Source organism: Bufo gargarizans, chromosome 9 (genome assembly GCF_014858855.1).
Source record: "Bufo gargarizans isolate SCDJY-AF-19 chromosome 9, ASM1485885v1, whole genome shotgun sequence".
NCBI lineage: Eukaryota > Metazoa > Chordata > Amphibia > Anura > Bufonidae > Bufo > Bufo gargarizans.
This window is the reverse complement of record NC_058088.1, coordinates 107,749,635-107,893,813: the sequence shown is the minus strand read 5'-3', so window position 1 is coordinate 107,893,813 and position 144,179 is coordinate 107,749,635.

Here is a 144,179-nt window from a genome sequence, read left to right as displayed (position 1 = left end):
ATCACCTTGGACATAAAAAGGATTCCCTGGTCAGTCAGAACCTCTTTAGGTAGCCCCACTCGGGAGAACATTTCCATTAGCTCCTTAGCTATCAGTTTAGCTGATGTCGCAGTGGCACCGCCTCCGGGTACCGATTGACGTAGTCTAGGAAAACCAAGATGTGTTGGTGTCCTCTAGCGGACTTCGTTACTGGGCCTACGAGGTCCATAGTGATACGCTCAAATGGTACCAGGAGAGGTACCAAGGGACTACAGAAAAGGTGCTGGGGGGCTAGTTGCCTGGCAGGTCGGGCACGACTTACAGAATATATCCACCTCCCTAAACACACTGGGCCAGTAAAACCATTATTCTGCATTCCCAGATGACACCCGAGAACATGTTGGTGGGCTAACTCTAACACGGGTTTGCGATAAGCCTGAGGGACCACCAACTGTTCAATGGTTCACCCCGCAGCTGGTTTACCCGATAAAACATATCCTGCTGAACCACAAAATGGGGGAACACAGACTCTGCCCCAGCTTGTTGTGGTTCACCATCTACTACTAATACATTTTCCCAGGCTCAGGATAGGGTGGTGTCACGGTGTTGTGCAGTACCAAAATTATCCCTGGAGACATTGAGGTCTGCCAGCTTACCCCGACGGCAAGTCCTCCACGTCTCCCACCTTTAAACTCAGTGGGGTTGTCTCCCCCTCTTCCACCGAAGTGGCGTTCACCCCTACCGCTGGCCCTTTGGCCTCAGGTTTCCAAGGTTCCCCGGAGCAAGGCCACTATGCTGGTGTTACCCCTGTATTATGGGTATTAGTCACTTTCATAGCAGGCCAGAGTGTCGGGAAACGAGGGAAGTCTCTCCCTATTATAAGTTCATAGTGTAAGTTTGTAGCAACTGCCACTTCGTAAGTGCACCTGCTGGCCCCCGTGGTTAGAGACACCAGGGTGGTGGGATAGTCTTTTAAGTCCCCATGAATGCACAAGAGACCGACTTTCTGGCCAGTATACTCAGTGGACCGTACCAGGTGAGCCTTTACTAGGGACACCAGACTCCCTGAGTCCAGCAGGGCCTCTGCTGGAGTGTCTCCCACTTCCACCTGGCACAAGTGATTTAGAGTTTCTGGGTTACCCGATGCATACAGCTTCCTGGCATATAACGACTGACGGAAGCCATAGTTCGAGTCCATGGGTTCCAACTGATGTGCACAGTCAGCTTGTACATGGCCAGGCTCCCGACACCGCCAGCAGACTATAAGAGCCGGATCGACGGGTTTGAGGTGGAGATTTACAGGATTTGACTCCCCCCCCCCCCCACTCCCAAAAGACCCCCCCTGTAGATTCTGGGTAGCCTCAGCGTTCCACCAGGTCTACCATCTCAAGGGCATTACCTGGAGAGACCTGGCCAATCCATTGCTGGAGAGGGGGTGGCAAAACCCTCCAGAACATATCAGCCAATAGTCTATTCAGCATAGCCATGGGATTCAGCACCTCAGGCTGTAGCCACTTTTGCAAAAGGTGGAGTAAGTCATAATACTGGGGTCTCGCGGGCTCAGCCGGCTTAAAACCACCCCCACTTATGTACCCCCTGGGCCTGAACCAACACATTCACCCCCAGTCTTGCCAAAATCTCACCCTTCACTTTTTGGTAGTCGGCCGCTTGATTGTCTGACAAGTCGAAATACACCTGCTGGGAATTGAATGCCAGGAACAGAGCGACGACCTCAGCCCACTGGTCTCGGGGTAGCTTCTCCATTGTGGCCACTTTCTCGTACATCGGCAGGTAGGCTTTGATGTCGTCTGCGGTCATCATCTTAGGAATTGCTGCACGGACTGCCTTCTGGGCATCGTGGATGCTCGGGGTTGCTACTGCTGTCTGCAAAGCCATCACATGTTGTAGCAGCAACTGGTTGGTCTCTTGCTGCTGCTTGTTAGTCTCCCGTTGTTGCAGCTTTGTCTCTTGCTGCTGCAGATTAGCCTCCATGAGGGCCTTCACAACAGCCTCCATGTTTCAGTGTTCACGCAAGCCTCACTGCTCATGCCCACATCCTTCACCAGTTGTAGGGATTTGCTCTGGTAGTTAGGGTAAGTGGCCGCAGTACAGAGGCAAAATACAACTTCGGAATTTAAACTTCAGTGTTTATTCACACATGATGCCAAAAACAAAATGTTACTTTTGCAGTGTTATCTAAGAAAAATAGGGGCACATCCAAAAATCAAGGAAAAGAGTGCTGGCCCTCGGTATATAAAGCACAATGTAACAAAAGAGAAGAAAGAATACCGAAACAGGAGCCGCACATCTACAAAATATACAAGTTTATTTAGGAAACAGACACAGCATAAAAAAGTTTAAAATCGTTGTATACAACAAATCCGGGCCATGTAAGCCGTGTATCGGCGCATGCCCATCTGAATCACCACAATTTCATGTATGAACCCCCACATCCATCAACATATCAAAATATAAAGTGCATGAGATCCATCAACAATGAATAAGAGTTAATAGATACTTATCATGGTATTGGCATGATGGGGGGTATCTGTGGCGATCAGAAAGAAAGCCCCACGCGTATCGCCAGGCTTGCTGGCTTCCTCAGGAGTGGCACTCCTGAGGAAGCCAGCAAGCCTGGCGATACGCGTGGGGCTTTCTTTCTGATCGCCACAGATACCCCCCATCATGCCAATACCATGATAAGTATCTATTAACTCTTATTCATTGTTGATGGATCTCATGCACTTTATATTTTGATATGTTGATGGATGTGGGGGTTCATACATGAAATTGTGGTGATTCAGATGGGCATGCGCCGATACACGGCTTACATGGCCCGGATTTGTTGTATACAACGATTTTAAACTTTTTTATGCTGTGTCTGTTTCCTAAATAAACTTGTATATTTTGTAGATGTGCGGCTCCTGTTTCGGTATTCTTTCTTCTCTTTTGTTACACTTTTGCAGTGTTGGTGTTACTTCACACCCAATGGAAAGTTAATAAAACAAAAGTCACCTTGGTGGCAGTTCTGCCTCAGAAAGTTCAAATGCAGGCTTTAGGTGGCCTATTCCTCTGACACATCGGTCTCTGCTCTCCTGCCCAGCACAGGCCCCAGATCACAGCACACAGACCTCCTGAGCTCCACTGTCAGATGGAGGCAATCCTATCCACCTGGCAGTGCTGATGTCACGGCTGAGGATGGGGAAATCCCTCAGCCGTGCGATGACAGAAGATAATGGTCGCTGCTAGGCCAGGACAGGAATCAGGAAGCAGGTCACCTCCTATCACATCCCTAATTCTGACCCTGACTCCTAGCTGTATGAGCCAACCCTGATGGTAGGAGGGCTCATACTCCGGAACCTAGGGTCCCTACTAGCCCTCAGGGTAGCCCTCGACTAGGAGCAGAGTAAGACGGCCTGTTCCTCCTAGATACGGACGAACAGGAGTCTCACTGGCCATATACAGCATATGGCAATGTCAGGTAAGTGAAACAAGTACAACACCTACCTGCCACAGACACACAGCCTAGAACCCATGTATAAGTGCTGCTGTCCACAACAACACAAACAGACACAGCAAATACCAATATAACACACAGGAACCCAGGAAACCATAGCTGCAATAAACACAAAGAGACCATAGAAACATCTTCATAGCATCATACATAAACTTATGACCACAAGAGTGGCCCTCACTTGATAGATGGTACATGACCAGGAGGATGACTCCAGCATAACACATGGCTGGAGTAACCCTCAGATACAGGCATCCAGCGAAGCTAAATAGCCCAAGTAGCCACACCCACACACAGACACACACAGTGTTCACACACTAGGAAGGAAGTTAACCCTTCCAACACCAGGCAAGGGAAGAAAGCCACTTAAAGGCGAAGTGGACAAACAACATCACACTGCACCTGTTACCGCCGGCAACGACATGAGTGGCAACCATGTCCTGAGAGCCAGCCAGAAGGCCAAGACACTACCACCACATGTACACAACACCACACGTTGCCACGGGCAAGCGCAAGTGAAGAAAAGTGTCACAATGCACATCATAGGCCGTGACAGCTGGTTGGCTTTTATGCCTGGCAAAACCCAGCCTGGAACGTGGGGAGTAGTTACCCACCCAGCACTTTGACTACTCCCAGTAAGAGGTGTCTCGGATCAGCTATTACAGCCATGCTAAGTACCAAGGTGTCAAACAGAAACTGCTGCTGACACAAAAAGCGGCTCTTACTCCGCCGAGGGCAGGAACCTCGGTGACACGTACCTATCATCCACGGTGATTCCTTGTACCTTCTTACAATGCTTAAAGGGGTTTTCTGATACTGTAGTATTGATGAACGACCCTCAGGACAGGCCATCAATATCTGATAGGTGGGAGTCCTACACCCCTCGCTCCAGTCAGTCAGCTGTACTGCAGTAGCTGAGATTAATGGGAGCAGTGCTTCAGAAACCAGCTCTGTTCAGTGCAAAAATGGACAGAGTTGTGTAGTTCCAGCTGTCATGACCATAGGCAGGGAAACGCTATCATGAGGAGAACCCTAACTTGCACCCAACCCATTGTCCCTGCCTACTTGCAGATCAAGCACTAAAAGGCTAGCCCTCAACTAGTCGACTGTACCTATACTGATAAGTACACGGAAGTGCATGCAGTAAAAAATGCAGAGACCTGTTCACACTATTGGAACCCAACACACACACACATAGAATGGTCACACAGAAATTTTTCAAAAGCTGGGAGGTCAATACAGTACTAGATCCCACCATAAAGAATGGTCAACAATATCCAAGCTAAGGGTAAAAAAAAGACGGGAAACGGGGTACAAAATCACTAAGCAGAGAGAGAGGTCCAAGTTAAGCCGAAGTAAAATCAAAATAGTAGCAATCCAATAACACACAATAGCAGCCACTGCACAGCAAGGGAAAGACCTATAACTGGCAAGGGTTTATTGCCAGTAGGTGGTTTAAATAGAGCACCAAGTCTCTGGATCAGAATCTGATAGGCCCATGGACTCAGCTCCCCATTGGAACAGAATACAAGCAGTCCTGAGATAGGCAGGTTGAGCAGTCACTAAGCCTGCATCACAAACATACACGGGTGATACAAATAACTCACTTATCTCCCCCAGCAAGCATGTGCCCGTGCATCACCAGGAGGCATGGCTTAAGTGGAACAGCATGAGAGGGCGTGGTCTAAGTAATGCATCTTAGTTGTGTGTCACCAGGGGGCATGGCCTAGGAGGGGCATCACAGGACTTTTGAATTCAAAGTTGGACAGGGCATTCAAACATACCTGAAATACAGGGAGTGCAGAATTATTAGGCAAGTTGTATTTTTGAGGATTAATTTTATTATTGAACAACAACCATGTTCTCAATCAACCCAAAAAACTCATTAATATCAAAGCTGAATATTTTTGGAAGTAGTTTTTAGTTTGTTTTTAGTTTTAGCTATTTTAGGGGGATATCTGTGTGTGCAGGTGACTATTACTGTGCATAATTATTAGGCAACTTAACAAAAAACAAATATATACCCATTTCAATTATTTATTTTTACCAGTGAAACCAATATAACATCTCAACATTCACAAATATACATTTCTGACATTCAAAAACAAAACAAAAACAAATCAGTGACCAATATAGCCACCTTTCTTTGCAAGGACACTCAAAAGCCTGCCATCCATGGATTCTGTCAGTGTTTTGATCTGTTCACCATCAACATTGCGTGCAGCAGCAACCACAGCCTCCCAGACACTGTTCAGAGAGGTGTACTGTTTTCCCTCCTTGTAAATCTCACATTTGATGATGGACCACAGGTTCTCAATGGGGTTCAGATCAGGTGAACAAGGAGGCCATGTCATTAGTTTTTCTTCTTTTATACCCTTTCTTGCCAGCCACGCTGTGGAGTACTTGGACGCGTGTGATGGAGCATTGTCCTGCATGAAAATCATGTTTTTCTTGAAAGATGCAGACTTCTTCCTGTACCACTGCTTGAAGAAGGTGTCTTCCAGAAACTGGCAGTAGGACTGGGAGTTGAGCTTGACTCCATTCTCAACCAGAAAAGGCCCCACAAGCTCATCTTTGATGATACCAGCCCAAACCAGTACTCCACCTCCACCTTGCTGGCGTTTGAGTCGGACTGGAGCTCTCTGCCCTTTACCAATCCAGCCACGGGCCCATCCATCTGGCCCATCAAGACTCACTCTCATTTCATCAGTCCATAAAACCTTAGAAAAATCAGTCTTGAGATATTTCTTGGCCCAGTCTTGACGTTTCAGCTTGTGTGTCTTGTTCAGTGGTGGTCGTCTTTCAGCCTTTCTTACCTTGGCCATGTCTCTGAGTATTGCACACCTTGTGCTTTTGGGCACTCCAGTGATGTTGCAGCTCTGAAATATGGCCAAACTGGTGGCAAGTGGCATCTTGGCAGCTGCACGCTTGACTTTTCTCAGTTCATGGGCAGTTATTTTGCGCCTTGGTTTTTCCACACGCTTCTTGCGACCCTGTTCACTATTTTGAATGAAACGCTTGATTGTTCAATGATCACGCTTCAGAAGCTTTGCAATTTTAAGAGTGCTGCATCTCTCTGCAAGATATCTCACTATTTTTGACTTTTCTGAGCCTGTCAAGTCCTTCTTTTGACCCATTTTGCCAAAGGAAAGGAAGTTGCCTAATAATTATGCACACCTGATATAGGGTGTTGATGTCATTAGACCACACCCCTTCTCATTACAGAGATGCACATCACCTAATATGCTTAATTGGTAATAGGCTTTCGAGCCTATACAGCTTGGAGTAAGACAACATGCATAAAGAGGATGATGTGGTCAAAATACTAATTTGCCTAATAATTCTGCACTCCCTGTACATGTTGATATTACTGCATGCTTCTTTTCCAGTTATTGCAATGTTCTATGAATATTTTGAAAACTGTTTATTTCATGTATTAAGGTACGAATAATTTACGACTGGTGCTTTGGAGTAGAAAACCTGTTAGGCCTCTTTCACACTTGCGTTGTCCGGATCCGGCGTGTACTCCACTTGCCGGAATTACACGCCGGATCCGGAAAAACGCAAGTGTACTGAAAGCATTTGAAGACTGATCTGTCTTCATAATGCTTTCAGTGTTACGCTATTAAAGTCCTGGTTGCCATAGTAGGAGCGGGGAGCGGGGGAGCGGTATACTTACAGTCCGTGCGGCTCCCGGGGCACTCCAGAATGACGTCAGAGCGCCCCATGCGCATGGATGACGTGCCATGCGATCACGTCATCCCTGCGCGTGGGGCGCCCTGACGTCACTCTGGAGCGCCCCGGGAGCCGCACGGACTGTAAATATACCACTCCCCCGATACCCACTACACTTTACCATGGCTGCCAGGACTTTAGCATCCCGGCAGCCATGGTAACCATTCAGAAAAAGCTAAACGTCGGATCCGGCAATGCGCCGAAACGACGTTTAGCTTAAGGCCGGATCCGGATTAATGCCTTTCAATGGGCATTAATTCCGGATCCGGCCTTGCGGCAAGTGTTCAGGATTTTTGGCCAGAGCAAAAAGCGCAGCATGCTGCGGTATTTTCTCCGGCCAAAAAACGTTCCGTTCCGGAACTGAAGACATCCTGATGCATCCTGAACGGATTTCACTCCATTCAGAATGCATTAGGATAAAACTGATCAGGATTCTTCCGGCATAGAGCCCCGGCGACAGAACTCTATGCCGGAAGAAAAGAACGCAAGTGTGAAAGAGCCCTAAATTTTTTTTAATCCCATCCTACTAATTTACTATTAATCCCATACTAATTTATTATTTTGTAAAGAAATGTACTACAGATTAAAAGTTCCTGTGATGAGCTTGCTTGGGACAGTAACTGCTAGTAAAAGTTGTATTTCAATGTTAACAGTCCATGTCCGGCAAATATATGTCTCCGGGATATAGCAAATGTCTGAAACACATATACCATATTAGGAGAGGTCAGCCTGACCCATCTGTGAGATAATGCTCTTGCACGTAGAACAGACATAGACAATCTGAGCATGGTTGTGAAAGTCTTGAATTACAGCAACCAAAATATTAAGTATCAATTTAGAATTATTTACCATATGGTTCTTAGTTTTGCCAGAAGCATTTTGATAGCCATATGATTCATACTGCCTGGTACAACTCAAGGCCAGAACAAGCTGTACACTATGAAGGCAGCTATCCAGGTGGCAGTTGTCCTTTCTGAAAAAGTGGGGGACAGAAGCATGATGTCCTCCACAACAAGATCAGTCAACTTGCCTGACTGCACGGGAGAGAGCAGCATGAGACTAAGAAATCAGTGGACTCCAAGCACCAGGGTATTAAACACTGGACACCAGATTCTATACTCTGGATGCCATAAATAGTCAATGTCAAAGATGGTGGGCATGAGACACGCTGAGGCTATCACATGTGACTGAAACCCCATTGTAACTAATCCGGAAGTGGTAGCTAGGGCGTTCGTTGGTTTTAAACTGAACGGCTGAGAGCCAGAGTGATTAGAGCTCACTGTTTAGTTCTCTGTTCGCCAGTTTAATCAAAAAGAAGTGAAATGCTGTAGCTGAGATTCTCCCAAGTAGCGATTAGTTACCCAAACCCCAGCCGAAACATGATGAAGGGTGTAGCAGACAGCTTTATTGATACCAGACTGGCTTTTATGGAAGTCCCCCTGCAAGAGGACCTCCCACAGTATACAAACATAATAACCAATCATATTGTTCATTTACAGTCTGGAGACATTCCCAATAAATGTACACAACCCCCCCCCCCCCTTCTGCCTGTGATACAATCAACAACACAATAGGCATTGTCTGACACAATTAACAAAATAAAAGTAATGAATCCAGGGGTTTATACAAGGTTACAGTCTGTGGTCCAGACAATAACAGGGGTTCTGTTACATGGCTCCTCTTTTGTGGAACACCCCAGCAGACCCGGTTTGATCCTTTTCGGGTCAGTTTGGGGATGTCCGGGCTGCTGCTAGGGCATAAGTTCCAATTCGGTTTGGTGGGATAAACGGTCCGCATTCCCATTCTGTTTGCCTGGCCTGTACCGCATAGTGAAATTGTACGGTTGTAAGGCCAGGCTTCAGTGTAGATTAGGGGATTGTGTTCAGTCATTAGGGTAAACAGGTGTCTGTACAAGTAGGGTTGGAGCTTCCTAAGGACCTACACTAGAGCTAAGCATTCATTTTTCACTGTGGCGTAACTGACCTCCAGTGGTAGTAGTTTTCGGATAAGGCACGCCACTGGGTTCTCCATTCCGTAATGCCCCACTTGACTTAGCACGGTGTGAAGGACTGAACCGTCACTGGGGCTGCTGGAGAAGCCTGAGGGCCAGCCTCCTTCCTACAGACTATGGACCGAGAACTATGGAGACCCCCTTAGACCTTTTGGGGTTACAAGGAACTATGAACCCTGATTTATGTGTGTAATTTATATGCCACATATTTCCTGTTGCCCGGTAAAAAGGCATGGTGAGGATTCAGCAACACAAAAAGGGTTAACTCTTCACTGAGACTCCCACTGATTGTGTTAGTGATGGGATTAAGATAGCTATAAGAGCAGCCGACTCCCCTATGATACACTCAGGAGATAATCCCATCACATGTGTCTCCTCGTCCCCTATTCATTCATTATGGAGGGGGTGAAGATATCTGTTTGCATGTTCATTGTTGATTGCGTCACAGACAATGCCATTGTGTTTGTTGAATAGGGTTAGTTTTGTGTTTAAACTGTACAGGATTGGCTGCTATGTCATGTCCTCAGTATGTCATTTGTATATAAGTCAATGCTGTGTGTTCAATAAAGAGTTCCTTCAATATAAGATAGCCCCTGGCCCTATCTTATATCCATCCTTCATATAAAATAGGGCCAGGGGCTATCCATAGTATTTAGTATATTGGGCAGACTAGATGGGCCAAATGGTTCTTATCTGCCGACACATTCTATGTTTCTATGTTTCTGTTTTATATTCAACATAGAGCCTCGTCTCATGTGTATGGGGATTGCTATAAGCTGTATACTCCCCTGGCTATAACTCCTAGCTCTTGTAAGAGCTGTTCCTGCTCTCTGGATTTAGGAGAGGTTCACCCACTGGAGCCTGGAGCCTTGTAGTAGGTCCAGGGTGGGTAGGAGACGGTGAGACCTCAACCAAGCTTCGGCAGTTCGTGGGGTCTGCAGCGCTTACGGTGTCAAGTGGAGTGCTTGGAGTCCTCGGGAAGCGCTAGGAGCATCCATCGACGGAGGTACCCGGTCGGGTGTGCTAGGAGATCCATTACACGCGGCTCCCAGCCCAAACATGGAGGCATCTGTGTGCACAAATAAACTTTTGTGCGGCTAACACAGGTGCCTCGCTGAGCGCCATTTTTAGTTTCTGGAAAGGTTCCGCACACTCCGGGGACCAAACTATGTGCTTGGAAAGGGCCTTTTTTGTTAGGTCAGTAAGTGGTATGGCCAGGGCGCCATACTCGGGTACAAATTTCTGGTAATACCCTGCCATCCCTAAAAAGCTAGCATTTGGGTTTTGGTGCGGGGTTGAGGCCAATTGGCAATAGCCTCCACTTTGGCGGGTTCAGGCCGCTGTTTGCCTGAACCCACTCTATGCTCGAGGTACTGGACAACCGCCATACCTACATGACATTTGTCAGACTTGAGGGTAAGCCCCGTGGCCTGAATTCTCTTCAGTACCCTGGACACATGCTCTAGGTGGGACTCCCACGTGTCACTGTAGATGGCTAGGTCATCCAGCTAGCCACATGCAAAGTCCTGAAATCCCTCCAGGATTCGGACAGCCATCCGCTGAAACATAGCCGGGGCATTTTTCATCCCAAAGTTCATAACCTTGAATTGGTACAGCCCAAATAGGGTGACGAATGCCGACTTAGGGGTGGCCTCGGGCTCCAGGGGTATTTGCCAATATCCTTTACATAAATCCAGGATAGTGAGATAATTTTCCCCAGCCATTCTATCTAGGAGTTAATCTATCCTCGGCATGGGGTAGGCATGCTCCTTTATTCGACACAGAAGCGAGTCGTGCCGTCACACTTTGGTACCAGCACCACCACCACATACGCAGGAATATCTAGAGTCCTATCAAGCCCTATAGGATCCTGGTACTAATAGAAGGGATGAGACTACCTGTTTCTCCAAATGGAAGGATGAACAGGAGTCTCCTTCAGGCCTAATACAAAAAATAGGGAAATGCAACACACCGAACCCAAACAAAATACAAAAGGGAAAGGAAAGGCTTAACTTCAAAGGAGCAATTGAAGCACCAGGAACTCAGCAAAGATCCAACGACAATCTATCCAAAGGTTCAAACACAGCATTGTAGGAGAAGCAACTATAAATAGAAACTGTCTACTGCCAGAACACAAGAAAAACAATCATCCATAATACCTAGCCTCATGTCCCAGTTTGCAGGGTGGCGCAGGACACCACTCTTGAAGTCAGACCAGTGCGACCAGGTGATCGGTTGGTTTGCAGCAGATAATGCTTCCAGTCAGTTAAGCACCACCCTGTCTTCCGCCAAGTACAGTCTCAGTAGCCAAGAGTCTTCTCAACCCAATCCTCACCATGATCCTCCTTCCTCTCACCATGGAGAGTCTGGGCAAGCAAGTGATCCCACACTCGGATATTCTGAGGAGCTCTTTTCAGCGCCATTCCTTAATTTGGCCCGCTCGCCAAGCACTCTTGAAGAGAGACAGATCTTGTGCCCTGATTCCCAAACTCTTGAGCATCCACAATCACAAGAAGATGACAGTGGGGAACTGTTTAATGAGGTGGATGATGATCAGACACAGTTGCCAATAACTCAACAGCAATTACTGTCTCAAGAGGTTGATGAAGAGGATGAGACACAGTTGTCAATCACTGAGGTTGTGGTTAGGTTAACAAGTCAGGAGGATGAGCAGAGTGAGGAAGTGGAAGAGGAGGTGGTGGACAATGAAGTCACTGACCCAACCTGGGAAGGTGGAAAGCCAAGCAAGGACAGAAGTACAGAGCGGGAGGGATCTGCTGTACTGCAACAGGCTGGAAGATTGTCACGGAAGGTGTACAGAAAACTAGAAGACACAAATGAAGATCAGACTGACTTGATCCAAAACTAAGGAACAGGAGGGTAAGCCCTGTAAGAGCCCTAGCTCTCTCCCTTACTGCTCAGCCTATGCAAAAATCTCAATGGTAGAAAATTGCATATCCTCGTTCCTTGACTGTATGCACCTGAACACCCTATAATAGTGAGGGGACACGACCACCGGCTCCCTACACTTAATACGGAGGGAGTCAGGGTCACCTAGGATCAAGCCCACAGGCAAACAGAAATAAAGAAAACAAACTTTTCTTGTGGATGCAGAAGTAACAGCTTCTAGCATCAGCACACTCCAGGAAGTTGTATAAACCGCAAAGTGATGCAGTATGGGAAGGGATTTAAAGGGATGCAATCAGTGCAACTACATGACAGCTGAGAGAGGCTAACGAGATGAGAAAACGAAAGCAAAACAAAAGGAACCTCAAGCAGGAGATTCTGAAGAACATCTGTCAGAGCTTCTCAGATGTCTGGTGGTGACAGTACCCCTCCTTCTACGAGTGGACCAGTGTAGTTAGCCGTCTACACAAGCGACATTTCCCCAATGTCGTTGCCGGTACCTCAACCCAACCGTCACCCCGAAAAAGATGTCGTGTCTGTAGCAGGAGTGGAATAAGGCGTGACACCCGCTATTTCTGTCCTGACTGCCCTGACCACCCTGCCCTATGCTTAGGGGAGTGTTTCCGGAAGTACCACACACAGGTACACCTAGCATAGGGATCATCTCACCAGGACAGGCACACAGGGCTATTAGGGCCCATTCACACAGCTGCTGCAAACGTCTCCTTTCACCTGGGACAAAGTGCATAACGCACTTCGCCACATCTTTGGGCGCTTTGCGCTTTGCACATTGTCCCATGGGGAAGGAGAGGTTTGTTCTATAAAGGTAAAAAAAAAAAAAAAATCACCAGTAAGCAAAAAGGTTAATGTTTAGTTCAAAAAGTTAAAGTTTATATGTTCTGTTCCAAAGTTAATAAAATTATTGCGTTGCGGCCTGTTTTTTTTTTTTTTTTTACCTTCCAGGTGGACCAACCGATCGACCAGCTGCAGCACTGATGTGCATTCTGACAGAAGCATTGCGCTGCTGTCAGATTACACACAAGTCGGTGTATGCGGCGCTGCAAGACGAGATTTCTCCTCTGCAGTAAAAGATACGTTTGCCAAGCTTTTGAGCTGAGGAGGAGGCGGTGTTCCTATGCTTTGGCAAACACTTTGTATATAAAAAAAAAATCCCGGCAATGATTTATTCATCCACATCGATTGATGTGAATGGAGAAATCTGGTTTGCCAGGGCATACGAGCTAAGTTGGTATGGATGTTGGGCGGAGCTCCTATGTCCTGGCAGACGCCTTTCCACTCCTTTTTTTTTTGGCAGAGATTTTTTCATCCACATTGATCGATGCGAATGAAGAAATCTGTGCCATTCATTTTTTTCGTTCAGCCCAGAGGCTGAACGGAAAAAAAAAATCTCATTACCTGTATGCTCAATATAAGGAGAATAGCAGAAACTCCTAATGCTGGCCATACATGTAATGATTGCGGAGACCCTCAAATGCCAGGGCAGTACAAACACCCCACAACTGACCCCATTTTGGAAAGAAGACACCCCAAGGTATTTGCTGAGGGGCATATTGAGTCCATGAAAGATTTAAATTTTTGTCCCAAGTTACCGGAAAGTGAGACTTTGTGAGAAAAAACAAACAAAAAACTCAATTTCCGCTAACTTATGCCAAAATAAAAAATTTCTATGAACTCGCCAGGCCCCTCATTGAATACCTTGGGGTGTCTTCTTTCCAAAGTGGGGTCACATGTGGGGTATTTATACTGCCCTGGCTTTTTAGGGGCCCTAAAGCGTGAGAAGAAGTCTGGGATCCAAATGTCTAAAAATGCCCTCCTAAAAGGAATTTGGGCACCTTTGCACATCTAGGCTGCAAAAAAGTGTCACACATGTGGTATCGCCGTACTCAGGAGAAGTTGGGGAATGTGTTTTGGAGTGTCATTTTACATATACCCATGCTGGGTGAGATAAATATCTTGGTCAAATGCCAACTTTGTATAAAAAAATGGGAAAAGTAGTCTTTTGCCAAGATATTTCTCTCACCCAGCATGGGTATATGTAAAATGACACCCCAAAACACATTCCCCAACTTCTCCTGAGTACGGCGATACCAGATGTGTGACACTTTATTGCAGCCTAGGTGGGCAAAGGGGCACACATTCCAAAGAGCACCTTTCGGATTTCGCCGGTAATTTTTTACAGATTTTGATTGCAAACTACTTCTCAGGCATATGGGCCCCTAGAATGCCAGGGCAGTATAACTAACCCACAAGTGACCCCATTTTAGAAAGAAGACACCCCAAGGTATTCCGTGAGGGGCATGGCGAGTTCCTAGAATTTTTTAATTTTTGTCACAAGTTAGCGGAAAATGATGATTTTTTTATTTATTTTTTCCCTACAAAGTCTCATATTCCACTAACTTGCGACAAAAAATAAAAATTTCTTGGAACTCGCCATGCCCCTCAAGGAATACCTTGGGGTGTCTTCTTTCCAAAATGGGGTCACTTGTGGCGTAGTTATACTGCCCTGGCAATTTAGGGGCCCATATGTGTGAGAAGTAGTTTGCAATCAAAATGTGTAAAAAATGGCCTGCGAAATCCGAAAGGTGCTCTTTGGAATGTGTGCCCCTTTGCCCACCTTGGCTGCAAAAAAGTGTCACACATGTGGTATCGCCGTACTCAGGAGAAGTTGGGGAATGTGTTTTGGGGTGTCATTTTACATATACCCATGCTGGGTGGGTATAACTTTGTATAAAAAAATTTGAAAAGTTGTCTTTTGCCAAGATATTTCTCTCACCCAGCATGGGTATATGTAAAATGACACCCCAAAACACATTCCCCAACTTCTCCTGAGTACGGCGATACCAGATGTGTGACACTTTATTGCAGCCTAGGTGGGCAAAGGGGCACACATTCCAAAGAGCACCTTTCGGATTTCGCCGGTAATTTTTTACAGATTTTGATTGCAAACTACTTCTCAGGCATATGGGCCCCTAGAATGCCAGGGCAGTATAACTAACCCACAAGTGACCCCATTTTAGAAAGAAGACACCCCAAGGTATTCCGTGAGGGGCATGGCGAGTTCCTAGAATTTTTTAATTTTTGTCACAAGTTAGCGGAAAATGATGATTTTTTTATTTATTTTTTCCCTACAAAGTCTCATATTCCACTAACTTGCGACAAAAAATAAAAATTTCTTGGAACTCGCCATGCCCCTCAAGGAATACCTTGGGGTGTCTTCTTTCCAAAATGGGGTCACTTGTGGCGTAGTTATACTGCCCTGGCAATTTAGGGGCCCATATGTGTGAGAAGTAGTTTGCAATCAAAATGTGTAAAAAATGGCCTGCGAAATCCGAAAGGTGCTCTTTGGAATGTGTGCCCCTTTGCCCACCTTGGCTGCAAAAAAGTGTCACACATGTGGTATCGCCGTACTCAGGAGAAGTTGGGGAATGTGTTTTGGGGTGTCATTTTACATATACCCATGCTGGGTGGGTATAACTTTGTATAAAAAAATTTGAAAAGTTGTCTTTTGCCAAGATATTTCTCTCACCCAGCATGGGTATATGTAAAATGACACCCCAAAACACATTCCCCAACTTCTCCTGAGTACAGCGATACCAGATGTGTGACACTTTTTTGCAGCCTAGGTGGGCAAAGGGACCCACATTCCAAAGTGCCGGTAATTTTTTACAGATTTTGATTGCAAACTACTTTGCACGCATATGGGCCCCTAGAATGCCAGGGCAGTATAACTACCCCACAAGTGACCCCATTTTGGAAAGAAGACACCCCAAGGTATTTTGTGATGGGCATAGTGAGTTCATGGAAGTTTTTATTTTTTGTCACAAGTTAGTGGAATATGAGACTTTGTAAGAAAAAACAAACAAACATCATTTTCCGCTAACTTGTGACAAAAAATAAAAAGTTCTATGAACTCACTATGCCCATCAGCGAATACCTTAGGGTGTCTACTTTCCGAAATGGGGTCCTTTGTGGGGGCTTTCTACTGTCTGGGCATTGTAGAACCTCAGGAAACATGACAGGTGCTCAGAAAGTCAGAGCTGCTTCAAAAAGCGGAAATTCACATTTTTGTACCATAGTTTGTAAACGCTATAACTTTTACCCAAACCATTTTTTTTTTTTGCCCAAACATTTTTTTTTTATCAAAGACATGTAGAACAATAAATTTAGCGAAAAATTTATATATGGATGTCGTTTTTTTTCCAAAATTTTACAGCTGAAAGTGAAAAATTTCATTTTTTTGCAAAAAAATTGTTAAATTTTGATTAATAACAAAAAAAGTAAAAATGTCAGCAGCAATGAAATACCACCAAATGAAAGCTCTATTAGTGAGAAGAAAAGGAGGTCAAATTCATTTGGGTGGTAAGTTGCATGACCGAGCAATAATCGGTGAAAGTAGTGTAGTGCAGAGGTGGAAAAAGTGGCCTGGTCATTAAGGGGGTTTCAGCTAGCGGGGTTGAAGTGGTTAACGATTTCTGAGAAAGTGGAACGGAATCAATAGCAAAAACAGGTATATCCTTTCCCAAAGTGCATACCTGGAAACCATGAGTTATAGCAAATTGATTATCAATGAGATTGACAGCTGCTCCACTATCTACAAAAATCTCACAAAAAATGTTCTTGCTCTCTAGTGCCACCCTGGCAGGTAGGACACAACGGGAACTACAAGCAAACGGAAAAGCTTCAATTTCCGCATCAACCTTGCCAATAATAACAGATGGAATGTTTTTAGAGGATTTTTTCTTTTTGTTTCTTTATTACTCTCAAAAAACTGCCTGAATCTCCTAGAGGGACAAACATTTGCCAAATGATTTATACCTCCACAACAGAAACAAACCTTCCTATGAGAGCTGAATCCTCTATTGTCAGAGGCAAGTAAACCCAGCTGCATGGGATCCTGCTCAGAGGGGATTGAGAGTGACTGAGACCCCTGTGCACTGAATGAGACCGCCGCACTGTCCTTGGACTGAGTATGACAGGAAGGAGTGATCTCTCCTCTCTCTCTAAGACACCTGTCAAAACGAACGGCCCGAGACATGGCAGAGTCCAAGGAGGTAGGTCTCTCATGAAAGGCAAATGCATCTTTCAATCCCTCTGAAAGACAATGGCAAAATTGACTTCGGAGTGCAGCATCATTCCAACCAGTTCACCTCGCCCACAACCTCGTAAGGACCCTGCCACTTTGCCAGAAACGTACTTTCTACAGTGGGAACTAGAATCAGGACCCTGTCCCCGGATTAAAGTCCCTTACCTTGGCAGACCTGTTATAGATTCTGCTTCGAGCCTCCTGAGCTCTTCACAGATGTTATTTAACAATGGGCATCATGGTTGTTATCCTGTCTTGCATGTCAGCCTCATGTTCGATGATGCTCTTATAGGGAGTAGCTTCAGACTCCCAGGTTTCTTTAGCTACATTGAGTAAACCCCTCGGGTGACGGCCATATAGTAACTCAAATGGTAAGAACCCTGTAGAAGCCTAAGGCACCTCCCTAACAGAGAACATAAGGTAGGGTAGGAGGCAGTCCCAGTCTCGACCATTCTTTTCTACCACTTTTTTTAACATCTGTTTCAGCGTCTTGTTAAACCTCTCGACCAACCCATCTGTCTGTGGGTGGTACACCGAGGTACGTATCTGTGTGATTTTGAGCAACTTGCATAACTCTTTCATGACCTTAGACATAAAGGGGGTACCCTGGTCCATGAGAATTTCTTTAGGGATTCCCATGCGGGAGAACATGGAAAATAATTCCCAGGCAATATGTTTGGACGCCATGTTTCGCAAGAGTACCGCTTCCGGGTATCGTGTGGCATAGTCCAACACAACCAAGATGTACTGGTGTCCCCTAGCTGACTTAACAATGGAACTTACCAAGTCTATGGCAATTCTTTCAAAAGGTACCACAATGATGGGAAGAGGCACCAAGGGACTCCGGAAATGTGAGGTCAGGGCACTTATCTGTCAGGGTTGGCAGGACTCGCAGTATATTTCCGCTTCCTTGTATACTCCAGGCCAGAAAAATATTTGTAGTACCCTCTCCTGTGTTTTGCTAACACCCAAATGACCCCCAAGTACGTGGTTATGTGCGAGATCTAGTACCATACGTCTATAAGGTTTTGGCACCAGTAGCTGCTCCACAATTTCATTGTTGCATTTATTAACTCGATGCAGCAGATTTCCATTCATGGCAAAATGCGGAGATTTCTGGTCAGCTTCTGGTACCTGTGATACACCATCTATCACAGTAACATTTCCGTGAGCACTCATGAGAGTGGGGTCTCTCAATTGCTCTGTACCAAAGTTACTCTGAGACACCCCTAAATCCAACACATTTTCCCCAGTTGGGGAAGCTTCATCTTGCAACACCTGCAATAGAAAATTGTCATTATCAGGTACGTCACATAAGCCCACATTTTCAGACATTTCAGTTAACAAGACATCTTCATTTTGCACCTTATCGGCACCATTGTCTTCAATGGTCTCTTCTATTAAACCATTCAATGGGCCACTCATAGCAATAATTATTTAAAGGAGAAGGCACAGATTCTGCAGGAGTGTTATTCCTCTCCCACAACTTCCAAAACAAGGGGAAGTCCTGGACCAATATTATATCATGCATACAGCTACAACATGGTTAGCACTCCTTTTTTCTGAGATTTCTGAGTTTGGTTATCTAATCTAAGCAAACACCTTCAATTGCTTTTCAATGGCTTTTGTCTCAAGATAATGAAATGAGTTAAGAAATTTGAGTTAACAGAGGGAGTGCTAACCCTGCTACATCTGTAAGTCTTTTGACGACCCCAACTTCATAGGATACAGTCCCAGCTGGAGTCTCCACCTTAATGGAAGCCACCGGGTATGATTTTGCATCCCCATGGATGCACAACACATTTACTCTTTTGTCCGGCACATAATTCCCAGCCACAAAGCTGGCATGTACTAAGGTGACCAGACTACCGGAGTCCAACAGAACCCTGATGGAGCAGTCATTTATCACCAGGGTACACATCTGCGGCTCAGTCTCTAGTCCTGGGGAGGCCACACACACTGGCACCACATACAGGGACTGTCTCCGGCTCTCGGCACACTCCATGGACTCTGTGTCAGAGGGAAATAGGCAGCAATGTGTCCCCACTCATGGCACCTCCAACACTGGGGTGAGAAGACCTCTCCAGGTCCGAACTGCCCGGGAGAATCAGCTTTATGCCCACGCCCAACCTCTAGAGCCTTATTCCCTCTTGCACCCTTCCACACACCCCCAACAACCAGAACTCTCTTACCCACAGATGACACGGGTCGGGCACTCTGGGGATGTGTTGGTGTGGTACGGACATCCCGGAGGTAGTCCTCAGTCGAAAAGAACCTTTCCACCAGGTTTACGAGCTGATCTGCAGTTTTGGGGTGTCCATGTCCGACCCACCGTTGTCTGGGAGGGCTCTGAAGTAGTGATCCACCATTAATTTCTCCACGATCTGGTCTGGTGTGGAAGTCTCAGGTCCCAGCCACTTCCGTACAAGATGGAGGAGGTCAAACATCTGAGATCGGGCAGGCTTGTCCATGGTGTAGCTCCACGTGTGGACCCTTCGGGAACGAACCGCTGGTGTAACGCCCAAACGAGCCAGGATCTCTATTTTTAATTTGACATAGTCCCGGACATCCTGCTCCCTGAGTTCATAGTAGGCCTTTTGTGGTTCGCCGGACAAAAAGGGCGCAAGGACCTCTGCCCACTCTGCTATTGGCAGCCTTTCTCTTACCGCCACCCTCTCAAATACGGTCTGGTAGGCCTCGATATCATCATCAAATGTCAGTTTTTGTAAGGCCCGCTTCACAGCCCTCCTCACATTCAAAGTCTCTGGGGGGGGGGGGCTTACCTCCACACGCGGGGTTGGAGCTACAATAGTCTCTCTCAATATAGCAATCTGCTCCACCAGTAAAAGATTGGTTTCCTGCTGCTGGGCCTGGACCTCCGCCTGAGCCTGCTGCTGGACATGTACGGCTTCCTCGTGTCTCTTTTTATCCTCTGCATGTATTTTTCTTTCCTCCAGATTGGCCTGTAAAAACATGTTCATCATTTCCTCCATGATATTCGATGAACTTTGCAAAGCTGCAGCAGCTTTCACCCAGGACATTAAATCATCAACTGTTACGCCGTTGCCCTTAGCAACCTGCTATCGCCTTTTTCAGCAGGGACGAATGCCCGCATCCGACACCAATTGTAAGGGGTTACACTCTAAGGCAGGGCGGCGATGACAGATTCTCTTGCAGACCACAGGGTTAAAGTCCAAATGTTGCTTTATTTATAACACTCCGACAATACAGGCACCCCAGTTATAATTCACTGGGTAAGGTGAATGTCCAGCACCACAAAACATAAATCAACCCAAAATAAACACCTGCCCGTCTGGGCTCTGGCTAATACAGTGAAGATCCTAGCTCACCTATTGAACACAGGTCACACAGAGCATTCGGCTTCTCTAGCCAGCGGGGCAGCAATCTTCCCAGACTTTCTCCAGGCATTACTCTCCCCAGACTGACAGCCTGGACTGTGCTAAAATACATAAATCGATGTAGCAGGGGCAGCATACACAGAGCACAATAATATATTGGAACTTATATGACAAGATTATATCTTGAAACCCAAGTCCCAATAATAAGTATTCAGATATTGATATGAATAGATAGTACTAATATCTAGACGTGGGTGTCCTAAATAATAGCCATCAGTGTGCTAGAAAGCTAGATCAAGCTTTCTAGCATACTAAGGGCTATTATTTATGAAACATACAGATAGTTTATTAATAAATAATCTGATTATAAATATTGCAAGGTCCAAGTTGAATTAAATAATCAAGTTGAGATCTAATATACAAGTAGAAACCATACTGATAGCTTATTAAGGACCAATTTAGTAAATATATTAATGCACCTTTATTTTCCAGGTAAAAAGAAGGGCATTTAAGGAGCAACGAAGAGCAGAGGAATTTGGGTAAAAAAAAAAAGGGCCAGTCCTTCCAAAAGAGGGACACATAGAAGGTATGGTGTTCCACCCATTGTCACTGGAGTATTCTGGCCCATTGCGATAGGCATAGTGCTGCAAAAATAATTAATCGAAGATGCTGGGCCATTGCTGGGCCATTGTGACAAATGCTGGTTTCTGTCCATTGTCTCTGGGGAATGCTGACCCATTGTAATATATACAGTGTTCTCTCCATTGTCCTTGGAGGATCCTGGCCGACTGTGACGCTCGCAGTGTTCCGTCAGTTGTTGTCACGGATGAAGTTGCAGATAGCTAGAAAGTATAAATAAACGACCGACTGGCTTGATCCCAAACTAAGGCGCATATAGAGCTCTACCTGACTGCTATGCACATGCAAGGGTCTCAATGGTAGACGATTGCATGCCCACGTACCTAAGACTGTGTGACACCTGAAAACCCTATAATAGTGAGGGGACACGACCACCGACTCCCTGCACTTAATGCGGACAAAGTCAAGGTCACCTAGAATCAAGCCAGCCAGGAAACACAATAAATGAAAAGACTTATCTGAGCAAACAGCAACAGCAGCCTCCAGCAGTGAACACTTCATCCAGGAAGTAGTATAAACCGCAAAGTGAGGCAGTATGGGAGGGAATATAAAGGAAAAGGATTAGTCTGAATAAGTGGCACCTGGCAGAAGGAAAGGAGATGAGAAAGTGAAACCAAAACAAAGAACATCATACAAGAGATAGAGAAGAACGTCCGTAAGACCTTCTCACAGGACTGGCGGTGACAGTACCCCTCCCTCTACGGGTGGACTCCGGCCACTCAGAGCCCACCTTCTCAGGATGAGACCTATGGAAAGCCTTGATGAGACGAGTGACCTTAATGTCCGCCACTGGGACCCACATCCTCTCCTCAGGACAATAACCCTCCCAATGAACGAGGTACTGAAGAGAACCGTGGATAATGCGAGAATCCACAATCCTAGAGACCTGAAATTCAAGATTATCATCAACAATAATCGGAGGAGGAGGCAAAGAGGAGGGTACAGTGGGTTGGACATAAGGTTTTAATAGTGACCTGTGAAAAACATTATGGATCTTCCAAGTCTGAGGAAGATCAAGACGGAAGGCAGCGGGATTGATGACGGACAAGATCTTGTAAGGCCCAATAAACTTAGGACCCAACTTCCAGGAGGGAACCTTCAGATTGATATTCTTAGTAGACAACCACACCAGATCATCCACATTCAGGTCCGGACCAGGCACACGTCTCTTATCCGCCACACGCTTATATCTCTCACTCATCCTCTTCAGATTACCCTGAATCTTTTGCCAAATAAATGACAAAGACGAGGAAAATCTCTCCTCATCAGGTAAACCAGAAGACCCCTCTCCAGAGAATGTCCGAAACTGCGGATGAAACCCATATGCACCAAAAAATGGTGACTTATCAGAGGACTCCTGGTGACGGTTATTTAAAGCGAACTCAGCAAGAGACAAAAAAGAATACCAATCCTCCTGATTCTCTGCCACAAAACAGCGCAGATATGTCTCCAGATTCTGATTGATGCGTTCGGTCTGACCATTCGACTGCGGGTGAAAAGCAGAAGAGAAAAACAACCAAACCCCCAAGCGAGAACAGAAGGCCTTCCAGAATCTGGAAACAAATTGCGTTCCCCTATCAGAAGCGATGTCTGAAGGAATGCTATGCAATTTAACAATGTGATCAACAAATGCTTGCGTCAGCGTCTTAGCATTGGGTAACCCAGGAAAGGGAATGAAATGCGCCATTTTGCTAAAACGGTCCACTACCACCAGAATCACAGTCTTCCCTGAGGAACGGGGCAGGTCCGTAATGAAGTCCGTGGACAGATGCGTCCAAGGACGGGAAGGAATGGGTAACGGGAGGAGAGAACCCGATGGCCGTTGTACTGTCTTCTTTCATAGTTTGTTAATGTGAGTGCTCATGTGTGTGCCTTCAGCACCATCTAGTGACCTTTAGCTGTAAGTGCATCTTCTGCCTTTTTAAGTTATGCATATTCATTAGGTCACCTGACTTCCTGCTCACAGTGCTTTCTGGGAAAGAGACAAGCTCCTGCTTCCTTTTCTCCTCACCTCATGGAAGGAGCAGCTGCACATTGTGTGTCTCTTACTAAAGCATCGTCGGTAAGGGATTTATTTATGTTTTTGTATTGGTTTTGTGTACATTGTGCTGTATACTCAGTTATTGTATGTTCATTTTCCTATAGTTTACCTTATCTACTGCCGGTTAATAAAAACCACAGACTACAGAAACAAGTCTCATATTATTAACTAGTAGAATGGTGATATCTGCCTGTTGAACTGCATACAGACCCCGGGGGTACATGTTGTGAGAACAGGACAGTAAACGACGACTTCTAGCAAGAGAAGCACACCTGACTACACAGAAGTCTGTTACGGTCCACGCAATATCTGCAAACGGACACCACAGCGACTTCTATACAGTCCAGTGCTGCAAGGGGATAGCCGCTTCAAGCAATGTAGACACATTTGATTGCATACTGTGACCGCTCTCTAAGCACAGCGAACGGCATTCCACCGCACAGTAGTCTCCACGCGGTTAAGTGTCTTCATCAACACCATGTCGCGTAGCACAGTATCAAGCTACAAGACAAGATCAGGGAAGGATGGTTCCACTAAGTCGTCTTCTGTTAGCAATGCGGCTGCCATTGCCCGCGCAAAGGCAGAAGCCGCGAAGGTCAAAGCAGCCTTCGCCGAACAAGAAATGAAGATGAAAGAAGAAAAGGCACAGCTGGAAATGAAGATGAAAGAAGAAAAGGCACAGCTGGAAATGAAGATGAAAGAAGAAAAGGCAAAGCTAAAGGCTGAGAAAGCAAAGCAACAGGCTTCAATAGACATGCAAAAGGTCCTCTTAGATGCAAAGCTAGAGAAACTCGCCGTAGAGAAAGAAACGGCAGCCGCCATAGCTGAAGCAGAGTTCTTGGAGGCAATGGAATACCCAAAAACCGGAAGTCACCGCAGCGTGCTTAGCCCAGAACTCGGCCAGCAAGATCCTGTACAACGCACTTCAGAGTACGTCCGTCAACACTCCAGACCAAGCAGCAATGCTGATCCATTCCCAGGAACCGAAGATGTCACCTATGCCACAGAAGAATCATACCGTCCAAAAGAAAGAGTCAAACAAGAGAACCCAGAGCCACGTGACAAAACTCCAGCTAACTTCCCTGCACACCAAGGAAGCCAGCTTCCAGTCCAGCCTGCAGAGCCACCGCATCCCATAAGACGGTATGACACGGGCTGGCCTAAGTCAGAGACTCCATACAGGTATGATCGCACACCACACTCTCACTGTGACTTTCCACCTCCAACTAACCTTAGTAGTAACCAGAGCACAATAGACTTTGCCAGGTTCTTTACTAAACGAGAGCTTGTTACAAAGGGACTGGCGAAGTTCAGCGATCGCCCTGAAAACTATAGAGCATGGCGGGCCTCCTTTTATAACATTACAAAAGACTTGGGTCTGTCATACAGTGAGGAGATAGACTTCCTCGTAGATCGACTTGGAAAAGACTCGGTAGAACATGCCAAGAGAATCAGGGATATTAATATAAACTACCCAGAGATTGGCCTAAAAATGATCTGGGATAGACTTGATGAATGTTATGGTTCTGCAGAGGTCATAGAGGATGCGTTGTTTAAAAGAATTGACGAATTCCCTAAAATATCTAGCAAAGGGTTTCAGAAACTTAGGGATTTAAGTGATCTACTGATGGAATTACAGGTTGCCAAAGCCGAAGGGGATTTACCGGGGCTTGCTTTCCTCGACACTGCCAGAGGTGTCAAACCTATTGTATTAAAGCTTCTCCACAACCTGCAGGAGAAATGGGTCTCCCACGGGTCAAGGTACAAACATACCTACAATGTGCCATTCCCTCCCTTCAGTGTGTTTGTTGACTTTGTAAGGCTAGAAGCTAATATTCGTAATGACCCTAGCTTTGATCTATCACAGTCTTGTGCCACTCCCTATGACCACAGACCACACAAAGGATCAGTGGCAGTGCACAAAACTAACATTTCACCTGCAGATTCTTACAGGCATTACGGCTCCGCCAGCCGCGAAACAGTCAAAGATCCTGGTAAGCAGTGCCCTCTACACAAGAAGCCTCACCCTCTTCTGAAGTGCAGAGCCTTTAGAGAAATGTCCATAGGAGATCGCAAAGCCTTCCTCAAGGAGAACCACATTTGCTACAAGTGCTGCTCATCTACATCACATATTGCCAAAGACTGTCAGGTTAGTGTAAAATGCACAGAATGCAACAATTCCGATCACAACACGGCCCTACATCCTGGGCCTTCCCCATGGACCTCATCACAGAGTAACAGTGCCAGAGAGCATGGCGGGGAGGAAAGTACCTCTGAAGCTAACCCACCAGCAGTTACTTCACAATGCACTGAAGTCTGTAAAGGACTCATAGGCGGCAGGTCCTGCTCAAAAATCTGCCTAACAAAAGTATACCCAAAGGGCTGCAGAGACAAAGCCATCAATGTTTACGCCATCCTAGATGACCAAAGTAATGCGTCCCTAGCCAAATCTACTTTCTTTGACATTTTCAGCATCAAAGGGCCCAACACTCCTTATTCCCTAAAGACCTGTGCAGGTACTGTAGAAACAGCGGGGAGGAGAGCTAGTGGCTATCTAATCGAATCCATAGATGGTAAAACGTGTCTTTCCTTACCAACTATTACTGAATGTAACCAAATTCCTGATAATAGACATGAGATCCCTACACCAGAGGTAGCCATACATCACCCCCATTTACAGCGTATAGCCCATCTCTTACCAAAACTTGATCCTAACGCTCAGATAATCTTACTCCTAGGGAGAGATATCTTACAAGTTCATAAAACTAGAGAGCAGATTAATGGCCCTCATCATGCTCCTTATGCCCAAAGGCATGACCTAGGATGGGTCATAGTAGGAGATGTCTGCTTAGGAAGCATACACAAACCAACTTCTATTAATAGCATGCTTACAAGCACATTAGATAATGGACGTCCCTCTATCTTCCAACCATGTAAAAACAACTTCCTCATAAAGGAATTGCCACGTAGCACTCAACTACCTTGTTCTTTCATAGACTCTGTAGACCACGACATAGCTTGTGACAGTGACAAAGACCATCTAGGTTGCTCAGTGTTCCAAAGGACCAAGGAGGACAATCGGGTAGCAATGTCCCACGAAGACAGATTGTTTTTAGAAACCATGCAAAAGGAAATCACTAAGGATGAAACAAATAGTTGGGTAGCACCCCTTCCCTTCAGGCCTCAAAGGCAACGTTTGCCTAACAACAGAGAGCAAGTCTACAGACGTTTTGTCTCTCTAAGGCGTAGCTTCCACAAGAAACCAGAAATGAAAGACCACTTCTTTACTTTCATGAGGAAAATATTCGAGAATGGTCATGCTGAGGTAGCTCCTACCCTTAAAAACTCTGAAGAATGTTGGTATTTACCCATATTCGGGGTTTACCACCCAAAGAAACCGGGTCAAATTAGAGTAGTGTTTGACTCTAGTGCAAAATATGAAGGCGTCTCCTTAAACGACGTCCTGCTCTCAGGTCCTGATCTTAACAACAAGCTCCTAGGAGTACTGCTTCGTTTTCGCAAAGACTCTGTTGCCTTCATGGCAGACATTCAGCAGATGTTTCATTGCTTTCTCGTTAAAGAGGAACACAGAAACTTCTTAAGATTTCTTTGGTTTGTTGACAATGACCCCACAAAAGATATTGCGGAGTACCGCATGCGGGTACATATCTTTGGTAACAGCCCCTCCCCTGCAGTTGCAACTTATGGTCTTAGACACTCTGCTCAGGAAGGCGAACTAGAATATGGGTCAGACGTCAGACAATTCGTAGAAAGAGACTTTTATGTAGATGACTGTCTAAAATCACTACCCACTGTTGAGGATGCAATAAGTCTCCTTAAGAGAGCTCAAGAAATGCTTGCATGCTCAAACCTGAGACTCCACAAAATAGCCTCTAATAGTAAGCAGCTGATAGAAGCATTTCCCTCTCAAGACCATTCAAATGACCTACAGAGCTTAGACTTAGGGACTGACTCCCTTCCTATGCAACGTAGCCTTGGTCTCCTCTGGGATCTAAAATCAGATACGTTTACCTTCCAAGTCAGCCAGGAAGAGAAGCCCTTTACCCGTAGAGGTGTCCTGTCTGCCATAAACAGTCTTTATGATCCCTTAGGATTCACTGCCCCTGTTACAATCCAGGGCAAATCGCTACTTAGAGACTTAACTCAGGAAACATTGGATTGGGATCACCCACTATCCCCTGAAAAAAGAAACCTATGGATAGAGTGGAGAAACTCCCTAAAGACTTTATCTAGCCTGCATGTTCCACGTTCTTACGCTCCTGTGCCATCCACAGAAGTAAAAACACAAAAACTCTATGTATTCTCTGATGCGTCCATCAAAGCAATTGCCGCTGTAGCGTATCTTAAAACTATAGATAACAAAGGTCAGTGCCACACAGGGTTTGTCATGGGCAAAGCAAAACTCGCACCACTTCTCGAACATACAATACCCAGGCTAGAACTCTGTGCCGCTGTACTAGCCGTTGAACTAGCGGAATTAATTACAACAGAAATAAACCTAGAGATTCGAGACACCGAGTTTTATACAGACAGTAAAGTGGTCCTGGGCTACATTTACAACCAAACTAGGCGTTTTTACGTTTACGTTAACAACCGAGTGTTAAGAATCAGGAGGTCCACTATCCCAAAGCAATGGCACTTTGTACCTACTGACCATAACCCAGCAGACTTAGCAACCAGGTCAGTTGCTGCCATTCACCTTAAGAACACAGTCTGGTTCACGGGTCCTGCTTTTCTATACAACTCAGAACATTCTTCTGCCTGTGACTCATATGAGCTGTTAGATGCAGATTCTGACAAAGAAATCCGCCCCCAAGTATCTGTACTACTCACTGTAAATTCGTACAATCAGCTCGGTAGTCACCGTTTCATCAGGTTTTCCACCTGGAAGTCACTTGTGCGAGCTATCACCTGCTTAGCACACGTAGCCCGTTCCTTCAAGCATGCCCCATTTGTTATGGAATGTAACTGCAAAGGTTGGCACCATTGTAAGAATGGATACTCAGTAAGTGAGCTAGAACAATCGAAAAATCTAATTATTTGTTCCATGCAACGAGAGACATTCGCTAAGGAACTCTACTGCATCAACAACAAAAAACCTGTGTCAAAAGACAGTGTGTTAGTGAAGCTCGACCCAGTCCTTGATGAGAATGGTCTGCTAAGAGTGGGAGGGCGGCTTAAAGAGGCCAAATTAGGGTTTAATGAGAAACATCCTATCATAATACCTGGTCATCATCATTTAGCTTCCTTGCTTGTAAAGCACTACCACAGTAAGATAAAACACCAGGGCCGACTATTCACCGAAGGGGCGTTACGTGCTGCTGGGCTGTGGGTCGTTGGTGTAAAAAGGTGTATTAACAAATGTATATTCAAATGCATCATTTGCCGCAAACTACGTGGGAGTTTACAAACGCAAAAAATGGCCAATCTCCCACCCGACAGGGTTAACATGGACCCTCCATTTACTAATGTGGGCCTTGACGTGTTTGGTCCCTGGTCCGTTATCACACGTCAAACTAGAAGTAGCCACGCTAGCTCCAAGCGATGGGCAGTCATTTTCAGTTGTATGTCAATTCGAGCCGTCCACATTGAAGTTATTGAGTCTATGGACACTTCTAGCTTCATAAATGCCCTCAGGCGCTTTATTGCAATCAGAGGTCCTGTAAAACAAATCCGCTCTGACAGAGGCACAAACTTCGTTGGAGCTGCTAATGAGCTAAAGATTCTCTCCAACTTGGATAACAACAGTGTAAAAAGATTCCTTAGTGAGCAAGGATGCACTTGGATTTTCAATTCCCCTCATTCTTCTCACATGGGAGGAGCCTGGGAAAGAATGATTGGCATAGCCCGCAGAATCTTGAACTCTATTTTCCTACAAGTAGGTAATGCTAGACTCTCTCATGAATGCCTTACAACCTTTATGGCCGAAGTCTCAGCCATTATCAATGCCAGACCCTTGGCTCCGATATCAAATGACCCAGGAGATCCAATACTGCTTACGCCTGCCTCTCTACTTACCCAAAAGACTGGTATAGTGAGTGCTCCTTCTGGAGAGTTTGGCACCAAAGATCTCTACAAACGCCAATGGAGACAAGTGCAAGGCCTTGCCGATACCTTCTGGAATAGGTGGAAGAGGCAATATCTTCCCACCTTACAGACAAGAACCAAATGGCACACAGTTAAGCCCAACCTAAAACCTGATGACATTGTTCTTGTTAAAGACTCTCAGGCTCAAAGAAATCATTGGCCTTTGGGCCTCATTACTAAAGTGTTCCCAAGTGAAGACGGACATGTCCGTAAAGTAGAGGTCAAGATTTTCAAACAAAATGAGACCAAACTGTTTATCAGACCTACTTCCGAACTAATCCTACTGTTACCTGTTGAGGACTCTAATAGTGACATCGGCTGATGTCAAGCGGGGAGTGTACTGTCTTCTTTCATAGTTTGTTAATGTGAGTGCTCATGTGTGTGCCTTCAGCACCATCTAGTGACCTTTAGCTGTAAGTGCATCTTCTGCCTTTTTAAGTTATGCATATTCATTAGGTCACCTGACTTCCTGCTCACAGTGCTTTCTGGGAAAGAGACAAGCTCCTGCTTCCTTTTCTCCTCACCTCATGGAAGGAGCAGCTGCACATTGTGTGTCTCTTACTAAATCATCGTCGGTAAGGGATTTATTTATGTTTTTGTATTGGTTTTGTGTACATTGTGCTGTATACTCAGTTATTGTATGTTCATTTTCCTATAGTTTACCTTATCTACTGCCGGTTAATAAAAACCACAGACTACAGAAACAAGTCTCATATTATTAACTAGTAGAATGGTGATATCTGCCTGTTGAACTGCATACAGACCCCGGGGGTACATGTTGTGAGAACAGGACAGCCGTGAATGAGGGACCTTGGCACGAGCGCAGGTCTCACAGGCTGCCACAAAACCCTCACCTGTCTTACGAAGAGCCGGCCACCAGAATCTCCAAGCAATGAGATCCACTGTGGCTCTACACCCCGGGTGCCCAGCAAGGACAGCATTGTGGTGCTCCTTAAAAACCTTGTGTCGTAAAGCAAGAGGCACAAGCAACCTCCCAGGAGGACAGAGATCAGGAGCCTCTGCCTGGGCTGTCTGAACCTCTGCCTCCAAATCCGGATAAAGAGCAGAGACGACCACCCCTTTTGCCAAAATGGGACCCGGGTCTTCAAAGTTCCCCTCTCCCAAAAAACAACGTGACAGGGCATCTGCCTTCACATTTTTAACCCCAGGGCGGAACGTAACAACAAAATTAAACCTAGAAAAGAACAAAGACCATCTGGCTTGTCTCGGGTTCAGACACTTGGCCGATTCCAATTAGGCCAGATTCTTATGGTTTGTAAACATGGTAATAGGGTGTCTGGCTCCCTCTAACCAATGGCGACATTCCTTAAAAGCTAATTTGATGGCCAACAACTCCCTATCTCCCACATCGTAATTTCTCTATGCAGAGGAGAGTTTCCTTGAGAAAAAGACACACGGTCGCCATTTGGCAAGAGAGGGACCCTGATATAAGACCGCACCCACACCCACCTCAGAAGCATCCACCTCAACAATAAAAGGTAGAGAGACATCAGGTTGTACCAAAATGGGAGCGGAAGCAAAACTCTCTTTAATACTAGAAAAGGCTTTAAGCGCATCTACCGACCACAAAGAAAAATCCACCCCCTTTTTAGTCATATCAGTGAGTGGCTTAACAACAGAGGAATAATTAAAAATGCACTTTCTGTAATAATTGGCAAAACCCAAAAACCGCATCAGCGCCTTCTGATTCTCCGGAAGCTCCCAAACAAGCACAACGCGGACCTTCTCAGGGTCCATCCGAAAACCAGAAGCGGAGAGTAGAAAACCAAGAAATTGAATCTCCGGAACCGCAAACACACATTTTTCCACTTTAGTGTACAATTTATTCTCCTGCAGAATCAGCAAGACCTGACATAGGTGGTCCCGATGAGTCTTGAAATCAGGAGAAAAAATCTAAATGTCATCTAAATACACCAGTACAAATTTCCACATTAAATGATAAAAAATGCTGTTCACAAAATGTTGGAAGACGGCCGATGCATTCATCAAACCAAAGGGCATAACCAAATTCTCGAAATGACCCTCAGGGGTATTGAAGGCCGTCTTCCATTCATCCCCTTCCCTGACCCTGACATAGTTGTATGCCCCTCTTAAATCCAACTTAGAAAAAACTTTAGCCCCAATAATCTGGTTAAACAGGTCCAGGATCAGAGGAAGCGGATATGGGTCACGAATCGTGATACGGTTCAGCTCCCTGAAATCCAGACAAGGTCTTAAAGAAGCATCTTTTTTCTTAACAAAAAAACCCCAACGGCAACAGGTGACTTCGAGGGTCGGATGTGTCCCTTTCTCAGGCTCTCAGAGATATAAGTACGCATAGCGACTCTTTCAGGTTGGGAGAGATTGTATAATCGTGATTTTGGCAGCTTGGCGCCTGGTATGAGATTAATAGGGCAGTCGTACTCCCGGTGAGGGGGCAACTCCTGGACACCACTCTCGGAAAACACATCAGAAAATTCAGAGAGAAAAGATGGCACAGTCTTGGTAGAAACCTCTGAAAGAGACGCCGTGAGGCAATTCTCTCTGCAAAACTCACCCCAACTATTTATTTACCTTGCTTGCCAATCAATGGTGGGGTTATGTTTAGTGAGCCAGGGTAGCCCCAACAGTAGAGGAGTAGGTAATCCGCTTAAGACGAAACATGACATATCCTCAACATGAGCGTCACCCACAGTCAAACGGATATTGTGAACTATGCCCTTTAACGATCTTTGAGAAAGTGGAGCGGAATCGATAGCAAAAACAGGTATATCCTTTTCCAAAGTGCACACATGGAAACCATGCGTTGTTGCAAATTGATTATCAATGAGATTGACAGCTGCTCCACTATCTACAAAAATCTCACAAACAATGTTCTTGCTGTCTAGCGCCACCCTGGCAGGTAGGAGAAAACGGGAACTACAAGCAAACGGCAAACCTTCAATTTCTGCATCAACCTTGCCAATAGTAACAAATGGAAAGTTTTTAGAGGGTTTCTCTTTTTTTTTTTATTACCCTCAGAAAACTCGATGAATCTCCTAGAGGGGCAAACATTAGCCAAATGATTTATACCCCCACAACAGAAACAAACCCTCCTCTGAGAGCTGAATCCTCTACTATCAGAGGCAAGCAAACCCAGCTGCATGGCCTCCTCCTCAGAGGGGATTGAGACAGACTGAGACCCCTGCGCACTAAATGAAACAGCCCCACTGTCCTTGGGCTGAACATGACAGGAAAGAGTAATCTCCTCTCTCTCTCTCTAAGACTCCTGTCAATACGAACAGCTAGAGAAATGGCAGACTCTAACAACGCTGGTATCTCATGAAAAGCAAATGCATCTTTCAATCTCTCCGAAAGACCATGGCAAAATTGACTTCGGAGTGCAGCATCATTCCAACCAGTATCAGCTTCCCATCTCCGAAAATTCAGAACAATATATCTCTGCGGACTGTTTACCCTGGCATAAAAGACGCAGTTTAGATTCAGCCAGAGCAATACGAATCGGATCATCATATATCTGCCCCAGGGCTACAAAAAATTCATCCACCGATCAGAGGGGCTATGCCACCACCGGCAGCGAAAAGGCCCAAGACTGAGCATTATCCCTGAGCAGCGAGATGATGATCCCCACCCTCTGCTCCTCATCACCAAAGGAACAGGGAAGTAGGCGAAAATGGAGTTTGCAAGCCTCTCTAAAGCGAACAAAATTCTCACTACCCCTGGAAAACGTATCCAGAAGTGAGATCTTAGGCTCGGAACAAACTCCATGAATGCCAGCAGAACCGGTCATCTGAAACTGAGACACAGTTTTACGGAGATCTGCTACCTCCAGCGAAAGACCTTGCATGCGGTCAATCAAGGCTGAAACCGGATCCATGCTTAAGACAGTTAAGGCGGTTTATAATGTCATGGATGAAGTTGCAGATAGCTGGAACGTATAAATAAACGACCGACTGGCTTGATCCCAAACTAAGGAGCATATAGGAGAGCCCTTTAAAATCCTAAGAGCTCACCCTGGCTGCTATGCACATGCAAGGGTCTCAATGGTAGATGATTGCATGCCCACGTACCTAAGACTGTGTGACACCTGAAAACCCTATAATAGGGAGGGGACACGACCACCGGCTCCCTGCACTTAGTACAGACGGAGTCAGGGTCACCTAGAATCAAGCCAGCCAGGAAACACAATAAAGGAAAATACTTATCTGAGCAAACAGCAACAGCAGCCTCCAGCAGTGAACACTTCATCCAGTAGTATAAACCGCAAAGTGAGGAAGTATGGGAGGGAATATAAAGGAAGACGATTATTCTAAATAAGTGACACCTGGCAGAAGGAAAGGAGATGACAAAGTGAAACCAAAACAAAGAACGTCATACAAGAGGTAGAGAGGTCTGCCATCCCTTCTCACAGAACTGGCGGTGACAGTTGTCCTTGGAAGATGCTGGCCCACTGTGACACGCGCAGTGTTCCGTACATGGTCCCTGGAGTATGCTGGCCTATTATTAAACACGCGGTTTTCTGACCATTGTACCTAAAGAATGTTGGAACATTGTGATATGCATTGTCCCAGGAGATGTGGGGCAATTGTGACACGCACAGTATTCCGACCATTGTCCATGGAGAATACTGGACCTTTCTAACATATACAGTGTTCTTTTCATAGTCACAGGGGGATGTTGGCCCCTTATGATGCACGCAGTGTTCCGTCAGTTGTCTTTGGAGGATGCTGGATGATTGTGACAAGCTAAGAGTTCTGTCCAATCTCCCTTGAGGTATACTGACCCATTATGACAATCCTATTACACCTTGCTGCACTGACTGCGGATACAAATTGCCATTATACAACTCTGTAATTCCAGCAAACCTTTCTTGTTATTGGGGTGCAAGTGCTGTTTGATACAACCATTAACAGGGTTTATTACAATTAAATATTTATATGCCTTATTTGCCCTTGTGCAGTGCAGTTATATGTTCTAAAGCATTTTTTGGCTTGTATTAGTGGGGAAAAAGGGCTTATTAGTCATTGTGTGGTAAAGTGAGAAAATTATAGCCCTTTTTTGGCATGTATTTGTCGCAAAAAAAAATATGCTTTGCCGTTCAGCGGTGCAGTTATATGTTCTAAAGCCTTTTGTGGCATGTATAAGTGGAAAAAAAGGCCTATTTACCGTTCAGCCATGCAGTTATATGTTCTAAAGCCCTTTTTGGCATGTATTAGTGGCAAAAATATATATTATTTGCCGTTCAGCGGTGCAGTTATATGTTCTAAAGCCTTTTGTGGCATGTATTCGTGGCTAAAAAAAAATATTATTTGCCTTTCAGCAGTGCAGTTATATTTTCTAAAACCTTTTGTGGAGTGTATAAATGGAAAAAATGAAGGGCCTATTTGCCGTTCAGCGGTGCAGTTATATGTTCTAAAGCCCTTTTTGGCGTGTATTAGTGGCAAAAAAATATATATATTATTTGCCGTTCAGCAGTGCAGTTATATCTTCTAAAGCCTTTTGTGGACTGTATAAGTGGAAAAAAGTAAGGGCCTATTTGCAGTTCAGTGGTGCAGTTATATGTTCTAAAGCCTTTTGTGGCATGTATAAGTGAAGAAAAATAAGGACCTATTTGCCGTTCAGTGGTACAGTTATATGTTCTAAAGCCCTTTTTGGCGTTTATTACTGGCAAAAAATATATATATTATTTGCCGTTTAGCAATGCAGTTATATCTTCTAAAGCCTTTTGTGGAGTGTATAAATGGAAAACAGTAAGGACCTATTTGCAGTTCAGTGGTGCAGTTATATGTTCTAAAGCCCTTTTTGGCATGTATTAGCGGCAAAAAAAAAAAAATATTATTTGCCATTCAGCAGTGCCGTTATATGTTCTAAAGCCTTTTTTGCGTGTATTAGTGGTATAAAAAAAGTATTTGCCGTTGTGTGGTGAAGTGAGAAAATTACAGCCCTTTTTTGTGTGTATTAGTGGCAAAAAAATATATATTATTTGCCGTTCAGCGGTACAGTTATATGTTCTAAAGCCCTTTTTGGCATGTATTGGTGGGACAAAAGGGCTTATTAGCCGTTGTGTGGTAAAGTAAGAAAATTGCAGACTTTTTGGTGGTGTTTTAATCTCCTTTTTTAAATTTATTTGATTTAACAGTATGTCAGACAGAGAAGTGCCAGGCGCTGCACAGGAAAGTGGCAGAGGCCTAAATGTTTCTGGTGCAGGCACAGGTAGCAACAAAGTAAGAGGGCGTGGCAGCAGGAGTCGCAGTGAGAGGCTTGAGCTCTTGGTGTCATCTAGCGGTCTTGTCTTGACTAGCAACCCAGCGGTTCTTGAATGGTTGACTCGGTCATCCACTTCTTCCCAAGTGACATCAGACACCCCCAGCCAAGAGTCTGTGGGTTCGTCAGACATAACACTTAGTTGGCATGAGCCGGGAGCAGGCCCTGTCCTCAACATGCCTCTGTGCTTTTCTGTTCCCTCAGCCAGAGAAGTATTATATGCTGTGGGCCCAGCTCCACTATACAGTGAGGACGAGCTACTAGAGGACAGTCCGCAGCTACTTGCCATCCAAGATGTGGAGGAGGCATCCGCCACTTCCTCTGGTAGGTGGGCAAGTAGTGATGAGGAGCGAGGCATGGGAGCTGGAGTTGCGAACGGTCAGTTGAGGAGGACATCAGTGACGTGCAGACAGTACTCGATGATGATGATGTAGCTGATCGCACTTGGAAGCCGGGTGAATTAGGGGCTTCATCATCATCAGGAGAAGAGGGTGGCAGCTTGCCTGTGATGCAGCAGCGGAGCCAGCAAGTCGCTAGTGTGGCTGGGAGTCAGCAGGGTGGCAGCAGTGGGAAGTCGGGAGCCAAACATGCCCGGGGTAGACCACCCGCTTTGCGGGAACCTACCTGACCAGAAAGTAGTGGTGCGGGAGTTCACAGAAGCAGCGGCGGTAGCAGTCAGTCAGTGCGGAGTGTTGGGGGTAAAATGACCTACTCAGCGGTCTGGCAGTTTTTTGTTAAGCTGCCGGAGGAGGGGAACATGGCCAATTGTAGAATCTGTGGGCAGAAGGCGAAGCGTGGCCAAGGTACCAATGTTAGCACCACGACCCAATGTCAACATATGCAGCGTCATCATAAAGTGGCCTGGGAGAACCGTGGCTCCGATGTGGTGGTGTTGCCTGCCGCAGAAACCACTGCATCACCCAGTGGCATGCACACGATTTCAAGGCTCCACCACCTCAGCCAAAGGGAGCTGTTTCTCCTTCCCATCATCTGCTGGTTCTGATGCTCCTGCTCCTCCTCCTTGTCAGTCATTCCGTCAGCAATCGATCACCGAAGCGATTGCCAAGAGACAAGAGTATGCGAGAACTCAACCAATAGCGGAGAAGCTTAATGTGCTGCTCCTGGCCAAGTTGCTGGTGATGCAGTCCCTCCCTTTCCAAGTGATGGACTCTGCACCTTTCAGAGAACTGATGGTGGGCTAGTCTTTGAGCCTGTCGGTGTTTGGCAAAGTGCACAGCAGCGCCGATGTGTGGAGCTGTAACTACGGTCTGGGACAATACATGTCCTTTAAGGCCCACTCGGTGAATGTGGTTACTGTACAGCCACACCAGCAACTTGGCCAGGTGACGCCGCTTCCGCCTCCACATTTTTACACTGTTGGTCCTGTGACAATGTCCGCCTATACCTCATCATCCTCAGCCTCCACTGCAGGGACAATTCACAGTGCCCCTCCAGCATACCACATGTGCAGGGCATGGTGGTGTCAAGCTGTTCTGCACCTTGTTTGCCTGGGTGAACTGAGTCACACAGGGGAGGAACTGCTCCATGTCTTTCATCAAGAAATCGAATCTTGGCTTTCTCCTCAACAACGAAAAATCGGAACCATGGTGACCGACAATGGGAAGAACATGGTGTCGGCACTGCGTCAATGAGGGCTGAGCCATGCACCCTGCATGGCACACGTGTTCAATCTGGTTGTCGAGCGGTTCCTTAAGTCTTCCACCCATCTGCAAGACATCCTAAAAATGGCCAGGAAACTTAGCATGCACTTTAGCCACTCGTACACTGCAAAGCACACCCTCCTTGAGCTTCAGCGGCAGAACAGCATCCCCCAACATAGGCTGATATGCAGTGGCGTAGCGTGTGTTGCCAGCACCCGGGGCAAACCTAGTATGGCGCCCCCTAACTTTTTTGCATGTGCCTTTTTATAGAATGACACCCTACAGGCATAGCAAGACCAATATTACCACTAATACTATAAAAGAGACATATACCGCAATTAATTGCAGGATCTCATAAAATACCTTATGTGTTCCATACATAATGGACACTGATATCCAGTTTCATCTTGATCTGTTCCCATGAGTCCAGAACACAGCTCTACACAATCCCTGATCCATAAAAAGCTTCTGTGCTTAGATTCCTACTGTCTTAGCACTGTTGTACTGTGCAACATCCGGATAACAGATAAACTCTGATCTGCCGCTGAATTGGTTTGTAGTAAAACAAGAAGCAGGCCAGAACCTACAAAAACAAAAGCATACTTGAAATCTAGTAGACAACATTATAGCTAATGTTCAGTCAATTCTAAGTCCAAGTAAATCCACTTACCTCATGGCACTGCTGTACTGTGCAACATCCTGATAACAGATAAACTCTGATCTGCTGCTGAATTGGTTTGTAGTAAAACAAGAAGTAAAACAAGAAGCAGGCCAGAACCTACAAAAAACTAAAGCATACTTGAAATCTAGTAGACAACATTATAGCTGATTTTCAGTCAATTCTAAATCCAAGTAAATCCACTTACCTCATGGCACTGCTCTACTGTGCAAACATTCTGATAACAGATAAACTCTTAACTGCCGCTGAATTGGTTTGTAGTAAAACAAGAAGCAGGTCAGAACCTACAAAAAACAAAAGCATACTTGAAATCTAGTAGACAACATTCTAGCTAATGTTCAGTCAATTCTAAATCCAAGTAAATCCACTTACCTCAATTTAAAATCGCCTGCTTTTGATTTTTGCTAATTTTTCTATCATGGTTTCGAACTCTATTTTGAAATCTCGCTCAATTGAAAGCATTGCTAGGTTAGTCAGTCTTTCCTGGCTCATTGTAGATCTTAGATATGTTTTGATTCATTTCAGTTTGGAGAAACTTCTTTCCCAACTGGCAGTTGAAACAGTGATGGTTAAAAATATTCTTAATGCAACAACAAAGTTAGTCAAACACTCCTGCAGCTTCTACTTGTACACCCATCGAAGCAAATCTAAAGCGGTCCAGTTAGCAGGCTGCTCATCGGTGTTGCCTTCTTTATACAAGACAATGTGCTTCTGAAGGCGATTTATTTCATTGAACATAGCTGCAGCACTCAACTCTGTGTACTTAGCACATGTGTGCTAAATTTGTTCAATGATAAAATCATCTTTTTCAATATCTAGCAAAGTCTGGATTTGCACGAAAGCAAATCTCTGGTGAAGCATATTTATCTGTGTTGAGCGTTTTGTGGTTTCTGCCTCAAGACGATCAATTGCTTCTAGTTGTTCTCTTCTTGTTTCTTGTATTAAGGTCAAGCCAGCATCACAACTTAGCTCACCAGGCATCTTTTTACGTCTTCCAACTCCTCTCTCTGTAGAAATGTTGTACATTTGACATATCTGCAGAGCTTTCTCAGTTGCCTCTAACACTACACTGTCTCGTTTTTCCTGGCAAAATAAAACCAGTGCTTTCAGCTTTTGCACACATTGCTCAAGGGCAAGTCCTTTTTGCTGCAGGTAAAGCTGAGCATCATTCACTTTGTTTAATACTGGACTCCAAAAATGCAAGAATGAAAAAAAAGATAAGTCATAATGCAAACTAATAGACTTCCTGCATCCCCTTTGGTTTCAAAGTTTTCTCCTGGCCTATCTCACAGCATTTCCAAAGCATCTATTTTATCAGTGTATTGAGCAAGTACACATACAGCTTCATGCTTTGCACTCCATCTTGTGTCACATGATCGCTTTAAGTTAATTGGTACATGTTCCTTAAGAACATCCCATCTATAGGTGGAGCTTGAGAAGAAAGTAAATAATTTTTCTACAGTGCTAAAGAAAGTTATAGACTTTGTTCCAACACCAACTGCATGCACACCAGCAAGATTGAGCAAGTGATTGTTACATGGCACAAACACTGCTTTGGGATTGATATCCAAAATGCACTTCTGTACTCCACTAATGTGTCCAGCTATAGTTGCTGCGTTGTCATATCCTTGGCCATAGCAGTACTCCAGCTTAAGGCCATCTGTCTTTAACTTGTAACAAATGTGTTTTGTAATAATATCTGCTGATTTCCCAGATAACTGAATAAAATTAATGAATGATTCGAGAACATTGACTTTAGTATCTTCAATGTGAACATATCAAATCACTTGTGACATTTGGTCAGTGTGAGAAATATCTGGAGTGCTATCAAACATGATAGCAAAATACTTGGCCTTTGTGATTCTTTGCAAGATGGCTGTTCTAACATGATCACCAAGCAAGCTGATGAACTCATTCTGCCTCTGTGGAGAGAGGTAGGATACAGAGTACCCATGTGCCTGCTGAATTTTGTGAAGGTGCTGATTGGCAACTGGGTCATGTTTTACTAGTAGCTTGAAAGTTTCTAGGAAGTTTCCACACTTATCATCAGTGCTTATATTTTCAGAGTGACCACGTCAGGGTAAGGATTGCCTTGCTAGATATAGCACACAGTCAAGTATTATGGCTAGGATTGCCTTCCACTTTTCAAATGACCTCTGTTGTACAGCAGCATCAATAGTTTATTGTTTTTGTAGCCGCATTTAAAATTCTTTCCACATTGTAAACTACGCTCATGTTCTAGCAACCTGGGGTTTAGTTTTCTCCATGCTTTAAATCCATTAGACTTTCCAAAATAACTTTTCCCTTTGTCCTTCTGGAAAAGCATAGAAGGAAAGCAATTTACAGCACATTTCATAGGTGAAAACACTAACCATGTCCTTAACATAGTCTCGCCATTCTCCAAATTCATGTAGAACCATTCCTTAGAAAATGACCTGCCATCACTATCTTTTGGAAACAATGCATCCTTATTCTGTAGTTCCACTGTTCCTCTCTTGACAAGTTCAGTTTTCAAAGTTTCATCCACAGTTTCTGGCCAATAGCCAATATTGGTGAAGACTTTGAGGTCGATTCTTTCTAGTATAATACTTGGCTGAGCAGAAGTAGGAGCATCTTCACACAAAGCTGTCTCTTCTGTTACTAAAGTAACAAAAGGAATGTCCACAGGCACTTGTTCCAGTTCGTGAGGCTCTTGTGATGCTACTGGTGATGGTGATCCTAATGTACAGTCGTGGCCAAAAGTTTTGAGAATTACATAAATATTGGAAATTGGAAAAGTTGCTGCTTAAGTTTTTATAATAGCAATTTGCATATACTCCAGAATGTTATGAAGAGTGATCAGATGAATTGCATAGTCCTTCTTTGCCATGAAAATTAACTTAAATCCCCCCAAAAACTTTCCGCTGCATTTCATTGCTGTCATTAAAGGACCTGCTGAGATCATTTCAGTAATCGTCTTGTTAACTCAGGTGAGAATGTTGACGAGCACAAGGCTGGAGATCATTATGTCAGGCTGATTGGGTTAAAATGGCAGACTTGACCTGTTAAAAGGAGGGTGATGCTTGAAATCATTGTTCTTCTATTGTTAACCATGGTGACCTGCAAAGAAACGTGTGCAGCCATCATTGCATTGCATAAAAATGGCTTGACAGGCAAGGATATTGTGGATACTAAGATTGCACCTCAATCAACAATTTATAGGATCATCAAGAACTTCAAGGAGAAAGGTTCAATTCTTGTTAAGAAGACTTCAGGGCATCCCAAAAAGTCCAGCAAGTGCCAGGATCGTCTTCTAAAGAGGATTCAGCTGCGGGATCAGAGTGCCACCAGTGCAGAGCTTGCTCAGGAATGGCAGCAGGCAGGTGTGAGCGCATCTGCACGCACAGTGAGGCGAAGACTTTTAGAAGATGGCCTGGTGTCAAGAAGGGCAGCAAAGAAGCCACTTCTCTCCAAAAAAAAACATCAGTGACAGATTGATCTGCTGCAGAACATATGGTGAATGGACTGCTGAGGACTGGGGCAAAGTCATATTCTCAGATGAAGCCTCTTTCCGATTGTTTGGGGCATCAGGAAAAAGGCTTGTCCGGAGAAGAAAATGTGAGCGCTACCATCAGTCCTGTGTCATGCCAACAGTAAAGCATCCTGAGACCATTCATGTGTGGGGTTGCTTCTCATCGAAGGGAGTGGGCTCACTCACAATTTTGCCCAAAAACACAGCCATGAATAAAGAATGGTACCAAAACACCCTCCAACAGCAACTTCTTCCAACAATCCAACAACAGTTTGATGAAGAACAATGCATTTTCCAGCACGATGGAGCACCGTGCCATAAGGCAAAAGTGATAACTAAGTGGCTCGGGGACCAAAACATTGACATTTTGGGTCCATTACCTGGAAACTCCCCAGATCTTAATCCCATTGAGAACTTGTAGTCAATTCTCAAGAGGCAGGTGGACAAACAAAAACCCACTAATTCTGACAAACTCCAAGAAGTGATTATGAAAGAATGGGTTGCTATCAGTCAGGAATTGGCTCAGAAGTTGATTGAGAGCATGCCCAGTCGAATTGCAGAGGTCCTGAAAAAGAAGGGCCAACACTGCAAATACTGACTCTTTGCATAAATGTCATGTAATTGTCGATAAAGGCCTTTGAAACGTATGAAGTGCGTGTAATTATATTTCACTACATCACAGAAACAACTGAAACAAAGATCTAAAAACAGTTTAGCAGCAAACTTTGTGAAAACTAATATTTGTGCCATTCTCAAAACTTTTAGCCATGACTGTACTTACAGCTGTGTTCACAAGAAACCTGTCAAGGCTTCCAGCTATTTTAGCTTGCTGCTTCTGCTCTATCTTTCTCCTCTTTCTGCCTTGTGCACCTGATTCTTTTTTGTTTGGCATAATAGCTAACAGCAAAGGTGTAGTCTTCTGCCCCCAAAAATAATAATTCTAACTAAAATATTTATTCACGGTCACTCATTGGGCCAGCATACACATGACAATATCATGGTTAGACATGTGTGTCCATGCATTCACTTACTTTTTGTCTTTGCGATGATGTTGAGAAGGTCCTTGTTTCTCCTGGTAAGGTATAGTTTAAGCTGGGTAAGGAGTTTCTCCTTATAGTTGACCGCGTTGGTCTCCAAACGGCAAGAGCTGGAATGACACAGGAAGGCATCTTACAAATTCAGCCACACTCACTATACACCAAGCATGGATGTCCATCCCTAAAAAACAAGTACCAGCAAACAAGCAGCTGCCTGGACCCCATGTAGACTGACCCATGGCAGTCACAGGCAGAGCTGCACACAGACTTGACATCCTCCCTTCACAGAACCCAGGAGCCCTCTCACAAAGTTGCATTTTTTTTTTTACGACCATCACACGTCTATTTTAAGACCAATGGTAGTCTATGGGGATATTCACATGGCAGTTTTTTGACTGTCAGTGAAAAACAGACGTAAAAAAATAGAACACGTTCTATCTTGTCCATTTTTAAATGACAGACTGCCCCCATATAATTGAATGGATCCAAAGGAATGAGTGAAATAAACAACTTTTTTTTCACAGTCGTGTGCATATAGCCTTAGTCCCCTGGCTAGATGGCCACACAAACAGGGGAGAGGGCATCACCTGGGCATTATAGTCAGTGGGGATGGATCGTCAGTCTGGGGGCACATGTAAATCACCGACAGGATCCGACAGGCTGTTCACCCGCCGGAACAGCCTGCCCTGCCGCTAATGAGAAATTAGCCTAAAACTTGGTCAGCGACTGCATAAATGCTTGTCTGGACATGAGGTGAAGAGGAAGCTGATAGCCAAACAGCAGGTATACAGTGAAGTGCCATGAGAGCCAGGCAGGCCAAGCAGGTGGTAGTCAGGGTGCTGGTGAAGGGTGATCAGAGACAGTACTGACTCTAGGATATCATCTGCCCATCTCTGATGTCCATACCAGCCCAGGCCCAGGGTAGACCTGGTATAGAGATGAGCAGATGGTATCCCAGAGGCAGTACTGTCTTAGTACCTCTCTACCATTATCCTGCCACATCAGAACAATGAATGCCAGACTGCCATGCCACCTATTTGGCCTGGCAGAGCTCTGGCACTTCAGTCATTGATTTATTACCATTATTATTGCATGCCCAGACAGTGGTGCACATTGTAAACCCACCAGCCACCATCCCCCCACACACAGACTCAGGGAGGTCACCCAACTTAATCACTGACAGTGACACTAACTCAGCCTCAGCGGGCTGGGGCAGCAGCTGCCTGGCTCCCCCTCTACCTCTGCTCTGTAGTCTGGACTCTAGGCTTCAGGGCTCACTTAGGCTGACTGGTCAGTGACTGACTGTCTGACTCAACAGTTCTCTCTGGACTGGAGTCTGACACTCTGAGTCTGACTTGACTCAGTCTTCCACCGCCGCCTCCTGGGAATCTTCTACTGGCTTCTGCTGGCTCTGGCTCCAGCGCTCCGCACTGTGTTTCCTGCCTGGAAAGTGGGCGGAGCCGGAGGGAGCTAGGCCAGCCTAATGATTGCCTATCCCTATGTATGTTAACTAACTGAAGTGCGCCGCGCCCGCACAAATTAATTATCAAGGCGCGGCGTGCTATCAAACAGCTCTCAGGCCGTTGCGCAGGGCCTGGCACTCTGGTAGAGAGAGAGCCACCCTGAAAAACTTACTATTAGCCTTAGCAGCCGGCACCGGAGCACCCCCCCTGCAGTTTGGTGCCCGGGGCAAAGGTCTCCCCCCTTCTACGCCCCTGCTGATATGCGACGTTTCCGCCCGTTGGAATTCCATCCTCCATATGTTGGACCGACTATACGAACAGAGAAAGGCCATAAACGATTTCTTGATGATCTAAGTGGAAAAGAGTACTCCCCTGTGTAACTTCGATATCAGCCAGAGGCAGCTCATGCTTGACACCTGCCGTTTGCTTGGGCCCTTTGAGGAGGCCATGTTATTTGTCAGTTGCCGGGACTGCGGGATGAACAACGTCATTCCACTGCTTCATGTCCTGGAACAGATGCTGGAAAATCTGGCTGGGGACTGGAGACGTGGTGCCTAGATCTCACGGCCACTTGTATACAAGTTTAATAGAACAGGTTCTGTAGAAATCTATGTGGAATCAGATGCTGACAGTGTAAAAGGAGTGCGCTTCTTCTTGAAGCTAACATTGAGTTATTTGGTCAGTTTTGGCCCAGTAACTGCCCGATTAGTGATTCTAAGAGCGACGCCTGTCATCTGTGTGTCATACTGACTCACAGTATTCTCTCACTACCACAGCAGACTCCCTATGCATGTTACTGAAAGGCACAGTGCTCTACACCACTATACAGGCTCTCTGCAGCCAGGAAATAGCTGTTTTTAACTCAATTCGCCACAAATAAATTCGGATCGAACCAAATTTTTGGAGAAATTCGCTCATCTCTAATTGAGACATGTGCAGTGTTCTGTCCATAGTCACGGGAGGATGCTGACCCATTGTGATATATACAGTGTTCTTTCCATAGTCACAGGACGATGCTGACCCATTGTGATATATACAGTGTTCTGTCCATAGTCATAGGAGGATCCTGGCCCATTGCGAACTGTGCAGTGTTCTGTCCATAGTCATAGGAGGATCCTGGCCCATTGCGAACTGTGCAGTGTTCTGTTAATTGTCCTTCAAAGATGCGATACCATTGTGACAAATGCAGTGTTCTGTCTATTGTGCCTTGGGGTATGCTGCCCCATTGTGACACATGCGATGTTCTGACTATTGTCCCTGAAGAATGCTGGCCCATTGTAATACACACAGTGTTCCATCCAGAGACATATGTGTGAAATGGCCAGCTGCGGTATGCCAGACCGACAGGGGAAATTATATGTGAGGTCACGGTGTGAGCAATAGGTGGGCCGAGGTAAATACAGTTCTGGTTACTCACGGTTACGTCGTCCCTGGGCAGGCTCGCATAAGTGAAGAGGAGAATGGCACAAGGATTCTCTGGGGCACACTCTGGTGTAAGGGACACTGGCCAGATGGTGATTCAAGGTGCCCTTGATAGTCTGTATTAATGTGACTATGGCAAGGTCCCTTGTAGTCGTGACACCAGTACCTTTTGTGGTGGTACAACCATTTACTGTAGTGTTAATTGAGGAACTGAAGAATGAGACAAGGATGGTGCAATTCAACTTAGAACTTTTACTGAACGTTGCTCTTGGTAACAGTAACATCCAAGTATAGTACAGTCTCTTTTAAGATGGATAGAGGTAACACTGCTACAGGTCCACTGCTGACAGGTGTAATGGGTGTCTCTCTAGATATTAAATAATATACGTTTTTATGCTTACTGGTAGAGGACTTTTGTGCTGGTCCTTGCTATCCCAGTGCAGGTTAGTGAGGCTGCCGGAGGCTGTTGAAACCTTTCACTTTTGAATCCAAAGGTCCTAAGGCACTTGTAGAGATGGCCTTAACCCTTTGGGGGTCTCCTTCTTTAGTATTCTTTGAATTTACATCCTGCTGAGTGAATGGAGCATTTCAACATTTCAGGGATCAAAACTCCAGACTCAGACTGAACTGGAACTGGCTAGGCTGACAAACCTAGATTGTACTCTTTGCACACACTTCCCTAGACTAGGCCTGAGCTGAACTATATACAGTGCTGCCCATAATTATTCATACCCCTGGCAATTTTTTACTTAAAGTTACTTTTATTCAACCAGCAAGTCATTTTTGACTGGAAATGACATAGGTGTCTCCCAAAAGATAATAAGACGATGTACAAGAGGCATTATTGTGGGAAAAAAAAAACATTTCTCAGCTTTTATTTACTTTTGAGCGAAAAGTGTCGAGTCCAATATTATTCATACCCTTCTCAATAATCAATAGAAAAGCCTTTATTAGCTATTACAGCAATCAAACGCTTCCTATAATTGCAGACCAGCTTTTTGCATGTCTCCACAGGTATTTTTGTCCATTCATCTTTAGCAATGAGCTCCAATTTTTTTAGGTTGGAGGGTCTTCTTGCCATCACCCTGATCTTTAGCTCCCTCCACAGATTCTCAATTGGATTCAAGTCTGGACTCTGTCTGGGCCACTCCAAAACATTAATGTTGTCTGCAAACCATTTCTTCACCACTTTTTCTGTGTGTTTTGGGTCATTGTCATGCTGAAATGTCCACTGGTGCCCAAGGCCAAGTTTCTCTGCAGACTGCCTGATGTTGTCGTTGAGAATCCTCATGTATTGCTCTTTTTTCATGGTGCAGTTTACTGTGATTAGGTTCCCTGGTCCATTGGCTGAAACCCCCCCCCCCCCCAAAGCATTAGGTTCCCACCACCATGTTTGACAGTGGGGATGGTGTTCTTTGGGTTGAAGGCGTCTCCTTTTTTTTTACGCCAAATGAAGAAAACATCATTGTGACCAAACAAATCAATGTCCCTGGAGGATGCTGGCCCATTGTGACATGCGCAGTGTTACATCCATTATCACTGGAGGATGCTGGCCCATTGTAACATGCACTGTGTTCCATCCATTTTCTTTGGATACTGCTGGCCCATTGTGACATGCGCAGTGTTACATCCATTATCACTGGAGGATGCTGGCCCATTGTAACATGCACTGTGTTCCGTCCATTTTCTTTGGATACTGCTGGCTCATTGTGACACGCGCAGTGTTCCTTCAATTATTTCTGAAGGATGTTGGCCCATTTTGACATGTACTGTGTTTCATCTATTATCCTTAGAGGATGCTGGCCTATTTTGACATGTGCATTGTTCCATTTATTAACCCTGGAGGATGCTGGCTCATTGTGACATGTGCAGTGTTCTGTCCATTGTCCCTGGGAGAAGCTGGCCCATTGTGACATGTGCAGTGTTCCGTCCATAGTCGCTGGAGAATGCTGGTCCATTGTTACATAGTCAGTGTCCCTGGGTGAAGCTGGCTCATTGTGACATGCATAGTGTTCCGTTCATTATCCCTGGAGGATGCTGGCCCAATGTGACATGCGTAGTGTTCCGTCCATTGTCCCTGGAGAATGCTGGCCCATTGTGACATGCGCAGTGTTCCGTCCATTGTCCCTGGAGAATGCTGGCCCATTGTGACATGCGCAGTGTTCCATCCATTGCCTAGGGAGGATGCTGGCTAATTGTGACATGTGCTGTGTTCCGTTCATTGTCCCTGGAGGATTCTGGCCCAATGTGGTATGCGCAGTGTTACAACTATTATCACTGGAGTATGCTGGTTCATAGTGACCTGATCAGTGTTCCGTCCATTGTCCTTGGAGAATGCTGGCCCATTTTTACATACGCAGTGTTCCGTCCAGTATTCCTGGAGTATGCTGGCACATTGTGACATGCACAGTTTTCCATTCATTGTCCCTGGAGGATGCTGGCCTATTGTGACATGATCAGTGTTCCATCCATTTTCTTTGGAGACTGCTGGCTCATTGTGACATGCGCAGTGTTCCTTCAATTATTTATGACGGATGCTGGCCCATTTTGACATGCACTGTGTTTCATCCATTATCCTTAGAGGATGCTGGCCTATTGTGACATGCGCAGTGTTCCGTCCATTGTTCCTGGAGGATTCTGTCTCATTGTGATACGTGCAGTGTTCCGTCCATTATCCCTAAAGGATGCTGGCTTATGGTTACATGTGCAGTGTTCTGTCCATTGTCCCTAGAGGATGCTGCCTCTTTGTGACATGCGCATTGTCCCATCCATTTACCCTGGTGGATGCTGGCTCACTGTGACATATGCAGTGTTCTGTCCATTGTCCCTGCAGAATGCTGGCTCTTGTTACATACACAGTGTTCCGTCCATTATCCCTGGAAGATGCAGACTCATGGTGACATGTACAGTGTTCCATCCATTGTAACTGGAGGATTGTGGCCTAACGTGACATGCATAGTGTCCTGTCCATGGTCCCTGGAGTACGGTGGCTCATTGTGACATGCACACTGTTCAATCCATTGTCTGTGGAGGATGCTGGCCCATTGTGACATGCGCAGTTTTCTGCCCATTATCCCTGGAGAATTCTGGCCCAATGTGACATTCGCAGTGTTTCGTCCATTTTATCCCTTGAGGATGCTGGCCCATTGTGACATGCGCAGTGATCCGTCCATTATCCCTGGAAGATGCAGGCTCATTGTGACTTGCACAGTGTTCAATCCATTTTCTGTGTAGGATTTTTGCCCATTGTGGCATGCACAGTATTCTGTCCATTATCCCTGGAAGATGCATGCCCAATGTGACATGCATAGTGTTCCGTCCATGGTCCATGGAGTACGGTGGCCCATTGTGACATGCACACTGTTCAATTAATTGTCTGTGGAGGATGCTGGCCCATTGAGACATGTGCAGTTTTCCGCCCATTATCCCTGGAGAATACTGGCCCATTGTGACATTCACAGTGTTTTGTCCATTGTCCATGTCACAATGCGGGCCCATTGTGACATGCGCAGTGTTCCATCTGTTAACACTGGAGGATAATGGCCCATTGTGACATGCACTGTGTTGTTTCCATTGTCCCTAGAGTATGCTGCCTCATTGTGACATGATCAGTGTTCCTTCAATTATTTCTGGAGAATGCTGGCCCATTTTGACATGTGCAGTGTTCCATCTATTGTCCCTTGAAGATGCTAGCCTATTGTGACATGTGCATTGTTCCGTTTATTAACCCTGGTGGATGCTGGGTCATAGTGACATGCATGATGTTTCGTCCATTATCCATGAAGGATGCTGGCTCATTGTGACATGCACAATGTTCTGTCCATTGTCCCTGGAGGATGCTGGCCCATTGTGACATTTGCAGTGTTCCGTCCACTAAATCTGGATGATGCTGGCCCATTGTAACATAGTAACATAGTACATAAAACCATTTGCCCATCCAGTTCAGCCTGTCATCCTGCAAGTTGATCTAGAGGAAGGCAAAAAAAAACAAAAAACCTGTGAGGTAGAAGCCAATTTTCCCCACTTTAGTAGAATAAAAAAATCCTTCCCGACTCCAATCAGGCAATCAGAATAACTCCCTGGATCAACGACCCCTCTCTAGGAGCTATATCCTGTAATATTATTACGCTCCAGAAATACATCCAGGCCCCTCTTGAATTCCTTTATTGTACTCACCATCACCACCTCCTCAGGCAGAGAGTTCCATAGTCTCACCGCTCTTACCGTAAAGAATCCTTTTCTATGTTTGTGTATAAACCTTCTTTCCTCCAGACGCAGAGGATGTCCCCTCGTCACAGTCACAGTCCTGGGGATAAATAGCTGATGGGATAGATCTCTGTACTGACCCCTGATATATTTATACATAGTAATTAGATCTCCCCTCAGTCGTCTTTTTTCTAAAGTAAATAACCCTAATGTTGATAATCTTTCAGGGTACTGTAGTTGCCCCATTCCAGTTATTACTTTAGTTGCCCTCCTCTGGACCATCTCCAGCTCTGCTACGTCTGCCTTGTTCACAGGAGCCAGGACTGTAACAGGGGCGTAGCTAAAAACTCATGGGCCCTAGTGCAAGAGTTCAGCTTGGGCCCCCCTTCCCTCAGTGCTTGTTGGAAAGGGGGGGGGGGGGGGGGAGCACGTAGCCTTCCTGCTGCCTGAGGCAAACATTGAAAGGGCACCCCCTCATGCCAAATTCTTGACCTAACCCCTTCCCTCCAGCCAGAGGTGTAAATTGACCAGCATGCAGTTTCTATAATGCCAGTGTCTTATGTGGCACAAGGGTCTTTGGGCCCCTCAGGCTCCTGGGCCCGGTAGCGACTGCTACCTCTGCACCCCCTATAGCTACGCCCCTGACTGTACACATTACTCCATGTGTGGCCTGACTAGCGATTTGTAAAGTGGTAGGACTATGTTCTCATCATGGCATCTATGCCCCTTTTGATGCAACCCATTATCTTATTGGCCTTGGCAGCAGCTGCCTGACACTGGTTTTTGCAGCTTAGTTTGCTGTTTATTAAAATTCCTAGATCCTTTTCCATGTCAGTGTTACCGAGTGTTTTACCATTTAGTATATACAGGTGACTTGCATTATTCCTTCCCATGTGCAAAACTTTACATTTGTCAGTGTTAAAGCTCATCTGCCACTTATCTGGCCAAGCCTGCAATCTATCCAGATCCATCTGTAGTAGTATACTGTCCTCTTCAGTGTTCATTACTTTACGCAGTTTAATGTCATCTGCGAAAATTAAATAATTAAATATATACTGTGCAAGCCTTCTATAAGATCATTAATAAATATATTAAAGAGAATAGGGCCCAATACTGACCCCTGAGGTGCCCCACTAGTGACAGTGACCCAATCTGAGTGTGTACCGTTAATAACCACCCTCTGTTTTCTATCACTGAGCCCATTACTTACCAACATACAGACATTTTCTCCCAGTCCAAGCATTCTCATTTTATATACTAACCTTTTATGTGGTACAGTGTCAAATACTTTGGATAAGTCCAGATATACGACATCCATTGATTCGCCGCTGTCAAGTCTAAAACTTACCTCCTCATAGAAACTGATTTAAATTAGTTTGGCATGACCATGCTTATTTTCCTTGAGGTACTCCAAGATAGCATCTCTTAGAAAACCTTCAAACAGTTACCCACAACAGATGTTAAACTTACCGGCCTATAGTTTCAAGGCTCTGTTTTTGGACCCTTTTTGAATATTGGCACCACATTTGCTATGCGCCAATCCTGTGGAACACTTCATGTCACTATAGAGTCCTTAACTATCAGAAATAAGGGTCTGGCTATGACATTACTTAATTCCCTTAGGATACGGGGGTGTATGCCATCCAATCCTGGAGATTTGTCTATTTTAATCTTTTTAAGTCGCTGTTGTACTTCTTCCTGGTTCAGACAGGACACTTTTAATGAGGAATTTATTTTTACATTCAGCATTTTATCTGACAGTTTCCTCAGTGAACACATTGGAGAAAAAAATATTTAACAGCTTTGCTTTCTCCTCGTCGCTCTCTGCGACTCCCCCCTCATTACTCTTTAAAGGGCCGACACCTTCAGATTTATACTTTTTAACATTTATATAATCGAAGAACATTTTAGGGTTAGTTTTACTCTCTTCTGCAATTTATCTCTCGGTCTCTAGTTTGGCTGCTTTTATTTGTTTTTTACATGTCCTATTTTTTTCAGTGCTTCCTCCCTACCCTCCAGTTTTAGTGATTTATATGCTTTCTTTTTGTAATTTATTGATTTCTTTACCGTTCTATTTACCCACATTGGTTTCTTTTTGTTCCTTAACCTTTTTTTCCCATACGGTATGTACCTCTCACAATGAGATTTTAGGATGCTTTTAAAGATATCCCATTTTGTGGCTGTATTTTTATTTTTGAGGACTTTGTCCCAGTTAATTAGGCCTATGGCCTCTCTTAGTTGGCTAAATTTAGCTTTTTTGAAGTTTGGTATTTTTGTTCCTCCTTGTAGAAAGGCTCTTTTGAATGATGATTGGAAGGTTATTACTTTATGGTCACTATTTCCTAGGTGTCCCCCAACCTGCACGTCTGTTGTTCTGTCAGGCCTATTAGTTAATACTAAGTCCAGTATGGCTGTCCCTCTAGTTGGGTCCTGAACCAGTTGGGAGAGGTAATTGTCTTGGGTTATTGCCAATAACCTGTTACCTTTATAGGATGTACAGCTTTCAGTTTCCCAGTCTATATCTGGGTAGTTGAAGTCCCCCATAATAACCACCTCATTATGATTTGCTGCCTTGTCTATCTCGTTTAGTAGTAGATTTTCTGTGGACTCTCTACCCACAGTGATTCCACATGTTCACGTCCCTCACTTATTTCTTCCCGGAGTGTGGGCTTTAGACAGGACTTTACATAAAGGCAGACCCCTCCCCCTCTCTGGTTTTGGTGATCCTTTCTAAACAGACTGTATCCCTGTACTTTAACTGCCTAGTCATAGCTATCATCCAGCCATGTTTCCGTTATTCCCACTATGTCATAGTCCTCCTCACACATCACTAATTCCAGTTCCCCAGTTTTATTAGTCAGGCTTCTGGCATTAGTATACATACAATTGAGAGGTTTATGTATATTTTTTACCCTACACCTTTCCTTCTGAACTGTTCTAGCCTTCCTTCCATTCCTCCCCCAGTCCCACTACCTCGCCCCGGTCTCTATTTGCACTATCTTCCCATATTATAATGTAATTTCCCTCCCCCCAGTCCCTTGTTTAAACACTCCTCCAACCTTCTAGCCATCTTTCTCCCCAACACAGCTGCCCCTTCCCCATTGAGGTACAGCTCGTCCCTACGATAGAGCCTGTAGCCGATAGAGAAGTCGGCCCAGTTCTCCAGGAACCCAAACCCCTCCTTCCTACACCAGTTCTTGAGCCACTTGTTAATCTCCCTAATCTTCCGCTGCCTTTCTTGTGAGGCCCGTGGTACAGGTAGTATGTCAGAAAATACTACCTTTGAGGTCCTTGCCCTAAGCGTTCGACCTAAATCCCTGAAATCATTTTAAGAACTCTCCACCTACTTCTAACTTTGTCATTGGTTTACCGCTGGATCTTCTCCAGCCCCTCCCAGTAATCTGTCAACCCGATCTGCGATGTGTCAAACTCTAGTGCCTGGAAGACAGCACACTGTTCGGCGATCACGGTCTTTGTGACAGATTGCCCTATCTGTTCCCCTAATAATGGAGTCTTCCACTATCAGCACCTGTCTGGCCTGCCCTGCTCTCCTGCCTACTGGAGCTGACATTCCCCTGACTGGCATAGAAAGTGTCCGGCAGCAAGTGACGTCCCTGAACTGGTATCCCCCTCATCTGCCAAACGTGCAAACTTGTTGGGGTGTGTCAGATCAGGGCTAGCCTCCCTGGCACTCATCCCTCTACCCCGCTTTCTTAATGTTACCCAGCTAGCTACCTCACTTTCCTCAGCCTCCTGTCTGTCACCCTCCCCCTCATCTAAACCAAAGAGTTCTTGCTCAGTGAGAAGCAAACTCTTTTGCAAATTGTCAATGCCTCTCAATGTTGCAACTTGCCCGATTAGAGACTCAATTTGCAATTCCAAACGGTTAATGTGCTCACATCTTGAACAAAGATATACACCCTCGAATGGCTGTTCCAGGATTGCATACATCAAGCAAGATGTGCACTGGACTGCGTTGTCAATTGTGCAACACATACTAAATGGGGATTACACCACAAAAGCGACAAAAAGAATATAATGTGGTAATAAGGAACTGGCTAATTGCAGTCCCCCTCTGAAGTCCCTGAATCTTAAGTCGCACACTTACACAACCACACACTTAATCAACCAAGTGTCACGGTCAAACTTGCGTTATATATCTGCTTATATAAATATAAATGAAGTTCACTACACCAGCCTGTTTTTTTTTTCCCCTCTGGATTCAAAAGGCACAGTGTTCCATCCATTGTCCCTGGAGAATGCTGGCCCATTGTGACATGGGCAGTGTTGCTTCAGTTATTTCTGGAGGATGCTGGTCCATTTTGACATGTGCAGTTTTCCGTCTATATCCCTGGAGCATGCTGGCCCATTGTGACAGGCACTGTGTTCCGTCCATTATCCATTATCCTTGGAGGATGCTTGCCTGATGTGTCATGCGCATTGTTCTGTATATTAACCCTGGAGGATGCTGGGTCATTGTGACATGCGCAGTGTTTCGTCCATTATCCATGGAGGACGCTGGCTCACCGTGACATGCCCAGTGTTCTGTCCATTGTCCCTGGAAGATGCTGGCCCATTGTGACATGGGCAGTGTTCCGTCCATTGTCCTTGGAGAATTCTGGCCCATTTTTACATATGCAGTGTTCCGTCCATTATCCCTGGAGAATGCTGGCCCATTGTGACATGTGCAGTGTTCCGTCCATTATCCCTTGGGGATGCTGGCCCACAGTGACATGTGCAGTGTTCCATCCATTGTCCCTGGAGAATGCTGGCCTATTGTGACATGCGCATTGTTCCATCCATTTACCCTGGTCGATGCTGGCTCACTCTGAAATGTGCAGTGTTCTGTCCATTGTCCCTGGAAGATGCAGGCTCATTGTGACATGTGCAGTGTTTTGTCTATTGTCCCTGGAGGATGCTGGTCCAATGTGCCATGTACAGTGTTCCGTCAATTGTCCCTGGAGTCCGGTGGCCCATTGTGACATGCACACTGTTCTGTCCATTGTCCATGGAGGATTCTGGCCCATTGTGACATGCGCAGTGTTTCTCTCATTTTCCCTGGAGAATGCTGGCTCATTATGATATGTGCTGTGTTCCGTGTATTATCACTGGTAGATGTAGGCCCATTGTGACATATGCAGTGTTACGGAACTTACGGACATTGTCCCTGGAGGATGCTGGCCCAATGTGACATGCATAGTGTTCCGTCCATTGTCCCTGGAGAATGGTGGTCCATTGTGACACTGTTCCATCCATTGTATGTAGAGGATTCTTGCCAATTGTGACATGTGCAGTTTTCCTCCCATTACCCCTGGAGGATGCTGGCCCATTGTGACGTGCACAGTCTTCTAACAATTATCCCTGGAGGATGCTAGCCCATTATGACATGCGCCTTGTTCCATCTATTTACCCTGGTCGATGCTGGCTCACTCTGAAATGTGTGGTGTTTTGTCTATTGTCCCTGGAGGATTCTGGCCCAAAGTGACATGTACAGTGCTTCTGTCCATTTCTCCCTGGAGTACGGTGGTCTATTGCGACATGCACACTGTTCTGTCCATTGTCAGTGGAGGATTCTGGCCCATTGTGACATGTTTCTCGCATTTTCCCTGGAGAATGCTGGCTCATTGTGATATGCGCAGTGTTCCATGTATTATCACTGGAAGATGCAGACCCATTGTGACATATGCAGTGTTACGGACATTGTCCCTGGAGTACGGTGGCCCATTGTGACATGCACTGTTCCATCCATTGTATGTAGAGGATTCTTGCCCATTGTGTCATGTGCAGTTTTCCTCCCATTACCCCTGGAGGATGCTGGCCCACTGTGATGTGCACAGTCTTCCAAAAATTATCCCTGGAGTATGCTTGTCCATTGTGACATGCGCAGTGTTCCATCCATTATCCATGGAGGATGCTAGCCCATTCTGACATGCACTGTGTTCCGTTCATTGTCCCTGGAGGATGCTGGCCCATTATGACATGTGCAGTGTTCCATCCATTATCACTGGAGAATGCTGGCCCATTGTGACATGCACTGTGTTCTGTCCATTGTTCTTGGAGTATGCTGGCTCATTGTGACTTGATCTTTGTTTTGTCCATTTTTCCTGGAGGATTCTGGCTCATTGTGACATGCATAGTGTTCCTTCAATTATTTCTGGATGATGCTGGCCCATTTTGATATGTGCAGTGTTCCTTCTATTGTCCTGTGAGAATGCTGGGCCATTGTGACATGCACAGTGTTCCGTCCATTATCCTTGGACGATGCTGGCCCATTGTGACATGTGCATTGTTCCGTTTATTAACCCTGGAGGATGCTAGGTCATTGTGAAATGCACAGTGTTTCATCCATTGTCCTAGAGAATGCTGGCCCATTGTTACATACACAGTGTTCCATCCATTGTCCCTGGAGAATGTTGGCCCATTGTGACATGCACAGTGTTCCATCCATTGTCCCTGGAAGATGCTGGACCATTGTGTTATGTGCAGTGTTCCGTCCATTGTCCCTTGAAGATGCTGGCCCATTGTGTCATGTGCAGTGTTCTATCCATTATCCCTAGAGGATGCTGGCCCATTGTGAGTTGTGCCATATGCACTGTTCAATCCACTGTCACAGGAGTAGCCTGGCCCATTGTGACATGCACAGTGTTCCTTCCATTGTCCCTGGAATATGCCGGCCCATTGTTACATGCACAGTGTTCCGTCCATTGTCCCTGGAGTATGCTGGCTCATTGTGACATGCATAGTGTTCCGTCCATTATCCCTGGATGACGCTGGACCATTTTGACATGCACAGTATTCCGTCCAATGTCCCTGGAGGATTCTGGCCCATTGTGGCATGCTTTGTGTTCAGACCATTGTACCTGGAGGATGCTAGCCCATTGTGACATGCAGTGTTCTGTTCATTATCCTTGCAGGATACATCTCATTGTGACATTTGCAGTGTTCCGTCTATTGTCTCTGGAGTATGCTGGCCCATTGTGACATGCACAGTGTTCTGTCTATTGTCTCTGGAGTATGTTGGCCCATTGTGACATGCGCAGTGTTCTATCTATTATCCTTGGAGGCTGCTGGCCCATTGTGAAATGTGCTGTGTTCCATCCATTATCCCTGGAGAATGCTGATTCATTGTGACATGAGCAATGTTCAGTCCATTAATTCTAGAGGATGCTGGCCCATTGTGACATGAGCAGTGTTCTGTCCATTGTCCCTGAAGAACGCTTGCTCATTGTGACATGTTAATTATTTCTGGAGGATGCTGGCCCATTTTGACATGTGCAGTGTTCCTTCTATTGTCCCTTGAGAATGCTGGCCTATTGTGACATGCACTGTGTTGCATCTATTATCCTTGGAGGATGCTGGCCCATTGTGACATGTGTGACAGGGTTAAATTCAGACTTCCCAACAGCACAAAAACATAAGGCTGTCACTAGAGGGAGCTCTAACATGATTACACTGGTTGAGGAGAGTTAGGGCCTGGTGCTCATATTAAAGTTGGACATCAACTGAGCCACATGTCGTGTCTCTCCTCTGTTAAAACAGACGCTGTCGGCTGCATCGTGGCACTAGTCTGCACTACCACTACAAACACGGGTAACATTTGGGGGCTCGTCTGTGATATGTAATTATCGTGCAAGACAGTCACAGAGTGAGAAGGCTGCCATTACAGTAAAGGGAGAGAGGAGGCTTCAAGCAAGCTATACAGGATCTAAGATGGTGGACGCAGCATCAGTGAAGAAGCTGCAGTGGCAGATCCAGAAGCTGCTGCACACATTGTCTGAGGATCAGTTGCACTCACTTGCTGTACAGATTCAGGGAGATGCTGGAAAAGAAGTTCCCCAAGCTACAGGTTCAATTGAGCAGGAGATCTGTGAGTACATCCTGGGACATTTACAGGGAGAAGCGGTGTACAGCATGGAGGACAGTGGCAAGGCATACCTGCTTCAGATAAAAGAACTGGCTGAGTCCTTGCTAGGAGAAAGACACTCTGCCACTCCACATGGAAGTGTGAACAGAGAGCACAGCACAATTCACACAATGGACAGGACAGGGCAAATGGCAGAAAGTGGGTTTACATTAAAGGACTTAGCAGCTTACCTGCCAAGAAAGGAGTTTAAAATTCATGGTGGGCAAATTTCAGACTGGGACTCTGAACTGACATATAGCAGTGTATGTAGACAGATTGATGAAGGTATACAAGAAAGATACTCAGAGTCAGAAATCATCAGAACTGTGCTGAAAACTGTGAAACCAGGAACTTTTAAGGAGATGCTGGTAAACAAGGAGGATCTTTCTGTAGCAGAGCTGAAGAGGTTCCTGCGCTCACATCTTCAGGACAGGAGCAGCACTGACTTGTTTCAGGAACTGATGAACGCTAAACAGCATGATAAAGAGACTCCGCAGCAGTTTGTGTATAGAATTATGGGGCTAAAACAGAAAGTTTTGTGGTCTTCCCAACAAGTTGGTGCTGCAATTACTTATGACAAGAATTTGGTACAAGGAGTGTTTCTTCACACGTTATATCAGGGGTTAAGTGAGAAATATAGTGAGATTAGAAGAGAGATTAAGCTATATATTTCTGACTTATCTACAAGTGATGATGTGCTGCTAGAAATAGTTACCAAGCTAGCCAGAATAGAAGCAGAGAGGCAAGCCAGATTGAGTGGCAGATCCAGGCTGACTACTGCCAATGTCATCCAGACACAGGATGGAGGAGAATCCAGACACCAGGCTGGTGACAACCAACCCTCTCTGGGAGAGCTGACAACACAAGTTGCTGCTCTCACAAAGAATGTACAATTGCTGCTACAGGCAGGGGCAATACAGAAGAATGAACATGGGCCGGTGAAGGTAGTGAAGGACAGTGTTAAACCCAAGACTGTGCCTAAATGTAAGCAATGTGTGCATGAGGGGAGAGAAAAATGTTGGCATTGTTTTAAATGTGGTCAGGAAGGTCACAGTGCACGTGGCTGCATGAAACAGAAAAGGTTCTCGGGAAACGAGGAATGGTCACAGGTGAGGGACAACCAGTGATCAGTTCTCAAGACAAGTCCCAGACAGTCACAAAACTTAGTGAAATGCCCCTCCAACCAAAGAGTGGGGACAGGAGGAAAGTAGCCAGGCTGATAGGGGATAAATGCTTGCTTACTTGCAGTTTGGGAGGTGTGTCCACAAAAGCACTTGTTGACACAGGGTCCCAAATCAGTATTGTGGCTGCAAGCTGGATAAAACAATACCAGCAGCACGCTACAGTGCAGCCTATTGGGAAATTGTTAGGAGAAAACGAATGCTTAACAATTAAAGCGGCAAATGGGTCTGTTATTCCTTATGATGGATGGGTTGAGCTTGAACTAAAAATTGAGAATAATAGAGAAAAGGTAACTATGGTTGTACCCATGTTAGTTAGCCAACATTGCCCCTTTACCCCAATTATAGGGTTCAATGCAATTGAAGAATTGATTAAAGAAAATGCTGACAGTGGTAACTCTGATCAAAGTAGTGTCACCATACTATTAAGTGAGGCATTACATGTAAGAAAATGTAAAGCAAATGCTTTGGTGGGTCTTGTATTGTCACCCATGAGTAAAGATAACGAGTTGGTACGTAGCATATATACAGGTAGTCAAAGCATTAGGGTCCTGAAAGGGAAATCATGTGAGATTCGGTGTAATGTTGGTCCCTGGCCTGGCGAGGAAACAGTGCTGTTTGAGCCACTATTGCCCAGTCAATGTCTTGAGGGTCTGGAAGCATTCCCTACACTTGTGAAGATACACAGGGGACGAACAAAACAGATAAAGATTCCCGTTCAGAACACCACTAAACATACTGTATACATTCAACCAAGGACTGTGTTAGGCATGATCTACCCAATTATGGAAGAGATCCCTGTGGATGAGATTAAACCTGCAAAACAAACGACACAAAAAAAAAATAGGAATACAATATCCATGATGCAAGCAAATGCCCAAAGCTTACAAGGCGAGAAATGGAATCCGCCAGTAGATCTACAGCATCTCACTGAAGAGGAGCAGACACTTGCTAGGCAGATGTTGTGGGAGGAGGCTGACATTTTTGCAAAAGAGGAGGAAGACATTGGGTGTATTCCTAATCTGAATCTGCAGATCAATTTAACAGACAAGATACCAGTGCAGAAGTCCTACAATTCCATACCAAAACCCTTATATCAGGAAGTAAAAGATTATATACAGAAGCTAATGAAGAGGGGGTGGATATGCAAGTCAAAATCATCTTACTCCTCACCTGTGGTATGTGTACGGAAAAAAGATGGCAGCTTGAGACTGTGCATTGACTTCAGAGAATTAAATAAGAAGACTGTACCTGATAGGCATCCCCTACCACGATCTCAAGATCTTTTAGATAATCTGAGTGGATTCTCATGGTTCTCTATTTTGGATCAGGGAAGTGCTTACCATCAAGGGTTTATCTCCAAAGAATCAAGGCACATGACAGCATTCAGTACACCATGGGGGCTACATGAATGGGTGAGGATCCCTTTTGGCTTGATGAATGCCCCAGCAGCATTCCAAAGGTGTATGGAAGAGACCCTGGAAGGTCTGAGAGATGAATGTTGCTCACCTTATCTTGATGACGTTCTGTGTTATTCTAAGACTTTTCCAGAACATATTGAAAGTTTAAGAAAGATTTTTCAGAGAATGCGTACATATGGGATTAAGTTGAGACCAAATAAGTGTGAACTTTTCAAAAAAGAAGTGAGGTTCCTAGGAAGACTTGTGTCGGGCAATGGGATTCGACTGGACCCAAAAGATACAGAAGCAATTCAAGCAGTCAGAGAGAAAACACCAAGGACAGTGGGAGATGTGAGAAAACTACTGGGGTTCTTGAGTTATTACCGCTGCTTTATACAAAACTTCTCCCGAATTGCGAAACCTCTATATGACTTGCTGCAGACAAAGAAAGAATCCAAGAAGACAAGTAGAAATAATTTAGCGAAGGAGAGGCTGCATGTAAAGGCAGGAAGAACACAACAGTTACCCTCAGGAACCTCAGTGCAATGGACAACAAAGCATCAGGAAACCGTTGACAAGATAATTGCGTTGCTAACCAAACCCCCAATTCTTGCTTATCCGGACTTTAACCTGCCATTTATTTTGCATACTGACGCATCACAGGATGGGTTGGGTGCAGTGCTGTACCAACATCAGGAGAATAAACTACGTATTATTGGGTTTGGTTCACGGACACTGACACCCACCGAGAAAAATTATCACCTGCACTCAGGTAAACTGGAATTCTTAGCCTTGAAGTGGGCCATTTGTGATAAGTTCCGGGACTATCTGTACTATGCTTCGACTTTCACTGTTTTTACCGACAATAACCCCCTGACCTATGTCCTCAGCTCAGCAAGACTAAATAGCGTGGGACACCGATGGGTAGGGGAGTTAGCTGATTTCTGTTTTGATATTAAATATCGACCAGGGAAGAAAAATGCAGATGCTGATACTCTGTCAAGGATGCCATTGAATACGGCCGAAGATGAAGATGAATTTACAAAGGTGATTCCATCACAGACTATCTCTGCTATATGGAAAGGAAGCAATGCAAGGGTTGATGAAGCAGATCTTTGGGCCATGTCACTAGCCCTAGAACCAGAAGTTGAAGAAAAATTTCGAGCTATTGATCCTCAGGAAATTATTACAAAGGATAAGCTCAAAACTGCTCTGGCAGAAGACAAAGATATTCGAGTGGTGATGGATCTGAAACTGAAGAAGGACGTACCCTCAAGGGAAGACAAAACGGACCTGGGAAGGAGAGGGAAACAACTCATACATGATTGGGGCAAACTGAGTGTGAAAGATGACATTTTACTACGGCAGAACAAAATAGTGGTTCCAGAGAAACTAACCCCAATTGTGTTGAAATACTTACACAATGACATGGGCCACTGTGGAGCAGATAAAGTGATGCAGCTTGCAAGAGAAAGATTTTACTGGCCTTTCATGCAGAAAGAGATAACAGATTATGTCACTAAAAGATGTAGCTGTCTCAAACAGAAGCATCCAACAGTACCAGACCGGGCACCTATGGGTGCTATTAAAACAAGTGCTCCCTTTGAACTTGTCTCAGTAGATTTCCTTCACCTGGAGAAGAGCAGAGGTGGCTATGAATACATACTGGTAGTCATGGACCATTTCACCCGTTTTGCCCAGGCATATGCTACTCGCAACAAAGCGGGAAAAACAGCTGCAGAGAAGATTTTTGACAATTTCATCCCTGTATTTGGATATCCTGAAAAATTACATCACGATCAAGGCAAGGAATTTGAGAACCACCTTTTTAGAAGGTTGAGACAGTTGTCAGGAATAGCCCATTCTAGGACTACACCGTACCACCCACAAGGCAACCCAGTTGAGAGACTGAACAGAACACTTTTGCAAATGCTTCGGACGTTAGAAGAAGAAAAGAAAACTCAGTGGAAAGAGTATCTTCCGCACATAGTCCATGCATATAACTGTACCAGGCATGAGGCAACTGGCTACGCCCCTCACTACCTGCTATATGGTAGGACACCTCGTCTACCAATAGATCTGATATTTGACCTGGATAATGGAAGCGGAGCAGCTTCACCTCAAGACTATGCTGAGAAATGGGCTTTGAAAATGAAGGAAGCGTATAGAATTGCATCTGAGACCAGCCAAAAGTCATCTCAAAAGGGGAAAAAGTACTATGACAGGCATGTCAAAGGAGTCGCTCTTCAGTCTGGTGACCGTGTTCTTGTAAGGAATTTGTCAGAGCGGGGAGGGCCAGGGAAACTCCGCACTTACTGGGAAAAAGATGTATACAGGGTGGTTGAACAGATAGGGCCAGAACATATTTATAAAGTTGAATCAGAAAAAGGCAATAAACCAACAAGAGTGATTCATCGCAATTTGTTGCTTCCTGTCAGAGATTTACCTCTGGAAAACACACCAAGAAAAACAGGGAAGAGGATTCACACCAGACCAGTAGCTAGACCTGAAGTTAACAGCAATGCAGAAAGCACAGACTCAGATTCTTCAGATGAAGGGTATTACTACTGTCCTGAACTGTTTCAATACAGTGAGCAAGGTATCACTCCTCAACTACGAGCTGAGGCTGAAGAATTTCATCCTAGGGATCTCAATGCCTCACAACAACAGCGGGAAAATCACAGTATGCGTGAGGAAAATGTTCAAGACCTGCCTGTAGAACTTGCAGAAGAACAACTGAAAAGCCATCGCTCATTAGATGAGGAAGTCCAAGACTTGCCCATAGACTTTACAGAAGGGTCTGTAGCACCATCCTCACAACAAGTAGATTCATGGTGTGACAAGGATGCAGTTATACCAAATGATCCTGAAGAACAGAGACATGACAGTCCTCCACGACAATCAGACTATTCTCAGAGAACAAGAATACCGAAGAAGATATTCACATATGAGACCCTGGGAAAACCATCTTTCCAAAAATGGAATGTTCATGCAGATGTGATCGAACAGCACTGTGATTTCCCAGAGGTAGAGGGGCCCATCTATATACCCTCATGTTCATACTTTTTGCCAGCAACATATGCCGATTGCGATGATCTGAACTATGGTTGCTTCCATGCATAAATGTCAGGAGACACTTATTAAAAAAACAGGGGGAGTGTGTGACAGGGTTAAATTCAGACTTCCCAACAGCACAAAAACATAAGGCTGTCACTAGAGGGAGCTCTAACATGATTACACTGGTTGAGGAGAGTTAGGGCCTGGTGCTCATATTAAAGTTGGACATCAACTGAGCCACATGTCGTGTCTCTCCTCTGTTAAAACAGACGCTGTCGGCTGCATCGTGGCACTAGTCTGCACTACCACTACAAACACGGGTAACACATGCGCAGTGTATCATCCATTATCCCTGGAGAATGCTGATTCATTGTGGCATGCGCAGTGTTCCATCCATTATTCCTAGAGAATGCTGGCTCATTGTGACATGCACAGTGTGCCGTCTATTGTCTCTGGAGGATGCTGGCCCATTGTGACATGGACAGTGTTCCATACATTATCCCTGGAGGATGCTGGCCCATTGTGAGAGGCACAGTATTCTGTCCACCATCCCCGGAGGATGCTGGTCCATTGTGACTTGAACATTATTCAGTCCATTATCCCTGGAGGATTGTGGGTCATTGTGACACATGTGAGGTGTGGAAACAGCGGTCATTGTGTGAACATTGTATATGTGAAAATGAAGTTAAATTATTTGAACTGACATTCTGCTGTTTGGCCACAAGAGTCCGCTGTTTCCTAAGACTGCTAACAGACTGCATATTTCTATGTTCATGAGATGTTATACACTCACGGGTGGAGTTGCAAACATGTTTTAAGAAGTGAAGCTGCAGCCATCTTAGAGTAAGCCTCGGAGAAGCATCCAGGAGCTGTGTGAGGAGAGAATCCCTCAACATCTAATCGTGAGAGAATTTTTTCAGGGACCAGAGCTGTAGCCAAGTGTAGCTGATTGTGTCCATGACCCTGATCTTATCCAGAGGAAGGGGAATTCCTGCCACAAATGCAGATAGGAGCTGAGAAGTAAAGCCACAGACCCTGCGTTCTTGTTGGAGAAACCCTTGTTCCGTCCATAGTCACCAGTTTATACAAAGCAGACCTAGGTACTTAATCGTGCATGTACTTCATTACAGTCTAGGCACCTAGGATCCTAGAGACTGAGACCAGGCCTGCAGTCCGTAACTTAGGTTTTCTGTTTGTGTCAGGCCACAACGAATTAAAGCCAGGCTGGTGTTTATTAAGGAGAAACACTATAGGCGCTTGCTAGTTGATCAGTTATTGGGGGGATATTATAGCGTGTAGTAAGATTGTAAGCTGTTGTGCTGTACCACAGCTAGCCCGCATCACACACCCAAATAATTGTTCCTGATTCTAGAGCAATAATTGATAAGATGTGGCTGGTCTATTTGAGTCCGCCAGTAAATGTATTTCTCATACCTCCAGCATCCACCAGAGGGCATTTTGCTGTACACCACAAGGGTCTCAGCCTCCTGGCTGAGTGTGAGTAAATTTATTCATTTGTAGAATTTGTGGTCGCGTTCATTACCATGTTTAAATACATTTTGGCAAAACTGGTGTTTGAGTTGTTTTCCTTGTTTGTGACTTCTCTGTATCCTGGGGAGCCCAACCCGCTACACAACTTACACATGCGCAGTGTTCCATCTATTATCTCTGGAGGATGCTGGCCCATTGTAACATGTGCAACGGGACGACTCCCCCCAGGGCCCCTCTATCGCAACTCAGGTTTTGTAGGAATGCCGAGTGGTGTAGTGTGGCCTAAATGTCTCAATATATGTGTCACAGTGGTCCTACCTGGATACCGCTGGACCCCAGGCTTTGGCTCCGAAGCAATAAAAAGGTGGAATAATTGAGGAATAAAAGAATAACTTGAGTCCAGACCTTGAGTTCAAGTTAATTGGCAGCTTTACTTGGATAAACGTTTCTTCAAACAATTTTCCGGCTTTATCTTGGTTCCAGCAGTCTTTAGCATAAACTGACAGGCAAACTCAACTCTGGTTTATCTCTTTCTCTCTGCTGTACTGACAGACTAGCTTAGTAACTTTGATTTCTTCTTTATGATGCTACTCTTTAGTCTGACTTAGTTTCATCCAAGGAACGATTAGCTTGGCTCCTGAGGCTTCCAAGCTTCTGTCCTAATGGCCAGCAGAGCTTAGGCTACTTTCACACTAGCGTTCGGGTTTCCGTTCGTGAGCTCCGTTTGAAGGAGCTCACGAGCGGACCCGAACGCAGCCGTCCAGCCCTGATGCAGTCTGAATGGAGGCGGATCCGCTCAGACTGCATCAGTCTGGCGGCGTTCAGCCTCCGCTCCGCTCGCCTCCGCACGGACAGGCGGACAGCTGAACGCTGCTTGCAGCGTTCGGGTGTCCGCCTGGCCGTTCGGAGGCGTGCGGATCCGTGCGGATCCGTCCAGACTTTCAATGTAAGTCAATGGGGACGGATCCGTTTGAAGATGCCACAATGTGGCTCAATCTTCAAGCGGATCCGTCCCCCATTGACTTTACATTGAAAGTCTGAACGGATCCGCGCAGGCTACTTTCGCACTTGCGCACTTGCGAATTTTTTTAAAGTTATTAATGCAGACGGATCCGTACTGAACGGAGCCTCCGTCTGCATTAATATGAGCGGATCCGTTCAGAACGGATCCGCCCGAACGCTAGTGTGAAAGTAGCCTTAGAGTGCTCTAAGCACGTCAGGTAGTGACATGTCCCTGCACTCCTTTCCCCTGTCTAGGGAAGACTGGAACTAACCGGAAACTTCTGCCCCACCCTTCCGACAGGAAGCGGGACTGGCCCATGTCTGGGAAAAGGGGGGAGAATGGAATGGTAAGTTGTGACATGTGCAGTCTTCCATCCATTGTGAGGCGCACAGTGAGAGGATGGTCTGAGGAGACTGAAGGCACTCTGAGGGACTGTTTCAGCTGCACTGTGTGGGATGAGCTCTGTGCTCCTCATGGGGAGGACATCGACAACATTACTGCTGTACTACATCAACGTCTGTTTTTCTAATAATAAGCCTTGGATTAACCCAGAAATAAAGGCTCTCCTCAAGGAAAAGAAAAGAGCCTTTAAATCTGGAAACAAGGAGGAGCTTAAAACTGTGCAGAAGGAGCTGAGAAGGAAGATCAGAGAGTGGAAAGCCATCTACAGGAAGAAGACGGAGGGCCAGCTGCAGCAGAATAACACACACGGGTCTGGAAAAGCCTGAAAACAATCTCAGGTCACAAACCGGGTCAAATCCAGACTGCAGGTGACTTGGGGTAGGTTAATGAGTTGAACAATTTCTTCAATAGATTTGACCAGATACCATCCCTCCCCTGACTCAATCCCCCATGCTGCTACAAACACCCCCCATCTTCTCCCCCCCCCACCACCATCACTGCCTGTTCACCTCTTAGCAACCTACCACTACTCTCCCCCTCTACACCAGAGGACTTCATCGTTCACCCCCCTCCCCACATGCCCACCTTGTCCTTCACCACACTCCAGGTGAAGAAGGAACTACAGAAAATCAAAGTGTGTCAACTTGCAGGACCATTCGGCATCAGCTCCAGGCTCCTGAAGTGCTGCTCAGACCAACTGTGTGGCATCATGGGTCACATGTTCAATATGAACAGCTGTGGAAGACCTCCTGTGTGGTACCAGTGCCAAAGAAATCACACCCGAAAGACCATAGCAGCTATAGGCCGGTAGCACTGACCTCACACTTGATGAAGACTTCTACCTACCAGCCTGGCATCACCTGCAGAGGCCTGGAAGCACTGTGAGAATCATGTTTTTTTATTTATCCAGTGCTTTTAACACCATCCAACCTGGACTTCTGAGGGACAAGCTGGAGATGGCAGGAGTGGACCACCACATGTCACATAGGATACTTGACTACCTCACAGAACGCCCACAGTTTGTTAAATCTCAGGGTTGTGTCTCTGACAAGCTGATATGCAGTATGGGGGCACCACAGGGAACTGTGCTGGCACCGTTCTACTTCACCATCTACACTTCAGACTTCTCCATTGACTCCTCAGGCTGTCACCTACAGAAGTTCTCTGATGACTCTGCCATAGTCAGCCTTATCACAGGTGAGGACGACTCAGAGTACAGACAGGGGACACAGGATTTTGTGGACTGGTGTCAGCGGAACCAGCTCCAGGTCAACGCCAGCAGAACCAAGGAGCTGGTGGTGGATTTCCGCAGGCACAGGCCCTCTGCTTTGGTTCCGGTGAACAAACAAGAAACGGACATTGAGGTACTGAACTGTTATAAGAGATAAATTGGTGAAATCTGACTTTGGCACTAAGCGGAAGGATGCACAACCTTATCTAGCTACAAAATATAAGTAATTTCCCATGTTTGGCATGTTGCAACTGTAGCAATCCGATTAAGGGGGTACCTTTGCCCATCTATATATGGGCAGAACGTATCGTATTTAGGAGAGGTTCACCTGTAGATTGAGCTACGTGGTTTATACGATTTTATGCCCATGTAGCTTGGACAATGGAGATTAGGGAAAGAATCAACAAGCATAAAAGTACTATTTGGAAAGGCATGGTAGAATTTCCGGTAACCAAAAGTTTTTTATTAAAACTGTGAAAAAGAACTGAGGGCTGGGCCCACAGATTCAGAGGGTACACGATGCCACATAAGACACAGACAGCGGTTCTTTGACAACACTTGCGTTTACTGAACAGTTATAGTGAACAAGTAGTTGAGCGTACATAAACAGAATCGTAATAGAGCATAAACACACAGTAAGGATAATACTACCTAACACTAACCCAGTACTTGTGTAATTTTCCCCAATGGTTCATCGCGGAAGGCACTGGGTAGCGTTCAGCTTATTCCACTGCCTCAAAAGCTTTTTGCCTCCTGGGGTTAAACAAGCCTGCTCTTCTGGCGGAGGCCAGATCTTGGTCAGGACCCATTGTTTCACTTTCCACAAGTCCAAGCAGCCATTCTGGACCCTCTGCCAATCATCCAGCGTCTTTACCAACACCATGGACATCCTGGGCGCCACCCCACTTGAATATGGCATGTCCTGGTACAGGGGTAATCGACCAAGATCAGGAGTCTCAGTGTCTTCTAGCTCCTCTTTAGCACTTTTTTGTTCTTGTTGGGGTGGAATCTTCACCGGGTCCTTCGCGGCACCTTCACGTCTCCATTGGGCCGATGGGACATGTTGCTCTTTTGCAGACTACAACCCCTGACCATCCCGTTTAATGTCGGCTCAAACTCCACTTGTTCTGGGCACTTTCTGGACACATGGCCGTACTGCCGACAAGCCCAACAGCAAGGCTCTTTTATAACGGCCCTGTGACTATCCCTACTCTCGGGTCACGTCTCAGGGGTGAATTAAACTTCTGAGCTCATCAATTTACCACATAAATTCCCACCCCCCTATTCTAGATGACGGAATTATGCTAACTTACTCTCCTAGATTCTAACACCCCAATATTTTCTATCGCAATCGCTGCCACCACCTATACTATAAGGCAATAGGGGCCTATACTCATATATTCTATCAACCCAAAATTAACACCGTAACACAAGTTATCTATATGGAAACACTACCGATAACATTATTCCCTTCGAAAGAGCAAGTTCTATAAGACCAATTTTTTTTTAAATGTAATACATGATAGTGCAGTGCAATACAAAAGAAAGTGTCAGATAAAAATAAAATATACATACAATAACAATGCAGTGAACAGATAAAATAAAAAGGATAAAATACTGAATATTGGCTTACTGAGATGCAGCAGTTATATTCCGGCTGTGGGGACAGCTAAGGATATGGGCAGTCACTTCAAAAGATGTGGATCAACAAAATGGCTGAACCCTAACCGTTCCCTACCACCCATTTTTATCCCCCCCTCTGCCGAGGGGTGGGCTGTGATGAAATCTCCCTCCTTTCGGTCCAGCCCTTTGGGACGTCTGAGATTATTCAGGTTTTTGCCCGCACCTTCCTAAACGGCTGACCGTTGTGTCAATATGAATCATAGCAATTCCTCGCCGTATGACAGGTACTCCGAGTACAGATAAGATCCCATAATCTGAGTCACCCCGTCCTGGTCATACAGACACCAAATATGATCGGGTTATGATTTCCAGAAGGCCAGATCCTGAGTACCGAGAAATGCCTCATGTCCAGTACAGGGTGTCTGGATTCTCCCCAAAGCCCATGTCAGGCTGAACACAATTACCAGGGTTCTGAGGATGTGGGTGTTATGAGGTCGGAGTTATGGCTTCTGATATTATTTCATCCACCTACTGAATGGCTTATACCACCTGCTGGGATAGTAGTCACCATATCTGGAGTTTGTTCTGGATTTGAAGTGGCCCCTTCCAGGTCTTCATTAGTATTCCCATATGTAAGTCATAGGCCAGTGGTAAATAAACTTTCCTCTGAGAATGTGGAGTGTCTTAACCTTTTGTAGACAGGTTGGCACCCACAGGCACAATCTGCATAAGTCCTTAATAGAGCAAAGATATTGACATACAATCACCTATTGATAATGCAAGTTTAGGAAAATCTAAAATCTACCAATCAATCTATCTATCTATCTACCTACCTCAGATTTTGTTACACCTCCCCCTTCACGACATGGCATGGGATTATTTATATAGCTCACTGCCTTTTTAGTGATGGATAGTAAAGTCATAGTGTTGCAAGGCCAGACTATATCTCAGCAGTTTTCCATTGTCACCTGCCACACACTATAACCAACTAAGGGGGCTGTGTGGTCACCACGGTAACTTTCACCCATAAAGGTATGGCTGCGGTTTCTGTAAAGCCCAAACAATGGCCAGACATTCTTTCTCTATAGTGGCATAGGCCACCTCCCATTGTAGGAGCTTCCTGCTCAAATAGATTATGGGGTGCTCATCCCCTTCAGCATTCACTTTGCCGAGCACTGCACCTAGGCCATAGGCACTAGCATCAGTCTGAACCACAAACTTGCGGGTAAAATCTGAGCAAGAGCAGATTTCAAAGCTGACAGAGACCTCTCGCAGTCTGCAGTCCAGTTAACTATTTGCGGTAACTTCAAGTGCCTTTTGTGCTGTGGCATTAGAAGAATTTGGATATCTCTGACTTTTAGTCTAACCAGACTGTCTGTTACTCTGTAATTCCTCTAGCGCTGTTTTCAACTTTTCTTCATATATAACACTGCCGCCTCCGCAGCAGATAGTCCATGTACAAAACACGTGTTGAAAAGATATCACAAAATGGAGGTATACAGTTAGCAGTAACTATTTGCAGATTGGTTGAGTATGATTTGGTATGGTTGTATGCAATTGTGATTGCAATATGTTTGCATGGTATTTGTAGTAGTTCACAGTTTGCAACTGTAGCTTGCAATTTATATTTGTACTTTGCAATTGTATGGTTGCAATTGGTGAAACTGTAAGTAAACACACATATAACTAGTTCAGTATACAGTTCTACTCACTATATTAACAGTACGAACATGATATAACTGTTCTAAATGCCTATTTTGGCCTCTTGTTCCCATAAAAACATAGCTGTCAGTGGAGTGAATGTCTCTTCAGCTCCTGTCTCTGGTGAATAATGATTCTAGCAGCTCCCTCTAGGGGTATTCCCAGACAGGCTGTGTGTGAGGCTGACTGTAATTGGTGAAAACTCTTGCTGTGTGAAAAGCTGGCTATGATTGGTCTAGACTTCTGCCCAGCAACAGATTAGCACTTTACTTTCTGTTGTTTCTGCTGTGTCACTGAGCTTACCTTACATTACAAAATGAATCTTAAAGGCATATTATCTTTTTCTGCTTCTGTGAACACAAAATATAACAGTTATATGACATCCAAAACATGATGTTACAGTAAATAACTCTGCTTTTGTCTTTAATACATAAACATAGGAACTGTATTAAGGTTATTAGCAAGTTTAGCTGTATATACACATATAAGCTATACTAGCAACCTAGGACAGGTCCTAGCTGGCCAGCTACACTCCCACCAAAATTACCTATAATTCTATGTTCTTAGTGGTAGGACTTGAACATGAATTTGAGAAATTTTCCATTAGGTTCTCAACTTCCAAGTGTCTTTTTTATCACTCTCAAGTAGAACAACTAACTTCTGTATAGGATATTCCAACTTGCGACAAAGATATGGAATCTTCGAACTTCGTTGTTTATGTATCCTAGGACAACTTGTCAGTCTGTCCAAAAATATTCTTCATCTATTTTCAATTCCAATTCTTCTCTCAAAAACTTTCTTACTGATGCTAAAACTGCGGCTGCTGTCAGTTCAAGTCTTGGTATTGTCTGAATACTGGTAGGTACAACTCTGGCCTTCCCCATAACCAGGGCACAGTGTATCTATTCTTCTCCTATTACTCTGATGTAGGAGCACAGACCATAACCATAACCACGGGCATCTGAAAAATTCATGAGGTACAAAACATCTGGGTATCTGAACTTTTCTTAAGTTTTGAAAAGTCTCTTATCCAACTCTCCCACATTGGCCTAAAATTTTCAGGTATGGGCTCATCCCATCACAACCTCTGTCTGAATAATTCTTGTAATATTTCTTTTGCTCTGAGGATTACTGGGGCCAAGACTCCCAATGGACCAAATATAGAAGCCACTGCGGAAAGAATGGTTAGTCTAGTTGCAACTTTTTCTTCAATAGATACTTCAAAGAATAACTTGTCGTTCTCTACATTCCATCCCAATCCAAGTACATTCTGAACTCGAAGATGATCATAATTGAGATCTACATTCTTCATTGTTGCTGCAAGTTCAGAGTCACTGATGGATTCCAGTACCTCTCTATTGTTTGAGATGAATTGGTGAAGGCGCAGGTTTCCTCTTGCGCATAACTCTTGGCTTTCTTTCACTAGTTTGATTGCAGATTCTGTAGACTCTAGACTTATGAGACCATTATCTACGTAAAAGTTTTTCTTCTGAAAATTTGCTGCTGATGGGCATTCCTTTTCATTCTGATTAGCCAGATACTTCATACCATAATTGGCGCAACCTGGAGATGCTGCTCCAAACAAGTGTACTTTCATTCTGTATTCTGCTGTAGGATGGCGTCCTTTGCAAACACTGCATGTGGCCTTTTTCTTACACTCCTTAGCAACATGGCCTTTTCTTAGGCATCCGAAACACAGTTGGTTATCAAGCACAATTTTTTTCTTTTCTTCTGGGGACTTTGCCTTCAATTGTTGGCACTTATGTATGGAGTGGTTCTCTCCACAGAACTGAAGGTAGTTTGAAGATTTGTCCTAGTAGTGACTTTGAACTTGCACTCGTAGGTATCTGGACCTTTAGCTGCTGTGTTGGTTGCAAAGCTAATTATCTCTCTTGCAGGCCTTTCTTCTAGATCTAACTGTTTAGTCACAAAGCGATTCCATCTCGAAGCCACTTCTTCAGGTAGCTTAGTTATCATCCTATGGTTTTCTAGATAGAATTGAACATGTGGGATGCCATTTCTGCATGCTTGCAGGAAGTCACCATACTTTTAGAGTCTGAAGTGTTCTTTAGGACTTATTTTAGGCCAGTTATTCAGTATCTCTCTAAAGGCTCTTTGTACTAAGAAAGGATGACCATATCTTGCATTACATTTTTTCCAAGCTTGTTTGTACGCTTCTTCGACTTTTCTATAGAAGTTACCTTCAAGAACTTCCTTTGCTTCTCCACCAACATATCTCTGAAGGTAGAATAACTTGTCAACTGGACTGAAGCAATGATGCTCAATGATCATTTCAAAGCTTGCCTTCCACTCTATGAACTTCAGTACGTCTCCTGAAAATACAGTGGGTTCAGGAACGGGAAGTCTAGCTAGGACTGTTCTCTGTTGTCTTGCTGGGACAATGGTTGTAACGCTCTCCTGAGCATTGCCGTGACATCTAGGAATAGAATCACCCAGTCCTATTATCTCAGTTAGTTCTGAATTTGGAGAGTCCTTTTCTTCATCTTTTCTAGTAGAGATAGAGGGCCTTTCTTTGTTTTTATGAGCAGGGATGGTAGGATAATAACTTATTTCTTCACTACATGCTGGAGATTTCCTTCCATTCTCCTGGGCATATGAAGGAAAGTAGGAGTCTGTTTCTTCACTTAGTACAGATTTGAACCTATGACTACTCTGATTCATATCCTCGTTGTGTACTCTGAGTCTGGCTTCTATGATCTTAACTTCTTTCTGCCTTACCAGACTTTTCATCTATTGGCTCTGCGCATCGATATCAGCTTCCATTTGATGGCACTGTGCCTCCATTTGAGCTTCCATTTGATGGCGTTGTGCATCCCTTTCAGATTTCATTTGATGTCGTTGTGCATCCATTTGCGCTGCGCCTCGATGGCAGCTTTCATATGAATATATGCAGTTTAAGTGGCTCACTTCCAGTAGCAGAATTATAGCTGCGCTCAGTCCGGGGAAGCTAACCCAAAAGCTTCAAGTTAGTGGGATAAAAAATTAAATAAATGGACGGCACTCGCAACAGGTGGGATATGTGGATATATTTTATTAGATAATAAGGATAGGAAATTTAAAAGGATAGGAGATTTAAAAGGTGTCAATTAGTAGTTGTCAGTTGGTAATTGACATATAGTAGTCTGGATTGACTATGTGGTTTTAGTAGGACTTGTGGTATATGTATTCAGGAAATAATAATAGGTGACTGGATATATAAATAGATAGATGAAAATAAATAAATAAATAGATAATTAATAGGTGACAAGGTGCTAGTTCCTATAAATATATGATATTCAGGATTTGATGTCTGTAGATATATATAGAGGACATATAATCAATAAGTGTCCATATGTGATTAAAGAGTCTTATAGTTCATAACCAAGTTCATAAAATCCAGATAAAGTCCACCAAAAAAAATTCCAAAAAAATTAAAGAATGTTCCTAGAAAATATTCATAAAAATGTTCATAGAAATTGCCTAAAAATTTTAGATCGCAAAATTCATGTAGTTCAAAGGTTGTTATGAGTTCATATAAATAAATTCATATAAATGGCAAAAAAGCAGTTGGTTCAAAAGGTTGTTCGGAGTTCATATAAATAGATTTTTGTGAATGGTAAAAAAAATGTTCATATTAATAGTGGATCGATCCCCAATGATAGTTTTTGTATTAATCACTGCTAGTAAAAGAAAGAAATCCGAATGGTATTGTATGCAGATAGATCTTCTGCAACTAGATCATATATCTGTTCCTATAAAAGTGCTGGCTCTTCACCTGGAAAGGAAATTACACAGTGGTACATTACCACTCTTTTGTGTTCCTCCGGCTGTCCAGGTAGTTGGCGGCGTCCTCGCTTTGTCCAGGTAGTTGGCGGCGTCCTCGCTCTGCACGTGGGTTTGTGGAAGTCTTGCTGTCGCGCGCTTTTCTCCTCCGGTGACGTCACTTCCGGCTAGTGAGAGTTTCTTCAGCAGTCGGTGTCCCACGTGTTCTACTGAGCGGGATGAGCGCGATTATTTGAAATGGCGGGTCTTCTTAGTATCCACTGCAAACTTTTTCCATATACTGGCCAGTATGAATATGGGACTTATGGCTGCTCTCTCCCCATACGCGTTTCAGAGCTTTCTTCTCCTTCTTCAGTGGGTATTCTGTAACAGTGGTATGGTAATACTAAGCTCAGACATTTAACTTTCAATTCTATAACAATCAATACAAATATTAAGAGTCCTTTCACTTTAAATGCAATACTGACAAAAGCAGAAATAAATGACTTTTACTCTAAATACAACAGCAATAAATGCAGGCAATAAATGACTTTCACTTTAAATGCTTTAGAGTCCGTATACAACAAACTGTCCTTTGTTTTTATTTAAGTCTCTATCTGAACACAAAAATTTCTCTTTATGCCAAAGCCTATATGCAACGATAAGTAATAAAAGGAAAGCTCTGACCTTATTCTGAAGAGCAGGATACTGCAATGTGAAGGTTGCTGGAACAAATGTCTTAAAAAGAGACTTGTCTTTTCCTGATGTGATGCCATGCTCTCCGCTGACTTGCAATGCTCTATGCAGACTTGCGATGCTCTGCGTTGAGTTGCGATGCTCTGTGCAGACTCGCAATGCTTTGTGATGACTTGCGATGATCTATGCGCTGGCTTGGATACGCTGCTGCAGGCTTTGGGCCTAGTGGCAGGAAACTAGCTGGCTGCAATACGTGGTCTCTCCGTGGATAGCGGTGCAGGCACTTTAGCTATGGACTTTGGCCTCCCACCATGCGTCTCTTTCTCTCTCTAGGAATTGCAGGAGGGTTGGCGCTCTTTGTCTGACTATTTTGCCTTTTCCGTTTTGCCACTTTAAGAGTCAGCTGCAGTTTGACTAATGCACACGTTCTATGGCCTTCATGGTAGCTCAGCTGAGATGTCTTTGCTTGCTCACTGAGGGAACAGTTGCTGCGCGGCGGTATATGCTGGCGCTCCGCTGCTCTAATGCGCTCTTTACTGTGCAAGTTGAGGAGCGCTATTGCTTCGCCCTCTGAGGGCAATAGTTCCACTGTGGCAGGCGCAGCATTATCAAGTGCCTTTTGCGCTGTGGCATTAGAAGAATTTTGAGATCTCTGACTTTTAGTCTAACCAGACTGTCTGTTACTTTGTAATTCCTCTAGCACCTTTCTATGGAAACAGTAGGTTTAAAGAGCACACCAAATGCTTGAAAATAACTTCTTTATTAACTTCAACTTTTCTTCATATATTACACTGCTGCCTCCGCAGCAGATAGTCCATGTACAAAACACGTGTTGAAAAGATATCACAAAATGGCGGTATACAGTTAGCAGTAACTATTTGCAGATTGGTTGAGTATGATCTGGTATGGTTGTATGCAATTTGGATTGCAATATGTTTGTATGGTATTTGTAGTAGTTCACAGTTTGCAACTGTAGCTTGCAATTTGTATTTGTACTTTGCAATTGTATGGTTGCAATTGGCGGAACTGTAAGCAAACACACATATAACTAGTTCAGTATACAGTTCTAATCACTATATTAACAGTATGAACAATATATAACTGTTCTAAATACCTATTTTGGCCTCTTGTTCCCATAAAAACACAGCTCTCAGAGGAGCTAATGTCTCTTTAGAACACTGTTGTCAGTGATAGCGTGAGGAAATGAGCACCAATCTCGAGGGTGTCAGATGGAATCGCAGAATAAGTCAAAGTTCTAAGTGTTGCAACACCCACAATCATGTGTAGGTCATGGGTCAAGGCAAACAATATAATGTACATAAAATGAAGAGTAACATAAAATGAGATAAAATTAAATAAATATTAATCCACTCACTTCGGTGTAGGGTCGCCACCAGGATAAACTCAAGACACCTGAGGTGGGTACCCCCCTGACCGGGATCACATGTAGAATGGTAGTGTCACGGCCATGGCCATGACCGTGACTCCTCAACTGCATGCGGTTGTCAGCGGTTTGGTTTGGTTGTCAATCACAGGTGAGGGCAGTGGTATTTGCCTCACCTGTGGTTGCCGCTGTCAACGCTATGTATGTGGCAGCTTTCGGTGCTGTGCATGCGGTTGCACCTAGCAACCTTTCTGTTAGGTGTGTGTGTATGTGTGCACTAGGTTTTATGTGTGGTGTGCACTGACCCTGTGTGTACTAGGTTTTATGTGTGGTGTGCACTGACCCTTCCCTTCACTGTGGTTGTCCGTGGCAACGTTTGGTCATTGTTGTTCATGTGGTGGCAGTGTCCCGGCCTTCGGGCTGACTCCCAGGACATGAGTGCCACCCATGCCGTTGCCTGCGGCAACAGCCACAGTGTGTGTTAGTGAGTTGGACATTTTCCCTTTAATGTGTGTTTCCCTTCTCTGGTGCTGGAAGGGTTAACTCCCCTCCCAGTGTGTGTGTGTCACTGGGTGTGTCCGACTGTGGGGTGTGGCTTCTTGGCCTATAAAGCCTCACTGTTTTCCCAGGTTTGAAGGTTGCTTCAGCCATGCTTTGCTGGAGCAGCCTCCTGTATTTTCTACCTGCCAGTGAGAGCCACCCCTGTGGTCATACTGTCAACCATTATGTCACATTTAAGTTTATGTCCAGTTATGTGTGATGTCTATTTGATGTTTCCTTGTGATTTTGTGCAGCTATGGATCTGGGTCCCTGTGTGCGGATCCGTTGTGAACTTCACCTTGCCAGCACAGGGATCCAGTCAGCAAGGCTGTGGCAGGTAGGTGGAACTCCTTGTTCACCTGCCATATCCATAGAGCTGTTTATGTTCCCCCTTTTCCAGCAGCTTGTCCATTGAGACTCCTGCTCCTCCGTGCCTAGGAGGAGTAGGTTGTCTTACCCTGACTCCTAGCTAGGGACCGGACAGAGGGTAAGTCAGGGCTCCTAGGTTCCTGCGCATGGGTCCTCCTACCTTTAAGGTCGGCCCATGCAGGTAGGAGTTAGGGTCAGGTCATGGACGCTGTAGGAGGTGACCTGCTCCCTAATCCTGTTGTCCTGGCCGAGCAGCCATAACATCATCTGGCATCGCACGGCTGAGGATTTTCCCCCATCCTCAGCCGTGACAGGTAGAGGTCGATATCAGCGCTCTGGATGTGCAGTGCAGCCCAGGTGCAAATCAGCACACGAATCCAGAGCTTTGGATTCAATCCCTTTATTGTTAAAATATGCGGCTCGACGTGTTTCAGGGGTCTCTATAATACCCCCTTCATCAGGAGAAAATATGTACAGAATAGATACACTCAAAAGGATTATATACAAACAAAAGCGCCAACTTGGCGCCAAAAATAATGGGCGGCGTAACCGGAAGTGACATCATTCACCAATAGAACCCATCAGACTAAAAACCTGCGTTCCATTTATAGTAAGAGAATTTGCCAACATGTGGTATTGACTAAAAACATAGTATCGAACCTGGGCAGAGATCTCTCAGCAACATATAATGTTACTATAGCGGTGACGTGGAGAATCGCGGTTGATGCCTCAGGTGTCTTGAGTTTATCCTGGTGGCGACCCCCCAGTGAAGTGAGTGGATTAATATTTATTTTATTTTATCTCATTTTATGTTACTCTTCATTTTTTTTGTACATTATATTGTTTGCCTTGACCCATGACCTACACATGATCGTGGGTGTTGCAACAATTAGAACTTTGACTTAATCTGTGATTCCATCTGACACCCTCGAGATTGGCGCTCATTTCCTCACGTTATCACTGACAATGGTGTTCTGCCTGTGTTAGGTCATTCCTTCTCTCTTTTTTCTCCACCTTGCCACTGTGTATGCTGATCGTTTGCCTGATTCTCAAGTGTTGAGCCTTGCTAACACTAGAGCAGCCTTCTTTACTGAATCACCTCCACACACTTTGGTCTACATCTCTTTTACGGTCCTGTTGGCGCCTCTAGTCTATCCCTTTCCTTCAAGGACATATCTCTGCCCTAAGAAGCATTCTGATAACCTCCCTGTTTTTTCTTTTGTTTTTTTACATGACTACTATATGGATCGGCAAAGAGGGAACTCTAAGCCGAATGGAGGTTAAGAGGCAGACTCAGGATGGTCTTACCTTACCGATGATGTGCCACAACTAATAAAGAGAATTAAAGGGAGTCTGTCACCTCCATATGGCCATATACAGTGCTTACATGGCTCTGTAGCACACCTATACAGGATTGTAACGGTACCTTTGTCTTTAGACTTGCACAGCAGGAAAAATGAAGTTTAATTCATATGCAAATGAGCACTCGCAAGTGCCCAGGGGCGGCATTCAGTGTGTAGGTGCCCAGGCTGCTCTGCCTTCTTTTCGCTTTACTCCTCCCCAGCCTCTTCCTTTGCCCACCCACCAAGTCCAGACCTATCAATGAGGCAAGAGACTTGGAGGGCGGGCAAAGACAGATGCTGGGGAGGAGTAAAGTGAAAAGAAGGCAGAGCAGCCTGGGCACCTACACACTGAATGCCGCCCCTGGGCACTTGCGAGTGCTCATTTGCATATGAATTAAACTTTGTTTTTCCTGCTGGTGCAAGTCTAAAGACAAAGACAAAGGTACCGTTACAATCCTGTATAGGTGTGCTACAGAGCCATGTAAGCACTGTATATGGCCATATGGAGGTGACAGACTCCCTTTAAAGGTAGTCTTTCATGCAGATTCACCCTATTAACCTAATAACAGTGTTATGTCCACGGCATCCCCCCTATTAAAACGGTGCTTACCGTTTGTTCCTTGCTAACATTGTTGTGGAGAAAAACACTTTTAATCCGCATGCAAATGAGTCTGTGAAGTTGCCCAGGGGCGACGTTACAACTGCCGGTGCCAGGCCCCTGGCTCATTTTCATACGAAGGCACTCCCCTCTCCGCCGCGTCTGCCCGCCCTTAGTCTCTGTTCTAACCTCCCTCCTCCCGTCCGTAATCCCACGCATGCGCACACTAAACTGCGATGCCCCGGCCCGACAGTGCTCATTCAATGCGCATGCGCCGATATTGCGTTCATCCGCGCATGCGCAGGATTACGGACGGGAGGAGAGAGGTTAGAACAGAGACTAAGGGCGGGCAGACGCGGCGGAGGGGGGAGTGCCTTCGTATGAAAATGACCCAGGGGCCTTGGCACCTTCACAGACTCATTTGCATGCGGATTAAAAGTGTGTGGTAACGTCTTACGAATTTTAAAATTATATGGTGCGTAATTCGCTTACCGGAGGTTGTTGTGAGGAGTCACAACAACTATATATGCCATAGATGGCCAACCTGAGGCTCTCCAGATGTTACAAAACTACAACTCCCAGCATGCCCAGACTGCAAACAGCTATCAGCCTACAGCAGGACATGGTGGGAATTGTAGTTTTACAACAGCTGGAGAGCCACAGGTTGGCCATGCCTGATATATGCCTTAGCTGGTATCTATCCCCACCAGCATCAGGGAATGTCGTGCTGCTGCCTTGGTCTCTTCCTGTCTCGGTTCCAAGATTCCAGGAAAGAAGTTAGTAGGGAAGGTCAAACGATGTATGAGACCAATTTGTTTGGTGCTGCTGACATATAGATGGATCGGGTACTCTTAATCTTATTTGGAATGGTCTCAGACTGATAGTGGACTGTCTGTTTTTTCCTTTCCCATGTTCTAATCCTATCTTCATTATAGTCTGACAAGTCTCTCCGAAGCTTTTTACACTTGTTTAAAACCTCTATATTCATAGATTCTCAACATAGTCCATTTATGAAATAATGGAAGTGCTGGGGGGGATGGAATAGATTTGTTAAAACAAGTACACATTAGGTATTTTAATTTAGTGACTAAGTCTGTATAAATATGTTTCTGTTTTGTGATAAGAATCCTCATAAATTTGATTGAACACTCATTGTATTTTCAAGCTATTTTTTGAAAAATATTTTATCATCAAAAAAAGTAGGCTTGAAAGATAGTCTAAGGCTGCGGGGTATAACTCAGAGGTGGAGATAAATAGATAAAAAAATAACTATTTCGTTGTGAATGAAGTCCTTAATTAGTTCTAGGATGTTCACATCTGTTCTTACTGTAATCGCCTCAGTATAATTGATTCTTGTGTCCATCCAAGGTCCATTGGGGGTAACTTTTAGTTTGTCGATAAGATCAGTGGGTAACTTCACGTTTAAAGGGAAACCCAAAATGAACACCGAAACACAAGTTATCTATATGGAAACACTACCGATAACATTATTTCCTTCGAAAGAGAAAGTTCTATAAGACCACAAGGAAGGGACTTATTAATATTTAAATGTAATACACAATAATGCAGTGCAATACAAAAGAAAGTGTCAGATAAAAGATAAAAATAAAATATACATACAATAACAATGCAGTGAACAGATAAAATAAAAGGGATACAATACAGAATATTGGCTTACTGAGATGCAGCAGTTATATTCCAGCTGTGGATACGTGCAGTCACTCCAAACGATGTGGATCCCCAAAATGGCTGAACCCTAACTGTTCCCTACCACCCATTTTTATCCCTTTCTGCTGAGGGGTGAGCTGTGATGGAATCTCCCTCCTTTTGATCTGGCCTTTTTGGGACGTCTGAGATTATTTAGGTTTTTGCCCGCACCTTCCCAAACGGCTGACCAATGTGGCAATATGAATCACAGCGATTCCTCACCGTATGACAGGGACTGCGAGTACAGATAAGATCCCATAATCTGATAGGGTTATGATTTCCAGAAGGCCAGATCCTGAATACCGAAAAATGCTTCATGTCCAGTACGGGGTGTCTGGATTCTCCCCGAAGCCCATGTCAGGCTGAACACATTTACCAGGGTTCTGAGGATGTGGGTGTTATGAGGTCGAAGTTATGGCTTCTGATATTATTTATTCCACCTGCTGGGTTAGGAGTCACCAGGCCTGGAGTTTGTTCTGCAATTTAAGTGGCCCCTTCCAGGTCTTCATTAGTATGCCGATATGGCTTGTAAGTAACAGGCCAGTGCTAAATGAAGTTTCCTCTGAGAATGTGGAGTGTCTTCACCTTTTGCAGACAAGTTGGCCCCCACAGGCACAATCTACATAAGTCCTTAATAGAGCAAAGACATTGACATACAATCACCTATTGATAATGCAAGTTTAGGAAAATAAAAAAATCTATCTACCTACCTCAGATTTTGTTACAGGCCCCCTCTCCTGGGTAATTCTGGGTGGAGCAGCGCGCAGTGCTAGAGTCATTTCCAGAGACCGGATCTGTTCGGCCTTCATTTGGGAAACTTCCAACCAAAGTTCTCTCAATTCTGCCTGTAGAGCCTGGATCAGTAAAGACTTGGATTCTTCAGACCCGACCGGACCCTTATACAGCCACATGACTGTGCCTCTGTAGGTAGTGCCAGCCCAGCGCAGTGCATGGGATAATCTCTCACTCCAGCCTCTGGAGTTGCAGGATATGGAGGGGGACCCATGGGGGCAGCACCCCTTTTCCAATAATTAGACTGAATTGGGGCCCTTGCTGGAGCTTGTAACTGCGTCAATTGTCTCAGATTTTTTTTCCAGTGGTGCACTAAGTGCATTCACTGCCTCTCGCAGATCCTCTTTCTCAGAGGTAGCTTTTGAATTTCTGCAGCCTACATCCTCATGGTGTAAGACCCATATGCCTCTTCCTTGTCTCGGGCCACAGCCTCAGCTTGTATCTTCTGAAACTGCAATGTAGCGTCTACCAGGATACGTTCCCTGAGAGCCTGGTGCAGGGGAGGGCTGTGCAATCCAAGGATCTCCATTTCCAAGGACATTAGCACCGCTGGCCTCTCTCTTCTGTACATGTGACCAGATCTCCTGGAGGGCGTTAGCAAACTGGGGAATAGTCTCATTTTCATGCTGGAAACGAGTGAAGAAGCGGGACCTAAGGGTGCCAGTGCCAGCCGTTTCTCCATAAATAGACTTGAGAATCGAGAAAATAGCATCTAGTGTCTCTCTTTCCCCTTCTGGACATAGCATTACAGTGCTCCACCTCCGATTGTAGATCCAGAGCCAAGTTGTACAACCTGAGCGTGGTCTTAAGGTATGCAGGCCAGTCTTCTAATAGCATATTTAGTTCATCAATCCGCACTAGTTGATTCAATATTGTCCCTGCGGGAAAACATATGGTCGGAGCTACTCCCACGGCAGGGGGGATAATGGGGGCCACGGCCGGAGTCGCCTCAGGACCAGTTGGTTTCTGCATGGTGATCAATGTACCTTGCTCGCAGTGCCAAATGAAAGAGAACCAAGGGCTGGGCCCACAGATTCAGAGGGTACACGATGCCACACAGACACAGACAGCGGTTCTTTTACAACACTTGCGTTTACTGAACAGTTATAGTGAACAAGTATTTGATCGTACATAAATAGAATGATAACAGAGCATAAACACACAGTAAGGATAATACTGCCTAACACTAACCCAGTACTTGCGTAAGTTCCCCCAATGTCCATAAAGCAGTCTGACAGCACCTGAATGTTCCCCTTTAACGTTGGGGTGCACTCTAATTATTGGGCAATACTATGTGTAATCCAAAGAAGGTGAAGTCTGCATCCTGCAGCTTTCATGTGTGTCCAATGTGATGGGAAGCAGCGAAGTCGCACTTACAGTTCCTTGGATACTTAGGCAGACTCTTGGCGTTATCTCCATGAACCACTGGTCCACTCCCGAACTGGACCATACAGTCATGTGATTAACGGAGTTGTTACTGCGAATATTCCCTTGATGCTGTTGCTAGACTCCACTGTGAGCTGTAAATCCTCTTCCAGACTCCACAGAGGTTCTCTACTGATGTCCTCAGCATTTCCAGGCAGCCTCTGTCTGGTCACTTCCTGTTCTGCACCAAAACTCCTCCCCTTTCAGGGAGAGTGTGATGCAGTAAGTTAATATCTCCATGCAGCCTCAAATCTGCCATTACAGTTTGCTATCACCCTCCTGAGGGTCCCTCTAAATCTCAAAATTGACATTACTTGAACTTTGAAAGGTAAAACATATATAAACATTTCTATATTGAATAACTCCATTGTAAACATTATATGTACTTTGTCGCCATCTACTGACAAAAGAGCTACATTGCAGGCATAACACACTTTACATTCAATAACATTATTGAATCATGTTTACACGCTTACAACTGGACATTCTGTAAACTAATTGAGATTCAGGATTGAGTCTGTGGGGAACTTAAAGAGATGTGGTGACCTTAAGAGATTATTGCGTGAAAAAGAACTTAAAGGGATTCTGTCACCTCCCCTCAGCCAAAAAACGATTTAAAAGCAGCCATGCAGCACAGCTTACCTGGATTAAGCTGTGCTGTTTAATCTTGAAATCCGTCCAGCAGTTACTTTAAAAAACGACTTTGATCAATAAGGAAATGCGTCCTGAAGGTGCCCAGAGGGGCGTTTTTTTCTTCCTAGTGAGCCCAGTACCGCCCCTCTTTCAGTGCCCAGCCCGCCTTCCTTGTATTTTCTAACTGCCGCCCCCAGCCTGCCACAGCCTCTCCTGCCTCTCCTCCCCCTCCCTCACGCCGAACGAAGTCTCGCACAGGCGCAGTACCCACTGAGGGCTGCGCCTGTGCGATCATCAGGAGACTGAGGGCGGCAGCTTCATCTTCGTCACTGGGCATGCGCCGAGCCCAGTGACGTCCGATGCTCGCTCTTCCCTCAGTCAGCAGGGAAGAGCAAGCATCGGACGTCACTGGGCTCTGCGCATGCCCAGTGACGAAGATGAAGCTGCCGCCCTCAGTCTCCTGATGATCGCACAGGCGCAGCCCTCAGTGGGTACTGCGCCTGTGCGAGACTTCGTTCGGCGTGAGGGAGGGGGAGGAGAGGCTGTGGCAGGCTGGGGGCGGCAGTTAGAAAATACAAGGAAGGCGGGCTGGGCACTGAAAGAGGGGCGGTACTGGGCTCACTAGGAAGAAAAAAACGCCCCTCTGGGCACCTTCAGGACGCATTTCCTTATTGATCAAAGTCGTTTTTTAAAGTAACTGCTGGACGGATTTCAAGATTAAACAGCACAGCTTAATCCAGGTAAGCTGTGCTGCATGGCTGCTTTTAAATCGTTTTTTGGCTGAGGGGAGGTGACAGAATCCCTTTAAATGAATATATATTTACACTAAAACTGCATGGATTGAACATCATTTTTAACGTGAATAGCCTGTAATGGCATGGTTTACCTCTGCATTTAATAAAGAGAGGGTTATTGGAGATTTTAGCTTTTACTATTATAATGGATTTTTTATTTTGACCATATTGACACTGTGATGTGGACGGACATGGTAGCTGGGGTATCACTGCTATCAAAAGATGAAGGATTCTGATATTTTTGAATTAGGACATCTAAAGTGGATGAATTTATCATCATGAAGCACAATTATATCGTCAATGGCTGATGCTGGTGACAGTGTCTATTTAAGTACAGCGACACTGCTTGTAACTTGATGTAGTGACCACTAGATATGATGTGAATACCGCATGTGTGAAGTCTGCTAAATAAGTAGACAAGGACATTGTATAATTAGCTGTGGAGCTCTGATGTTTTCAAGGGAACATGACGCAATGGGATCGTAGGTGGTGAGGTCAAGGGGAGGTACTGCAGAAATTATATAAGGAATCACTATATCAGTAAAATCAGGAGGAGGGGCGATAGTAGCGGAGGTTCTATGAAGTGTATTAGAATGTCACCAGAGAGCCGGATGTGCGGAGATGAACCAGGAAGATGCTATAGATGTATGATGTGTATGAAATGACCTGTGACCTGTCCACCTGGATCTACAATGAGGAACATATTAATGGAGACTTGGAAATGTCTACCACGGTATATATATTGACTGTTGAGCACAAAGCAGTGTTTGGCAATGTGATTAGAGTGTTTGTAAGCACTACTCTTTTGTATATAAATGTGAGTTTTGTAATGAGGTATGATGCTTGAAAAAAACTGAGATGTGGCCGAAACTTCGCAGACTTCTACATGCTCGATTGACCCAATAAAACCACCAATTCTGGACTGACGCCTTTACATTAATTTGGGATTATAGAAAGCACTGTTTGTAGATCTATCAGTGAGACGATCTGTTGCATTCCTGTGGTATGACAGAGAGGGGTGTAGTGCTGTTCTAAAGTTTAAATATATACGCTCAGTGTTCTGTCAGTTGTCCTTGGATGATGCTGGCTCCTTGTGACATGTGCAGTGTTTCCTTAATTGCCACAGGAGCATACTGGACTATTGTGACATATGCAGTGTTCTGTCCATTGTCCCTGAAGGATGCTGGCCCACTGTGACATATGCAGTGTTTCCTCAATTGCCACAGGAGCATACTGGGCAATTGTGACATGTGCTATGTTCCTTCCATTATCAGTGGAGGATGCAGGCCCATTGTGAGTTGTGACATATGCAGTGTTCAATCCATTGTCACAGAAGTATCCTGGCCCATGGTGACATGCACAGTGTTCTGTCCATTATTCCTGGAGAATGCTGGCTCATTGTGACATGCACAGTGTTCCGTTTATTATCCCTGGAGGATGCTGGCCCATTGTAAAATGCGCAGTGTTCCGTCTATTACCTCTGGAGGGTGCTGGACCAATGTAAGATGCACAGTATTCCATCCATAGTGCCTGGAATATGGTGGCCCATTGTGACATGTGCAGTGTTCCATCCGTTGTCCGTGGAGGATGCTGGCTCATTGTGCCATGCGCAGTGTTCTGTCCATTATCCCTGGAGAATGCTGACTCATTGTGACTTTCACAGTGTTCCGTTTATTATCCCTGGATGATGCTGGCCCATTGTAAAATGCGCAGTGTTCCATTCATAGTGCCTGGAATATGGTGGCCCATTGTGACATGTGCAGTGTTCCATCCATTGTCCGTGGAGGATGCTGGCTTATTGTGACATGCACAGTGTTCTGTCCATTATTCCATTGTGACACACGCAGTGTTCTATCAGTTGTCCTTGATAGATGCTAAACCATTGTGACATGCACAGTTTTCCGTCCTGTCCTGGATGATGCTGGTCCGTTGTGACATGCACAGTGTTCCATATGACCAAACTTTTTGAATGGTGACGGCGGGACACTTGCAGCTCATTTAATGAAACATACAATCACTGGCTGACACAGGTCATTGCTGCAGCCAGTGATTGACTAAGCAGCATTCACAGCTATTTCTAGAAAGTAGTGCAATGAGCAGGACACTGGGTCAGTGGGGTTGCTATGCAGTGGGTCAATTTATATGTGTAAAAGTTTGTGACGCCAATTGCAGCTTGCACAGGTACTGTTGCAGGGCCCTTTAAGATGTTACAGCTCATATACCAGGTGAGGAATGCCAGAGGGGGAATAATGTCTCTGTGTAGTGTCAACGGTGTTTCTTACCTTGGTATGGCTGGACTCCTGAATCCTGGCTCACTTGCAATAAATTTGAGTGTTGTCAATAGGAGTTTTGATGGAATAATTGAGATCCAGACAGGAGATATAATCCAACTCGTCTTTACTTAATGCAGCTTTAAATTTATACAAGTTACAGCTTTGGTCTTTAGGTCCCAGTAGGTATTGGCAATATGTGGCAGGAATTTATATCTATTCTGCTTCTGATCATATTCCTAAAGAGTCTGGCAGGTATTAGTCTTCTGCTCTGTCTGTATTCTGCTTGTAGTGGGCCTGACTAGCTGAGAAGATATTTGGCTTCTCCTGGACTTGGTAAATGTACTCACAGCTTGTCTCACAGGGTATGCTTCTTCCTGGAGGCTGTAGATGGCTGCTTCTCTGGTCGACCAACTGAGGAAGATGACTCAGGCTGGGAAGATGGATCCTGGCCTCAGCCGAGGTTGGATCCAGGGTTGGGATCCCTGGTTCTGGGAGCTCCTACTAACACAACCTACCCCAGCGGGGGTGGCTGGTACACTAACTAGACTTCCTACTCCTCCTCATGATACAGGACATGGGAACGTCCCACTTCTGCTCATACAGGGAGCCTAGACTGGAATGGACTATTCCGGTCTAGATATACTAAACTATTCTATAGACTGCCTGCACATTGCCGCCACCTACTGGTGTACATGGCGAATTACAGCAATTTACATAAAACAGTCATAGAAAATCCAGATAATGGAAAATGCAATGTAAGATTACACAGGATGATAACACATATACACTTAACATCATGTAGCAGGGTGACAGAAGTCTTAGTGACATACTTCAGAACTTCCTACTGATAAATCTTTGGCTGCCTGTAGCCACCACTAGGGGGAGCTCAGCGCACATAAATTAATGCAGCTACCATAGAACTCAATAAGAGCTTTGCAAATCTTTTTGCAGTGAGCTCCCCCTAGTGGCTATTGCAGGAAATTCACTTGATTTTCTGGGAGGCAGTAAAAGCAGCTCAGATTAGCTAGTGAGTCAAGAGAACATTGCAGAGTATATTCAGGGAAGTTCCTATAGGGGTTGCACCAGGCATGGACTGGGGTTTCTTGGGCCCACCAGATGATATGATTTTCAGGACCCAAACCTCATATGAACAATAACGTAAAAAAGATTTTGATTCAAAGAAATAGATCCTATTGGCAAGTTATTGACTTCAAAGGCAGCCTGAAATGTTTTTTTTCTGTCTGAACCTTTGGGATCCACTATGGTTTTAGAGACTGTACCCACTAGAACAGTGGTCCCCAAACTTTTTTGCACCAAGGACCAGTTTCATGCAAGACAATTTGATTTAGGGTCATATAGACCTACAGTTGCAAGAAAAAGTATGTGAACCCTTTGGAATTATATGGATTTCTGCACAAATTGGTCATATAATGTGATCTGATCTTCAGCTAATTCACAACAATAGACAATCACAGTCTGCCTAAACTAATAACACATAAAGAATTAAATGTTACCATGTTTTGAACATTGAACACCATGTAAACATTCACAGTGCAGGTGGAAAAAGTATGTGAACCTTTAGACTAATTACATCTCCAAGAGCTAATTGGAGTGAGGTTTCAGCCAACTGGAGTCCAATCAATGAGATGAGATTGGAGGTGTTGCACCAGTGAGGTTTCAGCCAACTGGAGTCCAATCAATGAGATGAGATTGGAAGGGTTGCACCAGACATGGACTGGGGTTTCTTGGGCCCAACAGATGAGATTGGAGGTGTTGCACCAGTGAGGTTTCAGCCAACTGGAGTCCAATCAATGAGATGAGATTGGAGGTGTTGGTTACAGCTGCCCTGGCCTATAAAAAACACACACCAGTTCTGGGTTTGCTTTTCACAAGAAGCATTGCCTGATGTGAATGATGCCTCACAAAAAAGAGTTCTCAGAAGACCTACGATTAAGAATTGTTGACTTGCATAAAGCTGTAAAGGGTTATAAAAGTATCTCCAAAAGCTTTTCTGTTCATCAGTCCACGGTAAGACAAATTGCCTATAAATGGAGAAAGTTCAGCACTGCTGCTACTCTCCCTAGGAGTGGCCGCCCTGTAAAGATGACTGCAAGCACAGCGCAGACTGCTCAATGAGGCGAAGAAGAATCCTAGAGTGTAAGCTAAAGACTTACAAAAGTCTCTGTTAGCAAATCTACGATACGTAAAACACTAAACAAGAATGGATTTCATAGGAGGATACCACAGAGGAAGCCACTGCTGTCCCAAAAAAACATTGCTGCACGTTTACAGTTTGCACAAGAGCACCTGGATGTTCCACAGCAGTACTGGCAAAATATTCTGTGGACAGGTGAGTTGTTTGGAAGAAACACACAACACTATGTGTGGAGAAAAAGAGGCACAGCACACCAACATCAAAACCTCATCCCAACTGTGAAGTAAGGTGGTGGGGGCATCATGGTTTGGGGCTGCTTTACTGTGTCAGGGCCTGGACGGATTGCTATCATCGAAGGAAAAAAAAAATCCAAAGTTTATCAAGACATTTTGCAGGAGAACTTAAGGCCATCTGTCCACCAGCTGAAACTCAACAGAAGATGGGTGTTGCAACAGGACAACGACCCAAAGTATAGAAGTAAATCAACAATAGAATGGCTTAAACAGAAGAAAATACGCCTTCTGGAGTGGCCCAGTCAGAGTCCTGACCTCAACCAGATTGAGATGCTGTGATATGACCTCAAGAAAGTGATTCACACCAGACATCCCAAGAATATTGCTAAACTGAAACAGTCCTGTAAAGAGGAATGCTCAAGAATTACTACTGACCGTTGTGCATGTCTGATCTCCAACTACAGGAAACGTTTGGTTGAAGTTATTGCTGCCAAAGGAGGTTCAACCAGTTATTAAATCCAAGGGTTCACATACTTTTTCCACCTGAATGTTTACATGGTGTGTTCAATAAAAACATGGTAACATTTAATTCTTTGTGTTCCAATCAAAAGTAACCACAGCACTCGTGTATGGGGCTTTTGTGGGTGCATGTCTCCAAACGATTCCTTCCACCTCAGGAGTCTTGTATGTAGTTTTCCACAAAAGATGGCGGAGACAGCACACCAAATGAAGTTGCTATTTGAGTTTTATTCGTACAGTAGTACACATGATTACATTTACGGCTAATGCAAAGTTTTGGGTCCTAATAGGGTACCCTTTGGCACCACGCCATACCTGTCACACTCCAGGCTCAAGCTTGACAAAGGGTACCGTATTAGGACCTGAAACGTTGCATTAGCCGTAAATGTAATCGTGTGTACTAGTGTACGAATAAAACTCAAATAGCAACTTCATTTGGTGTGCTGTCTCCGCCATCTTTTGTGGAAATGTAATTCTTTGTGTGTTATTAGATTAAGCAGACTGTGATTGTCTATTATTGTGACTTAGATGAAGATCAGATCACATTTTATGACCAATTTGTGCAGAATTCCATATCAATCCAAAGAGTTCACATACTTTTTCTTGCAACTGTATATCATTATTAAATACCGATGTGAAGTTTCTCTCAAGAATTCTGGCTACAAGGCTGTCCAAGGTCATCTCCACTATTATACATCCAGACCAGAATGGTTTTATTCCAAATAAGGGTAACCAGAATAATCTCCATCGGTTGTTTACGAAAATTCAGTCCCCCAGAGGGACCTCTCGTTCCATCCTGTCTTTGGATGCCTCTAAGGCCTTTGACTGGATGGAGTGGAGATTCCTCTGTAAGGTTCTGGGTAGGATGGGTTTTGGAGATAGATTTATAGATATGGTTAAACTACTATATAAATCTCCCTCAGCAAGGCTGAATGTTAATAGGAGCTTGACATCTACCGTAGCTTTGACTTGAATAGGGGTGCTCGTCAAGGCTGCCCATTATCTCCATTGTTATTTGATATTTATATCGAGCCTTTGGCTACAATTTAGGATGCTAAAATTAAAAGGTTTGGAATATTAGGGATGGAAGATCATATATCCTTATATGCGGATGATGTCTTCTTCTTTATAGATCATACAAATACAACTCTTCCAAGACTCATCCGAATGGTCAATTCCTTCAGCGGAGTTTCAGGTTTAGATATAAATTGGTCAAAACTACTCTTATGCCTCTGTATTTTTTTTCCCTCTAACGAAGGTTTTTTGACTAAGTTAAATATTTCTGATTATTTTAGTTATTTGGGTATGATTATATCTCCCAAGATTGAGGATTTCTGACAGCTTAATTTGACTATATTGGTTACTAAACTGAGGTAAAAAAATCGGGATATGGCTTCAACTTCCCCTATCTAGAGCGGATAGAGTATCCTGGTTAAAATGGTTATTCTACCCCAACTCCTTTATATTCTTAGGAATTCACCTATATGCATAGAGGACAAGGTTTTTAAACTTATGGAGAGAATTATTAATGATTTGGTGTGGGGAAGAAAGCGAGTAAGGCTTAAATTGGAATATTTGTATAAACAATTGGAGAAGGGGGGATTGAATCTCCCCTACTTCAAGGGTTATTTCATCGCTTCCCAGTTATGGTTGTATCGTGAATGGCAGAAAAGTCCACTGTTTATTGCTTTGGTGAAGAGATCCTCTTACAACAATCTATTCACTTTATTTGAATCTGGTCAATTGATTTATGGGGAGCAGGACTATAGAGAGGCTAAAAAGCTATTATTTATGTCTTGGGGTACTATTAGATCATGGTTGGGTGTAAAAGGATCGCTTCAATACACTCCAATAATTCTTTTTTGCAGGCTTTAGGTGGACTAGCCAAGGATCAATTTTGGCAAAAGAATGGTGTTTTATATGTTACACAAGTGGTGAAGAATAGAGAGAAATTGTCATTTTGGATTTAGCACAAAGAGTGGATAATTTGTCATTGTTTTAGATATTTTCTGTTGCGATCGGCACTTTTTAGTTTAAAGGATAAATCAATTTTAGAGCTAGAGACCTCTACCTTTTTAAACGAGTTGGTAGGGAATTTAGAGCAGAGATTGAAGATTGCACATATTTATAAACTATTGCTTAAGGCATGATTTTCTAAGATACAATCACCAGGACAAAAGGATTGGGGACTTAATTGTCCTAGTATTCAACTAGAGGGATGGGGAAATATATTTTTGGATTTAAGTTTATTATCTCACAATTTTAACCACATTTTAGTACATTTCAATATTTTTCATAGATTATATGTCACACCCCTATGGCTTAATAAACGTGGCTTAAAGGGGTTGTCCAAGTTATATTTATTGATGACCTATCCTCAGGATAGATCATCAATATCAGATCGGCTGGGGTCCGACACCCGGCACCCCCTGCCGATCAGCTGTTTGAAGAGAAGGCGTGCGCCGTGCTAGAGCCGCCTCCTCTTCACTGTTTACCTTCTCGCAGTTGCATCTGCAGCGGTGAGCAGATGTAATTACATCCAAGACGTCCCTTTCATTTCAATGGGACGGATTGCTCCTATACAAGTGTATGGGAACGATCCGTCCCATTCAAATGAATCGGACGGTTAGGTGTAATTACACCTGCTCACAGCTGCAGATGCAACGGCGAGAAGGTAAACAGTGAAGAGGAGGCGGCGCTGGCACGGCGCACGCCTTCTCTTCAAACAGCTGATCGGCAGGGTTGCCGGGTGTCGGACCCCAGCCAATCTGATATTGATGACCTATTCTGAGGATAGGTCATCAATGAATGGACAACCCCTTTAAGAGATACTTCTAGTTAAGTAGTCAAACTAGTTATTTTTAGGTAGAATATTACTTTTGGCCAGACTCTTGATTACCCGGGTCTGGTTTTCACGATATACTCTAGATGTGAATACATGGATAAATCTGGTTAATAAGGTAAAAAATTATGAGAATATTCTATATAAGCAAAGAAATGTTCTAGAGAAGTAGACTAAGATATGGGAAGCTTGGAGTTTTTAAGCATGAATGGTATCTTTTTGTCCTGACTTTTTGCTGCAGCTTCCCTTTTTGTTTCTTCCGCTCTCCTTCTTTCTCTTTTGAATGATAGTGAGATTTGAGATACATCGCAAGGGCGGGGGGGGGGGGTTTGATTGGTGGTGAAAAATGTAATATTGTTACATTTTGATTTATGTACTTAAAATTTGAATTGTGTTTTATTCTAATAAAGATATTTAAAGAAAAAAATAATAATAATTAAATGGTAATTACTGCTGCTTATTATATCTCACACTGGATATGACTGGATAGTGCTTACAGGGCAAACATTTGTTCTTACCACATACATTCCTAATGTCGTGAGTAACCACATGACTGATACATCTCTGCATAAAACATTTTAATGTGAACCATCTGATTAGATCCTGAGTTTCTCCTTCCTTCAGGGATATCCATTAGTGATGATCGAGCATGCTCAGCTGAACACAGGTTCAGCTCGAGCATCTCGATGCTCGGCACATGGCGGTATTCGGCCGAATACCGCATGTGCTCGAGCGCAATGCTCGAGTCTCCGTCCCGCACGTTTCTTGGATGCTATGCAGCCAATAAACGTACAGGTAAGTACTGCCCTACTGTAATGCCATAGGCATGTTGGCGGCTGGCATTGGCCAGCAGTGATTGGCTGGGCGGAACGCGTCATCGGGTGCTATATAGCACCCGATGGCGCATGTTCGGATCATTCTTAGTCAGGGAGAGCTGTGCTGAGGAAGGGACAGACAGTGTAGGGAGTGATTTAAGAATATTTTTTCCACCAAAACTTTTCAGAGACCCAAAAGTCCTTTTAAGGACTCTTGTGTGTGGCAGCAGCAATCTATATTTTTAGCGCAACCTGCGCTAAATTGCTACAACTTTACAGACCCAAAAGTCCTTCTAAGCACTATTGTGGTGGCAGCAATATCTATTTTTAGCACATCCTGCGCTAAATAACGTACAATAGTTAGGCCGCTGCAGACAGCGACATTAGCTGTGCCACGTCGCCAGTGTAAAATGTGCGCATAAAAAAAAATCTGTGATATAACGTGTCCTTTTATACTAAACGGTGTCTGCTTCTAACAGTGACATAGCCAGTGCCACATCTGCAGTGTATCTGTGACATCCAGTGTACTTTTTCCATAGACGGTGTCTGCTGAGGACAGTGACATTACGAGCACCACATCTGCAGTGTAACGTGTGCGCTGAAAACATTTATCTGTGACATCCAGTGCAATTTTTTAATAGACGGTGTCCGCTTCTGACAGGTGACATTACCTGGGGTACATCTCCAGTGTAACGCGTGCGCTTAAATTTTTTATCTGTGACTTTTTTGCTTAGACGCTGCAGACAGTGACATTACCGGTGGTACCTCTGCTGTATAACGTATCCTCATCCCAAATACCTGTGACATTCCCTGTAATTTTTCATTAGCCGCTGGTGACAGCATTGACATTATCTGCGGAATATCTCCTGTGTGACGTTTTCACATCCGAATACCTTTTTACATTTATTTGCACATACACTTCCAAATTCTACGCTACTGTAGGGGACGCAGTAAGGGATGGGGCAGTGGTGCTGATGGTGCACGCAGAGGCCATGGCCATAGGCGTGGTGAAACTGTGCCTGCTGCCCGAGCACATGAAAAACAATCATCCACAATACCTAGCTTCATGTCCCAGGTTGCAGGGCGGCGCAGGACACCACTCTTGAAGTCAAACCAGTGTGACCAGGTGGTCGGTTGGATTGCAGCAGATAAAGCTTCCAGTCGGTTAAGCACCACCCTGTCTTCCACCAAGTCCAGTCTCAGTAGCCAAGTCTGCTCAGCCCAATCCTCACCCTGATCCTCCTTCCTCCCACCATGGAAAGTCTGGGCACAAGTGATCCCACACTCAAATATTCAGAGGACCTCTTTTCCTCGCCATTCCTTGATTTGGCTCTCTCGCCAAGCACGCTTTAAGAGGGAAATCTTGCGCCCTGATTCCCAAACTCTTGAGCATCCACAATCACAAGAAGATGGCGATGGGGAACGCCAATTACTGTTTAATGAGGTGGATGCTGATGAGACACAGTTGACAATAACTGTCAAAAGATAGGAAAAATTTTGGAAGATGGTGAAGGAGTACATAGCAGACCGTGTCAGCGTCCTCAATGATCCCTCAGTGCCTAACAACTACTGTGTGTCAAAGCTGGACACGTGGCACGAACTGGCGCTCTACACCCTGCCGCCAGCGTTTTGTCTGAGTGGGTATTTAGTGCTACATTATAACAGATAAGAGTACCCGCCTGTCAACTGAAAGTGCTGACAGGTTGACTTTTATAAAAATGAACGAGGCCTGGATTGACCATGACTTCTCAACTCCACCAGCGGAAAGCTGATGAACAGAAAGGCACTTTAAATGTGTTGTTTATAATGTACTGAATACATTGTATTCCCATGCACCCCTTTCACCACTAGTGATGAGCGGCAGGTCCAATATTCGAATTTTCAATATTTCGCGAATATTCGTTTTATACTTGAGAATATTCGTATTTGAGATTATTTTCGCGATTGCGATTAATCTAAAATGTAAAAATCACATAATGCGAAGTTGATCAAAAAAGAATATATAGCAGTAAATATTAGCAATATAGCGAATATTCATAAAATACACATATAGACTGCAATTTAGCTAATATAATGCTATAACCTTTTCTTTTTCAAAGTTGTAATTTTTCTTCAAATCTAAAGTTCATAAGAGAAAAAAAATTACGACTCTGAAAAAAAGTTTATAGCACTACATTAGCTAAATTGCAGTCTATATGTGTATTTTACGAATATTTTCTATATTGCTATATATTCTTTTTTTTTTATATGATAAATATTCTAAAAAAAGAAGTTATAGCAATATAGTGAATATATTTGTTATTTAGAATATTCGTCTTTTTTTTTCAATCTGTACTGTTATTCCACTTTGGCATACTCCTCCTAGACAGGCATCCCCGTCACCATGGGAACGCCTGTGGCTTAGAATATACCATATGTTCTGAGTTTTCACGATCTCAGGGAAAACTCAGATCCGATGGTATTTTCTAACCCACAGGCGTTCCCATGGTGACGGGGACGCTTGTCGGGGAGGTGTATGCCGAAGTTGAATAACAGTACACATAAAAAAAAATATATATTAAATATTCTAAATAACAAATATATTCACTATATAGCTATATATTCATTTTTTTGAATATTCGTGGATATTCCAATAAAAAGAATATATAGCAATATTCAGCCGATCTCTAAATGAAAATTTTGCTAGACGGGCTTAAACGATTACCTCAGTCAGGCAGGCCAAGCAGGAAGAAGTACCAGTACGGCAATCGAAATCGTGATCTCAATTTTTTTTTTTGCGAATAATATTCAATTTATTATATTCGCTATCCCTAATTTAAATGGGTTCTGCACTTTGTTTAAACTGATGATCCATCCTCTGGATAGATCATCAGCTTCTGATCGGCGGGGGTCCGACACCCGGGACCCCCGCCGATCAGCTGTTTGAGAAGGCAGCGGCTCTATAGCAGCGCTGCAGCCTTCTCACTGTTTACCGCTGGCTCAGTGACGTCACGACTAGTATCAACTGGCCTGGGCGGGGTTAAGCTCCGTTCACTTGAATGAAACTTAGCCCCACCCAGGCCATTGATACTAGTCGTGACGTCACTGGGCCAGCGGTAAACAGTGAGAAGGCCGGGTGTCGGACCCCCGCCGTTCAGATGCTGATGATCTATCAAAGTGCAGAACCCCTTTAAATAAAGCGGGTAACGTAAACGTGCGTGAAAAGGCGTCTAACGTAATTTACAGTATTCAAACCGCCCAGTGACTGTGACCAGTGTGAACGACCCTTCCTCAATCATCACTAGTTGAACTTGACAAGTGAATGAATAATGACTACTGGAAGTACGTCAAAGTTCAGACAGATATTTGAGAAATATGAGGACAACATATATTTTGTTTTTGTATATATTGCATGCAGCACAATGATTGTTCGGTAGATCACTAATTCTGAAATATTCATAGATGCGATTATTATCTATATTGATACGATTTTTTATTTTTTTTTGTCTGAAATTCAATTCAACACATTTTACCTGGTTATAGTATATATTGCGAATTGGTGAAATTAGCATTCTTGTTTCGTCGGCGCACAATGTTAGTAGCATGTATGTATGGTCCATGGAAAAACATCACATGCACATAGCACATAAATTTTCCTGCCACTAAATATATACCACACACTTTATAACACACACACTATATATATATATTTGTGGTCATGGCTACGGCCAAGAGGTATCCGAAGAACCCTAGGGAGAAAACAACGGGAACAACCTAACCCAGCTAGGCGTGTCTTAGCTGACCTGACTAAATGGCTTGTTGTGTGCCCTAAGCCATGATCGTGGGTAGGCCTATAAGTGGGCAAAAACCAAGCCAAGTAGGGTAGAAAAGGAATTTAAATGGCAACTGATCCCCAAGCCAACTGCAAGGCATCCAGGATCTAGAGGGAAAGTTCGGGGTGTGTGAGGCAAGACCAGTAGGAAACCTACAACCCATCTTGTGGATGACAAGGCCAGAGACATGATGCTCAATATTGCGAATACTGCACCAAATCGGAATGGAGGACCGAGAATACGTTGTGAAATGGATCATAAAAACCAACTGAAACTTGTAAAGTTTGGTTCTAGTGCGAGTACTGGCAATGCCCTAGCGTCAGGAGATCGTGGGACCAAAACCTAACTGCCTAGACTATGCAGGAATGAGGGCCAAAAAGAACCATGTAGATAGGAAGAGAATCCTTGAATAGTTACCCAGACAACAGCTATCCGCTCTTTGTTCTACTGTACGCCCCTGAGAATTGTTTTTACGCTTGAGACGTGAAGACCGACCTACTATCTGAATCTTCTACCGTGAGAAAATGCTGGACCTTGTCCAAAATCCGATTCAACGTGGTTGTAGGGAGTCGGAGGTTAGTGGGGCAAGAAGCTATGAAGCCATAATATACAAGATTCTGTCTATGCCCTCCCATGCGTGAGGGAATGCAATGCAATGAAGCTACTGGCGAAAATGAATTCCTGGTCGTGGTAAAAAGGCAAAGACTTTGCGCGGGGACCTGGTTGACAAGATATGATCGACTACGATCAGAGACTGAAATGCTAGAGCGAATTGCCCTACTTGTTCTTCCTCTGGCAGGACCTGAATGAAAGCATGAACAATTAAAGAAAGACAAAATATCTGCGTAAGACATGACAATAATGCTGTAGGGCGTACCGGACCAGTTTGCGGTCAAAACATAAAATGAGCGATCAACATGGATTAATAGGAAATTAGGGAAGCAGGTATGTATGCGATACATAGGGGCCAAATCAGCTTAGATGCACAGATGGACAACCAACCAGGCAATCAGCCCAGCAGGTTTGAAAACAGTCGTCGGGCCCCCGAAGCCATGGGGCCGAAGCAGGTCGTCGGGCCCCCGAAGCCATGGGGCCGAAGCAGGTCGTCGGGCCCCCGAAGCCATGGGGCCGAAGCAGGTCGTCGGGCCCCCGAAGCCATGGGGCCGAAGCAGGTCGTCGGGCCCCCGAAGCCATGGGGCCGAAGCAGGTCGTCGGGCCCCCGAAGCCATGGGGCCGAAGCAGGTCGTCGGGCCCCCGAAGCCATGGGGCCGAAGCAGGTCGTCGGGCCCCCGAAGCCATGGGGCCGAAGCAGGTCGTCGGGCCCCCGAAGCCATGGGGCCGAAGCAGTCGTCGGGCCCCCGAAGCCATGGGGCCGAAGCAGTCGTCGGGCCCCCGAAGCCATGGGGCCGAAGCAGTCGTCGGGCCCCCGAAGCCATGGGGCCGAAGCAGTCGTCGGGCCCCCGAAGCCATGGGGCCGAAGCAGTCGTCGGGACCCCGAAGCCATGGGGCCGAAGCAGTCGTCGGGCCCCCGAAGCCATGGATCAACATGGAGCGATCAACATGGATTATTAGGAAATTAGGGAAGCAGGTATGTGTGCGATACATAGGAGCCAAATCAGCCTAGATGCCCAGATGGACAACCAACCAGGCAATCAGCCCAGCAGGTTTGAAAACAGTCGTTGGGCCCCCCGAAGCCATGGGGCCGAGCAGTCGTCGGGCCCCCAAAGCCATGGGGATTTTTATTTTATTTTTTTAAGAATTATAACTATGAAAAGTGACATGAATAAGGTGCACGTGAATTAAACCATGAGCCTGACCGATGTGGCAGGCGATACCCAAGATAAACTACGTGGCCTGAATAACATGCAAGGCGAAATATCGTTAGGAACGAGACCTGATCGACGTGGAAGGTGACCCCAATAGTTCAACTGCATGACCTGAAAAGACGAAGGGAAACGTGACAGAAAATGGAGATAATAACGGACATTAACTAAAATTAATAACATAAGCTGGCAAGCAGGTAAAGATATGAGTCATTCAAAAGCATAGCTGCACAGGTGGACAGGCAACCATTGGTCAGACCCCTGAAGCCATGGGGCTGAAGCAACCACCAGGAGCCCATGGGGCCGGGCAGCCGCCGGGATTCGAACCTTAGAATTAAGGACGGCTGGGGAAAAGATTGGGCCTTAACCCAACGGGTTTAGTAAGCAACTGGGACTCGATAACCTAGAAAGACAAAGACATGGACTCGCATAACCACCAACAGAAACCTGGGACACTAACCAGCCTACAACCATGTCGTACCCTTAACAAACAAAACATGAAAAGCGGTCAAGGGGCCCCCGGAGCCATGAGGCCGGATCGGTCATAGGGCCCCCGAAGCCAGAGGGATGACGTTGCGGTGACGATAAGTAATTAAAACGTAAGCCGGACCTGATGGCATATGAAACGACTTGAATGATTGGATTGGCTAGAAGGTAGCCTAAGGAACATGACTGCCAACAGGCGTTAAAAATATAGACATTAGTAATCCGAAGCACGTGCATACATAAAACACTAACCACCGCGAACCATAAACGTAAACATGAAATGCCTGGGGCATTGCAAGTTCGCTAAGAGAAGTCTCTTATCGTGACAAACAAATGAACAGCTTGTGAAAACATAGCAGGAAACGTACTCCTATCGGCCCACTGACCTCCGCTGAGGAGCTGTTTGGTGAACTGGGGCAGGAGACCAATCTGAGTGAATACGAACCAGAAGTAAAAGGAGACCAGTCTGAGTGAATACGAACCAGAAGTAAAAGGAGACCAGTCTGAGTGAATACGAACCAGAAGTAACAGGAGACCAGTCTGAGTGATCATGAACCAGGATTAAACAGAAAGTAGGCCTATGGAATGTAACAGACCACCGAGGAAGGGAACGTAAGCCTGGAAAGAACGCAGTTATGTTTGTCAGGAGAGAGGTACCGGAGCGGTGGGTGCAGACTGCCCCGGTGATTTTGAGCAAAACCATGATGTAGCAATAAACAGGAGAATGCAGCTTTGAGCGGGAGCAGAGTACAACACATGATGTAACAACAAATGGGTGAATGCAGCTTTGGATGTGAGTGGTACCTAAAAACATGGTATAGGTGCAGTTCTGAGTATGGGTAGCGCATGAAAAGCATGGTATAAGCAGATGTATAAATGCACCTGAAAACACACACCTGTGAGTGAGGGTGTGGCTCGTATATGAAGAGCCTCCGCCCCTCCCACAAATGCAGGCTGACTAATCAGCCTTACCAACATATATATATATATATATATATATATATATATACAGAGAGAGAGATTCTATTTTATGACCAAGGGCTTTCTTAGTTTGAATGTAAGGTTTTGCCGGTTCATTTTGCGTTACACAGGGTGCACCCCGGCAAGGCGAACCAGCTATACAACACATACGGTACCGTGCCTTAACAAGACAGGTACATCTCAGTTTACTTGGGCAACATATGATTTGTCAGAGCCCACACACTTAGAATTGTAATAGAATCAGGATTCTTAACAGTAACATAAAAATTTGGCTTTCACATTTTTTATATTTTTTCCGGATATATGTTTAATATGTGGTATACTAAAAATGTTTTGACTATATGCTTTCGTCTTTATCCATCAGCAATTTCTTCTTCAGGGATATGACCGGACCAGGAAAAAAAAGGACAAAATAGAAATAGTACTGTCTCTTCAATCTGAATTATATGCAAAATATGGAGTGCGGCATGAAATACCAGCCATCCAAAACAAATGGTGTGACATCAAGCGGCAACACTATGATCGAGTAGTAGAGTATAGTAAGCGATTATGCCCAGGTACAATGCTTACATAAATTTGGTCCCTCTCTCTACAACACTCTGTAATGTATATATACAGTAATGCTGCTAATCCGTACAGATGTAGTAAGGTTAACGCACTACCTCTTAACTCAAATGTATTAACTCATCACGTTTTCTTGAAACAAAATCCATAAAAATAAAAAAATATTGACGCATAACGTTTCATTTAGTTTACATAACATGTCTCATAAAGCATGTGTGTTAACTTTACCACATCCATATTTTATCCTTTTACAAATGATTACCTAATACCGGTTTTGACATGTACAAAATCATCCGGTTACGTCATACATCTCTCCCTCGCTGTACCAGTGCGGTACTGATGTATGATGTCACCGGATGATTTCATAAGTTTCACATACACATAAATTAGGGATGTCCCGATACCGATACCAGTATCAGTATTGGGACCGATACCGGACATTTGCACGAGTACTTGTACTCGTGCAAATGTCCCCGATATCACTGCCGATACCTGTGCGCCGCGGCCTGCCCCTGCATCTCGCTAGGGTTGGGCGATATACCGGTCCCTACCCCATCATTATCTATATCTACCAGCGGCTCCTCCTGTTTGCTCAGAATGTGCTGTGACTGTCTCCGACCACCGACCTAACGTCGGCATCAGGTGACGCCTCCAGGCTGAGACTAGAGCAGCGCAGTACATACATACTACAGCAGCGAGTGGCGGGAAAGTCAGTCAGAGAAGAACCCACACTCCGTCTGACTCCGACCGACCCCCACCCCCTGCGGAGAGAAGAGAGTCGACCCTATATATCACAGCTGCCGGACGGGCAGCTATTAAAAGGTGTAATGTCACTCCAGTCCACTCTGCCTATTACCCCAGTTATATGTCTTGGCCCACAGCCCACTCAGTCCTTCATGCCTGCCAGTGGCTACATGCTCCGCAGTGAGCCATCATGCGTCCCTCGACTCCCTCCAGTACCTTCCGGCTCCCCTATGACATGAGCATGACCAACAAGAAGGAATTATGGTGGTGGCAGCCAGGTGACAAGTCACACAGGTGGCCATAAGACATGGGGGGGGGGGGGCAGCTGCTGCCCCCCAGCTCCATACTCTAAGTAATGTCTCCTTTTGTGGCTGCTTGTGGCATACAGTATAACATCTCCTTGTGGCTCCCCATACAGTATAATCTCTCCTTGTGGCTCCCCATACAGTATAACCTCTCTTTGTGGCTGCCCCCAAACAGTGTACTGTCTCCTTGTGGCTGCCCCATACAGTGTAACGTCTCCTTGTGGCTGCCCCATACAGTGTAATGTCTCCTTGTGGTTGCCCCATACAGTGTAACGTCTCCTTGTGGCTGCCCCCATACAGTATAACGTCTCCTTGTGGCCCCCATACAGTATAACGTCTCCTTGTGGCTGCCCCCATACAGTATAACGTCTCCCTGTGGCTGCCCCCATACAGTATAGCATCTCCTTGTGGCTGCCCCCATACAGTATAACGTCTCCTTGTCGCCCCCATACAGTATAATGTCTCCTTGTGGATGCCCCCATACAGTATAACATCTCCTTGTAGCTGCCCCCATATAGTATAACGTCTCCTTGTGGCTGCCCCCATACAGTGTAAAGTCTCCTTGTGGCTGCCCCCATACAGTAAAATGTCTCCTAACTCTCCTTGGAACCTCAAGTGTTTTTTTTTATTCATGTTGCCCATGACTTTGCCCACAGACATCTGATCTCCGAATCGGAGCACAGGAGCAAGCCAGCCACGGGAAAAGCCTCTCCAGAGTCTAGACACCCTCCTCACACAGAGTTTGCCTGCCAGGAGTTTCCAAAGGTAGAGGAACCGACCCTAGTAAATAGTAATAAAGCTTAGGAGAAATTCAGTAAAAAGAGAATATAAAATAAGGTGGGGGGGGGGGGGGGGGAGAAAATGGGCAGCATGCAAAGGCAGACCAGGCATTCTGGGAGATGTAGTTTTGCAACTGCTGGACGCACATTGGTTGCGAAACATGGTTATATGCCCATTTATTAACCCTTGTACAAAGGAAAAGTAAACATTGCTATCAGCAACTGCGCCGCTTAAAAAAACCTTCCACTTATATTACATAAATAGTTGATACACTGCCTTTTGTACTTAAACAATGTTATAGTTCTGTTTTTGGACCTTTTGGTTGGTCAGTGGTCACAAAATACATGTGTGTGTATTTTATTGTTAAAATTGGTATCGGTAATTGGTATCAGTGAGTACTTAAATGAAAGTATCGGTACTTGTACTCCGTCTTAAAAAAATGGTATCGGGACATCCCTAACATAAATACATATATGTCTCGTTGTTTATATATACAGTACAGACCAAAAGTTTGGACACACCTTCTCATTCAAAGAGTTTTCTTTATTTTCATGACTATGACAATTGTAGATTCACACTGAAGGCATCACAATTATGAATTAACACATGTGGAATTATGTACATAACAAAAAAGTGTGAAACAACTGAAAATATGTCATATTCTAGGTTCTTCAAAGTAGCCACCTTTTGCTTTGATTACTGCTTTGCACACTCTTGGCATTCTCTTGATGAGCTTCAAGAGGTAGTCACCTGAAATGGTCTTCCAACAGTCTTGAAGGAGTTCCCAGAGATGCTTAGCACTTGTTGGCCCTTTTGCCTTCACTCTGCGGTCCAGCTCCCCCCAAACCATCTCGATTGGGTTCAGGTCCGGTGACTGTGGAGGCCAGGTCATCTGGCGCAGCACACCATCACTCTCATTCATGGTCAAATTGCCCTTACACAGCCTGGAGGTGTTTTGGGGGTCATTGTCCTGTTGAAAAATAAATTATGGTCCAAATAAACGCAAACCGTATGGAATTGCATGCCGCTGCAAGATGCTGTGGTAACCATGCTGGTTCAGTATGCCTTCAATTTTGAATAAATCTCCAACAGTGTCACCAGAAAAGTACCCCCACACCATCACACCTCCTCCTCCATGCTTCACGGTGGGAACCAGGCATGTAGAGTCCATCCTTTCACCTTTTCTGCGTCGCACAAAGACACGGTGGTTGGAACCAAAGATCTCAAATTTGGACTCATCAGACCAAAGCACAGATTTCCACTGGTCTAATGTCCATTCCTTGTGTTCTTTAGCCCAAACAAGTCTCTTCTGCTTGTTGCCTGTCCTTAGCAGTGGTTTCCTAGCAGATATTCTACCATGAAGGCCTGATTCACACAGTCTCCTCTTAACAGTTGTTCTAGAGATGTGTCTGCTGCTAGAACTCTGTGTGGCATTGACCTGGTCTCTAATCTGAGCTGCTGTTAACCTGCGATTTCTGAGGCTGGTGACTCGGATGAACTTACATCCACATGTGAGCCAGTTTCTTTGTAGCACTTGATGGTTTTTGTGACTGCACTTGGGGACACTTTCAAAGTTTTCCCAATTTTTTCAGACTGACTGACCTTCATTTCTTAAAGTAATGATGGCCACTCGTTTTTCTTTACTTAGCTGCTTTTTTCTTGCCATAATACAAATTCTGACAGTCTATTCAGTAGGACTATCAGCTGTGTATCCACCTGACTTCTCCACAACTGATGGTCCCAACCCCATTTATAAGGCAAGAAATCCCATTTATTAAACCTGACAGGGCACACCGGTGAAGTAAAAACCATTTCAGGTGACTACCGCTTGAAGCTCATCAAGAGAATGCCAAGAGTGTGCAAAGTAGTAATCAAAGCAAAAGGTGGCTACTTTGAAGAACCTAGAATATGACATATTTTCAGTTGTTTCACACTTTTTTGTTATGTATATAATTCCACATGTGTTAATTCATAGTTTTGATGCCTTCAGTGTGAATCTACAATTTTCATAGTCATGAAAATAAAGAAAACTCTTTGAATGAGAAGGTGTGTCCAAACTTTTGGTCTGTACTGTAAATCAACAGCAAACATTTTTCTGTATTCTGGTGAAAGGACCCGTCCATTACATACATCCCCCTCCTCTCACCAGTCACCACCTATCGGAAAGCGAGTTTAACTCCCCTTCTAATAAGTGACTGTGACAACTAAGTGAACAGGGAGGGAGGGCGGACAGGCTGCAGATCATGAATATGTGGCTTGGCAGACAGTATAACGCTGGCAGCCACCAAAAGTAACTTACCCAACATAACACCATCCAATAACCCTGTATCTAATTGCAGAACTGTTGTTTAGTTCTCCTAACCGTCAATAACCCAGCCACAATACCCTATAGCACATCCTCCTAACAAATCCCCTGTTACCTCATCGTACCTTGTAACTTCGACTAGTTCTACCAATCTATAACACTTGTATTGGCATATTATAAAACCACAAATTGAGGAAAATACACCATGTGGATAATCATAATCCCAAGCAGATCAATACATCTCAGAATTTCTTGATCTATTACTTTGTTATGAATTATGAGTTTTTGGTCTAAATTCTTAAAGGGAGTCTTTCACCTAAAATGACCATTATACACCACAAACATCATGATATCCATTACATTCCCCATATTATAATCTTACCTTTCATATTGCTGTCCATCGCCTATTCTCTCTTAAAAACGCTTTTAATCCATATGCTAATTAGGTTCTGAAGGTGCCCAGGGGCGGCGTTTATGCGGCCGGTGCCCAGGCTCCACGGCGCTGTTCAAATCAAACCCCTCCCCTTTCACCCCTCTGGCCCGCCCTCAGTTCTTGAGATACCATCCTCCAGTCAATGACAGATCCGGCGGGCCAGAGGGGTGAAAGGGGAGGGGTTTGATTTGAACAGCGCCGTGGAGCCTGGGCACCAGCCGCATAAACGCCGCCCCTGGGCACCTTCAGAACCTAATTAGCATATGGATTAAAAGCGTTTTTAAGAGAGAATAGGCGACGGACAGCAATATGAAAGGTAAGATTATAATATGGGGAATGTAATGGATATCATGATGTTTGTGGTGTATAATGGTCATTTTAGGTGAAAGACTCTCTTTAACATTGTGTGATTATTTACAGGGCTTCCCGTTCCGTCGACAAAACGACGAAGACCCAAAAGGCCTGTTGTGAACGTGGTGCAGGTGTTGATGGACGAAGAATCCGAGGAGCACTAGGAGGGAGAGCGGGCTGGACCCTCTGGAAATGTCTTGGCCACTTCCCCCCCTGATGTCTGCAGTTCCCCCCTGATGTCTGCATTTTTCTTCTGATGTCTGCACTTCCCCTGCTGATGAGTCGGAGGAGCAGTCGGAGGGAGAGCAGGCCGGACCCTCTGCAAATGTCTTGGTCACTTCCTGCCCTGATGTCTGCATTTCCCCCCCTGATGACTGCACTTCCCCCCCTGATGTATGCACAATGGTGGAAGTCGAGACGGAGGAGGCCAGACCTTCTCATCCACCAGAATATAACCATCCAGGTCAAGAAGAAGAGGAGGAGGGAGAGGTGGTCTACACCCCCTACCAGGAGGGTAAGTATGTGCACACATGAAACTAATTCTGTACACATAAGATGTTCACATGCATCACATGATCTCCCCACCCACCCTTCAACTCTGGAGCTAAATGCACATGTGTAAGAAATCTAAACTATAGCCGACCTTAGTTAACATGGCTCCCTGTTTACCTGAGCAGCCTTTGCACACCGCTTAGCAAGCGACTCCTCCTAGGGCCCCGGGGGTTTGTTGTTACATAATAGTACGTCCCTGTGCGTCCAGTCACTTCCCACTGCAGCTTACTAGTAAATTGGCCGGTTGGTAATTGTTTATAAGTGCCTACAATGAAGGGGTCAAAATAAACTACCTTACTATAAAGAAACAGAAATGCACCCTTCCATTGGGTGCACGACCGTTGTTTAGGTCCGCATTAGAGACACAGTTTTTACAGCTTGGATATGGAACCATTTAATTCCACGGTGCCGAAAAAGATGCGGTCTGCAATCCGTGTGCTATCCCCATCCGTAGCTCCGTTATGTGGTGCCTAGAAAAAATATTACCTGTCCTATTGTTGTCCGTTTTGCGGACAAGAATATGCAGTTATTGAAATGGCTGTCTGGGCAGTTACGCTAATTGCATAACGGACAGGGAAGCCTTACGGGTTTTTCAGATACCCCATTTACGCTCCATGCATAACACACAACGTGTGTCGTGTGCATGTAGCCTAAGGCCCCTTGCACGCGATCGTATGCCCTCCGAGACATACTGTCCATGAGCATGCCAAATGTCCCAGGGCGGCATACAACGTGCACACGGGAGCACGCAGCATCATAGGTTACTATGCCAATAATGTATATTAACCATAGGTTACTATTGATGCTGTGCGCATCGGCCACCCATGGGACGGTTGTCCTGCACTCATCTGAACACAGGACAGCCGATGCGGAGAGTATCATAGTAACCTCTGCTGCTGTGCGCTCCCATGTGCACGATGTATGCCGCTCCGTGACATATGACATGCTCATGGACCGTATGTCTCGAAGGGCATATGGTCGTGTGCAAGTGGCGTAAGTGTCTAAAGTAGCTATAAAATATAAACTACCCAAAAAAATAACATTAAACTGTATCCGAACTATTGCTAATCCAAAAAACACTATAATGACCATAAACATGTGACTTCTGGATTTTGATGTAAATCTGAAGTGTTTATACACCTACTCCACACAATGCACTAATTGTCTGCTAAACTAAATTGCATTAATATTTTATTTTATTTTAAACATACAGTAATCAATAAATGCCATAGCCGAATGGCCAAGTTCCAGAAGGAGCATCAAAATGATCTATTGGCTCTCCATAAGCTGCTGCGGCAGGTTTCGAAGAAGGTTCAGAAGAGGAACCGTTAAGTAATGAAGGAAATAGTGTATTTCCATGAAAAACTAACAAAGTAGCCCGAAAGGACAGTTATTTTTAAAATGTTGTTAATTGGTATTGTTAAAATGTTGTTAAAAATATTGATCTGCCCAATCTTGAAAGTTCTAGCAGTCGGAGGAATGTGTCGTGTGGTGTGTAGCTAATTTTAAACAAAATTTTAGAAAGTCAGTGTATTTTTCATGTTAGCCCATTCCTGCTGCACACTTACAACATGATGCTGTCAGAGGTGTCTTGGTTTATTTTTGGTGTTGTCCTGGTCTGGTGGGGGCCCATTCCTGGGAACACATTCCTGCTGCACACTTCGAACCTGCTGCTGGCTGTCATTCTGAGTTAGGCCAAGCTATGTGTAGGCCTTATACTGGACCCTTAACATCTACCTGCTGCTGCTGATGAAGTCTATCCTGACACTGATGACATGAGTGGGCCTTATACTCCACCTTTACCAATACTTGCTGTTGTAGGTCCTGACACTGCTAAGTTATGTAGGCCTTATACTCCACCAATACCGATACTTGCTGTTGTAGGTCCTGACACTGCTGAGTTATGTGTGGGCCTTATACTCCACCGTTACCGATACTTGCTGTTGTAGGTCCTGACACTGCTGAGTTATGTGTGGGCCATATACTACAGTGTTACCATGTACCTACTGCTGTCTGTCCTGATCAAGATGAGTTTGACCCTGGAATAAAGGGGCCTTACAACTAACTTATAAAATTACACCATAACATTACATTATAAAAAATGAAAACACGCGTTATCAAACTGAAAAAAAGTATTTATTACAAACATAATAATAAAACATGCCTCTAGGGCAACTTTTTGAGCTCCGATAATATCTCGTCCATTTTTTTTTAATTGGAGAAGGTGCTTTTGCTCCATATCCCGCACTTTCTTATTGACTCGATGCTGCAGCTTTTTTATTTCCAGCATGTCTGTCTTATATTCGTTTTTAATTTCGAATATGCTTTATGCACTTGTTCACTACTGAAAAAAAAAAAACCTAAGAAAAATTTATTTTTCAATTATGGTTACTTACAAGACAATTAGTGCATTGTGTGTAGTATGTGTTTAAACACTGCCGATTTACATCTAGATACAATAACTATAATATATACGTTAATTATATTTTGGTTTGCTTAGTGATAGTTCGGATACAGTATAATGTTATTTATTTGGTTAGTTAATAGTTTTTTCGGTAGTTTACAGAGTATGTTGAATTTTTTTATTTTCCTATTACACTAGTTTCTGTTGTCCCCTCATTGTTGCCACTTTTAACCACTTCATGGCTGGCCATTAATAGTAGGCTTCAGCGGGACGTGACTTGACGAAGAAGGACAGTCTATTACGAACCAACAGACACCCTGCCCCCAGGCATAAACGTTTGTGAATCGGGGTGCAAATGCTGCTCAGCTAAACAGGCACGTTATCACGTTATGTACTTTATTTGATGATGCTCACAATTATTTTAGGTACGATCATGGTCACAGATGAATTATGTTTTTAATGTTGTTATATCTTGATGTATTTGCACTTTATTACTTAATTATGGATTTGTGATTTTGTAAATTGCTTGCACTATTTATGTATGCCACTATGCATATGTTACTCAGCTAGACAAAGGCTCCAATGAGAGAGCTGAAACGTTGCTGCTAGATGGGTGAATAAACCATCCACTATTTCATCACTATTTGGAGTGCTGCCTTTTTTCTTCTTTATACATTTGGGATTTTGGGACCTTGGTCACAGGCCCCCATAAGGACTTGCACTCGCGTTCAATGTGGGCTGCTTATTTATTTTCTTTATACTGTATATATATATATATATATATATATATATATGTTAGAAGGCTGACATGTCAGCCTGGATTTGTAGGAGGGGCGTCTGTCCTCTCTTAAGCGCCGGCCCCCGTCTCCTCAGGGCGCTTCCGGATCACAGTGATCTGCTTGCCGCCCGTATGTCTCCTCCCACGTCTCCGGCATGTCGAGTGAGTCTCCTTCCCTCGTTCCCCGCTCCACTTAGTTGCCTCAGGCCGGCGCCCGCATCTGCTCTCCTAGCAGCGCTACTTCCGGTCGCGAGTCGGCGTGCGTTCCAGTATGGAATGCACGCCGAGGAGCACTATATTACACTGCATCGGCAGTCCTGTGGTTTTTTTTCTCCCTCTCCTTTATGTGAAGGTTCCATGAGGCCTATGGTTAGGAATTATGCCATATTTACTTTGGGTTGTCGGCATCACGTTTTTTTTTTTATCCGAATCCACACACGTTTATATTAACCCCTGCATAACAGTTGTCACTATAGCCACATTTCTTCAAATAGCCATCTTGGGAAGATCAGGGTCGCCCTGTTTCGATCACGGCCAAGTATATGTTGTTCTAGGTGAGTAACTTAACACACTTGGAATATTAGTCGCCGCTTGTCTTTCTGCTGCCTGCGGCTCCTCGTGCTGTGTGCTCACGGCCTTTACGGCTCCGGCACGGTCCCATGTTCCGCCTGGTTCTGTTTGTCAATCTGCCAGCTGGTGCAAGGTAACCCCCGTGTTCCAGTGCACAGCTAGGCAGTTTTTCAGAATACAGCCAGTCAGCCGGGAGATCGTGCCGTGGCCATATTGTTCGTCATATATACATTTTCTTATTTTTTATTTTCTAATTTTTTCCCTGTCTTCTTTGGTTTGCATCATTGTATGTGTCACCAGGTCAGATCTAGCATTCTCGTGTTTCACTTGCTGTGGGTTTCATCATGTGGCAGTCTGTCCGCCAGTTCCGGTAAAGGTTTGGGGGTCATCCTGTCTGTCTACCTTTTGTCCGCCTGGATCGCCCAGGCTCGTTCTACCTCTGTCTGCCTGGATCGCCCAGGCTCGTTCTACCTCTGTCCGCCTGGATTGCCCAGGCTCGTTCTACCTCTGTCCGCCTGGATCGCCCAGGCTCGTTCTACCTCTGTCCGCCTGGATTGCCCAGGCTCGTTCTACCTATGTCCGCCTGGATTGCCCAGGCACGTTCTACCTCTGTCCGCCTGGATCGCCCAGGCTCGTTCTACCTCTGTCTGCCTGGTTCGCCCAGGGTCGTTCTACCTCTGTCTGCCTGGATTGCCCAGGCTCGTTTTACCTCTGTCCGCCTTGATCGCCCAGGCTTGTCCTCTCTGTTTGTCTTGTCCTTCCGCCTCGTCCTGTTCTTGTCCTCCTGTGATCGAGTTCCTCAGTCTCAGTCCCCTGTGATGACACCTCCTCCTAGCGCACCCTGGTTCGGTCCGCTCCAGTTTGGCTGGTTTGCCAGGCCTCGTCTCTCACTATTAGTGTCGTCCTGGTTTGCCCAGGCTCTGTTCACCTTGTCAGCCTGGTACATCCAGGTCCGGTCTGTCCATGCATATCTCACCTGTCCTGGTTCTCCCAGGTTCGCCGTCGCATAGGTTCGCCCAGGTTCTGGCTATCATCTTCCGGGTTCGCTGAGGCCTCGTCCACTCTTCTCTGCTGTCCGCCACCTGGCCACGTGGGTAAGTATTTCTGAGTCCACCTCGTGTCATTTCCCCTGGTTCGCTCAGGCTCCGTCCGTCGTCACTCCTGCCATTCTCACCTCAGTGCCGCACTTCCTGGTTCGGTCTGGTCCGTATTTCTCGCCCCTCAGCTAGGCACACCCCGTTCGCTCACGCTGGCTGCGTTCATTCATCTCCCTCCTTCAGATCGTCCACCCATCCTCACCTCAGGTCACCTAGGCTCCACGGATCTTCGCTCAAATCTCTCTTTAGGGCCCCCCAGTTGTGGCTTCGGTCCCCCAGGGTGCAGGGGTCGCTCCACAACTTCCTGTAGTTCTGTCCTGGTTCAGTCACTCCTGTCGCCTGCGGGGTAGTTCTTCCATTCCTGGCCAGTCCGACCCATTCTCTACCTTCAGCACACCCTAGCTGCCTACGCTCACTCATTCTCGGCGCGCGCGGGTTTCATTTCATCGACCAGTACCGTCCGGTCCCCGGTCACTCTGCATGTTCCCCCCTTTCTCTTCCAGGTTATAGCCGGCAGCTTCATCCGACACGTTGCCCAGGTTCGGGTTTGTTATATGTCTTTTTCAGGCTTTTTCTAGCAATCTCAGGTACGTTTCCAGGTTTTCCCCGGGCCTCTCTCCTCACGGCTCCGATTGTTCTACCTCCCATACAGACTTTGTCATCCAGGGGTGTCTTTTTTCCTCTACAGGTCCAAGCATGTCACGGGCCTCGGACATGGATGACACCATGTCAGTTCCAGAGTCTTCAGTGTCAGGCCAGTCCGGCCCAATGTCCTAGAGAAGTTGGATGATCCGAAGCTGGTGGCGGAACTCAACAGGAGAGGGATTCCACACCCGTCCTCCGCTCGTAAGGTGGAATTGTATAAACTACTGATGACCATCCCAAGTCCGTCTGATGTCCAGTCGGGGTTTACATCCATCCAGCAGTCACTGTCCCAGCTACAGTCTACCATCGACTCCCTGGTCATCTCGGTAGCGGACGTGCAGTCCAGGGTGACGGTGCTGGAATCTCGGGCCCCCCCAGGCATTAAACCCTCTGGCAGTTCCCACTGCTTCGCAGGTCTTTTCATCAGGTACTCTCGGGCTCAGCCCCCAGGTGGCGCCTTCGCAGTTCATTCCCGACTGTATCAGAAAAGACATTCTGTCAGGGAAGGACGTGAACTTGGCGTCCATTCTCATCGCCTCTCAAGACGTGCCCGAGAACAGGGTGATCAACTGTGGTGATGTTTCACTCATGCTCAAGGCCAAGGACGGGTGACTCAATAGGAAGCTCTCAATCCCTGAGTTTGTACTGGCTTTTAGCCTTTTCAGGGCCATCCTTTGTTCAGCTCAGCCCGCAAGAAGGGACGAGTTAGATACCTACCTGTACCTCATCACTGACCTGGGTCATAAGTATGGCAGCTCGTCGTTCTACGACTATCACCGCTCCTTCTCGGCAAAGGCTGCGGCTGAGCTGGTCCAGTTACAGTTCGCCACCAATTGGGCCAACATCGATATGGAGCTATTCTGCCGCCACTTTGTGGGCCTCAGGGCTCCTTTGTGTACCATATTCCAGTCCATATTCCACTCCTCCAACTGGTGTCCCAACACTGTCAACCCCATCCAGGCTAGCATTTTTGAAACATATACATGCCTATTATAGATTCGTGGACGATATTTTCATCATATGGTCCAGCGATGAGGCACAGTTTCAGGATTTTGTGGAACATCTGAATGTACAGAATGACATGCATATGCGTTTTACTTACCATTTTGGGGGCAATAAAATCGAGTTCCTGGATGTGTTGGTGTCTGTGGTGGGGGGGGAGTTGGTAAAGGAGGGATTTCGTAAGCCGACCGCCGCCAACTCCCTCCTCCACTTCTCTAGTTATCACCCAAATACAGTGAAAAAATTGGTGCCTTATGGCCAATTTAGACGACTTGCGCGTATAAATACTACCCCAATGAGCTATGAAAAACAGGCGCTGGATTTGCGTGAGAGGCTGAGACGCAGAGGTTATCCCTCAGATTTGTTAAATGAAGCGATGCTAAAAGCGTCAAGGGTACATGAGACCAAATTGAGGGAGGGTACAACTGCAACAAATCCCCCCCCCCCCCTTTTGCTTTCTCCTTTAAATTCAGTCCTATGGAAGAGAATAAAACAGGTCATAGGAAAAAACTGGAATATTTTAGTGAGGGATGAATTACTAAAACAACTTAAAGACACAAAACCAGTGATAGCATTTAGAAAGTGTCCCACAATACGTGATCAAGTAGTAACCAGTCACTACAGAAAAAAACGCTTCACTTGGCTGTCTGAATAGAGACCAAAGGGGAATAGGAGTTGCAGAAGCTGTTCCTTCTGCAGCTTTAATTCCCAATTGTAAGTGATCTCTATTGCAGGGATAGTACACAAAGTTTTTCCACTTATTACCTGCCGCAGCAAATTTGTGGTTTATATTATTTTATGTAGATGCGGACGCTTCTACATTGGTAAAACCATCCGCTGTTTATTTGAAAGATTCCGTGAACACCTGAACTCCTTAAAAACAGGGAAGGGGGTCCCGCGGTTAATAGATCATGTGAACAGGGTACATAATGGAAATCCTAGCGTATTAACCTTTGCCGGTCTTGAAATAGTTAATCGCACTGAGAGAGGTGGTGACAGAGAGAGGGAGTTTCTGAGAAGAGAAACTAGGTGGATCCTACGTAGAGATGCATTGGGTCCGCTGGGATTAAACGAAAAAATAGACATGAGTGTATTTTTGTAATGAAGCATTCTTGTATTAATTGTATTTTACGTACTTATATTGTTTTTATTGGTGATGTATTTGCACATGCACTTTACACCAGTGAAGGGGTCCCGCCCTCGACTAACAATCCCTGTCGTTCGTTGTTGAACCTCAGGTGTTGACTAAGTAAGTAATTACTGCGATGATGCGGCTTCCTGTGCACACTTATAGGTGCTGTGACCCCTTTTCAATGGTGGAAAGCCCGAAGACGCGCACATACGCACGAAACGGCTGTCGCTTGATGCTGTGTTTGCACTCTATGCACCCCCCTCCTGCTCTGGATTAAAGAATACCTTTTCTACAAATTGGTTAGTGCTGCCCGCTTTTGTTTTTTCTTTTGAAGATTATTTTGCCCATCCAGGCTAGGTCCCTGCCAGGACCCTCGGGCTCCCAACCGGGCACCTCCGGGGTTGACAAGCTTGGTCGCCCTATAGTGTAGGAGCCAGGTCTGTAATAACTTCAATGCGGACGGATGGCCTTCAACAGCTGCAGGGCTCTCCACTAGAGTTGAGCGAACACCTGGATGTTCGGGTTCGAGAAGTTCGGCCGAACTTCCCGAAAATGTTCGGGTTCGGGATCCGAACCCGATCCGAACTTCGTCCCGAACCCGAACCCCATTGAAGTCAATGGGGACCCGAACTTTTCGGCACTAAAAAGGCTGTAAAACAGCCCAGGAAAGGGCTAGAGGGCTGCAAAAGGCAGCAACATGTAGGTAAATCCCCTGCAAACAAATGTGGATAGGGAAATGAATTAAAATAAAAATTAAATAAATAAAAATTAACCAAAATCAATTGGAGAGAGGTCCCATAGCAGAGAATCTAACTTCCCGTCACCCACCACTGGAACAGTCCATTCTCAGATATTTAGGCCCCGGAACCCAGGCAGAGGAGAGAGGTTCCGTAACAGAGAATCTGGCTTCATGTCAGCAGAGAATTAGTCTGCATGTCATAGCAGAGAATGAGGCTTCACGTCAGCCACCACTGCAACAGTCCATTGGCATATATTTAGGCCCAGCACCCAGGCAGAGGAGAGAGGTCCCGTAACAGAGAATCTGGCTTCATGTCAGCAGAGAATCAGTCTTCATGTCATAGCAGAGAATCAGGCTTCACGTCACCCACCACTGTAAGAGTCCATTTTCATAAATTTAGGCCCAGCACCCAGGCAGAGGAGAGAGGTCCCGTAACAGAGGATCTGGCTTCATGTCAGCAGAGAATTAGTCTGCATGTCATAGCAGAGAATGAGGCTTCACGTCAGCCACCACTGCAACAGTCCATTGGCATATATTTAGGCCCAGCACACAGGCAGAGGAGAGAGGTCCCGTAACAGACAATCTGGCTTCATGTCAGCAGAGAATCAGTCTGCATGTCATAGCAGAGAATCAGGCTTCACGTCACCCACCACTGCAACAGTCCATTGTCATAAATTTAGGCCCAGCACCCAGGCAGAGGAGAGAGGTCCCGTAACAGACAATCTGGCTTCATGTCAGCAGAGAATTAGTCTGCATGTCATAGCAGAGAATGAGGCTTCACGTCAGCCACCACTGCAACAGTCCATTGGCATATATTTAGGCCCAGCACACAGGCAGAGGAGAGAGGTCCCGTAACAGAGAATCTGTCTTCATGTCAGCAGAGAATTAGTCTGCATGTCATAGCAGAGAATCAGGCTTCACGTCAGCCACCACTGCAACAGTCCATTGGCATATATTTAGGCCCAGCACACAGGCAGAGGAGAGAAGTCCCGTAACAGAGAATCTGGCTTCATGTCAGCAGAGAATCAGTCTGCATGTCATAGCAGAGAATCAGGCTTCACGTCAGCCACCACTGCAACAGTCCATTGGCATATATTTAGGCCCAGCACCCAGGCAGAGGAGAGAGGTCCCGTAACAGACAATCTGGCTTCATGTCAGCAGAGAATTAGTCTGCATGTCATAGCAGAGAATGAGGCTTCACGTCACCCACCACTGTAAGAGTCCATTTTCATAAGTTTAGGCCCAGCACCCAGGCAGAGGAGAGAGGTCCCGTAACAGACAATCTGGCTTCATGTCAGCAGAGAATCAGTCTGCATGTCATAGCAGAGAATCAGGCTTCACGTCACCCACCACTGCAACAGTCCATTGTCATAAATTTAGGCCCAGGCAGAGGAGAGAGGTCCCGTAACAGACAATCTGGCTTCATGTCAGCAGAGAATTAGTCTGCATGTCATAGCAGAGAATGAGGCTTCACGTCACCCACCACTGCAACAGTCCATTGGCATATATTTAGGCCCAGCACCCAGGCAGAGGAGAGAGGTCCCGTAACAGACAATCTGGCTTCATGTCAGCAGAGAATCAGTCTGCATGTCATAGCAGAGAATGAGGCTTCACGTCAGCCACCACTGCAACAGTCCATTGGCATATATTTAGGCCCAGCACACAGGCAGAGGAGAGAGGTCCCGTAACAGACAATCTGGCTTCATGTCAGCAGAGAATCAGTCTGCATGTCATAGCAGAGAATGAGGCTTCACGTCAGCCACCACTGCAACAGTCCATTGTCATAAATTTAGGCCCAGGCAGAGGAGAGAGGTCCCGTAACAGACAATCTGGCTTCATGTCAGCAGAGAATTAGTCTGCATGTCATAGCAGAGAATGAGGCTTCACGTCAGCCACCACTGCAACAGTCCATTGGCATATATTTAGGCCCAGCACCCAGGCAGAGGAGAGAGGTCCCGTAACAGACAATCTGGCTTCATGTCAGCAGAGAATCAGTCTGCATGTCATAGCAGAGAATGAGGCTTCACGTCAGCCACCACTGCAACAGTCCATTGGCATATATTTAGGCCCAGCACACAGGCAGAGGAGAGAGGTCCCGTAACAGACAATCTGGCTTCATGTCAGCAGAGAATTAGTCTGCATGTCATAGCAGAGAATGAGGCTTCATGTCAGCCACCACTGCAACAGTCCATTGGCATATATTTAGGCCCAGCACCCAGGCAGAGGAGAGAGGTCCCGTAACAGACAATCTGGCTTCATGTCAGCAGAGAATTAGTCTGCATGTCATAGCAGAGAATGAGGCTTCACGTCACCCACCACTGTAAGAGTCCATTTTCATAAATTTAGGCCCAGCACCCAGGCAGAGGAGAGAGGTCCCGTAACAGAGGATCTGGCTTCATGTCAGCAGAGAATTAGTCTGCATGTCATAGCAGAGAATGAGGCTTCACGTCAGCCACCACTGCAACAGTCCATTGGCATATATTTAGGCCCAGCACCCAGGCAGAGGAGAGAGGTCCCGTAACAGACAATCTGGCTTCATGTCAGCAGAGAATTAGTCTGCATGTCATAGCAGAGAATGAGGCTTCACGTCACCCACCACTGTAAGAGTCCATTTTCATAAGTTTAGGCCCAGCACCCAGGCAGAGGAGAGAGGTCCCGTAACAGACAATCTGGCTTCATGTCAGCAGAGAATCAGTCTGCATGTCATAGCAGAGAATCAGGCTTCACGTCACCCACCACTGCAACAGTCCATTGTCATAAATTTAGGCCCAGGCAGAGGAGAGAGGTCCCGTAACAGACAATCTGGCTTCATGTCAGCAGAGAATTAGTCTGCATGTCATAGCAGAGAATGAGGCTTCACGTCACCCACCACTGTAAGAGTCCATTTTCATAAGTTTAGGCCCAGCACCCAGGCAGAGGAGAGAGGTCCCGTAACAGAGAATCTGGCTTCATGTCAGCAGAGAATTAGTCTGCATGTCATAGCAGAGAATGAGGCTTCACGTCAGCCACCACTGCAACAGTCCATTGGCATATATTTAGGCCCAGCACCCAGGCAGAGGAGAGAGGTCCCGTAACAGACAATCTGGCTTCATGTCAGCAGAGAATCAGTCTGCATGTCATAGCAGAGAATGAGGCTTCACGTCAGCCACCACTGCAACAGTCCATTGGCATATATTTAGGCCCAGCACACAGGCAGAGGAGAGAGGTCCCGTAACAGACAATCTGGCTTCATGTCAGCAGAGAATTAGTCTGCATGTCATAGCAGAGAATGAGGCTTCACGTCAGCCACCACTGCAACAGTCCATTGGCATATATTTAGGCCCAGCACCCAGGCAGAGGAGAGAGGTCCCGTAACAGACAATCTGGCTTCATGTCAGCAGAGAATTAGTCTGCATGTCATAGCAGAGAATGAGGCTTCACGTCAGCCACCACTGCAACAGTCCATTGGCATATATTTAGGCCCAGCACCCAGGCAGAGGAGAGAGGTCCCGTAACAGAGAATCTAGCTTCATGTCAGCAGAGAATCAGTCTTCATGTCATAGCAGAGAATCAGGCTTCACGTCAGCCACCACTGCAACAGTCCATTGTCATAAATTTAGGCCCAGCACCCAGGCAGAGGAGAGAGGTCCCGAAACAGACAATCTGGCTTCATGTCAGCAGAGAATTAGTCTGCATGTCATAGCAGAGAATGAGGCTTCACGTCAGCCACCACTGCAACAGTCCATTGGCATATATTTAGGCCCAGCACCCAGGCAGAGGAGAGAGGTCCCGTAACAGAGGATCTGGCTTCATGTCAGCAGAGAATTAGTCTGCATGTCATAGCAGAGAATGAGGCTTCACGTCAGCCACCACTGCAACAGTCCATTGGCATATATTTAGGCCCAGCACCCAGGCAGAGGAGAGAGGTCCCGTAACAGAGAATCTAGCTTCATGTCAGCAGAGAATCAGTCTTCATGTCATAGCAGAGAATCAGGCTTCACGTCAGCCACCACTGCAACAGTCCATTGTCATAAATTTAGGCCCAGCACACAGGCAGAGGAGAGAGGTCCCGAAACAGACAATCTGGCTTCATGTCAGCAGAGAATTAGTCTGCATGTCATAGCAGAGAATGAGGCTTCACGTCAGCCACCACTGCAACAGTCCATTGGCATATATTTAGGCCCAGCACACAGGCAGAGGAGAGAGGTCCCGTAACAGACAATCTGGCTTCATGTCAGCAGAGAATCAGTCTGCATGTCATAGCAGAGAATCAGGCTTCACGTCACCCACCACTGCAACAGTCCATTGTCATAAATTTAGGCCCAGCACCCAGGCAGAGGAGAGAGGTCCCGTAACAGACAATCTGGCTTCATGTCAGCAGAGAATTAGTCTGCATGTCATAGCAGAGAATGAGGCTTCACGTCAGCCACCACTGCAACAGTCCATTGGCATATATTTAGGCCCAGCACACAGGCAGAGGAGAGAGGTCCCGTAACAGAGAATCTGTCTTCATGTCAGCAGAGAATTAGTCTGCATGTCATAGCAGAGAATCAGGCTTCACGTCAGCCACCACTGCAACAGTCCATTGGCATATATTTAGGCCCAGCACACAGGCAGAGGAGAGAGGTCCCGTAACAGAGAATCTGGCTTCATGTCAGCAGAGAATCAGTCTGCATGTCATAGCAGAGAATCAGGCTTCACGTCAGCCACCACTGCAACAGTCCATTGGCATATATTTAGGCCCAGCACCCAGGCAGAGGAGAGAGGTCCCGTAACAGACAATCTGGCTTCATGTCAGCAGAGAATTAGTCTGCATGTCATAGCAGAGAATGAGGCTTCACGTCACCCACCACTGTAAGAGTCCATTTTCATAAGTTTAGGCCCAGCACCCAGGCAGAGGAGAGAGGTCCCGTAACAGACAATCTGGCTTCATGTCAGCAGAGAATCAGTCTGCATGTCATAGCAGAGAATCAGGCTTCACGTCACCCACCACTGCAACAGTCCATTGTCATAAATTTAGGCCCAGGCAGAGGAGAGAGGTCCCGTAACAGACAATCTGGCTTCATGTCAGCAGAGAATTAGTCTGCATGTCATAGCAGAGAATGAGGCTTCACGTCACCCACCACTGTAAGAGTCCATTTTCATAAGTTTAGGCCCAGCACCCAGGCAGAGGAGAGAGGTCCCGTAACAGAGAATCTGGCTTCATGTCAGCAGAGAATTAGTCTGCATGTCATAGCAGAGAATGAGGCTTCACGTCAGCCACCACTGCAACAGTCCATTGGCATATATTTAGGCCCAGCACCCAGGCAGAGGAGAGAGGTCCCGTAACAGACAATCTGGCTTCATGTCAGCAGAGAATCAGTCTGCATGTCATAGCAGAGAATGAGGCTTCACGTCAGCCACCACTGCAACAGTCCATTGGCATATATTTAGGCCCAGCACACAGGCAGAGGAGAGAGGTCCCGTAACAGACAATCTGGCTTCATGTCAGCAGAGAATTAGTCTGCATGTCATAGCAGAGAATGAGGCTTCACGTCAGCCACCACTGCAACAGTCCATTGGCATATATTTAGGCCCAGCACCCAGGCAGAGGAGAGAGGTCCCGTAACAGACAATCTGGCTTCATGTCAGCAGAGAATCAGTCTTCATGTCATAGCAGAGAATCAGGCTTCACGTCACCCACCACTGTAAGAGTCCATTTTCATAAATTTAGGCCCAGCACCCAGGCAGAGGAGAGAGGTCCCGTAACAGAGGATCTGGCTTCATGTCAGCAGAGAATCAGTCTGCATGTCATAGCAGAGAATGAGGCTTCACGTCAGCCACCACTGCAACAGTCCATTGGCATATATTTAGGCCCAGCACACAGGCAGAGGAGAGAGGTCCCGTAACAGACAATCTGGCTTCATGTCAGCAGAGAATTAGTCTGCATGTCATAGCAGAGAATGAGGCTTCACGTCACCCACCACTGTAAGAGTCCATTTTCATAAGTTTAGGCCCAGCACCCAGGCAGAGGAGAGAGGTCCCGTAACAGACAATCTGGCTTCATGTCAGCAGAGAATCAGTCTGCATGTCATAGCAGAGAATGAGGCTTCACGTCAGCCACCACTGCAACAGTCCATTGGCATATATTTAGGCCCAGCACCCAGGCAGAGGAGAGAGGTCCCGTAACAGACAATCTGGCTTCATGTCAGCAGAGAATCAGTCTTCATATCATAGCAGAGAATCAGGCTTCACGTCACCCACCACTGTAAGAGTCCATTTTCATAAATTTAGGCCCAGCACCCAGGCAGAGGAGAGAGGTCCCGTAACAGAGGATCTGGCTTCATGTCAGCAGAGAATCAGTCTGCATGTCATAGCAGAGAATCAGGCTTCACGTCACCCAACATTGGAACAGTCCATTGGCATATATTTAGGCCCCGGCACCCAGACAGAGGAGAGGTTCATTCAACTTTGGGTAGCCTCGCAATATAATGGTAAAATGAAAATAAAAATAGGATTGAATGAGGAAGTGCCCTGGAGTCCAATAATATATGGTTAAGGGGAGGTAGTTAATGTCTAATCTGGACAAGGGACGGACAGATCCTGTGGGATCCATGCCTGGTTCATTTTTATGAACGTCAGCTTGTCCACATTGGCTGTAGACAGGCGGCTGCGTTTGTCTGTAATGACGCCCCCTGCCCTGCCGTGCTGAATACACGTTCAGACAAAACGCTGGCCGCCGGGCAGGCCAGCACCTCCAAGGCATAAAAGGCTAACTCTGGCCACGTGGACAATTTAGAGACCCAGAAGTTGAATGGGGCCGAACCATCAGTCAGTACGTGGAGGGGTGTGCACATGTACTGTTCCACCATGTTAGTGAAATGTTGCCTCCTGCTAACACGTTGCGTATCAGGTGGTGGTGCAGTTAGCTGTGGCGTGTTGACAAAAGTTTTCCACATCTCTGCCATGCTAACCCTGCCCTCAGAGGAGCTGGCATTGACACAGCTGCCTTGGCGACCTCTTGCTCCTCCTCTGCCTTGGCCTTGGGCTTCCACTTGTTCCCCTGTGACATTTGGGAATGCTCTCAGTAGCGCGTCTACCAACGTGCGCTTGTACTCGCGCATCTTCCTATCACGCTCCAGTGCAGGAAGTAAGGTGGGCACATTGTCTTTGTAGCGTGGATCCAGCAGGGTGGCAACCCAGTAGTCCGCACAGGTTAAAATGTGGGCAACTCTGCTGTCGTTGCGCAGGCACTGCAGCATGTAGTCGCTCATGTGTGCCAGGCTGCCCAGGGGTAAGGACAAGCTGTCCTCTGTGGGAGGCGTATCGTCATCGTCCTGCCTTTCCCCCCAGCCACGCACCAGTGATGGACCCGAGCTGCGTTGGGTGCCACCCCGCTGTGACCATGCTTCATCCTCATCCTCCTCCACCTCCTCCTCATCCTCGTCCTCCTCGTCCTCCAGTAGTGGGCCCTGTCTGGCCACATTTGTACCTGGCCTCTGCTGTTGCCAAAAACCTCCCTCTGAGTCACTTCGAAGAGACTGGCCTGAAAGTGCTAAAAATGACCCCTCTTCCTCCTCCTCCTCTTCCTCCTGGGCCACCTCCTCTTGCATCATCGCCCTAAGTGTTTTCTCAAGGAGACATAGAAGTGGTATTGTAACGCTGATAACGGCGTCATAGGCCAGTAGTTTAGAAATGCTGGCATTCAGGGCCAGGGATCGAGGGTGGCTAGGTGGGAATTTACGCTTTCTCTCAAATGTTTGTGAGATGGAGAGCTGAACGCTGCCGTGTGACATGGTTGAGACGCTTGGTGACAGAGGTGGTGGTGGTGGTGTTGGTGGTACATCCCCTGTTTGCTGGGCGGCAGGTGCCAACGTTCCTCCAGAGGCGGAGGAAGAGGCCGAGGCGGCAGCAGCAGAAGAGGCCGAGGCGGCAGCAGCAGAAGAGGTAGCAGGGGGAGCCTGAGTGACTTCCTTGGTTTTAAGGTGTTTATTCCACTGCAGTTCATGCTTTGCATGCAGGTGCCTGGTCATGCAGGTTGTGCTCAGGTTCAGAACGTTAATGCCTCGCTTCAGGCTCTGATGGCACAGCGTGCAAACCACTCGGGTCTTGTCGTCAGCACATTGTTTGAAGAAGTGCCATGCCAGGGAACTCCTTGAAGCTGCCTTTGGGGTGCTCGGTCCCAGATGGCGGCGGTCAGTAGCAGGCGGAGTCTCTTGGCGGCGGGTGTTCTGCTTTTGCCCACTGCTCCCTCTTTTGCTACGCTGTTGGCTCGGTCTCACCACTGCCTCTTCCTCCGAACTGTGAAAGTCAGTGGCACGACCTTCATTCCATGTGGGGTCTAGGACCTCATCGTCCCCTGCATCGTCTTCCACCCAGTCTTGATCCCTGACCTCCTGTTCAGTCTGCACACTGCAGAAAGACGCAGCAGTTGGCACCTGTGTTTCGTCATCATCAGAGACATGCTGAGGTGGTATTCCCATGTCCTCATCATCAGGAAACATAAGTGGTTGTGCGTCAGTGCATTCTATGTCTTTCACCGCTGGGGAAGGGCTAGGTGGATGCCCTTGGGAAACCCTGCCAGCGGAGTCTTCAAACAGCATAAGAGACTGCTGCATAACTTGAGGCTGAGACAGTTTCCCTGGTATGCATGGGGGTGATGTGACAGACTGATGGGGTTGGTTTTCAGGCGCCATCTGTGCGCTTTCTGCAGAAGACTGGGTGGGAGATAATGTGAACGTGCTGGATCCACTGTCGGCCACCCAATTGACTAATGCCTGTACCTGCTCAGGCCTTACCATCCTTAGAACGGCATTGGGCCCCACCATATATCGCTGTAAATTCTGGCGGCTACTGGGACCTGAGGTAGTTGGTACACTAGGACGTGTGGATGTGGCAGAACGGCCACGTCCTCTCCCAGCACCAGAGGGTCCACTAACACCACCACGACCATGTCCACGTCCGCGTCCCTTACTAGATGTTTTCCTCATTGTTATGGTTCACCACAACAACAAAAATATTATTTGGCCCAATGTATTGTATTCAAATTCAGCGGGATATAAATTTGAGGCCTAGTATTTAGGCGCTGGGTGACCGGTATGGATTTACTAACAGAATTGGACTTGGAAATGCACAGTAGCGTGTGTGTGAAGTTATTCTGAATGACCCTATGTGCACCTTGAATATTATATACCCTTTTAGGGATAGATTTCAAATAGCTCTGATATAGCAGGAACCACTAAATTATGAAATTGCTAAATTGGGAATTGTATTTCAACCCAGAACAAAAAATGTGCTTTGACGGACACTAAATAACTTTCCCAGCCACAACAGGACAGCGGTAACGAGAGATTTAGCGGGATATAAATTTGAGGCCTAGTATTTAGGCGCTGGGTGACCGGTATGGATTTACTAACAGAATTGGACTTGGAAATGCACAGTAGCGTGTGTGTGAAGTTATTCTGAATGACCCTATGTGCACCTTGAATATTATATACCCTTTTAGGGATAGATTTCAAATAGCTCTGATATAGCAGGAACCACTAAATTATGAAATTGCTAAATTGGGAATTGTATTTCAACCCAGAACAAAAAATGTGCTTTGACGGACACTAAATAACTTTCCCAGCCACAACAGGACAGCGGTAACGAGAGATTTAGCGGGATATAAATTTGAGGCCTAGTATTTAGGCGCTGGGTGACCGGTATGGATTTACTAACAGAATTGGACTTGGAAATGCACAGTAGCGTGTGTGTGAAGTTATTCTGAATGACCCTATGTGCACCTTAAATATTATATACCCTTTTAGGGATAGATTTCAAATAGCTCTGATATAGCAGGAACCACTAAATTATGAAATTGCTAAATTGGGAATTGTATTTCAACCCAGAACAAAAAATGTGCTTTGACGGACACTAAATAACTTTCCCAGCCACAACAGGACAGCGGTAACGAGAGATTTAGCGGGATATAAATTTGAGGCCTAGTATTTAGGCGCTAGGTGACCGGTATGGATTTACTAACAGAATTGGACTTGGAAATGCACAGTAGCGTGTGTGTGAAGTTATTCTGAATGACCCTATGTGCACCTTGAATATTATATACCCTTTTAGGGATAGATTTCAAATAGCTCTGATATAGCAGAAACCACTAAATTATGAAATTGCTAAATTGGGAATTGTATTTCAACCCAGAACAAAAAATGTGCTTTGACGGACACTAAATAACTTTCCCAGCCACAACAGGACAGCGGTAACGAGAGATTTAGCGGGATATAAATTTGAGGCCTAGTATTTAGGCGCTGGGTGACCGGTATGGATTTACTAACAGAATTGGACTTGGAAATGCACAGTAGCGTGTGTGTGAAGTTATTCTGAATGACCCTATGTGCACCTTGAATATTATATACCCTTTTAGGGATAGATTTCAAATAGCTCTGATATAGCAGAAACCACTAAATTATGAAATTGCTAAATTGGGAATTGTATTTCAACCCTGAACAAAAAATGTGCTTTGACGGACACTAAATAACTTGCCCAGCCACAACAGTACAGCGGTAACGACAGATTTAGCGGGATATAAATTTGAGGCCTAGTATTTAGGAGCTGGGTGACCGGTATGGATTTAGTGACAGAATTAGACTGGGATATGGCCAAAAAATAACCACACTATTGCTGGTTAAATGCACTTGGTGACGGGCGCAGCTTGCCCCTGATGTAGTATATGGCCAAAAAATGAACAGACTATTGCTGGTTAAATGCACTTGGTGTCACAGCTTGATGAACCACACTACTGAGGGTTAAATGCACTTGGTGACGGGCGCAGCTTGCCCCTGATGTAGTATATGGCCAAAAAATGAACAGACTATTGCTGGTTAAATGCACTTGGTGACATGCGCAGCTTGCCCCTGATTTAGTATATGGCCAAGAAATGAACAGACTATTGCTGGTTAAATGCACTTGGTGTGATAGCTTGACCAACCACACTACTGAGGGTTAAATGCACTTGGTGACGGGCGCAGCTTGCCCCTGATGTAGTATATGGCCAAAAAATGAACAGACTATTGCTGGTTAAATGCACTTGGTGACGGGCGCAGCTTGCCCCTGATTTAGTATATGGCCAAAAAATGAACAGACTATTGCTGGTTAAATGCACTTGGTGTGATAGCTTGACCAACCACACTACTGAGGGTTAAATGCACTTGGTGACGGGCGCAGCTTGCCCCTGATGTAGTATATGGCCAAAAAATGAACAGACTATTGCTGGTTAAATGCACTTGGTGTCACAGCTTGACCAACCACACTACTGAGGGTTAAATGCACTTGGTGACGGGCGCAGCTTGCCCCTGATGTAGTATATGGCCAAAAAATGAACAGACTATTGCTGGTTAAATGCACTTGGTGACAGGCGCAGCTTGCCCCTGATTTAGTATATGGCCAAAAAATGAACAGACTATTGCTGGTTAAATGCACTTGGTGTGATAGCTTGACCAACCACACTACTGAGGGTTAAATGCACTTGGTGACGGGCGCAGCTTGCCCCTGATGTAGTATATGGCCAAAAAATAAACAGACTATTGCTGGTTAAATGCACTTGGTGTGACAGCTTCACCCTGATGTAGGCTTTAGCCAAAAAACAACCACACCATTGAGGGTTAAATGCACTTGGTGACGGGCGCAGCTTGCCCCTGATGTAGTATATGGCCAAAAAATAAACAGACTATTGCTGGTTAAATGCACTTGGTGTGACAGCTTCACCCTGATGTAGGCTTTAGCCAAAAAACAACCACACCATTGAGGGTTAAATGCACTTGGTGACAGGCGCAGCTTGCCCCTGATGTAGTATATGGCCAAAAAATAAACAGACTATTGCTGGTTAAATGCACTTGGTGTGACAGCTTCACCCTGATGTAGGCTTTAGCCAAAAAACAACCACACCATTGAGGGTTAAATGCACTTGGTCGCAGCTTGTGCTGGCGCACCACAAGACACAAAATGGCCGCCGATCACCCCAGAAAAATGTGACTGACAAACGGTCTGGGCAGCCTAAAAACAGTGAGCAATTGAGTATCAGCAGCTCAATGACCCACAGCTGCAGATCGATCAATAATCAAGTCCTTTGGAGGAGTTAATCTGCCTAATCTCGCCCTACTGTCGCAGCCGCAACCTCTCCCTACGCTAATCAGAGCAGAGTGACGGGCGGCGCTATGTGACTCCAGCTTAAATAGAGGCTGGGTCACATGGTGCTCTGGCCAATCACAGCCATGCCAATAGTAGGCATGGCTGTGATGGCCTCTTGGGGCAAGTAGTATGACGCTTGTTGATTGGCTGCTTTGCAGCCTTTCAAAAAGCGCCAAGAAAGCGTCACAAAAGCGCCAAGAAAGCGACGAACACCGAACCCGAACCCTGACTTTTACGAAAATGTCCGGGTTCGGGTCCGTGTCACGGACACCCCAAAATTCGGTACGAACCCGAACTATACAGTTCGAGTTCGCTCATCCCTACTCTCCACATGTGCTCCTTGTGTTTCAGGGCTCATCCTCGTTCTGCCTGTCCCAAGTGGTCGGCCAAGCAGTCCTGACTAGCCGACATTAATGTCGAGCTACTCAGTGTCCTTCTGCAGGACCATCCTGACAGGGGGTTCGTCCAGTTCCTGTTGTCCAGTTTTACGGAAGGCACACAGGCCTCATTGCCCTTCCTCAGACCTCTTGGGAGGACGGCAACTTGCGGTCTGCCACTGGAGACCCGGTGGCGGTTGAGGAGTTGCTCCTGACGGAGGTCGATAAGGGGTTCCTCATTAGCCCGCTTGATGTTATCCCCTTTCCTTCCTGGCGCATCAACCCGATTGGTCTGGTCTCTAAAAAATCGTCCAATAAAAAGTGCTTAATTTACTATCTTTCCGCTCCTCATGCTTCTGCCACACCCAGTCTCAATTCTCTCATTCCATCAGAGGAGTTCTTAATGCAATATTCCTCTATTGATGAGGCAATTAAGTCCATCGTGCTCTCTGGAAGGGGTTCTTGGTTGGCAAAGGCGGATATCACTGATGCCTTCAAGCGCCTTCCTGTCGAACCGCAACTATGGGGGTATTATGAACTCAAGTGGGCCGGTCGCTACTACGAACAGGCTCACGTTTGGGTCCAAGAGTAGTCCATGGCTGTTCGACCAATTTGCCAAAGCTTTGCATTGGATCCTCCTTCATCGTGGTGGTTTGCCTACCATCATCCATTACCTTGATGATTTCCTGATCATCGAGGGTCCGCACGGCAGGTCGGGCAATCTGGATACTGTGCTCCAAATTTCTCTAGTCTGCAGGTTCCGGTGGCCCACGCCAAGACTGAGGGTCCCGCCACTAGGGTCACGTTCCTGGGCATCATCCTGGATTCCATTCGGATGGAGGCCAGCCTCCCGGAAGAGAAGCTAGCCAGCTGCCGGGCAGTGATTTCTCACGCCACGTCCTCAGGCTTCCTTTCCAGGGTTGAGCTTCAATCTTTGTTGGGGCGGCTCAATTTCGCCTCCAGGAACATGCCGCAGGGCAGGGCATTCACCTCCAGGCTGCTCCAGTTGCTCCTGACCAGGACAGCATCGTCCATCTAGACACCCATGCCATGGCAGACTTGGCCATGTGGTCACTATTCCTGTCTCGGTGGAATGGCGTTTCCCTCTTTGTACCTTCTTGGGGGCCGTCATCCCCCACCGTTTTTTCTGATGCGGCTGCATCCCGCGGGTTCGCTGACATCTTTGGGACCCATTGGATGGCTGGTCAGTGGCCCGATGAAGTCTGGTTGGATCCCGAAGGTCTGAGCTCCTCTTCCCTGCTGGAGATTTTTCCTGTTGTGGCGGCCGCCCAAGTGTGGGGACACCAGTGGGCCAATGCGTCTGTCATGTTTGTCACTGACAATCTTGCTCTGGTCAACATTATTTTGAAAGGCAGGGTGAAATCCCTTAAGATCATGTCCCTTCTTCGCAAGTTAGTGTGGCTCTCCCTGTCCCATAATTTTCATATATTTTGTAACCACATTCCAGGGGCTGAGAATGTAGCCGCAGATGCTCTTTCCCACTTTAATTTCCCTCTTTTTTTTCCAGGTGATGCCAGAAGCAGATCCCACGGGGTCCCCACCCCCAGCCTTCAATTCCCTGGTGATTGATTAGAATCCCTCCTCTCACACGCCAGGAACCTACTTCAACATTCTCTCTCCCCCAACACCGCCAGGAATTACCAAGCCGGCCTCAAAATTTATAAGTTATTCTGCAGGTCTCACCCGCAAGGTACTCTGGATGATATACCCTACTTATTGGCTTTTATCGCCCATTGCCATCTCCACCGCAAGCTTTCTTACAATAGCATCAAACTGTATTTAGCAGGGATCCAGCACTGCTCCATGCTCTACAGTCCAGGCGGAGGTTCAATTTTTTCAATTCAGGCTGTCAAGGCTGCACTCTGGGGAATCCAGAAAAGTGGGAATGCCTCCCCTGCCCGTAGACAGCCTGTTTCCGGTAAAATGTTTAGAAGACTTTCTGCTGCTTTGGATGGTCATCCTTTTAGGGCCTCTCGCAGCTTAGTCATCAAGGCAGCAATGTACCTTGGTTTCTACGGTTTCCTCAGGTCAGGCGAATTCACTCGCGCCACCTCCAGGCATCAAGGGCTACAGCGTCAGCAATTGACCTGGGCCCAGGACCATTTCATCCTCCATCTACTTTCCACCAAAACTAGCCAGCATGGCCCTCTGTCTTCTGTCCAATTCACATCCCATATCAGGACCTTGGCGGCAGGCTTCGGGTATAACCCCCTCACCATCACCGATCATTTGTTCCGTATCGGGGCAGCTTCGGCGGGTTCCAAAAACAGGGTCCCGGATCACGTGATCAAAAAGATGGGGCGGTGGCGATCCTCTTGTTTTGCCAGGTACATTCCTAACCCGAATGTTGAGATATCCCAGGCTTAATCTCAGCGAGGTAGAGATGTATGATGTAACCTGAAGATTTTGTACATGTCACACCAGCTATTAAGTAATCATTTGAAAAGGAATGAAATACGGATGTAGTAGAGTTAACACACATGCTTTATGAGACGTGTTATGTAAACCCAATTAAATGCGTTAAGCTATTTTATAAAATGGCTTTTGTTTCAAGATTACGTGATGAGTTAAGAAATTTGAGTTAAGAGATTAGCAGCATAACTGAATATATACATTACTGAGTGTTGTAGAGAGAGATACAAAATTCATGTAAGCATTGTACCTGGGCACCCGATCTGGGTGTGTGCGCTTTAGGTCGCACAACGTTTTTTTTTATTGCCTTGTGGTCGTGCCAGATGCCACTTTTTAATTTTAATTCGGCCCGGACAGACCGTACGATGGCCTCTTTCTCATCTCTTTTCCAGGTCCTTTGCATATCCACACCCCAGAAAGCACTGAAGGATAAAGATGCAAGCATATAATCGAAAAAAATGTATTATACAAATATTTTAAAAAAATCCTCTACAAAAAAGCAAAAAGTAGTTACGTCTTTAAAGGGGAAATATTAGGTTTAATGTTACCGTTATAAGATCGGATTGTATTGCGATTGTATGTTTGTGAGGTCTGAGCAATCAGATATTGGCCAGCTAAGCTGCAATGTACCTGTCTAGTTAAGTGACGGTACGGTATTGGGTGTACTGCTGGTTCACATCCCCGTGGTGCACCCTGGCTAACGCTAAATGAACCAGCAAATACTTTTGGTCCGACAAAAAAAACTTATGGACATAAAATTAAATCTATATATATTGTGTGTATGATATATAGTGTGTACTATATATTGCATGGCAGGAAAATGGACGTGCTATGTGCATGTGATAGATATTTATCTGTTCTCCATACATACTGTACATGCTACTGACATAGTGCTGCGAAGTAACACAAATAGTATCTAATATTGGGGGGGCGCGGGCGGTGGAGTAAAAAAAAGATAGTATCAATGTAGTTCTTATTCGCATACACGAATATTTTGCAACACTCAATCTACATATAAATAATTTATATGTGTATATTATCTAGTGTTGCTAAATATTGTTCTGCCATGCATGCGCTATGAAATAAAATACAGTGCTATAATACAATATTACTTACAGTGAGAATAACTTTTTCTTCTTTTTTAAAGCAAATTCGCACCATTGTCAATCACCGATTTTATTTCAGGCAGATTGCCAAACTCCACTGGTAGCAAATGCGAAACCGAAACCAGGGCACATGACACGTGACACAATTACTTCATAAGATCATGTCCTCACATGATCATTCATAACGTTCCCGATTTTCGGCTAGAATTCGAATATAAAGATTGATTCCACCCTGCTTCTTGCTATGTAGCGAATATTCGAAAAAACTAATGTAGAATAGATCAATTTAGCTAATATAGTGCTGAAATCTTCTTTCTCTTATAGTTGTAACTTTTGTTCTCTTCTGAACTTCAGATTTTAAAAAAAATTAAGACTCTTAAAAAAAAGATTATAGCACTATATTAGGTAAATTGCTCTATGTTTGTATTTAGTGAATATTCGCTATATTACTATATATTCTTGTTTTAGAATATGATGAATATTCTGAAAAAAGGATATATAGCAATATAGGGAAAATATTCGTTATTTAGAATATTCTTTTTTGTTTTTTTTCAACCTGTACTGTACAGTTGTTAGCATACTCCTCCCCGACAAGCATCCAAGTCACCATGGGAACGCCTGTGTGTTAGAATATACAATCGGATCAGAGTTTTCACAATCTCAGGGAAAACTCATATCCGATAGTATATTCTAACCCACAGGCGTTCCCATGGTGACGGAGACGCTTGTCGGGGATGAGTATGAGAACAACTGTGCAGATTAGGAAATATAAAAAATACGAATATTCTAAATAACGAATATATTCGCTATATTGCTATATATTAGTTTTTTTGAATATTCGTTAAATTTTTTTCCATATGAAAACATGATTCCTTCCTGCTTAAGTTGCTTGTGGGCCAATGACTCAATAGCCCACAAGCAAGAAGCAGTGAGAAATCATGTTTTCAGATGCAAAAAAATTTACGAATATCCTATATAGCTAATATATAGCACTATATTCGAAATATTCGCACTCAACACTATGCACCACAAACAAGGTTATATGGTTGAATCTCAACATGCTTATTTGTCACATATAATGCATATAATGTTTTACAGGGTCAGCTCAGCTGCAGGCCCTCGCATATAATTTTTTAGACAGTCAGCTCACCAGCAGGCCCTCACCTAAAATCTTTTACAGGATCAGCTCACCAGCAGGCCCACACCTAAAATCGTTTACATGGTCAGCTCACCAGCCGGCCCTCGCATATAATTTTATACATGGTCAGCTCACCTGCAGGCCCTCACCTACAACCTTTTAGAGGGTCAGCTCACCAGCAGGCCCTCACCTACAATCTTTTACAGGGTAAAGTCACCTGCAGTTCCGCACCTACAATCTTTCACAGGGTCAGCTCACCAGCAGGCCCGCACCTAAAATCTTTTGCAGGGTCAGCTCACCAAAAGGCCCACACCTAAAATATTTTTCAGGGTCAGCTCACCAGCAGGCGCTCGCATATAATGTTTTACAGGGTCAGCTCACCAGCAGGCCCGCACCTAAAATCTTTTACAGGGTCAGCTCAACCAGAAGGCCCGCTCCTAAAATATTTTACAGGGTCAGCTCACCAGCAGGCCCGCAACTAAAATCATTTAACGGGTCAGCTCACCAGCAGGCCCTTGCATATAATTTTATATATGGTCAGCTCACCTACAGGCCCTCACCTACAAACTTTTAGAGGGTCAGCTCACCAGCAGGCCCTCACCTACAATCTTTTACAGGGTCAAGTCACCTGCACTCCCACACCTACAATCTTTCACAGGGTCAGCTCACCAGCAGGCCTGCAGCTAAAATCTTTTACAGGGTCAGCTCAACCAGAAGGCCCGCACCAAAAATCTTTTACAGGGTCAGCTCACCAGAAGGCCCGCACCTAAAATCTTTTGCAGGGTCAGCTCACCAGCAGGCCTTCGCATATAGTGTTTTATAGGGTCCGCTCACCTGCAGGCCCTTGCATATAATGTTTGACAAGGTCAGCTCGCCAGCAGGCCCTCGCATATAATTTTTTACAGGGTCAGCCCCCCAGCAGGCCCTCAACAACAATCTTTTACAGGGTCAACTCCCCAGCAGGCCCGCACCTAAAATCTTTTACAGGGTCAGCTCACCAGTAGGCCCACACCTAAAATCTTTTAAAGGGTGAGCTCACTATCAGGCCCTCGCATATATTGTTTTACTGGGTCAGCTCACCAGCAGGCCCTTGCATATAATTTTATACAGGGTCAGCACACCTGCAGGCCCTCACCTACAACCTTTTACAGGGTCAGCTCACTAGCAGGCTCTCACCTACAATCTTTTACAGGGTCAAGTCACCTGCAGTCCCACACCTACAATCTTTCACAGGGTCAGCTCACTAGCAGGCCTGCAGCTAAAATCTTTTACAGGGTCAGCTCAACCAGAAGGCCCGCACCTAAAATCTTTTGCAGGGTCAGCTCAGCAGCAGGCGCTCGCATATAATGTTTTACAGGGTCAGCTCACCAGCAGGCCCGCACCTAAAATCATTTACAGGGTCAGCTCACCAGCAGGCCCGCACCTAAAATCATTTACAGGGTCAGCTCACCAGCAGGCCCGCAACTAAAATCATTTAAAGGGTCAGCTCACCAGCAGGAACTCGCATATAAATTTATACAGGGTCAGCTCACCTGCAGGCCCTAACCTACAACCTTTTAGAGGGTCAGCTCACCAGCAGGCTCTCACCTACAATCTTTTACAGGGTTAAATCACCTGCAGTCCCACACCTACAATCTTTCACAGGGTCAGCTCACCAGGAGGCCTGCAGCTAAAATCTTTTACAGGGTCAGCTCACCATTAGGCCCGCACCTTAAATCTTTTACAGGGTCAGCTCACCAGCAGGCGCTCGCATATAATGTTTTACAGGGTCAGCTCACCAGCAGGCCCTCACCTACAATCTTTTACAGGGTCAGCTCACCAGCAGGCCCGCACCTAAAATCTTTTACAGGGTCAGCTCACCAGCAGGCCCGCAACTAAAATCATTTAAAGGGTCAGCTCACCAGCAGGAACTCGCATATAATTTTATACAGGGTCAGCTCACCTGCAGGCCCTAATCTACAACCTTTTAGAGGGTCAGCTCACCAGCAGGCTCTCACCTCCAATCTTTTACAGGGTCAAGTCACCTGCAGTCCCACACCTACAATCTTTCACAGGGTCAGCTCAGCAGCAGGTGCTCGCATATAATGTTTTACAGGGTCAGCTCACCAGCAGGCCCGCACCTAAACTCTTTTACAGGGTCAGCTCACCAGCAGGCCCGCACCTAAAATCTTTTACAAGGTCAGCTCACCAGTAGGCCTACACCTAAAATCTTTTAAAGGGTGAGCTCACTAGCAGGCCCTCGCATATATTGTTTTACAGGGTCAGCTCACCAGCAGGCCCTTGCATATAATTTTTTACAGGGTCAGCTCACCTGCAGGCCCTCACCTACAGCCTTTTAGAGGGTCAGCTCACCAGCAGGCTCTCACCTACAATCTTTTACAGGGTCAAGTCACCTACAGTACCACTCCTACAATCTTTCACAGGGTCAGCTCACTAGCAGGCCCGCAGCTAAAATCTTTTACAGGGTCAGCTCAACCAGAAGGCCCGCACCTACAATCTTTTGCAGGGTCAGCTCACCAGCAGGCGCTCGCATATAATATTTTACAGGGTTAGCTCACCAGCAGGCCCGCACCTAAAATCTTTTACAGGGTCAGCTCACCAGAAGGCCCGCACCTAAAATCTTTTTCAGGGTCAGCTCACCAGCAGGCGCTCGCATATAATGTTTTACAGGGTCAGCTCACCAGCAGGCCCGCACCTCAAATCTTTTACAGGGTCAACTCACCAGCAGGCTCTCACCTACAATCTTTTACAGGGTCAATTCACCTGCAGTCCCACACCTACAATCTTTCACAGGGTCAGCTCTCTAGCAGGCCCGCAGCTAAAATCTTTTACAGGGTCAGCTCAACCAGAAGGCCCGCACCTAAAATCTTTTGCAGGGTCAGCTCAGCAGCAGGCGCTCGCATATAATGTTTTACAGGGTCAGCTCACCAGCAGGCCCGCACCTAAAATCTTTTACAGGGTCAGCTAACCAGAAGGCCCGCACCTAAAATCTTTTTCAGGGTCAGCTCACCAGCAGGCGCTCGCATATAATGTTTTACAGGGTCAGCTCACCTGCAGGCCCGCACCTAAAATCTTTTACAGGGTCAGCTCACCAGCAGGCCCGCAACTAAAATCATTTAATGGCTCAGCTCACCAGCAGGCCCTCGCATATAATTTTATACATGGTCAGCTCACCTGCAGGCCCTCACCTACAACCTTTTAGAGGGTCAGCTCACCAGCAGGCCCTCACCTAAAATCTTTTACAGGGTCAGCTCACCAGTAGGCCTACACCTAAAATCTTTTAAAGGGTGAGCTCACTAGCAGGCCCTCACATATATTGTTTTACAGGGTCAGCTCACCAGCAGGCCCTTGCATATAATTTTTTACAGAGTCAGCTCACCTGCAGGCCCTCACCTACAGCCTTTTAGAGGGTCAGCTCACCAGCAGGCTCTCACCTACAATCTTTTACAGGGTCAAGTCACCTGCAGTACCACTCCTACAATCTTTCACAGGGTCAGCTCACTAGCAGGCCCGCAGCTAAAATCTTTTACAGGGTCAGCTCAACCAGAAGGACCGCACCTACAATCTTTTGCAGGGTCAGCTCACCAGCAGGCGCTCGCATATAATGTTTTACAGGGTCAGCTCACCAGCAGGCCCGCACCTCAAATCTTTTACAGGGTCAACTCACCAGCAGGCTCTCACCTACAATCTTTTACAGGGTCAAGTCACCTGCACTCCCACACCTACAATCTTTTACAAGGTCAGCTCACCAGCAGGCCTGCAGCTAAAATCTTTTACAGGGTCAGCTCAACCAGAAGGCCCACACCTGAAATCTTTTTCAGGGTCAGCTCACCAGCAGGCCCTCGCATATAGTGTTTTATAGGGTCAGCTCACCTGCCGGCCCTTGCATATAATGTTTTACAGGGTCAGCTCGCCAGCAGGCCCTTGCATATAATTTTTTACAGGGTCAGCCCCCCAGCAGGCTCTCACCGACAAACTTTTACAGGATCAGCTCACCAGCAGGCCCGCACCTAAAATCTTTTACAGCGTCAGCTCACCAGTAGGCCCACACCTAAAATCTTTTAAAGGGTGAGCTCACTAGCAGGCCCTCGCATATATTGTTTTACAGGGTCAGCTCACCAGCAGGCCCTTGCATATAATTTTATACAGGGTCAGCTCACCTGCAGGCCCTCACCTACAACCTTTTAGAGTGTCAGCTCACCAGCAGGCTCTCACTTACAATCTTTTACAGGGTCAAATCACCTGCAGTCCCACACCTACAATCTTTCACAGGGTCAGCTCACTAGCAGGCCTGCAGCTAAAATCTTTTACAGGGTCAGCTCAACCAGAAGGCCCGCACCTAAAATCTTTTGCAGGGTCAGCTCAGCAGCAGGCGCTCGCATATAATGTTTTACAGGGTCAGCTCACCAGCAGGCCCGTACCTAAAATCTTTTACAGGGTCAGCTCACCAGCAGGCCCGCACCTAAAATCTTTTACAGGGTCAGCTCACCAGCAGGCCCACAACTAAAATCATTAACAGGGTCAGCTCAACAGCAGGCCCTCACATATAATTTTATACAGGGTCAGCTCACCTGCAGGGCCTCACCTACAACCTTTTAGAGGGTCAGCTCACCAGCAGGCCCGCACCTACAATGTTTTACAGGGTCAAGTCACCTGCAGTCCCACACCTGCAATCTTTCACAGGGTCAGCTCACCAGCAGGCCTGCAGCTAAAATCTTTTACAGGGTCAGCTCATCCAGAAGGCCCGCACCTAAAATCTTTTGCAGGGTCAGCTCAGCAGCAGGCGCTCACATATAATGTTTTACAGGGTCAGCTCACCAGTAGGCCTACACCTAAAATATTTTAAAGGGTGAGCTCACTAGTAGGCCCTCGCATATATTGTTTTACAGGGTCAGCTCACCAGCAGGTCCTCGCATATAATTTTATACAGGGTCAGCTCACCTGCAGGGCCTCACCTACAACCTTTTAGAGGGTCAGCTCAGCAGCAGGCCCTCACCTACAATGTTTTACAGGGTCAAGTCACCTGCAGTCCCACACCTACAATCTTTAACAGGGTCAGCTCACCAGCAGGCCTGCAGCTAAAATCTTTTACAGGGTCAGCTCAACCAGAAGGCCCAAACCTAAAATCTTTTGCAGGGTCAGCTCAGCAGCAGGCGCTCGCATATAATGTTTTACAGGGTCAGCTCACCAGTAGGCCTACACCTAAAATCTTTTAAAGTGTGAGCTCACTAGCAGGCCCTCGCATATATTGTTTTACAGGGTCAGCTCACCTGCAGGCCCTCACCTACAACCTTTTAGAGGGTCAGCTCACCAGCAGGCTCTCACCTACAATCTTTTACAGGGTCAAGTCACCTGCAGTCCCACACCTACAATCTTTCACAGGGTCAGCTCACTAGCAGGCCTGCAGCTAAAATCTTTTACAGGGTCAGCTCATCCAGAAGGCCCGCACCTAAAATCTATTGCAGGGTCAGCTCAGCAGCAGGCGCTCGCTTATAATGTTTTACAGGGTCAGCTCACCAGCAGGCCCGCACCTAAAATCTTTTACAGGGTCAGCTCACCAGCAGGCGCTCGAATATAATGTTTTACAGGGTCAGCTCACCAGCAGGCCCGCACCTAAAATCTTTTACAGGGTCAGCTCACCAGCAGGCACGCAACTAAAATCATTTAAAGGGTCAGTTCACCAGCAGGCACTCGCATATAATTTTATACAGGGTCAAGTCACCTGCAGTTCCACACCTACAATCTTTCACAAGGTCAGCTCACAAGCAGGCCTGCAGCTAAAATCTTTTACAGGGTCAGCTGAACCAGAAGGCCCGCACCTAAAATCTTTTGCAGGGTCAGCTCAGCAGCAGGCGCTCGCATATAATGTTTTACAGGGTGAGCTCACTAGCAGGCCCTCGCATATATTGTTTTACAGGGTCAGCTCACCTGCAGACCCTCACCTACAGCCGTTTAGAGGGTCAGTTCACCAGCAGGCTCTCACCTACAATCTTTTACAGGGTCAACTCACCTGCAGTACCACTCCTACAATCTTTCACAGGGTCAGCTCACTAGCAGGCCCCATCAGCTAAAATCTTTTACAGGGTCAGCTCAACCAGAAGGCTCGCACCTACAATCTTTTGCAGGGTCAGCTCACCAGCAGGCGCTCGCATATAATGTTTTACAGGGTCAGCTCACCAGCAGGCCCGCACCTCAAATCTTTTACAGGGTCAGCTCACCAGAAAGCCCACACCTAAAATATTTTTCAGGGTCAGCTCACCAGCAGGCGCTCGCATATAATGTTTTACAGGGTCAGCTCACCAGCATGCCCGCACCTAAAATCTTTTACAGGGTCAGCTCACCAGCAGGCCCGCAACTAAAATCATTTAACGGGTCAGCTCACCAGCAGGCCCTCGCATATAATTTTATACATGGTCAGCTCACCTGCAGGCCCTCACCTACAACCTTTTAGAGGGTCAGCTCACCAGCAGGCCCTCACCTACAATCTTTTACAGGGTCAAGTCACCTGCACTCCCACACCTACAATCTTTCACAGGGTCAGCTCACCAGCAGGTCTGCAGCAAAAATCTTTTACAGGGTCAGCTCAACCAGAAGGCCCACACCTAAAATCTTTTACAGGGTCAGCTCACCAGAAGGCCCGCCCACAAAATCTTTTGCAGGGTCAGCTCACCATCAGGCCCTCGCATATAGTGTTTTATAGGGTCAGCTCACCTGCAGGCCCTTGCATATAATGTTTTACAGGGTCAGCTCGCCAGCAGGCCCTCGCATATAATTTTTTACAGGGTCAGCCCCCCAGCAGGCCCTGACCGACAATCTTTTACAGGGTCAGCTCACCAGCAGGCCCGCACCTAAACTCTTCTACAGGGTCAGCTCACCAGTAGGCCCACACCTAAAATCTTTTAAAGGGTGAGCTAACTAGCAGGCCCTCGCATATATTGTTTTACAGGGTCAGCTCACCAGCAGGCCCTTGCATATAATTTTATACAGGGTCAGCTCACCTGCAGGCCCTCACCTACAACCTTTTAGAGTGTCAGCTCACCAGCAGGCTCTCACCTACAATCTTTTACAGGGTCAAATCACCTGCAGTCCCACACCTACAATCTTTCACAGGGTCAGCTCACTAGCAGGCCTGCACCTAAAATCTTTTGCAGGGTCAGCTCAGCAGCAGGCGCTCGCATATAATGTTTTACAGGGTCAGCTCACCAGCAGGCCCGCACCTAAAATCTTTTACAGGGTCAGCTCACCAGAAGGCCCGCACCTAAAAGTCTTTTACAGGGTCAGCTCACCAGCAGGCGCTCACCTAAAATCTTTTACAGGGTCAGCTCACCAGAAGGCCCGCACCTAAAATCTTTTTCAGGGTCAGCTCATCAGCAGGCGCTCACATATAATGTTTTACAGGGTCAGCTCACCAGTAGGACTACACCTAAAATATTTTAAAGGGTGAGCTCACTAGCAGGCCCTCGCATATATTGTTTTACAGGGTCAGCTCACCTGCAGGCCCTCACCTACAACCTTTTAGAGGGTCAGCTCACCAGCAGGCTCTCACCTACAATCTTTTACAGGGTCAAGTCACCTGCAGTCCCACACCTACAATCTTTCACAGGGTCAGCTCACTAGCAGGCCTGCAGCTAAAATCTTTTACAGGGTCAGCTCAACCAGAAGGCCCGCACCTAAAATCTATTGCAGGGTCAGCTCACCAGCAGGCGCTCGAATATAATGTTTTACAGGGTCAGCTCACCAGCAGGCCCGCACCTAAAATCTTTTACAGGGTCAGCTCACCAGCAGGCCCGCACCTAAAATCTTTTACAGGGTCAGCTCACCAGCAGGCATGCAACTAAAATCATTTAAAGGGTCAGCTCACCAGCAGGCACTCGCATATAATTTTATACAGGGTCAAGTCACCTGCAGTTCCACACCTACAATCTTTCACAAGGTCAGCTCACAAGCAGGCCTGCAGCTAAAATCTTTAACAGGGTCAGCTCAACCAGAAGGCCCGCACCTAAAATCTTTTACAGGGTCAGCTCACCAGCAGGCCCGCACCTAATATCTTTTACAGGGTCAGCTCACCAGCAGGCCTACACCTAAAATCTTTTACAGGGTCAGCTCACCAGTAGGCCTACACCTAAAATCTTTTAAAGGGTGAGCTCACTAGCAGGCCCTCGCATATATTGTTTTACAGGGTCAGCTCACCTGCAGACCCTCACCTACAACCATTTAGAGGGTCAGCTCACCAGCAGGCTCTCACCTACAATCTTTTACAGGGTCAAGTCACCTGCATTACCACTCCTACAATCTTTCACAGGGTCAGCTCACTAGCAGGCCCCATCAGCTAAAATCTTTTACAGGGTCAGCTCAACCAGAAGGCCCGCACCTACAATCTTTTGCAGGGTCAGCTCACCAGCAGGCGCTCGCATATAATATTTTACAGGGTCAGCTCACCAGCAGGCCCGCACCTATAATCTTTTACAGGGTCAGCTCACCAGAAGGCCTGCACCTAAAATCTTTTTAAGGGTCAGCTCACCAGCAGGCGCTCGCATATAATGTTTTACAGGGTCAGCTTACCAGCAGGCCCGCACCTCAAATCTTTTACAGGGTCAGCTCACCAGCAGGCCCGCAACTAAAATCATTTAACGGGTCAGCTCACCAGCAGGCCCTCGCATATAATTTTATACATGGTCAGCTCACCTGCAGGCCCTCACATACAACCTTTTAGAGGGTCAGCTCACCAGCAGGCCCTCACCTACAATCTTTTACAGGGTCAAGTCACCTGCACTCCCACACCTACAATCTTTCACAGGGTCAGCTCACCAGCAGGCCTGCAGCTAAAATCTTTTACAGGGTCAGCTCAACCAGAAGGCCCACACCTAAAATTTTTACAGGGTCAGCTCACCAGAAGGCCCGCCTACAAAATCTTTTGCAGGGTCAGCTCACCTGCAGGCCCTCGCATATAGTGTTTTACAGGGTCAGCTCGCCAGCAGGCCCTAGCATATAATTTTTTACAGGGTCAGCCCCCCAGCAGGCCCTGACCGACAATCTTTTACAGGGTCAGCTCACCAGCAGGCCCGCACCTAAACTCTTCTACAGGGTCAGCTCACCAGTAGGCCCACACCTAAAATCTTTTAAAGGGTGAGCTAACTAGCAGGCCCTCGCATATATTGTTTTACAGGGTCAGCTCACCAGCAGGCCCTTGCATATAATTTTATACAGGGTCAGCTCACCTGCAGGCCCTCACCTACAACCTTTTAGAGTGTCAGCTCACCAGCAGGCTCTCACCTACAATCTTTTACAGGGTCAAATTACCTGCAGTCCCACACCTACAATCTTTCACAGGGTCAGCTCACTAGCAGGCCTGCAGCTAAAATCTTTTACAGGGTCAGCTCAACCAGAAGGCCAGCACCTAAAATCTTTTGCAGGGTCAGCTCACCAGCAGGCGCTCGCATATAATGTTTTACAGGGTCAGCTCACCAGCATGCCCGCACCTAAAATCTTTTACAGGGTCAGCTCACCAGCAGGCCCGCAACTAAAATCATTTAACGGGTCAGCTCACCAGCAGGCCCTCGCATATAATTTTATACATGGTCAGCTCACCTGCAGGCCCTCACCTACAACCTTTTAGAGGGTCAGCTCACCAGCAGGCCCTCACCTACAATCTTTTACAGGGTCAAGTCACCTGCACTCCCACACCTACAATCTTTCACAGGGTCAGCTCACCAGCAGGCCTGCAGCTAAAATCTTTTACAGGGTCAGCTCAACCAGAAGGCCCACACATAAAATCTTTTACAGGGTCAGCTCACCAGAAGGCCCGCCCACAAAATCTTTTGCAGGGTCAGCTCACCATCAGGCCCTCGCATATAGTGTTTTATTGGGTCAGCTCACCTGCAGGCCCTTGCATATAATGTTTTACAGGGTCTGCTCGCCAGCAGGCCCTCGCATATAATTTTTTACAGGGTCAGCCCCCCAGCAGGCCCTGACCGACAATCTTTTACAGGGTCAGCTCACCAGCAGGCCCGCACCTAAACTTTTCTACAGGGTCAGCTCACCAGTAGGCCCACACCTAAAATCTTTTAAAGGGTGAGCTAACTAGCAGGCCCTCACATATATTGTTTTACAGGGTCAGCTCACCTGCAGGCCCTTGCATATAATTTTATACAGGGTCAGCTCACCTGCAGGCCCTCACCTACAACCTTTTAGAGTGTCAGCTCACCAGCAGGCTCTCACCTACAATCTTTTACAGGGTCAAATCACCTGCAGTCCCACACCTACAATCTTTCACAGGGTCAGCTCACTAGCAGGCTTGCAGCTAAAATCTTTTACAGGGTCAGCTCAACCAGAAGGCCAGCACCTAAAATCTTTTGCAGGGTCAGCTCAGCAGCAGGCGCTCGCATATAATGTTTTACAGGGTCAGCTCACCAGCAGGCCCGCACCTAAAATCTTTTACAGGGTCAGCTCACCAGAAGGCCCGCACCTAAAAGTCTTTTACAGGGTCAGCTCACCAGCAGGCGCTCACCTAAAATCTTTTACAGGGTCAGCTCACCAGAAGGCCCGCACCTAAAATCTTTTTCAGGGTCAGCTCACCAGCAGGCGCTCGCATATAATGTTTTACAGGGTCAGCTCACCAGCAGGCCCGCACCTCAAATCTTTTACAGGGTCAGCTCACCAGCAGGCCCGCACCTTATATCTTTTATAGGGTCAGCTCACCAGCAGGCCCGCAACTAAAATCTTTTAAAGGGTGAGCTCACTAGCAGGCCCTCGCATATATTGTTTTACAGGGTCAGCTCACCTGCAGGCCCTCACCTACAACTTTTAGATGGTCAGCTCACCAGCAGGCTCTCACCTACAATCTTTTACAGGGTCAAGTCACCTGCAGTCCCACACCTACAACCTTTCACAGGGTCAGCTCACTAGCAGGCCCGCAGCTAAAATCTTTTACAGGGTCAGCTCAACCAGAAGACCCGCACCTAAAATCTTTTGCAGGGTCAGCTCAGCAGCAGGCGCTCGCATATAATGTTTTACAGGGTCAGCTCACCAGCAGACCCGCACCTAAAATCTTTTACAGGGTCAGCTCACCAGCAGGCCCGCACCTACATTTTTTTACAGGGTCAGCTCACCAGTAGGCCCACACCTAAAATCTTTCAAAGGGTGAGCTCACTAGCAGGCCCTCGCATATATTGTTTTACAGGGTCAGCTCACCAGCAGGGCCTTGCATATAATTTTATACAGGGTCATCTCACCTGCAGGCCCTCACCTACAACCTTTTAGAGGGTCAGCTCACCAACAGGCTCTCACCTACAATCTTTTACAGGGTCAATTCACCTGCAGTCCCACACCTACAATCTTTCACAGAGTCAGCTCACTAGCAGGCCCGCAGCTAAAATCTTTTACAGGGTCAGCTCAACCAGAAGGCCCGCACCTAAAATCTTTTTCAGGGTCAGCTCAGCAGCAGGCGCTCGCATATAATGTTTTACAGGGTCAGCTCACCAGCAGGCCCGCACCTAAAATCTTTTACAGGGTCAGCTCACCAGAAGGCCCGCACCTAAAATCTTTTTCAGGGTCAGCTCACCAGCAGGCGCTCGCATATAATGTTTTACAGGGTCAGCTCACCTGCAGGCCCGCACCTAAAATCTTTTATAGGGTCAGCTCACCAGCAGGCCCGCACCTAAAATCTTTTACAGGGTCAGCTCACCAGCAGGCCCGCATCTAAAATCATTTAAAGGGTCAGCTCACCAGCAGGCCCTCGCATATAATTTTATACAGGGTCAGCTCGCCTGCAGGCCCTCACCTACAAACTTTTAGAGGGTCAGCTCACCAGCAGGCCCTCACCTACAATCTTTTACAGGGTCAAGTCACCTGCAGTCCCACACCTACAATCTTTCACAGGGTCAGCTCACCAGAAGGCCTGCAGCTAAAATCTTTTACAGGGTCAGCTCAACCAGAAGGCCCGCACCTAAAATCTTTTGCAGGGTCAACTCACC